This window comes from Paramisgurnus dabryanus, chromosome 5 (assembly GCF_030506205.2).
Source record: "Paramisgurnus dabryanus chromosome 5, PD_genome_1.1, whole genome shotgun sequence".
Classification (NCBI taxonomy): domain Eukaryota; kingdom Metazoa; phylum Chordata; class Actinopteri; order Cypriniformes; family Cobitidae; genus Paramisgurnus; species Paramisgurnus dabryanus.
Genome location: NC_133341.1, coordinates 3144031 through 3288209, shown reverse-complemented (window position 1 = coordinate 3288209; position 144179 = coordinate 3144031). Strand labels below are relative to the sequence as shown.

The 144179-nt window shown below is 38.4% G+C and overlaps 1 protein-coding gene across 2 annotated transcripts; it reads left to right on the top strand.

The window, feature by feature from the left end:
- The first annotated feature begins 44872 nt into the window (after positions 1 to 44872).
- lysmd3 (LysM, putative peptidoglycan-binding, domain containing 3) lies at positions 44873 to 102977 on the top strand. Of its 2 annotated transcripts, XR_010543713.2 has the most exons (4): positions 44873 to 45023; positions 49228 to 49498; positions 98320 to 102312; positions 102647 to 102977. XR_010543713.2 is itself a non-coding variant. In XM_065284636.2 (3 exons), the coding sequence occupies exons 2-3, from the start codon at positions 49235 to 49237 to the stop codon at positions 98950 to 98952; spliced, it is 897 nt and encodes a 298-aa protein (XP_065140708.1). In that variant the 5' UTR covers positions 44873 to 45023; positions 49228 to 49234; the 3' UTR covers positions 98953 to 102977. The 2 variants fall into 2 exon arrangements, 1 of the variants encoding a protein (XP_065140708.1); XM_065284636.2 differs by having other exon boundaries at positions 98320 to 102977.
- The last annotated feature ends 41202 nt before the right edge of the window (positions 102978 to 144179 follow it).

The following is a 144179-nucleotide window of genomic DNA, read 5'->3' as shown; positions in this document are numbered from 1 at the left end:
TACATTACTTATAGCTATCAACTATAAAGTGTGTTTTTGTTATTTTTAAGTTAAATACAGCGTAATGTCACTGTTCTTAAATAAAACCGGGGTCGGTGATTACAATAGGGACAACCATAAAGTGACCTATTTACCCCATTTTAGGTTTGCTTATAGCCAATAAATGACATATTTAATTGAAGATGAAATTGATACATACCTGTCAACTAATGTGACATTATTTTCATGTCTTGAATTCGAAAGGGCATTATCAGCAGCAATGTTAAATCGTCTAACTAAATTAAAGATGCGATCACTTCTGGAGCTCATCTTGACCCAACTCCTACCTCGACTGCACCTTGACCCAACTCCCGCCTCGAATGCTTGTGCTTGTGGGAAATGGGGTTGGGGGTCGACAGCCCGCGCATTTCTTTTAAGTGACCAGCCCCTCTTTTCATATTTTATAAACGTTTTCTTTTTATTTTTGTAAAGTCAGTTCGTCCTTAGCTGGCCAACCATGTCCCAAAAAGCAATTACATAACACAAAAATAATTTTTAAACAGAAATTTTTAAATTACAGGATAAAGACAGACTGTTAGACTTGGTATGATGAGTCCCATGAAACTGAGTAGGAAGATGTGTGAAATGTATATATTTTTTCATATAATTAAGTTTCATTCATAACAGTGCTCAACATCAACTGCAGTCCAGGGCCCCAAACACTAGAGGGCCTCCGAGGTATTTTTCTTAGGCATTTTAAAATGACATATTTGGTCCAGTATTGTCCGTTTTTTTTATTTAATTCAATAAAATTTTATTAACATAGTGCTTTTCACAATTTCAAAAACAGTTTACACTTAATAAGAAAACAAAGAAAAATCAGAGGACAACAAAAGTAGCAGCGGCTAAGATTAAACCATGCTAGTGAGCGTATTAATAATGTAATGTATAAAAGAGTGTTCTAAGTTAAGACAATGTCAGTTGACTTCCTAGGGGTTGAAAAAACTTCTAGGAGAAAAACCCTGTGGGAAAAAGTTTTAGGGGAAAAAAACCCTTGAGAGAATGAGCGACAGCTGCCCTATAGAAGATACTATATTAAATATGTTATGAAATTTTATGGGAACTTAAAAAAAAAATATGGGAAAAGTTAAAGGAACCGATTGCGTGTCTCTGGGCAGACCATGTGATCCAGTAGTAAAAAATACTATATATTAAATACTTTACTATAAAATTAAAAACTAAGAAATTAAACGGAAAGCAGTCACTGGTCAGACATCGGCTGGGCATCACGATGATTGGAGGCCAATGGTTCAACGTTGTGATGAGCTTCACAGCAGCAGGAACTGGGTCTGTTTAGTCTCAGTGTCTGGCGTGATGACAAGACAGGGAGAGAGAAACAATCCTATTAGCATAGTCATAAAAAGTGACAAGTTGGTTCAACTTAAAAAGTAAATTCAATTCAACTTAAATTGTTCTCCAAAAATGAACATTTTGCTCAAATTTTTGGAGCCACGCTGATATACACGCGGGCACACACACATACACACATTCTGGTTTCCATGTTTTGTGGGGACATTCCATAGACGTAATGTTTTTTTTTTTTACTGTACAAACTGTATATTCTATTCCCAAACCCTAACCCCAACCATCACGGAAAACTTTCTGCTCCTTCAGATTTCAATAAACATCATTCAGTTTGATTTATAAGCTTGTTTCCTCATGGGGACCTGAAAATGTCCCCACAAGGTCAAAAATGTACTGGTATTCCTATCTTGTGGGGACATTTTGTGATAATTACCAGGTATACACACAAACACGCTTGACAATGAACAGTTATTAACATCGTCTCCATAACATGTCCCACTAAAATATTACAGAGGGGGCAAGGGAGACTATAGCGTAATCTGAAATCAAAATCGTACCATGGTTTGTTGTTCAGTTAGTTGTGAAACTGTGACACCTCTTGATAAACTTCCAGTGGGAGACGGTGCCTCTCGCTAAAGCCTATAGACTACTCAAATAGACCCCAAGTGTGTGGTAGGTTTGCATTTTAATATTTTATTAGTGGAGCAATTTGGAAAATTTAGAGGCAATCTTATCTTTATGACAAGGTGTGAAAAAATTGGCCAGTAGGAAAAGGTTCTTTAGGTGGCTTTCTCATAAACAGTAAAACAAACACTGTTGGGCTCATCATGGTTGTGGGGTATTTTTAAATGTATCCCTCCCCCATAATTCTGAGCATAATCAGAAATAAGGTATCAAGTCACATTTTATCTTATTTACACAAGGATGTTAAATCCACAAATTCTTAAACTCGGCTATTGTTTTTTCCAAAAACATAGAGAGGAGCATAATAAAATGAATAAATAAATGTAATAAATAGGCTGCAATTTAATAAATAAAGTTTATAAATAAAATGTCTTTTACATAAATAAATAACATTAGTTTAATGAGCGGAAATATTCAAATATAATTGAAAATAGAATGTCAAATCTATTTCAAGAATTTCAAAAATACTTTTTATGTTTAGGCATGTAATTCTTTCTTTTTGATCATTATTGTTGTTCTTCTGTTTCGAATATACTTTCATTTATTTTATTTCATTTGGCCTGGGTCCAGTGTTAGTTGATGAAAACATCTGCTGATGCCCTCTGTGCATGTGTTTGCTTGGTGCTCGACCGCTATAGGTGCTTATCATGTGCTTGATGGTTAGGATGCAGTTTCTGGTTGATTTGCTTGGACTTATTTTATGGTTGTAATCCTTTACTGCCCACATGTCCTCTGAACATCATGCCCATAGCTCGACCAGTGGCTTGGTGACAAAAGACTTTTGAGTTTATTAATGGTTTAAACTATCTGTGCACTGTATTGTTCTGACTGCACTTTCTGTTGTGTCCCCTTTAACCTAACCTGAAACAGTTTATTCCAATACTATAAAGAGAGAAGAAAAAATAAAGGACAGGAATACACTATAGCACACATACATCTCAGATACGTCTATTTTTTATGCTGTGTTTACATCTGTAAGATGTACTTGTTTGAGTGTTTGCTCTGATAAAGGTCTTAGAAAGAGCTGATATATATATATCAGCTCTTTCTAAGACCTTTATCAGATGTTTTACATACCAGATGTATTTCAGATATTTAGCAGACATCTTACAGACATACATGTGCTATCTGGGTAGGGACAATGAAGGATCTGTTATTTTTAAAATCTTTATTGTGTTTTGAAAACATATAGCAGAGGAAATTGGTTAACCTGTTTTCAGAGTTTAGATTATTTTTCTTTGAAGAATATTAAAAAACACAATAATTTAATTTATTTAATAATTATTAATGTAATAATATTAAACGGATTAGTCCCATGTTTTTAAGAAAAATAGCAAGAAAGTCTAGGTGAAATGAAAAAGCGATTATCTGTGTTACTGGATGGGACTCTTATTTTGACAACGGATAACACAGGATGGGACTCTTATTTTGACAACGGATTTGCTTACCTTAACGGGTGTACACGCAATTACGTGTATACGCGTTATGACGTCTGTACACGAAATTACGTCTTTAGACGCAATAACGTGTACACGCGTTATATCGTCTGTACATGTAACGTCTAAACGAATTAATATACTTTCGGCCTTCCATAGGCAGCACTGACCTAAGGTGGCCGCCAAGTGACGACACAGCTGACTCCGCCTTGAGCCATCTAGCCTTTATATACATATCTATGGATGCTACTCGCTGCCGCGCAGCCTCTCTGTATTCACCACTTTGCAGACTTGCTCAATGTCCCGCCCACGGCGCTATCTGATTGGTTACACATCCGTTTACACCTGACGCGTAATAGCCTATCAACACTTGTGAGATGGTTGTGGAGCTTTGTGGTCAAAACGAAGGAAGGTAGCATGTTATTATTCAGCATATTAATAAAGCGAGAATAAACATCACAATCTGATTATCTGTTTATGATGACAAGCAGAGTTAGTGTCCCAGTCACACCACTGAGAATGGCCGAAGTGACACATATGATAAACGCCGATGAGGCGTTTAGCGAGGCGCGGGCGCGTCCAGTTTGCGCAAATGAGGCTTGACCTGACTCATATAATGCATCTGTGTTTTCTATCATTTCACTGTAGCTCAGCATCGTGGTGTAAAATTAACGTTATAAATTTAAAAGCAGCAGTAAAACTGTTTCTACTGTATAATGGTTTAACTTTGCAATCAATACATTGTTCATATTTATGTTTAAGTTGACACTACGTTGTGCAATATAGTTTTGCCATTCAAGATTTAATTCTTGCGTGTTTCTTCGTTGTGCATGATCACAGTTCATATGTGTGGGGAAAGATAAGCTATTAGAGTAAAAATAGGCTGCTTCATGAGTGCATAAGAATTTTTTTTACAATTCCTGCAAATGCAGTGATGAGTTAATTTTCTCTTGATTTATTTTTATGAATAAAAATGTTTTGAAATGTGCTGTGGACAGAGATTATGTCAAGAATGATAAAAAATCGTCAATAAGCTCATAATTTGTGCTAAAATAGTCTAAGGGGCGGTTTCCCGGACAGGGATTAGACTAGTCCTAGACTTAAACACTTTTAAGAGCTCTCCAAACTGAAAATAACTTGCACTGACATATCTTAAAATACATCAGTGCCCTTTGTTTTACCTCAAAATGCACACAGGTAATGTTTTTAGTAAGGCATGTTTGTTAAAACTAGTTATATTTCCTAATTAAACTAAGGCCTAGTCCTGGATTAAGCTAATCCTGGTCCGGGAAACCGCCCCAAAATGTTTAGTTTTAAAACCATTTAAAAAAGCTGGTTATATTTTGATGTTTCTGCGCAAGTTCAGCAGACAGTGAGGTTCGGGTTTGTTCCGATCAGAGCTCGTGGGCGGAGAGCGCATTTCTGAATATTAGAAATATTTTAATTAGAAATATATTTAAAAAAAATATTATAATGGATTTTTGTTAGGTCGGACAATGATTACCAAATTTCTCTCTCATATTGCTCTTCATAACCACTGAAAACAGTTAAAAAAGTTAAAACTAGTAGTGGGTACAAAATGACTTGTTGTATATTAACGAGGCAGACAACCAAATGCTCTCAAACATGCTTTATCTGTGTTCAAGTCACAAGCAGACTACATCACATCAACCCAGGTGCAAATCACATCACATGACTTAAATACCCTCTCCTAGGCATCGGAACCAATGAACACCATTATACATAATCATCACACATTATCCCAATACACCACATTACCTCCCCATTAAAGTCAAAACATCACATTATCAGTTCAAAAACACCACATTATTTCAAATTCTCAATCTCTAAAACGCTGTGGTAATTTAATAGTCCGTTTAGAGCGACGTAGACCCACTGGACTGGGAACCAAAGGTTCCGTTTGTTCAGAAGGTACCTCAGAGTCAAATATACCTGCTGAAGTTCCAGCAAATCCAGAATGTTGATCATCAAGTTCAGCATATTGAGCTTGATCATTGGATTCAGCATATTGAGCAGTCTCATGTTCATTGTGTGGCATTGGAGTCTCTGAGGAAGAAGTGTGTGGTCTCAGTTGATCACCATGCCGTCTATACACAGTATCCGATATCGGATCACGTACCTTATATGAAACCGGCCCTGTCTGATGTGTAATCACTCCAGATAGCCACTTCGGATCTCCTCCCACTGTACTTCGAAGAAAAACAGAATCATCCACAGCAAAAGATCTCTCTCGTGCCCGATAGTCATGTTGATTTTTCTGCAAATATTGTTTCCTGCGAACAGTTTCACGAATGTTTGGTTTTAGGAAATCCAGCCTGGTGCGAATGTGTCTCTTTAAAAATAAATCAGATGGTGATTGGCCTGTGGTACAATTAGGAGTGGTGCGATATCGCAATAAAAATAAAGATAGTTTGTCATCAATGCACATTTCTTCATTAGCCAATTTTTTCATACCAATCTTAAATGTCTGGACATATCTTTCTGCCAATCCATTTGTTGCTGGATGTTTTGGTGCACTCCTGGTATGCATAATACCATTCTGCTTCACAAATCTTTGGAATTCGTCAGAAGTAAAAGTAGTTGCATTGTCCGTCACTATTTGTTCAGGTAATCCATATGCAGAAAACAATCTCTTCAATCTGGTAATTGTAGCTTGAGAAGTAATCTGTGACATACGAAAAACTTCTAACCACTTAGAATGAGCATCAACAACGATCATAAACATGTTGTTCAGGAAAGGACCAGCAAAATCAACATGCAACCTCTTCCAACACTCACCCAGGAATTCCCATGGATGAAGAGGGACGTGACTTGGCATTCTTTGTTCTTGTTGACAGATTTGACACTCCTTGCAAACTCTTTCTATATCTGCATCAATTTTTGGCCACCACACATATTTACGAGTCAGAGCTTTCATTTTAACAATGCCAGGGTGTCCTGAGTGAATTTCGTGTAACACTGATTTTCTCAATTTTAATGGTACAATCACTCGTGTGCCCCATAGCAGACATCCCTGTTCCACTGATAGTTCATCTCTTTTTGTATAGAATACTTTCAACTCATCTGACACTTCAACTGGCCAACCTTCCATGACATAACGGAAAACTTTAGAAAGTTCTTGATCTGTTCTTGTCATTCTGGCAATCTGTACTGCATTTAGAGGAGCTTCTTGAAGATGGTTTGTCAAAAGAGTGTTGATATTTGCTGAAATGGCTTCTGTTCCTACATCCGTAATTTCAGGTAATGGAATTTGTGACAAGCCATCAGCATTTCCATGATTTTCTGCCTTGCGATACATGATATGATAGTCATATGCCGACAAAATTATAGCCCATCGCTGAATGCGAGCGGCAGCCATCATTGGGAAGTGTTTATGTTCACCAAATAGAGTCACTAGTGGCCTGTGATCAGTTATCAAATTAAAAGATCTTCCCCAAAGATATTGATGGAATTTTTTAACTCCATAAATCACACTTAAAGCTTCCTTCTCAATCTGTGAATATTTCTTTTCAGCAGGGGACAAAGTACGTGAAGCATATGCAATGGGATGTTCTTCACCATTTGGCATGATGTGCTGAAGCACTGTACCAATTCCATAAGCTGAAGCATTACATGCTAAAGTCAAAGGCAGTTGTGGATCATAATGTGCTAACACTTTGTCACTGGTGAGCAGTTCTTTACACCTGTTGAAAGCACCTTGTTCCTTTTTCCCCCAGCACCACGCAACTTGTTCTTTTAACAGTCTATACAGTGGTGCCAACACTGTGCTTTGATGTGGTACAAAACGTCCATAATAATTTACCAGGCCTAAAAAGGCTCACAGTTCCTTCACATTTGAAGGTGCTGGTGCATCTTGAATAGATCTTACCTTGTCTTTTGTTGGATACACCCCTTTTTCATCTATCACATGGCCCAGGTATTCAATTCGTGTTTGTCCCCACTCACATTTACACTTCTTTACTCTTAAGCCTGAGTCTTGAAGACGCTGTAAGACTTTGCAAAGGTTTGTTAGATGTTCTTCCTCATCTTGACCTGTGATCAACAAATCATCCAAATACACAATCACTTTCAGATCTTTCATCAAATTTTCCATTATACGTTGAAAAATGGAAGGGGCTGAGCTGATGCCAAAAGCAAGACGATTATACACATATAATCCCTTGTGAGTGTTGATTGTCGTATACTTTTTAGAATCATTATCCAGTAAGACCTATTGATATGCCTGTGCCAAGTCAATCTTTGAAAACAACTTCCCTCCACTCAAAGTGGCTAAGATTTCCTCAATCCGTGGCAAGGGGTACACTTCAGTATTGGCAGCTTGATTGACAGTGACTTTGTAGTCTCCGCATAAGCGAATTGTGGAATCTTTTTTTATAACAGGAACAACTGGAGCAGCCCACTCACTGTATTTGACTGGAGATATAACATTTGCTTTTTCTAGTCTATCAATTTCCTTCTCCACACATTCTTTCATAGCAAAAGGAAGAGGACGACTTTTAAAAAACTTAGGTGGAACATCTGGTTTCACTGAAATAGTAGCTTTAATGTCCTTTAGAGTCCCCAGCTCACTCTTAAAAACGTCACTATACTTTTCCAGCACTTCTTGGATCGTCCCAGGCTGCCTAGGTTGACTCACATATCGAATCATTTTCCAATTTAATTGTACTTTCTGGAGCCAGTTCCTACCACACAGGTTTGGACCATTACCTTTTACTACAATTAGTGGTAAGTCTTTCACTTGATCCTCATACTGTACAGTAGTTGTGAATTGACCCAATACTGGAATGCATTCACCTGTGTAAGTCTTCAACTTTACTCTAGCTCCCTCCAGTGGCAAATGGGCAAACGATTTTTCACACATTTGTTGTGAAATTATGCTTACAGCAGCTCCTGTATCAATTTCCATCAATAAATCCTGTTGATTCACAGTAAAATTCACTTGGAATGGTTGTTTCTCAGTATTACTTAACATGGAAAACATTTCCAACTCTGGCTCTTCAGCATACATATAAGCTGTTACTTTGTGCTTGTTTTGTTGTTCAGAAGATTTACTGTTGTGAGGAGTCTTCACTTTTACTTTACAAACTCTCTTTATATGGCCAATCTTTCCACAATTGTGACATTTAGAGTTTTTAAAATAACATTACTGAGCATTATGGTTTTTGCCTTTACAACGATAGCTTAATTGTCTTTGTTGATAAACAGTCTTTCCATTTACCTTATGCACTGTTGCTGAATCCTCTGTTTTCCTCAGCTGTTGTGTATCTCGGTCTGCGGTTTCCATGCTGTGAGCAATTTCAAGTGCACGTGCAAAGGTGAGTGTGTCTTCCGAAAGCAATCTTCGTTGACATGCTTCACTTTGGATTCCACTAACAAAACGATCACGTAGCGATTCATCCAAAGTTGCACCAAAGTCACATTTAGATGCACATTGTTTCAGTTCAGCAACATACTGGGACACAGTTTCATGGGGCTTTTGAACACAGCGCTGAAATCGGAAGCGTTCAGCTATAATTAACGGCTTTGGTTCAAAGTGGGCCTTCAGAATGTTCACAATTTCTTCCAAAGTTTTATCTTTCGGCTTTGCAGGCTGAACCAGATTCCGTAATAATCCATATGTGGACGCTCCCACAGCACTAAGCAAAGTCGCTACTTGCTTTGTATCATCCACGTCATTTGCAATCATGAACAATTCCGCTCGTTCAATATATGCAGACCAGGACTCATTTTCGAGTTTAAACTCATCTAATCTTCCGATTTGCGCCATGTTCTCTTACATGCTTTATCCTCGTCGCCAATTAATGTTGTATATTAACGAGGCAGACAACCAAATGCTCTCAAACATGCTTTATCTGTGTTCAAGTCACAAGCAGACTACATCACATCAACCCAGGTGCAAACCACATCACGTGACTTAAATACCCTCTCCCAGGCATCGGAACCAATGAACACCATTATACATAATCATCACACATTATCCCAATACACCACATGACTCATGACGAAATATGGTGGGTACCCACTGTCACCGAAATCGACGCCTATAAAAACATCCCCCCCCCTCTGTTTTTTTCACAAATCGCACCCTGTGTATGTCCATATAAAACTTCAGGCCCACAGTATAAACTACAGAATTTGGTGCGTGTGTGCACCCATGTCCATCTGTAATGTTGGTGTACACGTGTGCCTGTTTTTCTATTACACATTCTAACTTCTCTAAACCTCCTTAACTGATTCTCTTGTTACTGAGTTTGACTTTTTTGAGTTTGAAGTAAACTTAATTTCTTATTTGATTTGAGGTAGGTTGAATAAATTTTCATATAAAAGAACTAGTGATAGACCAATATATCGGCCGATTTTTGCGAGTTTTATGTGTATTGGCATTGGCCGATTTGTGGCTGCTGTGTTCACCGAGTTACGGCATTATTTACAGACAGAAATATAGTTTTTTAAGTTCAATAAATGTTACTTTTTTAAATTGAGACTTATAAAAATGACACAATGATGCCAAATGTTGCAAGTAAACTGAGTAAGCAAAAGAAGTATCTGTTACAAGATGTAATGAATCATGCGATTGACAGTCGATTGCTTATGCCTTGTTGCTGGCTTGCGGCTGGTTTGGCTGCTCTGTTGTCAATACAGTTTGCTGAGTTACACTCTCGTGTCTGCCTTTTATTTTATGCTTATACTGCTGCATAAACATGGTGTCAGAAGATGCCTAATGCGTTTTAATTTTACGCTGTGTTTGCTGATTTCGACCTTTAACGATTATGGACGCTGATAATGCTGCGGCCGCACTTCGCCCGTCCAGCGGCGTACCGGCTAATATACCTCCGCCATTACCGATGAACATGAACGGAGACTGGAGCGCTAACTGGGACTTATTCAGAGCCGAGTTCGAGGATTATGCGCTGGTCACTGGCCTGGCTGAAAAGACCAGGGAAGTACAAGCTGCTACATTGAGAAGTGTGATGAGATCTGAATACAGACATGTTTACCGACACAATCTGAATCTCACAGCTGAACAACAGAGAGACATTAAAATCATCCTAGATGCATTGGAAGCATACTTCAAACCTGCCAGAAATGTAATTTATGAGAGGTACGTGTTCGGGTGTTGTAAACAGGAGGAAGGGGAGTCCATAGACAATTTTGTGACAAGATTGAGAGAAAAAGCGACGACTTGTGATTATGGTGGATTAAAGGATGAAATGATTCGTGACAAAATTGTACTGGGCATTATAAATGAAGGAACCAGACGCAGGTTGTTAAGTGAAAAAAATTTAACGCTGCTCACAGCCATTGAGATGTGTCGCACAGCTGAACAGACAGCTATGCATATGAGAGCGATGGACGCAGCATGCATGCCAACTGCAGCCGAAACGGTTCACACTGTTGCTAGGAAACCATTCAGGCCTAACCAGCGAATGCAGAGTAATTCACCAAGACTCTTAGACACAAGCAAGACATGCCGATACTGTGGTAATTTGCATTCAAGAGGCCGGGATTACTGTCCAGCATATGGCAAAACATGTAGACTCTGTGGAACTGAAAATCACTTTGCCAAAGTATGCCTGAAAAGTAAAAGCAGATCTACAGAGGGGAAGCTTCACTGCATTGAACATTCTAAGGAGTCGGTTAGAGACAGTGATGATGATTAGATTAGATTAGATTAGATTAGATTAGATTAGATTAGATTAGATTAGATTCAACTTTATTGTCACTGCACATGTAGGTACAACGAAATGCAGTTAGCATCTAACCAGAAGTGCAATAAGCAGTAAGTACAGAATAAAGGTCTATAATATGTACAATAACTATACAGGTAAGTATTATGGACATAATTTACAGATATTAAATACTATAAGCACGATATACAGATAGGTGTACTATGAACATACTATACAGATGGGCTATGTAAAAGTGTATGTACACTATAGGCAGAACTATGAACATAATTTACAGTGCTATGAACATAATTTACAGTTACAGATATTTACACAGTTGAGTCCATTAGCACAGTGAACATGAAAGGAAAGAAATGGTTTGTTTCTCTGCAATTACATGGCAAGTCACTGCGTTGTGAGTTAGATTCAGGAGCAACATGTAATGTGATGAGCTCCCACATGGAAAGAACCTATATGTGGATATATGTGCATATATGAAACCTATATGCAGCTTATATGCACATATATGCTGCATATATACAGCATATATGCACATATATAAAAATATATATGCGCATATATGAAACATATATGCAGCTAATATGCACATATATGCAGCACATATACAGCATATGTGCATATATATATGCACATATATGAAACCTATATGCAGCTAATATGCACATATATGCTGCACATATACAGCATATATGCCCATGTATGATAATATATATGCTGCATATATGCAAAATTGAGGTGCATATATGTGCATATACAGGCCATATAGGTCTCCTGTATTGCTTCTTTATATCCACATATGAGCCCTATAAGTTATGTCTCCTATAAAGCAGGATCTGGTCATTTTGTACCTCATATCTCGCTTTGGCAAATGTCATACATGCCCAGCTCATATTTTGTATTATCAAGGCAATAACTAAGAACTAACAAAAAAAAGCAAGAACTTATTTATGTGCAAACACATGAAATTTGTGTCACATGTAATTGGCATTTTATGGAATTTAACTACACTCTATGAAAGGATGTGTTAATCCTATTTAACACACTATGTGTCATTCCATCTTGATTTTGAGTTTAAATAAAGAAAAAGGACAAGATGAAACAACACAAAGTGTGTTGTCACAAAAATAACACAGAGTTGTGTTAAGTTAAGGACAACACATTAGATGTGTTATTTTAACACATTCGTTTTAAGAGTGTATGGCAATTACAATGAGAAAAGTTATGATGTCTGAACGTTTAAAATATTTACAAGGTCTGTCTAGGACATATATAACAAAATGGTTTACAATTGAACAGCTACTGTTCCAAGTTCTTCAACAGTGACAGTAGTGCAGATGGTAGAGCGAGTTGTCTAATGATCGGAAGGTTGGGTGTTTGAATCTCAACAGTGGCGCATGGGATTGCATTTTGTTTTGTTATCGGAAGGTTGGATGTTTGAATCCTGGCTCCTGCAGGTGCATACTGTCATTGGTTGGACCTTTATTTATGTTTAATTTATTAGCAGCTACAGATTTTAATAATTTTACCAATATATAGGTTAACATATATGTGCATATATGTACATATAATATAGGTAAACGGCCAATTTTATATATGTCACATATATGTAAAACCTATATCAAAACCTATATTGAAACATATATGTTTATATATGTTTTTTCCATGTGGGCTACAAGGATAAAGTAAAGGTTGCACCACACACACCACTCCGCCCTAGTAGTGCCAAACTACGGCTGTTCTCAGGTGAGTCGCTGGACTCCATGGGCGTTCTTGACACAGAATGTGTGGTCAAAGGAGAGAAATATGAGCTGTCTTTTGAGATAGTAAAAACAAGTCAAAATCCACTTCTCTCAGGCTCAACTTGTGAACAGCTAGGCCTGATGCAGTTCACAATACCAGATGACGTGCTCAAAATTGGATATGAACGGTCTGAGCCTCTGACTAAGGAACAGTTCATTGACAAATACAGTGATGTGTTCAACTTGCCTGTGGAATCACTGCCTGGTGAGTAGGGCTGCACGATTCAAGCTAAAATGTGAATCCCGATTTTTTCCATGGGAATTGAGATCCCGATTCTCTCACCCGATTCTCTTTATTTTAACAAAAACATTTATTATGCACTTAACTAAAAAATGTGCTACAGGACTTTCAGTTATAATAACGTTTCTTAAAAGTCTCTTTTTCTTATTTTAGACCCCTTAAAATTTAGAATAATTTAAAATTTGTTAGCTGTTAAATTGCACCTGTGCTTTTTGTACTATCAAACTGGCCAACCTTAAAACTTTAAAAACACTAACGTTAAACCTTTAAAAGACTAAAAGATCAACATATTGAGGCATCAGAGAGAAACGCAGACATGTAACAATGTTCCCCTCGTGCGAAAAACCCTTTCTAATGGGGAACGCAAAGAGGCCGTTTCTCAATGTGAAGGCTGCAGCCTCTCTGGAGGTCGCATTTCTAAACTGCGCATCATGAAGACTGTCTAATTTCAGAATATTAACAATTAACGTTATAAAGATGACTAATATTTTTAGTTAATAATAAATTGTTGAAGTATGTTAATGACTTGCGAATGTAATGCTCCGTTAACTCAAATGAACCAGGCTTGATGACGTATACAGCCTGCATGCGACCTCCTGAGGTTGCAGCCTTCCGATTTAGAAACGTCCGGAGCCTGAGGTAAATAATTTCCTTGCCTTTTTCGAAACCAATGTTGTTGCATCTTCACTTTCTCCGTCGCCACCAGGATTTTCCACAGTGACACTCGTTTATCCTCTCTTTTTTGTGAAAATTGCCGCTCCAGATCCACCAAGTAAACGACTGTGTTTAGGTCTGCCATCTTGTTATACGTCACGCGAGTGACAGCGGAACACCGCAAATGAGATGAGAGAGAGGAGAGAAACGATCGGGTCTGATTGGTGAATGAATAGGGTTTGGTTTTACCCTGTATGAGTGTGTGTTAGCAAGTTTGACTGATATTCTTGGGTTGTTGTAATGTAAATACGTGAACACTTGAACGCAGAAACTGAATACAGGGAAATACTGTAAATGCAAGTGAATCGCCGTCATTTAAAATGAAGATCGCCTATATGTATGAATCGAGATCGTGATTCTTTTTCGATTAATCGTGCAGCCCTACTGGTGAGGTCCATTTTGAGCTGGATCCCAGTGTAACACCGATACAGTGTGCCCCACAAAATGTTCCAATTGCTATGAAAGCAACAGTCAAAGCCCAACTGGATGCATATCAGGCTGAGGGTCATATCACAGATGTTACAGAGCCAACAGATTGGATCAGCAACATGGTGATAGTGAAACAACCAGACAAGCTGAGAATATGCTTAGACCCAAAGTTTCTGAACAAAGCTCTGAAACGCTCTCATTATATCATGCCAACCCTGGAGGATGTTTTATACAAATTGCCTAAAGCAAGGATCTTCACGTTGGTTGATGCCAAACATGCATTCTTACAGTGCAAGCTCGACCAAGAAAGCAGCTTCATGACCACATTCTGGACCCCATGGGGCAGGAAAAGGTGGCTAAAGCTACCATTTGGTGTCTCTGTGGCACCTGAGGTCTACCAACGGAAACAGCATGAACTGTTAGCAGGTCTAAAGGGCATTGAGCCCATCGCAGATGATATTCTTGTCGTTGGTTGCGGGGACACGGACCAGCAAGCTGAAAAGGATCATGATCACAAGCTTCAGGCCCTGTTGGACCGTTGCAGAGAGGTGAAACTACGACTTAGCTTAAAGAAGTTGCAATTTAAAGTAAACAAGGTGAAGTTCCATGGTCACATCCTTTCATCCACCGGCTTGAAGCCTGACCCAGAAAAGGTGAGGGCTATCATGGACATGCTCAACCCTACAGATGCTAAAGGTGTACAGCGTCTCATCGGCTTTGCTAATTATTTAGCCAAATTCATGCCACACCTGTCTACTGTTTGCGAGCCACTACGGCGCTTACTCGACAAAGACACTCCATGGCACTGGCTACCCAAACATGAAGATTCAGTTTGCAAGCTAAAAGCCATGGCCACATCCATGCCTGTGCTACGCTATTATGATGTTTCCAAGCCTGTCACAGTACAAAGTGATTCCAGTCAAAGCGGTCTTGGGTGCTGCCTTATGCAAGAAGGACAGCCTTTCGCCTTTGCTTCAAGAGCACTGACTCCCACCGAAAAAAATTATGCACAAATCGAAAAAGAGTGTCTCAGCATTGTCTTCGCTTGTCAAAGATTTCACCATTACTTGTACGGACGAGAGTTGGTCACAGCAGAGACTGACCACAAACCCTTGATCATCATATTCAGCAAACCACTTCTCAGCGCACCCAAGCGGCTTCAAAGCATGCTTATGACACTTCAAAACTACAGTCTCAAAGTTGTCTACAAGCCAGGGCCTAAAATGTTCATTAGTGACATGTTGAGCAGAGCAGCTGCTGACTGTACAGGCAAGGGAGCCATTTACCAGAGGCATGCCATATGTCATTTGCAAAAAGAGCAGGAAAATGTACAACTCATCAACCAAGCAGAATACCTGAATGTGACGGACCAGCGGTTGAGGACAATCAGGGAGCATACTGAAAGGGATGAAGCATTACAATCCCTTAAAACCATTGTCCTGGCAGGCTGGCCTGATGAGAAAGAAAAAACAACACACATCATCCGAGAATACTGGCCTTATAGAGATGAGATAAGTGCGCAAGATGGTATTTTGTACCGTGGTCAGAAAGTCATTATTCCCAAATCACTATGTCCAGAGATGCTCAAACGCATACATTCAAGCCATATAGGAGGCGACGCATGTTATCGTCAGGCCCGTGACACCCTGTATTGGCCTAGTATGCAAGCAGAAATCAAAGACTTTGTGAGTAACTGTTCAACTTGCAATGAATTTGCACATAACCAACAGAAGGAAAGCATGCTATCTCACGACATCCCCAGTAGGCCATGGCAGATTGTAAGCATGGATTTATTCAGTCACCGGCAAAAGGATTACCTTATAATTGTGGACCATTTCTCAGACTTTTGGGAGATTGAACTGCTTAATGACCTATCTGCAGAGACGGCCATCAAGCGCTGCAAGGCTCAGTTTGCTCGACATGGTCAGCCAGATAGAGTTATCACAGATAATGGTCCTCAGTTCAGCGCTCTGTTTAAGCGCTTCGCCTCCAGCTGGGAATTCGAGCATGTCACTTCTTTACCAAGACATCCAAAATCAAATGGAAAGGCTGAGTCAGCCGTCAAGATTGCAAAAAACCTTTTGCGCAAAGCCATGCATGACAGAACGGACCCTTGGAAGGCCATAGTTCATTGGAGAAACACCCCAACTGAAAATATGGACAGTAGCCCTGCACAAAGATTGATGTCGCGAAGACTGAAAACGTCTCTTCCAGTAACAAACAAGCTTCTGGAGCCCTCTGTGGTTATGGGGGTTGTTGAGAGGCTTCAACACCGAAAGCAGCAGGCAAAATTCTATTATGACAGGTCAGCTCGTGATTTGCCGGAACTGAACATTGGTGAGAAGATCCGTATGAAACCCCTTCCACAAACAAACCCTGCACTCTGGAAGGTCGGCACCTGTCTTCAGAAAGTAGCACCACGATCTTATCTTGTTAACGTGGATGGATCCATATATAGACGAAACAGAGTGCACTTGAGAGTGGCAGAGTCAACCGCCACACAAGCATTGGACACAAGTGAACCCGAGATGCCTCTTATGCCAGAGAGTAGTGTTGCAGGAGCCCTTGCTGATTCGCCTCTTGTGATGCCCTTGCAACAGGCTTCACCTGACGTTGCCAAATTTTCACCATCAGATGGACACACGTATACTAGGGCTGGCCGATTGTCCAAGCCACCTAAGAGGCTGGATTTGTAATATGTTGTAAATGTTGCTGTGACAGTTTACGTAAAGCTAAGTATGGCAGTCAGTATATATATATATATATATATATATATATAAAATGTATATATATCTGCCTAAAGTTTATATAGTATTTTTGTTCTTGTTTAGTGTATAAAAGGGGATTCCTTTTGTTCATATTTGTAAAGGGGGATGTTACAGGATGTAATGAATCATGCGATCAACAGTCGATTGCTTATGCCTTGTTGCTGGCTTGCGGCTGGTTTGGCTGCTCTGTTGTCAATATAGTTTGCTGAGTTACACTCTCGTGTCTGCCTTTTATTTTATGCTTATACTGCTGCATAAACAGTATCGGCTCAAGAAAATGGGCTCTCTCAGTCGGTCCGCTCTACTTTCATCTTTCCGTCTATGCATGTTGGTTGATTCCTCTCTCTCTGTAGCTATCTCTACAAATTTACCAAAGATATTTACATATACATTATTAGTGTGAGCCTGCCCTGTCTACACTTAACAATGACATGTCAATTGACAATGATACTGATAAGTGCTATCTGTTATGTCATTTATATAAAACAATCAGTCAAAGTCCCGCTAAATCAGCGCAGAAAGTTTTCCTAGAGACCAGGGGCCGGATTCACGAAAACATTAAGACAAAAAAAAAAGAAAGTTCTTAAGATAAATTATAAGAAGTGCGTAAGAACATTTCTTAAGTTCTCAATTTTTTTAAGAATATCTTAAATTTGTGTCTTAAGAATAAAATGACAAGCTTTTAAATTAAGATACCCTGCTAATGAGGTAACAATACACTTATCCATTAATCTTTTGACTACCTTGCGATCATTAACGCGATACAAACGAGTGATGCATTAAGACTACTACAGGATGTTAGTCGCTGTTGTAACAGAGGCCAGCTTCAGTATTAAGGCGGTGCGTAAATATAATTCCATAATGTCCCAATCGGTCCGTCATGAGGGTCGAGCACTTTGGGTGTGAGTGCTTCACTCTCCGTGACCACGGCTTCGTCTCCCGCGACCCGCGCTCACACGTCAAGAGATGGATGCGGAGGGTGAAGCGTGCCCGCGGTTTTGGAGCCCTCGACTCACATGGCGGAGCGCGTTTCGCCTCCCGCTTAGAGCGACTTTTAGCTGTTAAGTAATTTCACAATGAATGTAGGCTATTACAGAGGAAGTTAAATGTTTGTTAAAATTATCACTAATACTTATTTGTGTTTCATGACATATTACTGAGTAAGCCATTAAACTTCATTATAGGAGTGTGGAATTTGTCAGGATTTTGCACACTCAAAACACGAACCCAGATGCAGACATAAAGAACAAAGGAATTTATTGACAAACCGGGTAAAATAGAAAAACAAAACCCAAGAGGGGGCAAAACAAGACAAGGGAAAACAACACTAAGCTAACACTAAACTTAACAAAACTAACACTAAACTTAACAAAACTAACAATACACTTTCCAAAACATAAAACAGACTGAGACTAGACTTTACTGAATACTCACAAGGAATCAACAGGAAATGTGACAAGACGAACGTGCACAGAACAGCAAACACAAGGACAATAAATAGGGACAAAGCAAATCACATACACCTGGAAAATAATCACGAGTAAGGGATCGGGGAAAAAGTGACAAGACCCGGGAAATGCGTGGTCAGAATAAACCAATACTAAAACCACGCATCTCCCACATAGAACATATGTACTGTCAGAACCCTGCCATGCTAAACTAAATCTAAATACAAACAAGGATCTGGCAGGATTCTGACAGAATTCCTCTTTAAACTAATCTATGTGAAGTAAACTGATTAAATTGCCATTTCAGACTACAAAATACAACATGTCTCATTTAAAACAATCACATTAACTTATAAAACATCTTACATTTTGAGATTTAAGACTACTGTAAGGTTATCCTAACTTTAAGATGTTATTTAAGACAGTTTATTTTTCGAGAATTGAAATTCTTCTTAAGTGTTTTCTTAAGAACATACTTAAGGAAAAAAAAGAACTTTCTTAAGAAGCTTTTTTGAGAATACAAAATATTCTTAACTTTTTTGTTAAGCTTGAATTTAAGATAAAAATGGCAGTTAAGAAGATTTTTTTTCTTAAGAATGTTTTGTGAATCCTGCCCCAGAGGTAGAATCATATAGCCTTCATTTATATCAATAATGAGTCAAGCTACTACTGTATGAATTAATTAAATTAATCTGGCCTAGTTCATTTTATCTTAGTTTGTAGTCCTAGTCAAATCATGTACAACATTACAGAAATATGACTGACAAATTATTTGTACTGAAAAAGAATATATGTGCACTTGAAAGTTTCTATTTATTTATTAAAATAAAGAAATATATGTCATTTTGTCACTACCGAAACAATCACGTCACAACCAAAATGTCAACAAATGTTTCGGTTGTGACTGTTTCGGTTGTGACTGTTTCGGTAGTGACGATTTAAGCCAACTTTGATCCTACAGCTAAGATGCTAATCAATATGTAGTTAACTAGCAGTTCTCAACATTGAAACATGAGTAAAACCTAAATGATCAGTAGAAAAAAAAATTAATTAATCATTGAAAATGTGTGATCGGTCCCAGCAAACATTGGTCGGACGGCAACGTTGTCTCCCCGGCCAAAAGAGGTCGCGGCAGGACGCCACAAATGGTGTACTACTGGTCCGAAATCAACGTCGTCTCCCCGTCCAAAATTAGTCGCTGCTGGACTGCACAAATGCACAACATGTCCTAAAATGCATTTATGTAGTCCTTGTGAAATATGCAAATGCTGTGCGTACACCTTGGTTAATACTGCAATAATTAATTTAAGTGAACAAAGTAGTTTTTAAGAGGTTATGTATAGACGTCCACTCACGTCTTTTACACGTCTAGACTAGACTCGTAGGAAAAAAAACAGAATGATCTTTATGAAATACACGATTTGTATACAAAGTAAATAGCCTATATTAACTTTATCTTGTTTAAATAAATTATAATCACAAAGTGCCCAGTGTGATTGCAAAGCCACAGTCATTATTTCAACCTGTTTAATTATTGTATAAATGTAAAACAGATACATATCCGGTACCCATTTAGGTCTGAGTTGGATGTAATTTCAAAAACTGTGCTTCAAAGATTTTATTAAGAAATATAGTAATAAATCTCGGGATATTACAAAATCTCGCGATAGGACAGATTATCTCGCGAGATAGTGGTCACGTCACGCGTTCTTCCGGAAGTTCACATTCAAACACGAGGAGCGGTTACGAGGGAGTTTTGTTTTATCTCATATTTTGAAAGGATTAGACTCTAGTACCACACTCCAGTCCAGATGGTGGCGGTAATGCACTATTAAAGTTAGTTGCCAACCGCCATTAAAACGGAAGAAGAAGAAGAAGAAGAGGGAGTTTTGTCTATATATTATGTAAAATCTACTGTTGGGTAAGTACATTGTGTATTATTTGATTAACGTGCTCAAGATTTACTTGTTTGACACGAAGGCTCCGAAATAAACGTTGCCAGAATTGGCCACACTGAGTATGGCAAAAATTAGCTAGAAGGCTAAAAGCTACTTTGAACTTATACATGGTATAAAGTATGTTTAGGGATACAGTCAAAGTTATTACTGTAACTTATTAATGTAGCCTCTTGAAAGTCTCTTTCAGAAAGTAAATTATCTGAAAAATAAAAGTTATTTGGCATTAATGGAATTACAATGATTTGATTGCCTAAAACATTGCACATGCAAAATATTAAATACTGTTTTGCATTAAAAGTTCAGCATAAGTGTTTGTTTGATTAACTTCCTTTGCTTTTGTTTTGTACAAAGGAAAAGCAGAACCTAATCCAAATAAAAATAAACAAGCTGTTAAAGGCACTGTGTTCTACACAGACCCTCCAAAATATAACCACCCAAAATAGAAGTCAGGTAAATGCCTCACTTTGAAAATACATTAACAAATTGGAGTTGTTATTGTGGAGTTAATATAATTAATTACAATTTCGTTTTATTTACAGTTGAAGGTCAACACAAACCAAATAAAGATGTTGCGCATTCTACAAACAATAAAAAAAGGTATGGAAAACTGTAGATATGAATTTTTGTAGATATGGCTTAAACAGTCTACACATTTGTTAATGTTCTAATTTGTCATATGTCCTTGTTTGTGCTAAAGATCAAGTTTTGTGTGCAACACACTTGGATGAGACGTGCCCGATCCCTGACTTTGTCTACCCTACATTAAGTTGTACGTTTTTGACTGCTTTGCTTAATACTATGAAAAAGCATGATTCTTTCAAAAAGGACTTTTATATATTTTGATATGAAACTCAAAAATGTATATAAATTGTTTTGGTGTATTTTGTTTACACAGGCACACTTCATGACAGTAAACATCGGTATCAAGATGGTGTGATTGATCTATACCCTAGAATAAGCTGTGACACTATGAGACGTACATGCTACTGATGCTTTTTGTTATTTTTTTGGTGCATTTCCACACTATACAAACACATTGCTTGCCTCCTAAGTGCATACACTTTTGCCTTTATAATGTCATTCTCATTTTTAGGTAAAAGTTTATTCCATGAGTCAGTGTTTTGCCTGAATGTCAACATAATATCCAAAAACTTTGATAGAAAAAGTGATTTATTTTAATATTTTACACTACTATGTATTTTTTAAAATACATTGAGCATGTGTATGTTTATTGTACTTAATGAAATTACACGTTTTAATTTGTTTCGTAGGGTCACATAATGAACAGCCATCTTATAGACAACCGAAAGAGGCATAGTATTGTTTTCTTGTGTATTGTCATACACCTAAAGAGGATTTTTTTAATCGTACAATTATGGTGTTATTCATTCATTAATGTGTCCTTTCTTACCTTATATAACTTATAATTTTTTACACCTTTTGTTTTTATTGTCTATATAGTATTGTCTACAATCCCAAATTCTGGATTGACGCCCCAGTACCAGAGGGCACGCCAATCCCAGAGAGCATCCATCTGAAAGCAGGTGATTGCAATTTACTACTAATCAAGGAACTGGCTTTACTGACGAGATGCGCATGATATCGCATGTGATATATCGTGCAGCCCTAGATTTTACATAAGTAACAACACAGCTTAGAGTATAAACATTTACATTTCTCTGAATCTGAGTTAATAGCTACAAATACAGAGCTTATTATGTCTGTCATTGTTCAACCACAAAGACCTAAAAGTACAGACAGCTAATTTCATAACTAATGCAGTATTACACTGTGAAGTGATTTACTGTTAATATTTTACACTACCATATAATTAACTCTATTTGTACAGGTGAGGTAACACAACGAAAAAATTACCGGATGGAGACTACCTAATTCTTTGCCCATGGCCTCAGCTTCAAATGCAAGAAGTAAGAAATGCTATATGACTGTGTATTTTGCATTATGAATACATCAAAGATGTTGATAACAAGTTGATCTGCGTAAGTTGTGACATAAAGAATATGTATATATATATTTCCTTCTATCTTTCTATAACATTATTTCAATTGTTTTCACATGTAGGTCCAGCAACTGTCTGAGCTGGTGGATATTCTGTCAGAGACTGCGTGAACAATGTTATAAACAGGTATGTATTTCTCTTGAATTGTGTAATCCTGCATAATATTTCAGGAATATATATTGATTACCACCATTAACCCAGCTATTTATATTACTTAATTTCAGGATTTAATCTGTCACACATTACTTGTCAGAATTTTTAATGTTCGTAGTGGCTCAAACAGTCAGCCATACTGAAAACAAGAAATCAAAACATAATTTCAGTGTAAGCCATTACTTGTCATCAAAACTTATGGATGAGGATATAGTTTATAGCACTTGTTACATGATAGATGAGTAGTTGTGAAATGTTAAAACATAGTTTATGTTTGAACATTGCATGCAATTGCTATGTTGCACATTACTGTTAATTGTGATTTATTGACCTTTTAGGTTATTTGTCTAAGGTGAAGTAGTCATACATTTCTTTCACAGAATGATGTCTAATTGTCTTATGGCAAAGTTCAATATGAGGGGTGGTGGACATCTGGAAAAGAAGTCTTTTAAAGGCACACCTTTGTATTATGTTATTCAAGGTAATTTGGGGAATATGTTGATCTTAAAAACTTGTTCTTGTATATTGATGTAATTTTTGTTGCTATGCTTTATCTATTCAGGGGACATCACAGCTCACCTGTCTTTATCAGAAATATCCTGTTCATTTTTTGACAATTACACACCTAGTTAAGAGTCTTTCTCAAGGGCACCCAAGGCCGCGTTATCCTAATGGGCACCATGGGCTGCAGCCCAGGGCCCCGAACACTAGGGGGCCTCCGAGACAATTTTTATTTTGAGTTTTTAAAAACATTTTGATTGACGTATTTCTGCGTAAGTGCTACCTAGAGCAGAGGCCCCCAACCACTGGGTCGCAAGAATGTTCTGAAAAAAAATTGTATAATAGCTACGTAATAGCTTATGGGATATTTTGTCCTTTAAGAGCCTCCGCGCCCGGCCACAATTCTTCTGGCATCTCTCCTCATCATCTCCTATTTCACTTAAACTTGGGGCTCGAACCCGACCTAAGGTCGAGGCTCGAGCTGCCTTCAAAAACAGCAAGCCAAGTTCGTTTACTGTTAATTATTATGACTAAATAGGCAGGGAATCTCGTGAAACAATGAAAGTAAAACGATCCGCCAAAATATGATTTAACTTGATTTTGATGATTTAGTCGAGGAATTCTCTTTAAAGAAGAACAGAAAGAAGCACTTTTAGTTGCTTAATAAATGTTATCTTCTGTGCTGTTCTGATTGTAAAATTATTACTTGATAATATTGTTTAATTTGTTTAAATAATTTTAGCATACTTTTTAGAGCCCTGCATTTCAGCCCGAGCCAATTTTAACGTCACAGCAGATCCCGGGCCGGACCTCGGGCATATTTAGGCTTCTCCATCTGTTTATATTTTTCAATTAATTAAAAGAACCTTTTGACAAACATTGATGATTGCAAAACAAACATAGGAAGACGTTTAACCTATCGCATGAGTCCGCTACGCACAGCCACACATTTACAATGCAGCTGTGCTTATTTAACAGCAGGACCTTCAGCGCACCAGGAAAAATTATAAATGGAGTACTAGATTAAAACCTTGGATACTGTACATAATATATGCAGACAGCATCCAAGACATAATCTATTAAAGACTTCTCCCTGTATTAATTTCGTGTAAGAAGGCTGTGTCTTTATTTCTTGTTTGTGTATGGATCGACTTTTCTTAGTTTAACTGTTGGATGGATACATGAATAGCCATCTGCTGTGGTAAGTCCTTACATTAAAAAAATGTATATGCAAAAGCGAAGTTGTAAGATAAGGCAACATGTTTATTCTGTTTCATGTTTATTTTGTTTCGTTTTGTATAGCCCTTTTTATTTTTTTATTTCTGCACCCGTTGCAACTGCGAGCAGCAGAGCAACCTGCCTTCGCTTTTTAAAAATAGTGTGTGTTGATAATAAACGTTTAAACTTACATTGTGATATGCTGAAAATATTTATTTTAAATAGTTGTTATTATAGGCAAGTGAAGTGTTGATTTGAGAGGCTCAATTCATCATACATGTCGTCAACTTGCTGTCGGCCGCTAACCACTTGTTTATCATAAAAACTTTAACAAACAAAAACTGCTCTAAAATGTAAATAAAAAAGAAATATAACTATTTTGCCATTTAAAACAAAACTTAACTGCTTTAATTGCTGCAAGAGTACAGCTGTACAAGCTGTGTAAGCAGTTATTTTTTGCTATTTCTGCGGATTTCTTTTGCAAAATCTATGCGGAATTTTGCAGAATGATTTAAAACGTTTTAAAACGATCCGAGAGAATGTGCGCTGTGAATATTACAAAAAATAAAATATTTTATAACTATATTATACATTTTATTAAAGGATTACCCTGAATTAAACTAGACCAACATGAACCAACAGATAATGGATAATGTGCTTTCACGACCATAGAGTTTTATATAATACTGTCTACAGTGTAACAGTAAAAAGAAAAGGCTTCTCATAATGAATTTTGCGTATATAGCAAGATCATTTCATCAGTTTAACAACACAATGTATGCATATATATTTATCTTGTAAACGGACTTGAAATAATAAATAATTGTCGCGTCACGTAGCAAGAGAGACGATAGAGATCTCATTAACTTCTCCGCAGTAAGTTTTATTTCAAATTCAAGTTTTACATATTAAATAGACTATTAAAAAGTTTGTGCTGCTCTCATAAAAACCTCACAGCAGACAGCACAGACTTCTACTCACAAACATACGCGATGCAGTAACTATATCTGCGGACACAGATTCCTAATGGGGAGAATTAAAAAGTTCGGACTCGGGCTGAGAATTCTGGGCTCTACTTTTGCGTCAACTTGATTTTAATAACTTAATTGAGGAATTATATTTAAAGAAGAACAGACAGAAGCACTTTTAGTTGTGAGTTGCATTTAATAAATGTTATTTTATGGGCTGTTTCTGATTGTAAAATTATTACTTGAAAATATTGTTTAATTTATTTAAATAATTTCAGCCTACTTTTGCCTCAACTTGATTTTAATAATTTAAATGAGGAATTATATTTAAAGAAGAACAGACAGAAGCACTTTTAGTTGTGAGTTGCATTTAATAAATGTTATTTTCTGGGCGGTTTCTGATTGTAAAATTATAACTTGATAATATTGCTTAATTTATTTAAATAATTTCAGCCTACCTTTGCATGATTTAATTGAAGAATTCTCTTTAATGAAGAGCAGAAAGAAGCACTTTTTGTTGTAAGTTTTATTAAATAAATGTTATTTTCTGGGCTATTTCTGAATGTAAAATTATTTGATAATGCACAAGTTTTAAGTTTAATGGGGCACTTAGTAAATCCAGCCTTTATTTTTTTCAGTGTATATTGGGGGGGGGGCAAACCAGCGTTAGCCCAGGGCCTCACAAAGGCTTAACCCGGCACTGAGGGCACCACAGTGGTTTTGTAGAGGGAGGGGACAAATGCTGTTTCCCCCACAACTGATCTAACACTTATTTAATGCAGAACTTTTTTATACTATATATTGTATTGTATTTTAATTGTATTTATTTTAAAAAGAAACATTATTCTCTTCCCTCAGATGCTGTGAAGAGGTGGAGCCCAAATGCCACCGACTCGGAAATAGATGCAGCTATGGCAGACCACCTCAAGCATGGTCCAGGATGAGCTGGGGGTTGTGAATACAAAAAATAAGCCAAACAGCTGTAATGTGTTAAAGAGAGAGTTCACCCAAAAATGAAAATTGTTATAATTTTCTTACCCACATGTTTCAAACCTGTATACATTTCTATTTTCTGCTGAACACACAGATTGAAAAATGTTTGTAACCAAGCAGATCTCACAACCCATTAACTGTCAATCATTTTTTTGCAATTGTAGTAATGGGTTGTGAGATCTGCTTTGTTAAAAACATTCTTTCAAATATCTTTGTGTTCAGCAGAACATAGAAAGGTATATAGGTTTGAAACAAAAGAGAGAGTAAATTACTAAATAATCATTTTTGGGTGAACTATCCTTTTATTTAATAAAGTATTTTGAAATTGTTATTATAGTTAAAGGGTTTAAAAAAATAAAAAGTGCTAAATCAGAACATGCTTCTTTTTTTTGCTTATGTCCACAAATAATGTGTTCTTTAATGTGTTTGTGAAATACACGTGATTACAACGTTATAAAGACGTTCAGGTCTGCCTGGACTGAATTTGTTTATTTTAAGAACCTTAATAATTGCCTATTACAATTGTACAAACTAGCCTGTTTTATATACACGTTTAAGTGAGTATAACCCCTGAATTAAGCAAAGACTCATATTACCGTCCAGAAGAGAACATTTCTAGACGTGCACGGACCGTGCAGAAAAGACGTGTGATTCACAGTCAGATGACGTCAAAGACGTCGGTTGGATTTTCATTTTGGAACTATTTTTCAACCATGACGGGACGTGACGAACGGACGTCTTTTCAACGGTCATCACACGTCCAAATGTTTGCTGGGGTAGTAACATTCATAAATGTCACACACTGATTTCCAAACTTTTGATCACATTTACTTCAAAACCATGGGACTGATCTAATCACCATGTCACCACAAGGGAGAGAGGCACAGACAAAAGGTGTGTTCGACTTCATAAGGCGCTGCGCAGACCGATTGGCGGCTGCAGGGGCGCAATGAACAGTTTCAAGGGGGGTATGCGAGACAGAATTTTGGGCCCCTTTCTTTAGATGATTGTTTAATTTTCATACTATCATGTGTAGCTATAGAAAATTACTCAATTGAGTGCGTTTATTTAATTTTACAAGTCGCATTTGCACCTAAAAATAAATGCATGAAGCGAAAAAAAAAACATTTAGGCTATTCGAAAAACGAATACCATTTTAATCTGGAATTGCAAAAAACATTTACATGACTGATTTTAAAGAGATCACTAAAAGAAGAATAATGCATGGAGATGCATTTCTGAATCTATGGATATGGAAGGTGCTTTGAGAGTCACGGCAGTCAAGTTTTCTGTGCGGTTTTAGAAGCGAAATGTGTACATTTATGTTTAGCCTATAATAGTTCATTCTTCAGAGTTCAATTCAATTCATATTGATGATCTTTATAGTCCATTTAGTCCATTTAAAAATGTTCTTACAAACCGATTGTATTCATCAGAAAACACCACTTATATTCTCTTTATGTCGTTGTTCTCTGTGCGTGTGGTATGTGTTTCCCGCAACCCCCACACGCGTCCTCCGCTCATGACAAAAAGCGTGGTCGGCAAAAGTTTTAAAAATTAATATGACGTAGATTTTTTTTTTAAAGTGTGTGCCTCGCCCACGCACGACCTTAGCCAGTGACACAGAAATTGCAAAAAGCACAATCGGCTAAAGTTTTAAATATGACGTTGATTTTCAGTCAAAAGCATGCTGCAATCATCAAATGTGCCAGTAGGGCCAAGCTCAAATCGCGGCAGTGGCAGCTAGTAGTGTAACTTCCGGCATCTGGCTCATTTTGAGGCATCTAGTAGTGGCACTTCCGCGCGGCAGTGGCAGCTAGTGGTGGCACTTCCGGCATCTGGCTCATTTTGAGGCATCTAGTAGTTGCACTTGAGGCATCTGACTATTGTTTGTGGCATCTTAAGGCAGCTAATCGTGGCACTTCCGGCATCAATCTTAAGGCAGCTAATCGTGGCACTTCCGGCATCGGACTCATCTTGAGGCAGCTAGTGGTGGCACCGTGACTTTTTGAGGCAGCTGACAGTTTTTGTGTCATTTAGGGGTAGCACCGCCTCGTATATTTGTACCAGCTGTTTACGCGGTTTTTGTGCTGTCATAATGTTTGCGTGCTGGCTGTCAGTCGGCCATGTGTGAGTGTGTTGTCATGATTGTGGGCGCACGCTGGCTGACAGTCGTTTATAGGTGCGGGCATTTCGAGATGCCACGGTTACTCTTGAGATGCCACCACTCTGCCCCCCGGAATAGAAATAATAGAATTCTAGTTTTCTCACTTTGTTCATCTTATCTTATTATTTTAGCGGGCAGACTGAGAAACACGTGGCTAAAATATTTATAATTTATTTAAACAGTATTTTAAAACCAGGAAGCCCCCATCTTTTACTAATCTTACAGTATTGCAATTCTCTTGTCTACCGGTAGGTGCCCCCAAGCACAAACGAGAAACACCGCCTATGCTTTTACTTATTGTGCCCCCTGCAAGTTGTTGGTTGTCAATTTTATTTTTAAATATCTTTTTTTGTTCTGCAGATTAAACTTAATAATACGGAAAAATTATGAAATCATTTTCAGTTTTAGTTTAACCCTTCTATTTGAATTTAGTTTTTACACATCATTTAAATATTTTAATTCATAATTTTTGTTACAATGGAAATTCTATTTTGTTCATTTTGTGCCCAAGAAAAACGGCATGAGAAACAATAGATTAGGGATGTGCCCGAAGCCGAATACGTTATTCGGAAGGGCACGGATAATGGCTTTAAAACGAATAACGAATTCATCCGAATAACAGAAAAAATATTCGGCCAGACATAATCACGTGTTTACTGGAACAGCGCTAAATTATACACCCCTTAAAGCATGTATAATATGTGTGTGAAGTGAATGAGTGCAATCTATAAAATGACATGATGACATTTTCTGCGTGTCCCTTAGAAACGCGAGCTGTTTTGGAATTAGTTTTAAAACGCTGCTAATATCAAACTTCTTTTAACCCAACTGTAAAAAATGAGCCTTTTATTTTATTTTTATTTTATTTAATTACACAAGACCAGAAAACCTTGATAAAATGCTGCACTCTGATAATAAAATATTCGTTAATAACTCCGTGTCTCCGTGACTTCGGTCACAGATGATCTTTTAGTTAAAGCAAGCTTCATTGTCAATCTAGGTGAATATACAATAAATAAGTAAATAGATAAAAATATGAAAATGTAACATTTTAAAAGCAAAATTTAAACTGAATATTATGACATGAATTGCAATTAACATAAAAAATAAAGTAAGTAAATAACAACTGAAACATTTGAATTAAATCTTTCTAATTACCTTATTGTTTAAAATAATTTTGCTTGTTTTGAAACTAAGTCAAAACTGACTTTAAAATAATAGAGCATACTGTTATTTGAAATTTTAAACGAATATCTGATTATTTATTAATTTAGATGAAAATTAATAAGGAAGTTTTTTTAAACAATTCGTTCTGTTCGCGCAAACGGTGTAGGCTATGGACATAGTTAATAATGAGCACAGCAAGTTTGTAGTAATGCTTATTATGCTTTCGTAAATTCTTGTCAAAAGAATTTGTTTTTGAACTATTCTGTCAGTGCACGTCAGGGCCGTGCACAGAACTTTTGAGGGGCATGTGCTGAAACTGAAAAAGGGCACCCCCCCCCCAAATAAATAGCACATAATAATCGTCTTAAAAACGTTATATTTATTTACTATTAATGATTGAAAAATTCCCTATTAATGAATGAAAAATGACATTTTATGGCATTATAAGGATATCTGGCCTTCTAAGTTGGCTTTAACAATTTGCCTCCTGGGTGTTTGTCTGTATTAGGCCTATTTGTAGTCATGTGTTTGTGAACTGCTCTTGTGTACTCCCTCTTATTTAATTGTGTAATATATTAATTTTCTTTTTTTTCCTCTGCTTTGCATACATAAAGTTAAATAAAAATATGTTTGAGGAAAAAACCTATTATTTTTGGTTTTATGATCTAATTTTTATTATTTGGTTAACATGTTTATGTATGTCATTGATAAGAGGGGAAATATGAGATTTAAGATCAAAAAAATATAGTAAAATACTATTCTATTAGCCATACCATTAGCATATCCAACATGTATCTGCCTACCTGGCAAAAACTGTGCTGAGGACCAGGAACATTGGTCTCTTGAAGGTGCACTTAGGTTGGTTGTTCTCTCTCGTGAACTACACTTTCCTTAAAATAAGCCAGCAATGAAAATGTATAAAAAATTTAGTCTAGTCATTCAGGGCTAACTTTTTGGTGATTTGGAGCACTGTAGCCCCTGACAGAAAATGTTTAAAGCGCAAGCAGAAAATTTTGAGCACACCTTAAATCAGCCTGCAATTATTCACATTTTCCCAAAAGAACTGCATTACTGAAAAATACTAAACAGACTAAACTTTGTGCAGTTGATTTCAGAATAAAAAGTTATGAACTAAAGAATCATACAGCCCACTTGGCTATATCTAGGCATAAGATACATAAATATCCAGATAGCATTTTGTAATGAGATGAGTGGCAGGGCAATACACATACTTGTATCCTTTACAAGTTTCTCATCTTCTATGATATCATGGGCGAGGCTAGCCCCTTTTTAGGGGTGCTTCAGCACCCCTAAAAAGGAGCTCAGCACCCCTAAAACTTGGGGCAAGAAATTTAATTATTCTAAAATGTTCGTTCGTCTTTGACCAGGTTAAATAATGTCCAAAACATACTCCGTAGTTTGTGGTTTAAAATGTATAATAAGGTAGAAAATGAAAACCTCCCTCCTTAGCAAATGGTGTCATCCTCTTCTACTTCTCTGTACCTGCATCGCCCGTCCGTCATTCAGCGCGAAACACACGCAGATTGAGAATCAGTTAAAAGTGTTGTGATGCAACTTTTTTGTTCAAATCTTACAAAATGTTTACGTTATGTTTATAATGAGCGAGTACATCACGAATCAATCTTTCAAGCCATGTTTTTGTCTTATAATGAATCACCATGGTCCACGTATAATAAGTGTTTATTTTCGGATTATTTTAGTCCGGCGGGTACCCGCGCGCTGCGGAGTAGCAAAGTACTTGGGTGACTCGTCCATAGACTTAAACGGAGAGAAGTAGCGCCGGTTATTAATGTTCTTCCGCAAGACGCATGCAGTTTTGTGCGTCTCAGTGGGAAAGTTGCATACGTGTGCCTCCGTTGTTAAAGTTTATTGTATGATTTATCGTTAATTTGAGACTCATTTTAACAATCGGGAGTCATGTAAACGTGACATCACGTGCGTCTTTTCTGGTCATTCGTCATGAAAACATGGCGTTTGGAACAGAGTGAAAACAAACTACATATTACTGTATACCACCAGTAGGCTACCGGTAAGTTATGTGTGAAATCACTAACTGTCTGACTATCAAACTAGACAATAAATATTTTTTAGTTTGTCACATGTAGACTAATATGAAGGGGATAACGTTTTTAACCCTTAGTGCAGGAGTCACAAGTGTTTTGTTTTAGACATATAGTAAAGGTAATGGTTCAATCAAAGGACTGTTAAAAGAAAAGCTGCAAATTAACAAACTGTTAATAAACCTACCATATGTTGTAGGCATAAAAGTTATAAATTAGGAGATTTGACATTTTGATAAAGGCTTAAAACGATACACTGTATATTCACATAAAACCATACCCACACTGCTGCTGTAGCCCACCTTTTGTCCTGAGACTTTAATATGGCATTAATGGCAAAAATGTGCTAGCTCACCATTAATTAGAAATAAAAAGGTTGGCAAAAAAAATGCATCTGAAAACTCATCAGATTGATGCTTTAAAATATGTTATTTTAAAAAAAATTCTAAGGGGGAGCATGCTCCCGGACCCTAGAGGGGTAATATTCTTCTCATCTTTTCACCCCTGACCCATTTTCATGCCTGAAAGGTCTCCAAAAAAATCTTTATTTTGGAGTTAGTAGAACCAATGTTAAAATGATAGCTATTTAACAATAGACATATTATTGGTTTCTGTAGGAAAAAAGAGCGGGTGGTGGCACCGGAGCTCATTGGGTGCTCAGCACCCCTAAAGCTCTAACCCTAGAATCGCCTCTGTATGATATCCACAGTTTTCCTTAACTGTGTGTTTCTATCTGTAATGTTTTTGGTGTTAATGTAGGCTAGAAGTTTTCTCTATCTCTCATCTCTGCAATGTTTAATTTTAAACCCGCGCGGGCGCATCTTCTCGCGGTTCACCCGGGCTGCGTAGACCCATCGGTAAACGATTGAGACGCGTCATTCAAATAAGCGGTAAAACCCGATCCTGCATTCCGTATTGTTGTCACGGGTGCCCTGCACATGCGTGAACAGCAGTGAAAACTGCTGGCGTGGTGTCAAAAACTCATTTTGGTCACAGTTTGGAGCCCTTGGTGCCTCCCTGATTGCCCTCTCGCCCAATCTCGTCTAAACCGGCCCTGCTCAAATTTATAAAACATACTAGTGTTTCTTTCGTAATGAGACGGCATTGTACTCAAACAACAAGATATTTTTTTACCGTTGCAAGACGTTCAGCTGCTCTGCTGTGGAACTTCAGCTCGTCGCAATCAGGGGGCGGAGTTAAGAGGTTTGACTGACAGTTTGAGCGGATACAAAAAGATTTTGTTTTTTAATAACTTTTATTTGATAAATATATTTGTAAAACAGACAGACATACGTAAAGGGTTACCAATAGCATTGATTTATTAAAGAAAATAAAAAATCTAATCAAATTCTTTAGAAAAAAAGGGCACTTCGGAGTGTAAGGACAAAAAGGGCATGTGTTCTGCACAGGTTGAGCCCTATCTGTGCACGTGCCTGGTGCACGTACTTGCGTGTCTGTGTGTTGCGTTTCGGGTCAGTCAGCGCGAGTCTTGTCGATCTTAATAACTTTTTAACTTAAAACTTATCTCTCTTAATAACTCTTTAAACGTCAAGCAAGTCCTGCATTTTATTTTCAAATTCCGACATGTTTTTAAACCGAAACCAAGATGTTAGACATGACACGCATCTTAGTATAAATCATTTCACTCTCAGAAAACGTATGTTTAATTAATAGATGTTTAAGTATTTGAATCGCTAAACGAGGGATTAATGTAGGCTACTTATTTTTTCTGAAAACATCCCACTCATTTAGACAGAATGGGTCACATATGTAACTGTGCTGAAAGACACAATAAACGCTTAAAGGTGATTGTTACAGATACAAATACAAATACTGAAAACAAAAGATTACTTTACAATAAATTAAATCAAGACAATAAAATATATAATGTATACTCTATATGCAGTAAAATACATACAATCACAAAATAGAAAATTTTATAAATTGTACAGTTGCTCAATAAACAGTATGAACGAGGAAAACAGTGCACAATGAGTAGCCTATAGGTAACAAGAAATTCGAAAATAACAGGAATGTCACTGTAATAACTAATTGTTATATGATTCTGTGCCGGTATAATTACATATAGTTTTGTTACATTATTTTAATATTTTATAAATTCCGTTAATTCATATGACACAAACCTGCACATCGTGGTGGTGAGGAGAATGAGAATGTTTCACTTACAGTACATAAAGTGACAAATACCAAGCATTAGTACACAATGCTCTTTTTGCAACAAATCAATTGTGGATATGAAACATATCTTGGTTGTTTGGTCTGATAAACAAACTGTGATGTTTTTCTTTTACTTATTTTTTAAAAAGTTTTACATTCACAACACAATAACTAAAAAGAGTCATTCAAAATTTATTTTGAACATTTATTCACACTAAAATCACAGGTGTTAATGTACAGTGATGCACTGCTGGCCCTGGGGTACATGTGAATCTCCACCCTGTGTGGTCAAAGACAAGTAATAACAGTATGGTATTTTTTATTTGAGAAACATTATATCAGAACTTGATATAGTCTTGGCCCCGGCGTTTCCCGTTTGTGCTTGGGGGCACCTACCGGTAGACAAGAGAATTGCAATACTGTAATAATTGGTAAAAGAGGGGGTTTCCTAGTTTTAAAATACTGTTTAAATAAATTAGAAACATTTTAGCCACGTGCTTCTCAGTCTGCCCGCTAAAATAATAAGATGAACAAAGTGAGAAAACTAGAATTCTATTATTTCTATTCGCAGAGTGGTGGCATCTCAAGAGTAACCGTGGCATCTCGAAATACCCGCACCTATAAACAGTGGTGTAGTGCAGGGTATACGGAGTATACCCACCTCTTTATTTGATGGCATGGGGTATACCCACTTCTACTGGGGGCATACATTAAGAGTATACCCACTTCTACTGGGGGCATAAATTTAGAGTATACCCACTTCTCCAGACACCACTACACCACTGCCTATAAACGACTGTCAGCCAGCGTACGCGCACATTCATGACAACACACACACACGCACGCACGCGCACACACACGCACCTCGCGTGAATTAAATGAACGCCAGCGAAATGCCATAGTGCCAAGAGTTGTGGCACCTAGTTCCCCATAGTTCCCGAGGCGTCTCGAAATGGCCGACTGACAGCCAGCACGACAGCACAAAGACCGCGTAAAACAGCTGGTACAAATATATGACGCTGAAGTGCCACCCCTAAATGACACAAAAACTGTCAGCTGCCTCAAAAAGTCACGGTGCCACCACTAGCTGCCTCAAAATGAGTCCGATGACGGAAGTGCCACGATTAGCTGCCTTAAGATGCCGGAGGCGCCACAAACAAAATAAGTCCGATGCCTCAAGTGCCACTACTAGATGCCTCAAAATGAGCCAGATGCCGGAAGTGCCACTACTGATGCCGGAAGTGCCACTACTAGCTGCCACTGCCGCGATTTGAGCTTGCTGTCTCTCAAATGTGCTGCTGATGGCCATTTAATTTCTGTGCACTGAAGGCTTTTTTTGAAAAGCGATAAAAGTGATATACTCCCTAATATGATTCTGCACATCCAACAACAACTATATTATTACAAAAATAATACTGCATGTTTTGGCATTTGATAGCATATTGCCCAGGGCCGGCCCTGGGCATAGGCGAAATAGGCAAATGCTAAGGGCGCCGCCGACCCCTTGGGGCTTCCGTGCGCCCAAATTATTATTTTTTTAACATTTTACTATAAATATTTAATTCTGCACAAGAAAACAGCGGTTATTAATGAATTATTAGTAGCATAGTATCTCGGAAGATCGTGCTTGTTAAATAGCTCTATACTGCACTGAAGCGGCAGTTTAAAATATAAACCCAGAATTCAGCGAACGTCAAGACAAAGAAAACGGAAACAACAATAAGACCGAGATGCAGAATTTACATAATGTTACACAGACCATGTTTAAATTTCAATGTTTCTGGACAGAAATATCAACTTGTTCACTTTGTTTGGTATTAATAAGCTGCGCATTGGAGTGCTGGCCGCGGTGCTGAAGACGCGCTCGGACGGAGTACTGGTGGCACATGCACAGATATTTACGTGCAAGCCATTGGAAACTATTATTCGTTATTATATAATTATTATTCGTTATTTTACTTTATTACTTTCACTTAAGAAGAGTTCTGCACTTTTTATTTCAACATTTCTCTTTATATAAATTCTATTTTGTACTTAAATCTATAATTTCATTACTGACCCAACTAACTCATCTGCGCTTTCCGATAGGTTGCACGTAAGGGGAAAAGTATAGCTTTCTTCCCCTTGAGAAGAGTTGTGCATTTTTAAACTTTTTAAAAAATATATCTTTTTACCAAAAACATTTTTTTCTTCTATTTAAAATCTATAGTTTCGTTATTTTACTAACCCAACTAATGACTCGTCCGCTTTCCAATAGATTATGCAATATCTGTGCATAAGTGCCACCAGTACTCCGTCAGAGCGGGTCTTGGTCTTCAGCACCGCGGGGAGCAGCCAGCCAGCACTCCAATGCGCAGCTTATTAATACCGAACAAAGTGAACAAGTTGGTATTTCTGTCCAGAAACATTGAAATTTAAACATGGTGCGTGTAACGTTTTGTAAATCCCGCGTCTCGGTCTGATTGTTGTTTCCGCTTTGTTGTTCTTGATGTTCGCTAAATTCTGGGTTTGTATTTTAAACTGCCGCTTCAGTGCAGTATGGCCACAGTATGCGTGCGTGCGTGTGTGTTTGTGTTTGTTTCCAAAATATTTTCAAAATAAAGAAAAAAGACAAAGCTGTGCAGTTTGTGTTTCTGTATAAGTTTATGAGCAAAATGATTGGAACACAATTGTGATTCTGTGATTCTAAAGGGCACCAGGTGAAATCTTGCCTAGGGCAGCAAATTGGCCAGGGCCGGCCAAGTGCACGGTGTTCTTTTTAATGTTCTTTTTCTTTAATATTCACAACACTTATCAACAAAACATTCATTAAAATTAAGAGACTAATTATATTAAACGAATTTATTTGAAGCAAACATTTGAAGCAAACAAAACTTAAATTAAACTCGAAAATTATGTCTTATGATTCACTATATTTTTACCGTCATATTAGCCTTTAATCCATTACAACGCCCAATATATAGCGTTTAAAATTACAGTCTTAATAATCGAATTAAATTGAAACAAAACAGTAACAACATTACAACAATATTTTAACAAAACAATACTTAAACATAAATATAGAACAGACATTCTCTATTCGGATACATGTTAAAACAATCTGATATAGCGTTTATAATAGCTGCACTAAGGGCTAAACCTCCGTTGCAAACCTGAATAAAAATGAATCACTTTCACTTTGAAAATTATGCGCTGTCACATTAAAACCAGCTCTTAGTCGTTTAAAATTTACTTCAATTACAATGGCTAAGACAATTCTCCTATTTTATGTTTATTTAATAAAGAGTCCACAATTGCAGAAAATAATATTTTTAACTACGCCTATTAAGTAATTGTCCGTCTTAGAAATGCAATGGCCTATTTTTCAGCAGTCGCTATCCTAATATTTCCTTAAATAAAGGCCTTGCTGTCCTTTTGTTTTAACACAAATATTTTTATTTTTCATGAAACATTTTACGGTTTACGGATCAGCATGAGCGCTTTTTAGTGGCATGTGAGAAATGCCAAACAGTAGGGCTTTCGACTGTTTGTGGTAACTTAAAAGGATTGCATCCCTGATCCCAAAACAAAATGTTGCCTACCCACCCATATCCATACCTGCACAATCAAATTAAAAACCACCAGAACCACCAAATATGTAATTGCATCTACTAGGTCATGCTTGCACGCTGTTTTAAAAAGTGTCTCAATTTTACTTATCACAAAGTCATTTACATTAGTTTTATATTCATTTACTTTACATTTTACTATAGTGTTAATAATTAAACGTGTACAACAAAAAAAAAAAATGGAAAAGTGATAACGGTGGGGCCCCCTAGCGTACTCATGGGCCCATATGCCTTGCATACTCTGCACCCCCCCTAACGGCGCCCCTGGGCGGCTGACTTGAAGCAGTGCATTCCGGTTGGTAATTTTGTCCGACTTCAGCTGGCGCTGCAGGCACGTGACTGTGTCATGTGGTTTTTAAGTACCGTGAGAGCGTTTCGAGAGTAGCCGGCTAGCTCAGCCGGTGCAGCTTCTCCAGAGCGGCTGCACGGAGTTGTGATGACGACACAACTTTACGTGATTGGTCGCCTCACTGATGACAACGATCACGTGCGTTTCAAGTTTACTCCAGTTACATCTTTAGTTCCACTAATAAACATTATAAATTCATGTTTTAAAACAGGAAAAAACACTTTAATATGCTAAAATATGTTATATTGTGTCGTGTAATAAAATAAAAATGACAATAACAAACTCTATTGGTATTTTAATAATATAGGCTTGTTTCCCGTTATTTTCGAGTATACAGTATAAGCAGCAATTAAAATATTCGATATAAAATGTTTCTGGTTGCAACTTTTTATTAAAAGGTTTCAGCATCTAATTCACTTCATTTGCGATTAAAAGCAAGGAAACACGGCTCAAACGTCACTACGGCAAGCAGCAGGTGTCCGGCTTGACGGCTCCGTCTTCAGTTCCTCCCTCGACTGCAAGCAGCAAACCTCGCCGATCGGTCTGCGCAGTGCCGGATGATCTCGAACACACCTTACGTTTCTGGTTCAAAATGGAGGGGAGTGGCTTAAAGCATTATTATATTATTGACCAAACTATGCAATGTTTCGGTAGTGACGTGAAAATGCGGGACAGTGTTTTTTTGACATGATTTTACATGATTTTTACTGAAAATATCGAATAAATATATTTTTGGTTTTAATTAACAAAAGTGTCACCAGGTGACTATGGGAGGGCGGGAACCAAAAGTGGCGGAGAAAGGTTCCGCGAAGATGGTTTCCGCCCGGGCCCGATTTTTAACTGCACCAGTTTACTTCCTGGTCTCCCTGACGACGAAAATCATGAGCAAACGAGTAACAGGTGTGGCGACTCAGTGAAGCAACACATGATTGGAGGAGAGAGTAAAGACAAGCCATATAAAAAGGTCCAAGAAGCACAAAGGGGGAAGAGCTGTTTTCGGGCGGGAGTCCCCTTATGCCTTGGGCAAACCGAACCACATGCCCCGTCCCTGGAGGAGCCAAAGGGCGCCGTTGATCCGTGAGTCACCTATGGTGGAAGGAAAGAGTGCGGCCGCCAGAAGAGGCGAAAAGGACGGGGCTGTGACGAAATTAAAGGGACACCACACCGGTGTGCTTGTGGTGTACTTTGTCTACGCTGTGTTGCTGCTTTGCAGACGGACCAGGCTGGTTGGATCGTGCTATTGGGGAACAGAGAAGAAAGGGACAGTCAGTTGACGAAGGAACATTGAGGAGTTTCATCAGAGAAGGAGTGAACACAGAGCCATCAAGAGTGTAGCGAATAACAGTTGTTGACAACTAAGCGTGAGTGACAGATGCGGTACTTATCTGAGCAATACTTGTACGAAGAATTGTTTTGGTGTGTTCCTTTGTGTTTTTGAGGTCCCTGGCCCCACTGGAGAGGACAGCGTGGGCGAGCCGCGGGTTGACCGGAAGTACGGACGGAGCACTTGGTAGGAAGCACCGTTCGCCAATAAAAAGTGGCCCTGTGGGGAAACGGAAGCACAGATGAGCCAGGGGAGAGAAATCAACACGCCGGGCCTGTGCATACCCACCTCTTACTCACATTGGCGATCCAGTTACTGCCCAACCATCTTCTCGAGGTCGTCGTGGCCAGGCGGCAAGGGCGATTTAAAAAACCACGTGAAGTTTATAAGAGTGCTGTGGGTGAGTTTCACTGATTGATGGTGTTTACGCTTTACTTGCTGTGTGTATGCTGTGCTTATAGCGTTCAAACTGCCTAGCCTCCGACGAGTCGCGAGACGACGACATCCGTTGTGGCCTGGGTCCTAAGGAGAGCGAGAATATTTAGCCCTGTGCCCGGGGTGTGTCCACGAGAGCTTCGTTATCCATAGAGCAGACGGTGGTGAAGCCCAGTGAGTATTACCAAGAGTGTACTGTGCGGACTGTGGGTGGTAGCAGTGGATGTACTGACCTGTCCACCAGAAGCTCGTGGTGAGCGGAGCCCCGACGAAAGTTCGCCCCAACTCGTGACCCCGGTTGGGGAAGAAGGAGGGGGAGTTCGGGAAGCGTTCGGCTCCGTGTCATCAGACCCACTAGTCCCTACGACGCCCGGACGGTCTGAGTGGATGGGCGAAGGAATACGGTGTACCAGCACTGTAGCGAAAGCCCACTGTTTGCAAGGAAAGCTCTGTGTGTACGAAGATCCCCAGTGCCGTGAGTAACGTGACCTGTAAAGTAAACCTGTTCTGTGCTTATAGTAAATACCTACCTGTACAAGTGAAGCTCTGTGTGTGTACGAAGATCCCCAGTGCTGTGAGTAACGTGACCTGCAAAGTAAACCTGTTCTGTGCTTATAGCAAATACCTACCTGTACAAGTGAAAATCTGTGTGTGTACGAAGATCCCCAGTGCTGTGAGTAACGTGACCTGTAAAGTAAACCTGTTCTGTGCTTATAGCAAATACCTACCTGTACAAGTGAAGCTCTGTGTGTGTACGAAGATCCCCAGTGCGGTGAGTAACGTGACCTGTAAAGTAAACCTGTTCGGTGCTTATAGCAAATACCTACCTGTACAAGTGAAGCTCTGTGTGTGTACGAAGATCCCCAGTGCTGTGAGTAACGTGACCTGTGAAGTAAACCTGTTCTGTGCTTATAGCAAATACCTACCTGTACAAGTGAAGCTCTGTGTGTGTACGAAGATCCCCAGTGCTGTGAGTAACGTGACCTATAAAGTAAACCTGTTCTGTGCTTATAGCAAATACCTACCTGCACAAGTGAAGCTTTGTGTGTGTACGAAGATCCCCAGTGCTGTGAGTAACGTAACCTGTGGAGTAAACTTGACCTGTGTACAAACTCTTGCTTACCTGTTCTGCCGAAGGTCCCGGGTGGACGAACAGCGTTTGACATCGGAGTACTTTACCTTGTCTGACATTTGTTTGATTCTGCCTCCAGGAGAAGCGGAGCGCGCCACGGATTGTTGGGCCAGAGCCCCTACGGAGCCCCTGTCCCCAGTCTTTCCCTCAAGTGGCCCTGGAGGCGAAGAAGAGACACATTAGTTTTAAATTGCCCTTCCCCTTTTCCCCCCTTTCCTTTTAAATATTTAATAAAGTTTATTTTAATTATAGTATACTCGTCTGTCTGGTCATTGGGGTGGTCTTGGGAAACTCCTCGAGGTGGAAGAGTTGAGAGGGGTGTGACCCTTAGCATAGTTGGGTCCGCCCCCGGGGTGTGACAGATTTGGCGTAGTCGGCAGGGCTCCACCTCGAGTTGAGCGACCAAGGCCCTCCAATGGCCGACGACGAGTTGCCCGAAGCCCCGCCCCGTGTAGTGTCCGAGAGGCCTGAAGCCCCCACCCTATTCCCCACCTGTTGTCCCACAGACCGTTCTCGGGACTAGAACGGTTTGGCAGGGGGGATGTCACCAGGTGACTATGGGAGGGCGGGAACCAAAAGTGGCGGAGAAAGGTTCCGCGAAGATGGTTTCCGCCCGGGCCCGATTTTTAACTGCACCAGTTTACTTCCTGGTCTCCCTGACAACGAAAATCATGAGCAAACGAGCAACAGGTGTGGCGACTCAGTGAAGCAACACATGATTGGAGGAGAGAGTAAAGACAAGCCATATAAAAAGGTCCAAGAAGCACAAAGGGGGAAGAGCTGTTTTCGGGCGGGAGTCCCCTTATGCCTTGGGCAAACCGAACCACATGCCCCGTCCCTGGAGGAGCCAAAGGGCGCCATTGATCCGTGAGTCACCTATGGTGGAAGGAAAGAGTGCGGCCGCCAGAAGAGGCGAAAAGGACAGGGCTGTGACGAAATTAAAGGGACACCACACCGGTGTGCTTGTGGTGTACTTTGTCTACGCTGTGTTGCTGCTTTGCAGACGGACCAGGCTGGTTGGATCGTGCTATTGGGGAAGAGAGAAGAAAGGGACAGTCAGTTGACGAAGGAACATTGAGGAGTTTCATCAGAGAAGGAGTGAACACAGAGCCATCAAGAGTGTAGCGAATAACAGTTGTTGACAACTAAGCGTGAGTGACAGATGCGGTACTTATCTGAGCAATACTTGTACGAAGAATTGTTTTGGTGTGTTCCTTTGTGTTTTTGAGGTCCCTGGCCCCACTGGAGAGGACAGCGTGGGCGAGCCGCGGGTTGACCGGAAGTACGGACGGAGCACTTGGTAGGAAGCACCGTTCGCCAATAAAACAGTGGCCCTGTGGGGAAACGGAAGCACAGGTGAGCCAGGGGAGAGAAATCAACACGCCGGGCCTGTGCATACCCACCTCTTACTCACATTGGCGATCCAGTTACTGCCCAACCATCTTCTCGAGGTCGTCGTGGCCAGGCGGCAAGGGCGATTTAAAAAACCACGTGAAGTTTATAAGAGTGCTGTGGGTGAGTTTCACTGATTGATGGTGTTTACGCTTTACTTGCTGTGTGTATGCTGTGCTTATAGCGTTCAAACTGCCTAGCCTCCGACGAGTCGCGAGACGACGACATCCGTTGTGGCCTGGGTCCTAAGGAGAGCGAGAATATTTAGCCCTGTGCCCGGGGTGTGTCCACGAGAGCTTCGTTATCCATAGAGCAGACGGTGGTGAAGCCCAGTGAGTATTACCAAGAGTGTACTGTGCGGACTGTGGGTGGTAGCAGTGGATGTACTGACCTGTCCACCAGAAGCTCGTGGTGAGCGGAGCCCCGACGAAAGTTCGCCCCAACTCGTGACCCCGGTTGGGGAAGAAGGAGGGGGAGTTCGGGAAGCGTTCGGCTCCGTGTCATCAGACCCACTAGTCCCTACGACGCCCGGACGGTCTGAGTGGATGGGCGAAGGAATACGGTGTACCAGCACTGTAGCGAAAGCCCACTGTTTGCAAGGAAAGCTCTGTGTGTACGAAGATCCCCAGTGCCGTGAGTAACGTGACCTGTAAAGTAAACCTGTTCTGTGCTTATAGTAAATACCTACCTGTACAAGTGAAGCTCTGTGTGTGTACGAAGATCCCCAGTGCTGTGAGTAACGTGACCTGCAAAGTAAACCTGTTCTGTGCTTATAGCAAAGACCTACCTGTACAAGTGAAGCTTTGTGTGTGTACGAAGATCCCCAGTGCTGTGAGTAACGTGACCTGTAAAGTAAACCTGTTCTGTGCTTATAGCAAATACCTACTTGTACAAGTGAAGCTCTGTGTGTGTACGAAGATCCCCAGTGCGGTGAGTAACGTGACCTGTAAAGTAAACCTGTTCGGTGCTTATAGCAAATACCTACCTGTACAAGTGAAGCTCTGTGTGTGTACGAAGATCCCCAGTGCTGTGAGTAACGTGACCTGTGAAGTAAACCTGTTCTGTGCTTATAGCAAATACCTACCTGTACAAGTGAAGCTCTGTGTGTGTACGAAGATCCCCAGTGCTGTGAGTAACGTGACCTATAAAGTAAACCTGTTCTGTGCTTATAGCAAATACCTACCTGCACAAGTGAAGCTTTGTGTGTGTACGAAGATCCCCAGTGCTGTGAGTAACGTAACCTGTGGAGTAAACTTGACCTGTGTACAAACTCTTGCTTACCTGTTCTGCCGAAGGTCCCGGGTGGACGAACAGCGTTTGACATCAGAGTACTTTACCTTGTCTGACTTTTGTTTGATTCTGCCTCCAGGAGAAGCAGAGCGCGCCACGGATTGTTGGGCCAGAGCCCCTACGGAGCCCCTGTCCCCAGTCTTTCCCTCAAGTGGCCCTGGAGGCGAAGAAGAGACACATTAGTTTTAAATTGCCCTTCCCCTTTTCCCCCCTTTCCTTTTAAATATTTAATAAAGTTTATTTTAATTATAGTATACTCGTCTGTCTGGTCATTGGGGTGGTCTTGGGAAACTCCTCGAGGTGGAAGAGTTGAGAGGGGTGTGACCCTTAGCATAGTTGGGTCCGCCCCCGGGGTGTGACAAAAGTATTCAAAATGATACTTCTTAAAACAATGATAAAAAAATTAAAAAATTATTTCATATTTTTTTCCTATGGTGAAATTCAGACCTTGGGGTTGGGGACAATCACCTCTCAATTGAAAGCACCATATAAAAAATGATATTTTATATATAAAGCCTGCTGCTACCTCAAATATAACTTTGGGTTTTGATTGCTATTTGCTTATATTTTTTTATTATCAAACATTTTCCTACATTAATGCTTTTTAAATTAGTTTTTTTGTTCCGGGACAGCAATTTGCATGAATTCGGTAGAGTGGCCCATACACTGCCCCTGTTTTTTGTGTAAGCTCTGTTTGGATGGCTTGACAATTGTACTTTATGTAAAAAATGTATGCAAATAAAATATTTTGTAATTAGAACATTTTTTTGTCATTTTGAGAAACGGAGATCATAACAATGTGAATAGGCCTTTCCCGATGTCTAATCTTTTATTTAAAGACTAGTCCAATTCAAAGTTTTTCTAAATTATTTTTGATTGTCTTAATAAGTTAACTAAAAATACTACATCCTGAGGGCTGTTTCGGTAAAAAAAATGGTTAGTCTGGCTTATTATTATCTATTGCCTGTGGATTTTTTTCATAAAACAAACTTAAAATAGTTAAAACCTGGTTACTATGGCAACTTTAATTAAAATTGTATTAATTGTATGTTACAATAATAATTGATACACAAGGGACCCAAAATGTTGTATCTAAATGCATATAATTTTATTTTATTTTTCAGATTGCCTGTGATGCAGAAAGGTTATATAGTTATATGTTTTTACAGGTTTATAGGCTATACAGGTTGTATTTCTACAGTAAGGTTAAAAATAAAACAGTGCTTGAATGGATGTAAAAAAAATCTTTAAGAAACTGTGACGTAAGACTTTGTAGAGAGAATTTTGCATCGAGGTTTTGCTCTTGGTTGACGTGGCATCTCTCTCTCTCTCTCTCTCTCTCTCTCTCTCTCTCTCTCTCTCTCTCTCTCTCTCTCTCTCTCTCTCTCTCTCTCTCTCTCTCTCTCTCTCTCTCTCTCTCTCTCTCTCTCTCTCTCTCTCTCTCTCTCTCTCTCTCGCCAATAGAGGAAAGTAAAAAAATGGCATAATCACTAAACAAAACATCCTCGATTTTTCAGGTAAGTCGCAATTATATGATAAGAAGAATGTTGATGAGTTCTCTTGTTTTTATATTTGTATAAAACCGACCATGTTGATATTAGATTTGGTTAACATCAATAGCACTGACCTGGTGAGCTGTTTGAAGTTATAACGTTAAAGACAGTACACACAATTTAATATATAGTAATATGTGTTAATATGAATGAATGTATTTTACGAATACACTATATTTTTCCCAGACGGCGATAGTGTCGTGTTGTTTAACACCGGCTAGACTAACATGCTAACTGAGCTAATGAGCTAATGTATGTAAGTTACTTTCCTAAATGTTTACACCATAACCACACCGGAAAGGCGTTTATATTGCGTTACTAAATCTATTTGGTCAGTATGTATTTGCTGTGTTTGGGTGCACAATTGCCTAATGAAGTCATGTTTACAAGTTCAAAAAATGTAGCTAACGTTAGCTGCTAGGCAGCTATAATAGCTCGCTCGAGCCAGAAATAGAGTTCACTGGAGACACTAGTTAATATTTTTACATCTTCTAAGATAAATAAGGAATACCCTAAAAATAGCTTCGGTCAACATCAGCCAATGGGGCGCATGTTAAGTGTAAGGTTAAGTGTAGTGTAAGGTGACCAGATTTTTTAAATGAAAACCGGGGACATTTCCTAGTTAAATGGTCAAAATATCATTAAAATCTCATTTGTTGTTATCTATGAATTAAAAAATGGGGACAAAATGTTTTTTGAAAGTTTTCTTCTTTTTATTGTTGTGGGTTCACTGCATAAAATGACTTCTTACTTAATTGTATTTTTCTCTTATTTTCAGTACAAATATCTAAAAAAATCTTAAATCAAGATGCATTTTCTTGATAAGCAAAATCCCCTAAGAAAAATCTAGCTTTAAGACAAAAAATAAATTTAAGTGAATTTGTGCTTAAAACATGCAAAAAATATTTTTCTTGAATTAAGTAGTGGTAGATTGGGTTTGCTTGTTTTAAGCACAAATTTGATATTTTGGTCTAAAAATTAGACTTATATTCTAAGGTCATTTTGCCCATCAAGAAAATGCATCTTGACTTAAAAATTTTTTTTATATTTGTACTGAAAACAAGAGAAAAATACTTATAAGAGAGTCATTTTTTGCAGTGTGTCTAATTCAATTAATTGAACAATTTCTGTATCCTAAAAATCTATTTTTTTCCCGTTTTTTACAAAAGAGACATACCCCATCAAAAATGACTTGTAAGGTACTACTTCAGCTGATTTCATAACATTGTAAATGGAAGGAATAGTGCAAAATGTAAACTTATTTAGCCTACACAAAACAAATGCTCTGTAACATACTGTGATTAGTTCACTTCATTGGTTTATTACTTTAATTTAACATGAGTATTTAGTACCTTAAGCCCCAATAACTTTAACTGTTTACATATCTTATGATAACTTGATTGATGATAATGACGCTTTCTCGTGTGTCTCGTAGTAAATTCTTCATCGCTAAATCAGTGGCCTGTGCAAGTAAAACGTAGCTTTCGGCCCCCTCTGCTGGTGAAAATAATCATTACATGATTGCTCCGGTCTGGTACTACAAACGCTATGTTGATCGGGTTTTTCAGTGTATTTGCTGGTTGTTTTGGACATGTTGTAAAACGGGGACATTTCCGGGGACAGCTTTAGTCGGGGACAGAACACCAAAAAACGGGACTGTCCCCGGAAAACGGGGACGTCTGGTCACCTTAGTGTAGTGACTTTGCCATGGCCACCGGCTTTTATTCTAATCAATTCTAAACACATTTGAATACCTTGGATCAAATCCCTTACTTTGATGTTGTTAGCTCCATATCATAATATTATCTGAGCTACAACAAAGCAGAGGTGTAAAGAGTAGCTGAAAGCCATACTTGAGTAAAAGTACAAATTCCTTACTGTAAAAATTACTCCACTACAAGTTACAAGTCACCAATTTAAATATGACTTGAGTAAAAGTATTAAAGTAACCCAATTTAAAAGTACTCAAGTATTTTTACTCGTACTGAATGTTGGCTCAAAGATGCACTAGTCCTCAACACAAAGAGACATTGTAGGTCTGGGCAGTGAAAACTAAGAAAGTTTATTTATGAGGTTTTATTTCCTAATATAGAAAAGAAATCAAACACCTCAAAATTTTGACCTGGCAGAACAAACACAGATTAAACATAGTCATAGTCTTTTGACTAAAATGTAATTTAGTTTTAGTCATATTTTTGTCATCTGAATTGATTTAGCTTTAGTCTAATTTTATTCAACTAAATGCCATGAGATTTTGGTCTAGAAATCTAAATAAAATTTAAATGTGCCATGCTGAAAAATATATAGCCTAACTTTGTGATATAAATATATGGTAACACTTTACAATAAGGTTCATTAGTTAACATTAGTTAGCTACATTAGTTAACATGAACTAATAATGAACTGCACTTATACAGCATTTATTCATCTTTGTTAATGTTAATTTCAACAATTACTAATACTTTATTTAAATCTTGTTAACATTAGTTAATGCACTCTGAACTAACATGAACAAACAATTAAAGCTTCAATTTTTATTAACTAACATTAACAAAGATGAATAAATAATGTAACAAATGTATTGCTCATGGTTTGTTCAAGTTGGTTAATACATTAACTACTGTTAACTAATGAACCTTATTGTAAAGTGTTACCAAATATTCTTATATAGGCCTATCCTAAAAAAGATATAATTTTAATATTTTAAAAAAATCCAGTAAACTAAAATTACACCAACAGATATATGATAATTCATATTAAAAACGTGAAGTTGTTCATTTGAAAGATTAATTGTAAACACATGTAGTACGTAACACCACTATCTCACATTAAGTGCACTAGGCATGGGCCGGTATAAGATTCTGGCGGTATGATAACCTTTAGCAAAAATACCACGGTTTCACGGTGTTACGGTTTTGCCATTGCAACACTAAAATGTGTTATTTTTTAAATGCCAGGTAAAAATAAAGCCTTTAAATTATAATATGCTTTCAAAAAATATATAATTTTTTTGTAATGTATATTAAATGTAAACATCAAATCAGTCACATGACTTAATGATTTAATGAATTTTGTATAAACACAGCTCATACCTTGGAGACGGTATCACAGAATATTTCAGTGGTTTTGAAACCTTGACTGTTTAAAACCTCGTTATACCTTGAAGCCGGTAATCGGCCCATGCCTAAAGTGCACTACATTTCTTCCGTCATGCATCCCTCTTTACAGTAAATACATTACAGCATACTTGATTAAATGTGAGGACAGTGAAATTGTACACTTATTATCAATCTTATAATGTACTTAAGTTACTTGGGCAATCAGTACAGCACCTCTCTGGTTTATTTTGGCTTATATAGTAAGTTATATCAAGTTATGTAACTCAGGTTAGCTGATAAAGTAGCATCAGAGTATACAAACAATTGTGCTTGCGTTTGAGTTGCGGGATGACCCTCCTGCAATCGCGCATCACTTTTGTTTTGATTGTAGCATCACATGTTTAACAAAGGGTCCCTTGACTGAAGCAAATGTGATATGCATCCATATGTTTGCTCTTTATCTCTTCTTTCAGTCCAGACGCGAACTTTTCTCTACAGTTTATGACATACGCAGCACGCAGATGTCCCGCTACGGTGGCTCAACGCAAGCCATTCAGCGTTTGACATCAAAGTACCGCGAGACCAGACTTCTCCATATGCATTTGATTCGCTCTCGCAGTACTTTGATTTCATACGATTGCTCTGCGCAGCGCCAAATGAAGTCGCTCAGTTGTGTGTGTGCGTGTAACACCTCGCGACCACAGATTCTATCCATCATCACTCTCTGACACTTTCGTCTCGTTTTTATTTGACGAATAAACAATGTAGCGAGTAACGTTAAGTGTTATTTCAAATGTAGTGGAGTAAAGAGTACAAATACCCAATCAATTAGGTAATTGAGTAGAGAGTAAAAGTTGCCTATATTTTTGATACTCAGTACAAGTACAAAGTAGCCCAAAAAATACTTAAGTACAGTAACGAAGTACATTTACTCGAGTACTTTACACCTCTGCAACAAAGTTATACTTGCAGTTCAAATAATCTGATGGCCTCTAAGCATTTGAACACAGTACATTTTGTGCCATTTTAAAAAAATAACAATTGACTTATGGTATACCTTGTTTTCAAAGTAATAAAATGACAGGAAGGAGCCACCACAATAGTTTCCAGTTTACAACGACAGTGCAGCCACCCACAGGCGGTTACATGTATACTTTTGGGAACAACTCGGAGACTGAATATTCAGAGGAGGATGGTGAGACGTTTGAACTTCGTTCCAGGGGGAAGGAGCGGCATCGCAGGAGCACATCTACAGATCGGAAGGATGATATTGTGTACTTGATAAGGGACATTAAAGAGGGAGATACTCTTATCAGCATTTCTCTGCAGTATTTCTGCACAGTAAGTCTATTTGCAATTTTTTTGTAATTTATTTGGAACAAATTCTTATATCATGATGACCCATTTTATATTGTATACCATTAATATCAGAAAGTTGTTTTAGCTGTAAAGTAAATAAAAGTTTTCATTATAAAAAGCAATATTTTATAACACAAAACATAAGAGAACATATATAGAAAAAGTCTCAGTGTAAAAATCTTAAACTCAATTTATTTGTAAAGCACAATTTAAAACAACCACAGTTGACTAATGTGTTTACAAAGTTTTAACATCAACAAGAACAACAAAAGACATCAAAAGTCATAGGTTGTAGTAAAGAGTGAGTTTTAAATCTACTTAGGTTGGCTCAGTGGATTGCACTCTTGCCTCACAGCAACAATGTCCTCAGTTTGCATGTTCTCCCTAGCCTGGTAACACCATCCTCTGCTACTTCGATTTTCTTTGTATACAGAGTCTGGCAGGGCATAATTGACAAGCCTTTACTTTCTCGTGGGGGGGGCACTTGTCTGAAGTCAAAATCATTAGTGTAAACCTAAGCCAATCACATAACGTTTGGTTATGATGTGTGTTATACGCCGGCTCAGCTGCACCAGTTCTGTCAAACACAGCTCTTTTTTTCATTTCGAGTCTGTTGGAAATGCTGCAACGTAATTGCAAGATTACAGTATGACATGGCAATATTTAAAGACTGGAAAAGAAAGGAGACTCTTACTGATTAAAATGGTGCAAGTTCAAGCTCGACAGATAAAAGCGACCGAGATACACCCTCTAAAACTCCTCCCCAGTTCTCTCCTTGATAAATTAAACTTTTCCCAAAACCTGTCAGGAGTAGGGCCACATCATCACCTCCATTCAAAATGTTTAACAAACACTTTTCTTGTTCGGGCTTCAGTTGGAAAATGCCAGGAAAAGCCGGAGGAAAACTGGGAGAAGGTTTGATTTCTCAGACTGAGTACAGGAGCGAACTGAAATTGAAGTATGAAGTCTGAGGTAGTCAGGCTATGTTCTTCCTCTGTCACTGTGGGTTTACTCTGGTGTCCTCCCACATGCAGGTTAGGTGAATTGAGATGGCAAATTGCCCTTTCACTAAAGCGTGTACGGATTAACTTGTATAGATCCATCTATGGACTAAACGGTTTGCCATGAATATAACCATAGATGCTGGAATGGCGTTAAGATTAGATAAAAATCAAATAGTCGTAGCTTAGTGGTTAGAGATTTGGGCTTGTAATACGAGAGTTGGCGGACCCTGCAGGTTGCGACTGAGATGCTCTTGACACCAATTGCTCCCCGGGCACTCTAGGGATAGCTGGCCACTGATCCAGGTGTGTGTGTGTGTGTGTTCATTACTCACAGGGATGTGTTAAATGCAGAAATCACATTCCAAGTATGTGTTGCATATAGGGCTGTGATGGTTAGGATTTTTTTCTTACCGCGGTGAATCATCATCAAATTACACGGTTATGTGGTTAACCACACAAAAGTACCCCCCCCCCCCCACGGGAAATCTTCGGAAAACAGTACTCTTCTTTATTATTAAAACAGCAAATTATATTAGCAGTAACAACATGAAATAATGTTTTTCCATATGCTATTTTTTTGGTTTTATATATGTTTTGAATGTAATAGGAATTATAGATTTTTTTTGTCATCGTTTATAAACAGTTTTTTTACAATACATTTAATAGAATGGAAACCTAAAAAAAATAGAAAAAACATGAAGAGCTTAACATTGTTTCTGGTAAGTTGTGCAGAACCTTGATTCCAATTTCTTTAGACATTTTTAGAGTGTTTTTCGGGTAGCACTCTGTGGATATAATGAACTCCTCCAAACGCAACTGGTTGAAACGTTAAATAATTTATTGTACAATAAAATGGGTTACAAACAGAGGTGGGTAGAGTACCCAAAATCTGTACTCAAGTGAAAGTACAAGTAATTATACAAAAATGTACTCCAGTAAAAGTAAAAGTATCAAATCTAATTATTTACCTGAGTAAGAGTAAAAAAGTATTAGATGAAAAAACTACTCAAGTAGTAAGTTACTCGTTACTTCCGATCTGATAAAGAAGTAGCGCAAAAGCACTGAATTTCAGACTACTTCATTTCATGTTTTTATATGAATAGGTTATTTTCATTGCCATTAAAGTGCAATTACTGAACATAAACAGGAGCTTAATAAAAATGATTATTTTAGAATTTCATATGGAACTTATCTGTTTGTGCAAATCAACTCTACATTTATTATAATATATAATACATGTTTCTTTAAAATCAAACTTTATTCTCTTATTTTTATTCATTCATTTTTTACGAAGGATTTAAATAAAATACAATCCCGTTTTTATTTGAATGTATTTTCTACACATTAGTGACGTCCTTACATTATGCTGTTCAGTTTGTTTAGTTGTGTGGAAATGATATGGAAATGTGCAGATGTGAATGTGCTGTTTGTATGGTTTAACTTACACTAGGTTTTGTCGTCGCTTGCACAAGAGTGCATATGGCAAAAAAAACTCGAACAGTGTGTCACATAGTGTTCAAATAGATATGTGTCACTTACCACTTCAGGTTGGATCTTGAATTCCTGTACGCTGAGATGTCAGCTCGTTTATTGAACAAAGCTAGCATCACATTATGAAACTATTCTTTTTGACCTCTTGGAGTGAAAACATAGACCGAACTTGAAGCCACGCATGATCTGCCTGCGATATCTCGCACACGCGCCCTCATCTGCTTCTCCTATCATCTACGCGCGGTCGCGCGCTAAAGGGTGAAGCTTTTATACTCGCGCTTTGGTCCGCAACGCAAGCCTCGCCAAACGGACGAGGCGTTTATAGTTGACGCGCTCGCTGTTGCACTATTTTTTGAACCACCAGGGGGCGACGCGAGCAATAAAGTCAAAAACAAACTCAAAGAAGAGGATAGAAGAAGTCGTCCGCTGGAACAATCCTGGTGCTTTTAACATCAGAGTTTGATATATAAATATGAGAACATGAATAAAACAACAATCTTTTAAATATGTCTTTATTAAACATCATTTCATTAAAGTTTTTTACTAAACAAACAGTACAGATATCTTAAGGTTTGTATTTTATTCCTCATCTAGAGGTTAATTCAATAGAAATATAAGCCAAACATTCTGAATCATGTAAAAGAATTTGTGCTTAAACTGCAAAGTTTCCATACTTTACTTACAGAGTGTCAGATATATATATATATATTGTTTTGCTTGGATTGATCAAAGAGATACGTCACAGGCTTGCCTGCTCGGACAGAATCGCTTCGAGTTCGGTCATTTTCGGATGCGGAGCCGCGCGGAAAGTTACAAAAAAATGCCGTGCACAGCGCCACGCGAAATGGGATCTCGCGCACACAACGCGCGCGACCGCCCACTCCGCGTTGACGTCATTTTTGCCGCGCGCACCAACGCGCCCGTGCGGACGCGTCGATTATAAACATAGCTTGATGCAGCCTGTCTTGCAAAACTTTTGAACACGACCTATAAAGTTTAAATATATATTAATTAAATATTACCATTTGAAAGTAGTGCAGTAATGCCACCAAACTGCTGTCCCTTTGGTACTTCGCTCCTCTCACAAAAGTCTTGGAGATTTCCAACTGTCGCTGCTGGGCTGAAGTTTTAAGCTTTGTTTATACTCGCGCTTTGGTCCGCAACCCAAGCCTCCGCGGATCGCGCGCGCGTCTCACCAAACGGACGAGGCGTTTATAGTTGACGCGCTCGCTGTTGCACTATTTTTTGAACCACCAGGGGGCGACGCGAGCAATAAAGTCAAAAACAAACATAAAGAAGAGGATAGAAGAAGTCGTCCGCTGGAACAGCCCTGGTGCTTTTAACATCAGAGTTTGATATATAAATATGAGAACATGAATAAAACAAAAATCTTTTAAATTTGTCTTTATTAAACATTATCATTTCATTAACGTTTTTTACTAAACAAACAGTACAGATATCTTAAGGTTTGTATTTTATTCCTCGTCTAGTGGTTCATTCAATACAAATATAAGCCAAACATTCTGAATCATGTAAAAGAATTCGTGTTTTAAATTGCAAAGTTTCCATACTTTACTTACAGAGTGTCAGATAAATATATACATTGTTTTGCTTGGATTGATCAAAGAGGTTTCATTTTCGGATGCGGAGCCGCGCGGAAAGTTACAAAAAATGCCGTGCACACTGCCACGCGAAATGAGGTCTCGCACACCCAACGCGCACGACCGCCCACTACGCGTTGACGTCATTTTTGCCGCGCGCACCAACGCGCCCGTGCGGACGCGGCAAGTATAAACTTAAGGGCGATTTATAGTCGTGTGTAGGTCCTACGGCGTAGCTAAGGCGTAGGCTATCCGTAGCCTGTGCGTAGCTCTGCGTAGCCTGACGCGCACCTCACAAAATTTCTAACAGCGCGTCGGCTCCACGCGGACCGTAAGCGCTGTGATTGGTCCACCAGAACCCCTCCCGTCAGGTAAAAAAACTGCGTCATAGGTATTTCCGTTTGAGACGGTGAAAACAAAGATGAGCCAAGTTGAGGAGTGATTTAACTCAAACTGCAACATAAGTCGCTGTTTATTTACTTCCATCATTGCTGGTCTTCTCAAATTATACACAACAAGTTGCTATTTCTTCTTCATTTGTGGGTTTACTTGCTTAGCTTCTTCTTCTGGGACGACTTCTGCTGCTACTGTGGTTACACGCGTGATTACTGCCAACCAGCGGTTTCGCGTGTGTTTGCACGTTGATGCGGACGGCGACGCACAGGTATAAATGAAAACCGACGCGGAACCTACGCCGTCGCTGCTACGCCGTAGGACCTACGCACGACTATAAATCGCCCTTAAAGCCCTTAAAGCTTTATGCTTTGCTAAGGTATGTGTGGTGCTCCCAAGCCTGACAAATGCAAATTGATAGTTGATTTTAAGATGCGACTTTAGATAGTGGCATTTCCTCGCAACGATAGTCAGACATACGGGTGTCTACAGTCTTCAAAACGAGAGTTGGCCTTTTTGCGCATTATAGTTTTAAATAATTATTATGCTATTATTATCATCACCAACGGGCATTTCGTGCTGCACGGACACCTTCTTGCAGCTGAACTTATGCGCAATGCGCGTGGCTCTAAGATTTCCTTGCACTTGAGATTTTGTTATACGCGCAGTGAGTGAGCTGATGCCATTCCATCGCATGCAAGAAATATCAGAGCATGACGCGCTTAAATAATAGCTTCATGTTTAAGAAGGTTGCGGCTGTGACAGTATATGTGTGTATTTAATTAAACATTTTCTGTAGACACCAAGTACTGAAACTTAGTAATTAAATAACAATAATCAGACACGCGCACATAATAAACCCCTATATACGTTTAACGGACTGTCCCTCGCCCTTGTGCTGAAAGCTGTTTTTTTTCTGGAAACACAAGATGGAAGGCAGTAAATTATGATTAACAATGACTTTTGTGCATAGTTCATATCATACACCATATGCACTTCTATAACACCAGCAAAATAAATAAATTAAAAGAATGAAAATATAAAAAAGTGCGGTGATGCTTTTCAACTATGTTCCTGGAGAAAACGTATCTCTCTCATCTGACAGAGTAAGTTCAGTTCATAGGGATCTCTACTAATAAGCTAGTGATTTGAATCAGGTGTGTTAAATAATGGAGACATACAAAATGTGCAGAGCAGTGGGCCTCCAGGAATAATGTTGAGAACCGCTGGCATACTTGACAACCATGTCACAATTACAGTTAAAACTATGCAAAGTTGGTATGGTTTTAATATTGATAGGTAAACTATTCCAAAGTTTAGGTGCGGCTATAACAAAAGCTTGATCACCCCTGGATTTTAGTTTTGACTTTGGAACAGTTAGCAAGTTCTGATTGGCAGATCTAAGACTTCTCAGCAGGTGGTGTTTACTCTACAAATCAGAAAGGTATGGGGGGGGCAAGGCCATTTAAACATTTAGGGGCTGTTTACACTTGGTATTAAGATGTGTTTTCGTTGATCGGACCACAAGTGGATGAGAAAGACATATCACGTTTACACCTGCCGCTCAGAGGAAAATTTTTGTCTTAAGTGTGTCAAAATTCTAAGAATGACGTCATTTTACTCTGATTCCTAGACTTAAGAATAAGTTTGATTGATAAAGCCTCCTAAGTGTTAAGACTAGGTCTCAGCTCCTAAAATATTAATTAAGGTCTCTTAACCTAGTTAAGAGTAACAAGAGGGCAGCAGAGAGGTGGAGAACATGCACTTTACAACAAAGAATGTGTTAGAATTACTTTAATTCAAATGTATTTCTATAGCACTTTTGAAAAAAAAAATATTGTTGCAGAGCAGAAAATTTTAAAAATAAATACATGTTAGACAGTAGATAGGAATTAATATAACATGAAATATTAAAGAGCCAGTAAGATGACAATTTTTAAGCATCCTATCACTGTTTATAAGTCCCGGACAACAGGTTTAAATGCATGCAAGGTCAAAAAACACTGTAATTGTCTCAAAATATAAATTTAAAATTTCCCCATTTCTCAGAGATCCCCAAACAATTCGTGTGAAGCCGTTCAACGACTCAAGTCTGCCTAAACCCCACCTTTCAGTAGCCTACTCTGCTCTGATTGGTCAACTGACAAAGTGTCTTTGCACAGATCACAGATCAGTCGCACAGACCACAGATTAGTGGCACAGACCAACAATAGTGCAACATGTATTGACCTTGTGCTAACATGATTTACTGAGAAGACATTGTCAACATCAATACACATCATTCATCATTAATCCAGGCAATAACAATGACGATTAAAACTAACATTTTACACTCATTTAAGCATTTATGTAAACTAACCGGGTTATAGCAAAACCGTAAGTGAGCATGCGTTAGCCGTAGGGCTGTGACGGTCATTATATAACCGTGAGACCGACGGTTATAGTTGAACACCGTCATTAGAACTCTATAACCGGCAAAACCGTGTTATTAAAATATTTAAAAAAACATTTTTATCATAAAGAATTTTTAAATACTATTTAAAACAATTGTTAACAGTCTGTGTTATACGCCCCACCATGTTCTCACGCAGTTTTAAATACAGAGCGGAGCAGATACTGACAACGCGCTGACATACAGGACAGACCAGGTTACTTTTCGGTTACTTTTGAGATTAAACATATTAAACAAAGTCTCACCTTTCAAATCATCTCTTCCTTCTAGTTAATTTATAGCATCAAATTAACATGAATGACCATAAGAAGGAATGTTGTTTTAACCGCGGAAAGGCGTCAGTACATTCCTCTTTTCAAGTTCATATCCTCCCATGCTAATCTACTAACTCTCCTGAAAGCACATTCACTGCTTTTTATGGGATTATCAAGACAGCAATTGTATATACTTTATATATACTTTAGACTAAATGTATATACATTTGAATAAAAAACACTGTAAAAAGTTAAAGTTGGATCAAATTATTGATAATGCCTAAAAACTTTGTTTTTTCAACTTAAATTTCTCAGTTTAACTCTTTCACCGGCAGCGTTTTTAAAAAAAGTTGCCAGCCAGCGCCAGCGTTTTTCTTGATTTTCACCAAAGTTTAATGCCTTCCAGCAAATGTTCTTCTTTAATCAATACACCAAATGAAAGAACAGACCCTCTGCTTTCAAACAAAAAAAAAACGTTTCATCCTACCTTCAGTGGTTCTTTTGTAATCAGCTTTTGAATATGGGTAGGCTTCTGCAAAAACACCACATTTTGAGCAAAAAGCAGAGATAATTCCATTTTTGTGACGGACTTTTCATAGAGATCCCATTCAGAGCGATCTTTAAAACAGACACGGACATGCAGCTGCTTGCCATAGGGCAATACTTACGGGTTTAAAAAGTTGCGGAAGGTGGATAATAGCGGTATTGCGGAAAGACGGAAAATCTCGTCATTGGCAGGGAAGTGTTTTCTCTTGATTGATGAGATATCTCGTCAATGGCGGCGAAAGAGTTATATGAAATAAAGTTAAAAATGTTTAAAGAGTAACTAAACCCTAAACCAATCAATTTTTTAGTTAATGATCTGTAAGAATGGGGCTTTATTAGTGCTGTTCATTGATTTTAGTAAGTTTTTTGACATTTGGATACAAAGTGTTTCAATACTTTAATATATGGTGTAAAAACGTCTGAGTGCTGCCCTCTTCAGGTTGAACTGGTTTGATGTTGGGTAAAAAAATTACTCGTGATGTAAGCAGGTTCAAGCTCACCACGCCCTTGATCTCACCACACACTTAGTTCATCCCCTCTATCTCCATTGGGATCTGCCCACTTTTCTTGCATTTTTCAAATATTGCCAGTGGGTGGAGTCAGGCTCTGACCAGGGGTTTAGTTACACTTTAAATATTAGGTGTTACCAATTCAAGTAAGTTTTTAAGTATAGCGGCTTTTACATTTTACAGTTTATGATAGATAAATAAAATACCATAAAATGTTAATAAAATCTACCATAAAAATGTAAAGTATCCTTGCAGTGACACCATTACATATAAAGTGATATTAATAGAGTATACAACCCTGACCCAAAACATAATGTTAGCAGTGTTGGCAGTGAACAAGCCAAATGTGAAAGTGACAAAGATGGCAAAAATGACAATTGTGTTTAAGTTGAGAAATCCAACTAAACTTGATCATCTTGTTCAGGCTTGATCATCAAAGTATTTTTTATCTAATTAAGTGTTTGTAAACGTAAGTCTTTTCTTTATAAACAGCTTGTGAGTAAAATCAAAATGATGTGATCTTACTGTAATTTTTTAATAGTATTATGTTTGTATATTTCATTAACATATTGAAACTTAATCAAAATGGTGCAAAATCGTGTAAAATAAATGCATGTATTTATATTTGTAATATTGTTAAACATTTCGTGAAGCAAAAAGCTAATTTAAATTAAAATATTGGACCAGTCTGAGAGTAGGAGACATTTATAAAGAGGCTGAAAGCAACTTTCAGTAAAGTGTAAGACTCATTCTTAAGTGCTGCAAACTGAGGACTACAATGATTTCAACCTAAAATGGCCGCCCTTAACCTCTGAATCAGCCAATAGAAAGCTGGCAATGGTACATTCACAGCAGCATGTGACACCATACATTCATGCATCATGAAGATATTTGAATTATATTAGTATTTAAATATATTCATTTAAATTTGCTTCAAGAAATGTTTAACAATATTACAAATAAGTACATACATTTATTTTACACGACTTTGCACCATCTTGATTAAGTTTTTAACATGTTACTGAAATAGACAAACGTAGTGCTATTTAAGAAATTAAGATGATGAATCATATCATTTTGATTTCTCTGACAAGCTGTTTATAAGAAAATAATAAAGTTTGCAAACACTTTGATGATCAAGCCTGAACAAGATGATCAATTTAAGTTGGATTTCTCCACTTAAACACCATTGTAATTTTTGCCATCTTTGTCACTTTCACATTTTGCTTGTTCATTGCTAACATCATGTTTTGGGTCAGGGTTTTATTCTCTATTAATATCACTTTACATGTAATGATGTCACTGCAACCTTGTAGATACTTCGCATTTTTTGAGGTTGATAATGCTATTGTAGATTTTATTTATATTTTATGGTATTTTATTTACCTGTCATAAACTGTAAAACCAAAAGCGGCTTTACTTAAAAAAAAAACTTACTTCAATTGGTAACACACTTATATTTAAACATTTTTAACTTTACTTATTTCACTTAAACTGAGAAAATTTAAGATGAAAAACATTAAATTTTTAGGTAATATCAATAATTTGATCCAACTTTAACTTTTTACATTGTGTATTATGCAAATGTATCCATTATCCATTGCTGTCTTGAAAAACCCATAACAATTCTTGGTACTGTGCAAGCACTTGAATAAGTTTCACTAATATACATCTATTCTATACTGTATATTATATTGTGTAATATAATATACATTGTATAAAAAACCCTATACTCTTTATATTTTGTAATGTTATATTCATTTCTATACTGTCTATATACTACTAACATGTATTTATTGTACATTTTCTGCTCTGCAACAATGCAACAAGAAATTTGTCAAAAGTGCTATAGAAATACATTTGAATTAAAGTAATTCCAACAAATTCTTTGTTGTAAAGTGCATTATCTCCACCTCTCTGCTGCACTCTTGTTACTCTTAACTAGGTTAAGAGACCTCTCCAGGGCCCGTATTCATAAAGAATCTTAATGGAAAAAGTAGCTCCTAGTTTACTCTTAAAATGAAAGAAAAAATCCTAGTAAAGAAAAAAGTAATTCAGAAACATCTTAACCCTTAAAAGAAGTCTCAAGGTCAAAATTGTTAGGAGAACGGACCAGGGGCCGGATTCACAAAACATTCTTAAGAAGAAAAATCTTCTTAACTGCCATTTTTATCTTAAATTGAAGCTTAAGAAAAAAGTTAAGAATATTTTGTATTCTCAAAAAAGCTTCTTAAGAAAGTTCTTATTTTTTTCCTTAAGTATGTTCTTAAGAAAAAACTTAAGAAGAATTCCAATTCTCAAAAAATAAACTGTCTTAAATAACATCTTAAAGTTACGATAACCTTACAGTAGTCTTGAATCTCAAAATGTAAGATGTTTTATAAGTTAATGTGATTGTTTTAAATGTGACATGTTGTATTTTGTAGTCTGAAATGGCAATTTAATCAGTTTACTTCACATAGATTAGTTTAAGAGGAATTCAACACTGATATAATGAAGTTTAATGGCTTACTCAGTAATATGTCATGAATCACAAATAAGTATTAGTGATAATATTAGCAAACATTTAACTTCCTCCGTAATAGTCTACATTCATTGTGAAATTACTTAACAGCTAAAAGTCGCTTTTAGCGGGAGGCAAACCGGTAATCGCTCCGTCATGTGAGTCGAGGGCTCCGAAACTGCGGGCACGCTTCACCCTCCGCGTCCGTCTCTTGACGCGTGAACGCGGGTCGAGGGAGACGAAGCCGTGGGCACGGAGAGTGAAGCACGGAAACCCAGAGCGCTCGACCCGCATGACGGACCGATTGGGACATTATGGAATTATAATTACCCACCGCACCGCCTTAATATGGCATCTGTTACAACATCGAATAACATCCTGTAGTAGTCTTATGGCGCTTTTCCATTGCATAGTACTCCACGGTTTAGTTTAGTTTGGGTCGGGTCAGCTCACCTCACTTTGGCGTGGTTAGCTTTTCCATCGAGTTTAGTATCACTTCGTAGTGGGAGGGATTATAGGCGTGTCGTTATATTTACGCTGCCTACTGCTGTGACATCATACACGTGAGAGCGTTGTTGTACATTCCCATACATTCATTTATTTCTCAGTCTACCACAAAATTAAAATAGGCCACCACAAATAGATGTTTGCACATCGCGTTTATAACTACCTCTGTCTCACATGACAGTTTCTGTTCAAACACCCGACCCGTGGCGTCAGTCGACGGCGCTCCGCTGAGCCTCATTCAAGTTGCATTTATGCATTTATAATGCAGACGTGCACGTCGCGTATGTGCCGCCACAAACTGCAAGTCTGGAAAAAACTGTTATTTTGTCCCGGATTCTCAACCTGTGGATGTTTTTCATCGCTAAAAGGGTGTTTGGAAACTTATAGCAGAACACAGATAACAACATGTTTGCTTGAGACAGCGCAAGCTAGCAGTAAGCTAAAGCTAATATTTACAGTATAGCGATGACGCTTCTCTCAGACCAATCAGTGACCTACAGTGTTTTCGCGTCACGTTTGGTATCAGCTCGGGTCGCTTGGAACCCCAACCGAGGTGGTACGAAAAAAAGTATCGGGTACTACGTACTGCACCCAATGGAAAAGCTCCCAAAAGTAAGCTGACCCGACCCAAACTAAACTAAACCGTGGGGTACTATTCAATGGAAAAGCGCCATTAATGCATCACTCGTTCGTATCGCGTTAGTGATCGCAAGGTAGTCAAAAGATTAATGGATAAGTGTATTGTTACCTCATTAGCAGGGTATCTTAATTCATTTAAAAGCTTGTCATTTTATTCTTAAGACACAATTTTAAGATATTCTTAAGAAAAAAATTGAGAACTTCTTAAGAAATGTTTGAGAATTGCACTTAGGAACATTCTTACGCACTTCTTATAATTTATCTTAAGAAATTTCTTATTTTTTGTCTTAAGAATGTTTTCGTGAATCCAGCCCCAGGACTTTTAAGAGGCTTAGGAGTTTTTTTGGCAACCGGGAAAGTGGACAAAACATGAAGAGGGAGACAAATAATATTGCACACAATGCATGACAGTAAGTTAATAACATGCAACAAATTAGATCGTGCAGGAATCATGTTTGTGAGCGATCTTATTAGACATAATAATATAAAATTGCACCAGAAATAAAAGTAATCACTACATTTAACTACAGTAACAGATTCGGTAACTAGAAAAAATGCAACTATGCAAGTAGTTATAGCGACACGGTACATGCGCGTCGGAACCATTATACGTGGGTGGGACAGGACCCACCCACTTTTTAAGACCAATGATAATGGACCCACCCACTTTTTCTCTAATTTAGCGCATTTGTCTGTTCACTTCTCAAAGCGCTGTTAGTCCAAATCCATTCCACTAGAGCAGGGATCCCTAACCTTTGCTTTTTTACACCGCGGACCCATTTCAGCTTTTAAACATAATTCGCGGGGGTGAGTGGACGCTGAGTTGCTGTTCGAACATAGTGCTGAAAAACCTCATTTGCCAAATGTATAACGTTTTAAACAGAAGTAAATGTCAAACAACCATGCATTAGGGAAATTAATAACTGCTTTATTTATAGTATATTTTCTATAGACGACGTGTAAAACCATATTATAGCGGATTATTTTATTTTCATTGTTTCACGAGTTTGCCTGCCCATTTAGTCTTAATAATTAACGGTAAACGAACTTAGCTTGGTCTTCTTAAAGGCAGCTCGAACCTTAGGTCGGACTCGAGCCCCAAGTTCAAGACACAGAAGAAAAAAGGAGGAGATGATGAGGAGAGATGCCAGAAGAATTGCGTCTGTCGCGGAGGCACAGAGACTCCCGTTTTACTTTTAATGATAATTAACACAGCACTAAATGGGGTTCCTTTTGTAAGGGGGAAAATATGACCCCATCCATCCGTTTGGCCCAACGACGGAATCCAAACGGTATGGCCGGTTTATAGCGCATTCGGTCTTCTCCGGTGCTTCCGGTTTTAACATTACGCAACTTTATAATCTGACTCCAAAGATATAAAACGTATTGTAATATGAATCAAATTGATGTAATTTTGGAATTTGGATAAACATTTGACCATTCTATTTACTCATGTTAACATTGGACTCATTCATTCGATTACGAATATCATATCAGCCCACACCGGCCGTTGTGCGCGTTCTGAAACATAAACTCAACCACACCAGAGGTCCTGACTTATATAGCCCTCGAATAATCATTACAATTACCCTCAACTTAGTTAGGGTTAAATAATTAAACTTAACCGCACCAGAGGTCCTGACTTATATAGTCCTCGAATAATCATTACAATTACCCACAACTTAGTTAGGGTTAAATAATTAGTCTATCCGTGTAACCAGAGGAAATGGTTGAAGCAACTGCCCCATGCTGGCGTGCCCTTAATTATCATTAGAAAATATTATGCAACCCAGCCAACTATATCCAACTTAATACAGAACTCAAAACTATAATTATAGTAGAGATACTGATCAGAGGTCCTGACTTATCATTTGATAGTCCACATATAGTAAAGTAATGGCTGAACCTCTAAGTTCATCGGTATAGACAAGTAGCATGAATTTATACCCCGGTCGTAGATTTATGGTGATAAAGGATCTCGTAATACCTGTAGTAACTTAGAATAGTTAATGAAACAGAGAAGATAGAATGAATTCAAATGTAACAATTTATTTACCAGGTAAGAAAACATAATTCAGAAGCCAATTTACATTCCAATTCGAATACGAAAATCAAACGAAAACCCATTGCATACCTGGTAATGAGATGAAGATCTGGTTACAGATTCCTCAAAGTAAAATGAAATACATGATGCTGTGCCAGGACAGCATCATGGGGGTGTATTTCTCGATATTGAAAGTCCCGCCTAAATCTTCTACACATCTCCTTAAATAGCCAGAGAACAAAGCATATAGGAATTTTGTCCTGATTGGTTGTTGTAAAAACTAAGGGCTGTCCTTAATCTGTATACAGTGGGTGATTGGTTTATGCTTAGAATGGGAGGTGTCTATCAACATTGAATGAAGTTTCACATATACTTTAACATTGAATTCTGTTGTTATATGAGACCATTGTAACCACTTGCGATGAGACATTTCAATAGAAAACAAATAAGATACAGATTTTAGATTCTTTGTGCATGTAGCATTTCATATACAGTTTGCTTTTAGAGAAAAGAATACAAATGTATGACACCCTAAAGGTGTGTCTTTGAAACCCAAATGTGTCTCAGTGGGAAGTCCACTGTGAATCGTGGAGAGAGGCTTTTCTCGCGCACTCACTTTGCCCCCATGCAGTGTCCTTTGGGGAGGTGCTATCTTATTTAGGAAATTGTCTTACACTTTCAAAATGTTAAAGTATAGGCTACTTGTTAAAATATTATTACTGCTGTAAAATAGTTTATTTTGATTATGGCACGATCGCTGGCCAATTACTTTTCAATGGCGATAAGAACGTCTTCACGTATTGTTATTATTTGCAAGGTACATTTGCAGATAATTCATAAATTCATACCTCTGTTTAATCGATTGTGTTTTAGAAGTACACATGCTCAAACTCTTATGACAGCATTGTTTCCCGACGGATACCATAAAATAAAGTGATCTCATTTCCAGAATCTCACATTTATATTTCTCTAAGAGAGAGAAAGAGAGATTGGGTATAACAAATAAAAAAGGTATCCAAAAGTTGTATCAGTTTACCTTCATTAGTTTTTCTTACCTTTTATTTCCTCAAAATAAAAAATAAACATTGTAGCCTACTGTCAGCAGAGTAGAGAAAAAAAATGACACAGAGAAAGATAAATGAAAAATGACATCTGTCATTATTTGCAAAATATTTAAAGGGCTATTACCAGAATTTCGACCGTAATAGGCTACTGTCTTTAATTTAATAAACGCAAATGTTCAGGCTAATTGAAAGGAAACATGAAAATGTCATCTATTGCAGTAAATGTATTTTTGGTGGTGGTGGGGGGGGGGGGGGGTTGGGGTTATGTGGGGACCCACCCACTTTTCATTTGCTTCCGACGCCCATTACACGGTATGTCAAAATATGATTTATTACCCCTTTTGACAGGTGGGCGGGACTATCAATCAAACGGTGTACATGCTGTCTAGTTTTGAGAATCGTATTTTATGGCGTTTAGACAGCGGCTGTCCAGACTGTGCGTGTTTTACGATGTGTCGATCAACGTGTTGTTTTTTCCTGTGTGTGTGTTTTTGGTCAAGCGTATGCTGTCATGTTTATTGCTGGCAAAAAGTTTATTGTTTTAGACTGTCCAGGTTCTGGACTGTCAGTTGTCACGAGCGTCTTTCCCTCTCTCTCCCCCCTCCGTTCTCACCAGCCCTCAGCTTCAGCGCGTATCACAACGGGGTGTCCATTGTAAACGAGTAAAGATTTCTAAAACTCAATGTTGGTAAAATAAAGAGTAATTCACCCTTACGGTGACAAAAAGTAAAGGTTTATTTTAGATTTAGGGATTTCATGACCCAAGTCTCCGATTAAAACTTTTGATTGTAACATCACAAGTTATTTAATTAAATATTCCGTATACGGGCAGATGACAAATAAGGGTGACACAGTATTTTTTCAAAAAAATGTCTAAATTGCTTGAGAATTTTATTCATTTGTTAAGTTCAAATACTGTTGTTTTTGAAACTGTTAGAGGTTAGCAGATTTTTTTCTCATTATGTAATTTATTAAGCTTTTTTCACAGCGCCAGGCAAATTATGTCCTGCGGTGTGACATGAAATTACTGTAAAAGTTTAATATTTCAATATTATTCATGTCAAATACAAATCAGGTATGTTTTAAGTTTAACAAATATTCTTAAAGAATGATCATTAAAATTCTGATTTGAATATTTTTTTCCACAGATGTTTTTTCAATTATATTCTTTGCTTGTGCCATCTTTTACCACTCACTCCAGTGGAAATATTGTGTAAAATGAGAAAAAATATTTGAAAATGTTTATTATTTTTTATATAGTTATATTATGCAATGTTTTCAATTACATATTATTATTTAAGCTAGTTAACATAGTAAAAGTGTAATTGTGTTTGAAGTGATGTCACACCACAGGACATCCCGTCACACCACAGGACGAAATGAGACACTGTATGAACATTTATGGTGAAATTTATTGAATACTTTTGTAACAAACAAATTCATTTGCATCTCTATTTGAACATTAATGAAAATGCAACATATCAGTACAATCTTATTACTTAGTGTAAGAATTTGAACTAAAAACATAGTGAACAAGACATAGTCATAAAGACCATTCATTTCTATTTTTAACTTAAAAGACTAAACAAATATCTTGTTTCTCAGGAGAAAGTTGTTACAATCATGCTGAAATAATTGAAGGCATGTTAAAATCATCAATTCAGCTCTTTGAACAAAGATTCCAGTGAAGAGACATTTGTCATTCCTTTAGTTTTCTTTTCTTGATACCTGTTGATGGAATAGAGACAGCGATTACATGTTTTCTATACAAGTACGGCTTAGAGAATGTTTCACCAACTCAATTTCCCTATTATAAACTTATTTACTTTCTCCTTCTCTCCCTAAGAATCTCCTTATGCCTGGCTTCATTATGTGCTAACCTTTCCCGGTACCTCCCTCACGAAAATTAACCATGGTTTACTATACTTTACTGTAGTAAAACCATGTTAACCACAAAATAACCATGGTTTTGACAGTTAAACCATGGTTAGTGTAGTAAAACCATGGCTTTGCTGATAGTCATCAATACACCAAAAAACCATGGTTACTACACTTTTACCACAATAAAACCATGGTTAATTTTCATAAGGGCTCCTTGTACTTTCTTTGCTCATGCTTAAAAACTGTAAAATCACTTTAAAAACAATGATCAGTGACTGTTAACATACACATACAACAAACAAATGAAGGCAGATATATATTTATGTTTAATATATGTATAATATAGGTATATTATGTATAATGAAGACAGATATATATTTATGTTTAATATATGTATAATATAGGTATATTATATATAACATTGACAATATTTGTTTAATTTATATATAGAGACAGATATATATTTATATTTATGTTTAATATTGCAAACATAACGGACGAGAATATAGCTAGACATCTGACTTAATTATGTCACACTACAGGGCGGGCTGTCACACCACAGGACTTTTTCACCTTGGCAGCCAGTTTTAGTCATTGCTATACAAGACTGAGCTTGGACATTACAGTAACTGAATAAGTTCATTGTTTTAAACCTGAATATGATTATTATTTTTTTATATTTTTATTTATTCTCGAACTAGATCAGTCACACAACAGGACTATCAAAAATGGACACGTTCATGGTATGACAGAAATTATGAAATGTATCAAATTAATAAGAGATTAACACTCACCTTTTAACCTCTTTAGCACATCCAAACATCTGGGGGATTTCCTGGTGGGCAGGGGCGGATATAAAAGGGGCCTAAATAAAAGCATTGCCACCCCATATGCCACCCCAGCGCGGGTATCCTAATATATATAATTTATACCTGAGTAGGCTCTTTTAACCAGAAAGCAGCCATATCACCCTGTAGCCCAAGACAGCTTGCCCACTGAAGCTAAGCAGGGCTGAGCCTGGTTAGTACTTGGATGGGAGACCACCTGGGAAAACCAGGTTGCTGCTGGTAGAGGTGTTAGTGAGACCAGCAGGGGGTGCTCACCCTGTGGTCTGTGTGGGTCCTAATGCCCCAGTATAGTGACGGGGACACTATACTGTCAAAAAAAGCACCGTCCTTCGGATGAGACGTTAAACCGAGGTCCTGACTCTCTGTGGTCATTAAAAATCCCAGGATGTCCTTCGAAAAAGAGTAGGGGTGTGCCCCGGCATCCTGGCCAAACTTGCCCATTGGCCTACTAATCATCCCTCATACTAATTGGCTATATCACTCGGTCTCCTCTCCACTAATAAGCTGGTGTGTGGTGGGCGTTCTGGCGCAATATGGCTGCCGTCGCATCATCCAGGTGGATGCTGCACATTGGTGGTGGTTGAGGAGATTCCCCCATTCATATGTAAAGCGCTTTGAGCACTGGAAAAGCGCTATATAAATGTAACTAATTATTAATTATTATTAAAGGCAATGTAGTTTTTCTCTGCGTGTGTTTGGGGGTGGGAGACACATATCTGACGATGATTGGTGTGTGTGTCTTAGACGGGGTGGGACAACCACATAGCTGATGGTGATTGGCTTAATTTCCATCGTTAGCCAACCAGAGGCAGCAGAGTTCATACACAAGCATGCAGTCAGTCCGAGCAGAAAGTCTTTTACAGTATAAAAAAAGTCTGTGCAGATTTGCCAACTTGGTGACTTGGTCGCTAGATTAAGAAACTTTTTAGACCCCTTTAGCGACTTTATTAAAAAAGCGACTAGGACAAATCTAGCGATCTTTTCTGGCGTGGTTGGAGACGTTTGGAAACTGCGGTGAAAGGATGCATCGCCCCATCCAAGGCACTCACATGCAGCCCGGTTCTCGCGCTGCAGTCCATCCCTTCCGAGTCGCACAAACCCGCAACAACAGAGCGATGACAAGTACAACAATCTCAAAACAAAGGTAGCGGACGCAAGCACAAAGTATAAAAAGCACAAACGTTACATTTCCATCGTTGAGGTGAAAGGCAAGAATGGTTATGTAACGTGCAACTTATGCCCATGAAATAGTCTCGTCACTTCTGTTACAAGTAATTCTGATCTAATAAAGCACCTCACATCATCACATGCTGCCAAAACAAATTCTCTTTAGTGTCTTAAAGTGATTAAGTTGAGCATCACATCAGCAAATCAGAGTACTAAATACGGTCATATTTATAGATAAATGTTGCATCAGGATAAAAATACAAACATTAAACTGATGTTAAATATTGCACGAGGTAGTTGCTTGGAAGTTAAAACAACTGAACTGCAGGTTTGTGTAAGCAGTAAATATATTTTAAGCAGTTCTTTCTAGAGTTAGCCCGTCATGTCTTGTTAGCTACTGCAGCAATCAAAATATTCCATACGTGCATATGAAATCACTCGTTATGATATAGTCTAATGTTTTTATTTGTCTTCGTTAAGGAGACAAAACTATTCAGTGTTGTGTATGTTTAGAAAGCTTGAAAGACAACTTAATGCGGCATTTTCCAGGATATTATGAAAAGAAAGGCTGATATCCATTCTTTTTACCAAAAATAATAGAAAAATCAAATACTATGGGAGTGGAAGGTACAAATAAAACAGAAAAATATGTTTTGGAAGGGAAAGGAATAGATGAAGTAATGAAGGAAAGAAACATGTGGATGGCAAAGAGCTAAAAAGAAGTGGAAAGACAGAAATCCTTCATGAAGTGAGTGAAAGAATTAAAGAAGAGCGTTATGAGAGAAAGAGATGTTTGCCTTTCAAATATGTTTTACATTAATATAAACTAGGCAATCCTATTTTATTTATATAACTGTCTTTATACCATTATGTTCAACCAGTCAGTGTTTTTAGATATTGATAAGCTGTATGTATTAACTTAGTATTAAGACAAAGGGTGCTACAGAGATGCTAAAGGTAGCTGCTTGGGTACTTACTTATAGGAACATTTGTTGTTGCGTTTATTAATGTTATAAAAATGTTCACCGAATATAGTATATACAGTATATAATTTCTTGAATCCACGACAACCATGCAAGGACGCTTACTTCATTGCCACCCCTTGTAGTTCTCATGCCACCCCCTTGCCACCCCATAAATAATTTTCTAGATCCGCCCCTGCTGGTGGGGGGTTGACTAAAAGACACCTATGGCTGTCCAAGTAACTGCCATTACAAAAATTTAATATCCTATGTCACACTGCAGGACAGCATTTGTGTTACAGAACTAAATGTACTGTAAATCTTATTTTAGTACTTTTTAGCCTTTTGAAAACTTAAGTTAATTAAGCAAATATATACAAAATAATGCCAAGGCATTTATTAGCTGCTCCAAACATATTTGCTTGATGTTACTAACATTTACATTTGATGAGTCATCAATGTTACAGTCACACCGCAGGACATTTTGCTATTCATCTTGAAATATGAACAACACCAAATACATTTTATGTCCCAAAATCATAATGTTGAAATAAAATGATGTTCTATGCCTCACTGGCATGTGTTGTTTTAGTTAAGAAATGCAGTTCAGTAAACATTTACACTTAATTACAGAAAAAACATGCGTCACGTCATCTGCCCATACATGTATAGTTTAAGCAATGCCCTAAGCCATAACCTTTGGCACCATCAATCCTACAATCTTTAGACTAAAGTCTAAACTAAATCAAATTTTAACCGGTTCACGAGATCCGTGAGTCTTTTCACGAACCCGCACTCTATGTTCACGCGCATTAAAGCTCGCTCACCGGCGGTGACAGAGAATGGGCCGGGTACACATTCATATATCCCGTTAAGAACCTTTTAAACGATTAAAGACATTTTCATCTCATTTACTGGGTTTTGTTTTTATTTAATGGATACTTAAAACCATGTGTGAATATGTGTATATTATACAACGAATCTTATATTGTCTGCTCTGACAAAAATAAATTATTATTTTAGATTTTAGGTGAAGTGGCAGCGTGTATTTTATGACAAATACATCTTGATATAAACGTTTGTTTTGTCAAGAGCTTTCTTTAAAGTCACTCAAGAATCAAATATTTTAGTTGTATCTGGTTAAACTTAAATCTGCTATTATCTATTTAACTATACGTAATTTTTCTGATCAGTCAGCGTTCAGAAGCTGCTCTGTGAGCGTCTGTGTGTGAGAGATAATTCACAGCAGGGGCGGATTGTGAACTAGTTAGTCTTTTAAAACCGTGTTGGTAAAATGTAATATGGTCCACTCTGACAAAAAGTAAAAGGTTTATTTTAGATTTTAGGTGGAGCACCAGAGCCTATTTTATGGCAAACACTGCATGATCTAAAAGTTTGTAACATCACAAATGTATTTAATGAAATATTCAGTACGTGTATATTTAAGCAATGAATTGTACCAAAACCACCGGAGGTCGACAATTCTTTAGACTAAAGTCTACTTATTTTAAACTAAATAAATGTTGAACCTTTTCATGCACAGTATTCTGTTCACGCCATTAAAGATCGGGCTCCGGCGGTTACAATAGAGAACATACGCAGATGCGTGCACATATCTGTCGTTTTACAGTTTTTCTCAATTGCTAAAACACAATTTTTGAAACCTTGCTCCATTTTCTGAAAACATTAAACACAAAACCTCATCTTCAAGCACTATTTGCAAAACCTCTGACTCCTCTTGCAAAATGAAACTTTCCCCCAAAAACAGTTTTACCTGTGTTCAAAACCAAGCACTGTTCTCAAAACAGTTTTACCTGTCTTCAAAACCAAACACTGCTCTCAATCCATAAACAAAGTGATCGAAATTATATACACTATCAAACAGTGAGTAAACACTACACCAAAAAATTGAAAACACATTGTTCAAACATATAGTTCTCAGTGAGTACATTTTTAAAGTGTAACTCTCATTGCTTTGGACAAATTGCAAAGGCTTTGATACAATCAAGCAGATGATTATGTAAAAATGTCTGATGTTTGCAATTTCAATTTAATTTTCATTAAAATACATTATACTGGTTTCTGTTGAATAGTCTTATACCTCAAATCACTAAGGAATTAGTTCATTGTGCAAGGCATGTCATGCAAAATTGTTGACCATATGTGTCATAATCTGTTACTATAAGCATGAAGCATATTTTCTATGGGTTTTTTGTAAATGTAAACTGAATCGATCAATTCCGTTTAAGTGAATCCTGAATTTTTTGTATTTTTTTTATTTGTACTGTAATTTTTTTCAAAATCACAATTTGTGTAATTTGTTTACAGAAAAAAATTTGAAAATGTAAATTCATCCACAGTTTACATCAAAAAATACTGACACATATAATTGTGCACACTTGGTATATTGACAACATGGCAACATTTTGACTGTCTTGTTCATGAACAATGACACACGGACTTGCCATTTTGATGGAATTGACATGTTCACGGATGAAAAAATGTACTTTTTAGAGATGATCTAAGGATTTTTACACCTATATTTGCAGTACTGTACCCTGCATCTCACAAACTTGTCATTTGTTTCTGTGATACTGTAAAACTGTAAAGCAGTCAGTACTGTAACAAAAGGAAAGCACAATGTTCAGGGCCATACAATTTGTTCATTGTACAGTATACAGCCTTACATGCACTACTGTATACGACAGTGAACTGGCTTATATTGGTTGTGCCACATCATTTGAGACAGGTTAAATCAATTTTGAGTGGTTGTGTTTAATCAATGACATGTGTGATGACATTTGTAATTGTTTGTTGCCGCTTGTGTTTAGCAGTATGCATGACATTAGAGTGCATTAGAGTGCAGAGTGTGTTTTGAGAATGAGTTTGTGTTTGGAGTTTTGCTAAAACATCTAAGTGAGATCTGCAAATTGTGTTTTATGATGTGAAATGGTTTAAGGTATTGACAACAGACTGCACAATTAGATAAATGAGTTCAGGCAACTGAGAACTTTGTTCAGCCAATGGGTTTTAGTGTTTTAGCAATTGAGAAAAACTGTAAGAGAAACATTTTATCTCATTTCTGGGTTTTTTAATTAATGTCACCTTAAACCCAACTGTGAATATGTGTTTATTACACAATAAATGTAAGTCTATGCGCTCTGACCAGTGTTGTGTGTAACGCGTTATGTATATACAAAGTAACGCGTTACAGTAACATAACTACTTTTTTGAGAAAAAAGTAGTGTAACGCGTTACGACTGAAAATTTGGTAACGTAACGTAGTTCATTTTCCAATTCAGCGCAACGTTACTTTTGGTTAGATTTGACAGCGACACTGCCATCTGCGCGTATGCGCAATAGTCACAATAGTCACATGGTCCACACACATGACAGAGGCTCGTATCAGTCTGCAAAGAAATCATGGCAAGCAAGAAGCAGCTGACTCTAACTTTTGAGGGATGGAGACATCTTAATTTTAATCAATGTTTTATCAACCAATTGCCTGATTTTAATAAATAAGAAATAAATTAAAGAAAACGATTCAGCTTCATATTTATGTTTAAATGAAATAAAAAAAATTTAAACATAAATATAAAACTAAATCGTTTTCTTTTATTTATTTCTTATTTATTAAATAAATTCAAGCAATTGGTTGTTAAAACATTGATTGAAATTAAGATACAATTAATACAAAACGAAATTCACTTTAGAGAAAGGTTTCTACGAAAACAAACTTAATAAAGTGGTCAAAATCATGTCTACCCACTCCGTTTGAAGTGAATTTCGTTTTGTATTAATTGTATCTTAGCATAGTATCTCGGAAGATCGTGCTTGTTAAATAGCTCTGTGGCTATACTGCACTGAAGCGGCAGTTTAAAATATAAACCCAGAATTCAGCGAACGTCAAGAACAAGAAAACGGAAACAACAATCAGACAGAGATGCGGAATTTACATAATGTTACACAGACCATGTTTAAATTTCAATGTTTCTGCACAGAAATACCAACTTGCTCACTTTGTTTGGTATTAATAAGCTGCGCATTGGAGTGCTGGCCGCGGTGCTGAAGACGCGCTCGAACGGAGTACTGGTGGCAGCACAGATATTTACGTGCAACCTATTGGAAACTATTATTCGTTATTATATATTCGTTATTTTACTTTATTACTTCCACTTAAGAAGAGTTCTGCACTTTTTATTTCAATATTTCTCTTTATATACATACTATTTTGTACTTAAATCTATAATTTCATTATTTTACTAACCCAACTAACTCATCTGGGCTTTCTGATAGGTTGCACGTAAGGGGAAAAGTATAGCTTTCTTCCCCTTGAGAAGAGTTCTGCACTTTTAAACTTAAAAAATATATCTCTTTACAAAAAAAACTTTTTTTCTTCTATTGAAAAGCTGTAATTTCGTTATTTTATTAACCCAACTAATGACTCCTCCACTTTCCAATAGATTGCACGTAGATATCTTTGTATATGTGCCATCACGCGTCTTCAGCACCGCGGGGAGCAGCCAGCACTCCAATGTGTAGCTTATTAATACCAGACAAAGTTGGTCCCAGAAACATTGAAATTTATACATGGGCCGTGTAACGTAATTTAAATCCCGCCTCTTGGCCTTATTGTTTTTTTCTTGTTCTTGACGTTCGCTGAATTCTGGGTTTATATTTTAAACTGCCGCTCCAGTGCAGTATAGCCACAAAGCTATTTAACAATGAGCACAATCTCCCGAGACACTACAACATGCTACTAATAATTCATTAATACGAGCTGTTTTCTTGTACACAATTAAATATTTTAAGTTAAATGTACAGTTTTAAAACATGTAAAAAAGACAAGATTTTAACAATGTCAAGATCAAATGCCTGAGTAACAGGGTATTGTGTGTATGTGTTCGTGTGTTTGTGTGTGTTTCCAAAATATTTTCAAAATAAAGAAAACAAGACAAAGCTGTGCAGTTTGTTTCTGTTTAAGTTATGAACAAAATGATTGGAACACAATTGTGATTCTGTGATTCTAAAGGGCACCAGGTGAAATCTTGCCTAGGGCAGCAAATTGGCCAGGGCCGGCCCTGCACCATCCAGTGCACTAGTGGAAAGGCTGTTCAGCCTGGTAGGTCTTGTGCTTACCCCCAGAAGAAACAGACTTTCAGATACATTTATTTTGAGACATATGACTCATTTTGAGGTTACCATGTTGTTCCTAAGGAACTTATTGATACTTTTTTATAATAAAGAGCACAAAAGAAATACCTGTTATGTCCTCCATAGTATAACTTTATTTAGGCCTACACATTTAGAAACAGATATTGGGTTCTGCCCAATGTCAGGCAACATAAAAGTAACGTAAAAGTAACAAGTAACGTAAAAAGTTACTTTCCAAAGGCGGTAACTAAGTAAAGTAATGGATTACTTTTTTAAAGAGTAACGAGCAAACACTACTTTTTTAAAGTAACTTCCCCAACACTGGCTCTGACTATATACATTTTTATTTTAGGTGTATCATTATGTCACCCTCACAAGGTAATGATTAAAACACGTAATTGCATAGAGCAATAAGCACATGTACTCACATATCTATGGTTTTAAAAACAAACTTTTTAAAATTTAAGACATTTTCACCCCATTTTCTGGTTTGTATCCATTGCGGATCCTAACCTCCAGGTGTGTATTATACAACAAATGGAATTCTGTCCGCATTTTAGTTTTAGAACGCCTCTGATTTAAACATGTCGGGTTTTTAAGATGTGTGTGTTTTATGACAAATAATATTCGATCTAAACTCATGCTTTGTAACATCAAAAGGTTTCTTTATAGACAATCCAGAATTAAACATTTAGATGTGTATGAGTAAGTTTATATCTAATGTCACATGAACCGCACCACGTCGCGCTCGTGTCTGTGTTTGCGCTCCTGTGTGTTTATGTATGTACGTGTTTATGCGCTCGTGTCTTTGGGGTGTGAGAGGCTGAGAGTGTGTGTGTGCGTTTGGGATGTGTGTGCGTTTGGGATGTGTGTGCGTGTGTGTGTGTGTGCGTGTAGATGTGTGTGTGGGTGTGTGTGGGTGTGTGTTTGCATGGGGGCGATGGTGTCTCTGGTTGTTACTATAGCCTTGATGTTAAGCCTGTCCCCTCATTGACAAAAAGTAAAGGTTTTTTTTAGATTTTAGGATTCATTACACAGATACTAATTAAATCATGTTATCCCTTATTTGTGATTTAAAGAAACTTAAAAGGTTTAAGTAGAGTTGGGGTACTCGGACTCGAGTCCGGACTCGAGTCCAATTTTGAATGAACTCGGACTTGTTGTCACGCACTCGGGTGAATTTGTTACTCGGACTTGACACGGACTTGGACATTTTGGACTCGGAAAATATCCCAAGTACAGTCGAGTCCACATCATGTGCAACATTAAAAACAGCATGAACTTTGGATGAGAAATTAATTAATGTCTCGTCTCGTACACACTGCAAACTTTCGAGAGTGACAACCGCATTTAAATGCGGGAGTGAATCCCCTAAATGTTCGTTTCATGTCTGTATGGAACAAGACTCACTCCCGAAAATGTGATGATTGACACAGAGATAACCATAGCAATGTTCTGCCGTCTCGCATGCTTATCACTCACAGCTTTGAGCAAAATAATCTAACAGCATTGTGTTTTGCAATGAACCTCCGTCCGGGCGTTGTGTATTGTACCCTTCTTTTGTGAGGCTGCTTCACAGCGCGCGGGCTTGCAGTGTTGCCAGGTCCTCTGCTTTTTTGTACGTAAATAGCGTAAATTACTGAAGTGTGTGTGTACAGAACAGGATTAAGCATTAAAAGGTGAAGTGACAACCAAATTAATATGCAGTGTGTACAGGACCGTCTCCCCTCCTGTTATTTTACTGCAACACACTGGCAGGCAGCAGCCAGTCGCATCATACTTGCAGACAAACACATCACACACATCAATGCGTGGCTAGCACGATGTCCTCAAAGTCAGCAATAATTTGTTTTGCTTACGAAAATCATAGAGAATTTATTTGCAAGACATCTGGTAAAAAGAAGATAAATCTATATCCCTTTCTTTTCTTTGAAATCAGTTTTGATAGAAAACTAGTTGACATAGAATAAACATGTTCAATGGCAATGACAAGATGCAATAGAGGTATTTTTATTACATTTTTATTTTGCCATTGGTTAAATGGGTTGAAAGGTTAAAGTATTAATAGAAAGTAACCATTTACATTACAAATCTTTTTTCAATTTAATTACTTTCTGGACTCGGGCGGACTCGACTTGAACTCGGCCTTTAAGAACTCGGACTTAAGTCCAACTCTGACCCTTTTGGACTCGGACTTGGAGTCGGACTTAATGTTTAAGGACTTGGTCTTGACTCGTACTCGACAAAGGTGGACTCGGACCCAACTCTAGGTTTAAGACATTTATCACACATTTTGGTTTTGTTTTTTAATTAATGTAGCCTTAAACCCATCTGTTATCCATTTAGGAAACAATATAATGTTTGCAAATATTATTTAACAAAGTTGACGATGTTATAATCCAGGTTGTCACTAATGTGACAACAAACATTTCTTTAAAGACAAAACATTTAACAAATTTGACATGGCTCACAGAGACACACAAGGCTTTTTTTGTGTGGTTTTGTTAAACAGGGTTGTGTGCTTCCATTAAACTATCTATATCAGCAACAACAGATAGGACATGGCTCTACATAACATTTAAAATCATGTACATACATTAAATAGGTAAACCTTAATTTTTATTAAAAAATAAAAATATACTATTCGAGCATCTTAACCTGATATTAGGTTAGGGTTAAGATGAATCAGCGTCTATAGCTTTACGACTTACAGCACAAAACAACCAGAGGATATGGGGTGTGTGTGCGTGTGCGTGTGTGTGTGTGTGTGTGTGTGTGTGTGTGTGTGTGTGTGTGTGTGTGTGTGTGTTTGTGGTTTCGTAGTTATACATGGTAGGTGACCAAACGACCAACGCCACAGGGGTTGTGAAGCGGGACGGGGGCCTGGACAGATGATAAGCTCATCGATTGAACACAGGAACCAAAAACTTACTCCGGATTAACACAACACAGAACAATTTTTGCACAATCCTTTTGCTGCCGCCAAGGTGTCCGAATTCGCAAACAAACTATCAAACGCTGTGCGGCAGAAACTGTGGACACGATCCTTTTGTTGCTGCGAAGGTGATTGAACTCAGAAACAAACAAGCAAGCACAGTGCAAAAGTTGTCTACGACGCTACGGATTCTTGAAAAAGATGACACAAAGATCATTTGAATGACTTCGCAATGGCCAGATGGGGTATGTTTATGGTACCGACCTTTTTAAAGATATGCTTAAAAGAACTACAAGTGGGAGATGACCAATCTACTATGTACTGTGATATACAAAGATGCCAATGTGTGCCTGCCTCCAAATTATTGCGAAGCTAATGCCGAGCGTGTAACCAGACTCAAGGAAAAAACAGATGGTGTGAAAAGTATAGATGACTCTCTCAATAACATGGTTCAGATGGTGGTTCAGGCCCAAGAGGAACCCTGTGTGATTATTAGAAAGGCCCTAGAGATATTTTATGAATGTGACGAGGTCGAGTTTTACATTGTCAAAATCATACTCATGTCGGCATTTGTAATTGATGTATGCGTTGCTATGCTTAACGAGAAATTAATGTATGTGAAATCATAGAAAACACTGTAGATTTCATGTTTGAAAAGGGTCTTGGTTCATGCATGCACTTTCTATGTTATCTAGACAATATCATAACGTTTAATGATGATGATGATTAAAAAAAAATCGTGTGAGCCAGTGGCATATCTTCCGCAAGTTTTTACAGCTGTTTTTTTAGTTTTCCAAAAGTTTTAATCTGTTTTATTTTTTACTCAACATTATGATTGGCAATCCATGTCCGTCAACAATTGTTTACTTTAACAAGAACTACGTTCTAGTAGTTTCAATGTATTGTCACTGTGGTTTTTCTGCATTGAATTTGTTTACTGCTTATGTTTCTTGTATGTTTTGCTGTACTGATTTCATAAAAACAAAAAATATACATGGATTCTTTGTCTTAATGTCTGTGTTGTTACCATTAGATACAATCATTAGAACATTTAGACATCTTGTTCAGACAATGTGTGACATTGCTCGTTCTTCATATGTTTTTGCAACTCCGCACAGAGAAACGTGAAACATTAATAGAAATTACATGTGTCTACTTCACATGTCTTTCAGAGGCGTAAAAATAAAGTCAACAGTGTTAGTATGGAAAGCTAAAACAGCACAGGCACGATCTGATCCTAATTCTGTAATTTTGTTACCTGACGTCTGTCACATAGCCAAAGATCATCTACTTCATGTCTCTACGAATCCTGACAGAGTTTTGGTTTCATATACACAACACATCAAATGTAAACCATGGTAAACCTAAATACAATTGTCTGCTAAGATCTTAAATTTTCTGACATGATCATAAAAGATGACAGGGTAATCATCAAACACTACTCACTTTTTAGCTTCCGAAAGTTTTTAGTTTTATTTTAGTTTAACTCAACGCACTTTTATGCATACAGAAATTGTCAGATTTTACGTTTTCAGGTTTCATGTGCACAGCACATTGCAATTACAGTCTCAACTAGTTCACTGATTTATCAATAATAGCTCCAAATGTTGTTTGTGTGCTTGCTCTGATTTCATAAAACATCCATTTACATTCAAAACCTATGGTTTCTTTGTCTTAGCGTCACCAATTTTTTATTTCGTTTACAACATCAGCACCAAAATGTTTTAGAGTGTGCAAACTGTTTTATTTCGGTTTAAACATGTTGTTTGATTTCGGTCTAGATTTTTATAGAAAACTTCAGAACATGTCGGTGTGTTAACATTTACAAGAATGATGAAACATTTTACTTTTAAGTGACACCCAAGAATAAGTGGTGGTGTGACAAGCACTTTTGATTGTTTGGAAATTATATGAATGCAGAGAAACTATTCCGGCGTAACCAGTTTTAACACAAATTTTATATGGGTCCTGATTTTAAAAACAGTAAGATGCAATGTTCCTAACACACAGTTCTAATCACATCACAAGTCTAAATGTTTGGAAACATAACAAAACTTTCTGAAGACGTCACACAATAGTGATTTCATAGTTTGTATATACGACATGTCGTGTATGCAGGGGTTTGTTGGCATATTTTAGACACAAGATGTTTATTTTAATCTTTAAACAATTGTGTATGACAAAAGTTGTTCTGACTGATTTGACACTAAGGACCAATGCTGAATTGGTAAAACTAAGTAATTGCAAAACAACCTTCACCACTATATAGATGTTTTCAATCTATTGGTGCCGATTTAAGTGTGTCCAAACTATTTTAAACAGTACCAAGTTGTAAATGTTTGCATCTTAATTTACAAGGTTTTTAACACACGCTACAGTTTTGTCTTGGTGTGTTTCATCGCATTATGTTTCACGTTTCTCTGTGCGGAGTTGCAAAAACATATGAAGAACGAGCAATGTCACACATTGTCTGAACAAGATGTCTAAATGTTCTAATGATTGTATCTAATGGTAACAATACAGACATTAAGACAAAGAATCCATGTATATTTTTTGTTTTTATGAAATCAGTACAGCAAAACATACAAGAAACATAAGCAGTAAACAAATTCAATGCAGAAAAACCACAGTGACAATACATTGAAACTACTAGAACGTAGTTTTTGTTAAAGTATACAATTGTTGACGGACATGGATTGCCAATCATAATGTTGAGTAAAAAATAAAACAGATTAAAACTTTTGGAAAACTAAAAAAACAGCTGTAAAAACTTGCGGAAGATATGCCACTGGCTCACACGATTGGTTTTTAATCATCATCATCATTAGGGGTGGCACGGTCCATGTAAAAAATCAGAATCGTTCGGTTCGGAGCGCGTGTGTGCCGCACGGTTTAACGGTTCATGGCATGCGCAATGTAGTCTCATGCCCTGTATGTGACCTCAGAGAGAGTGTTTCCCTTTCTCGCGAAAGAAGAGGTGACTGGTTTGGAGTATAAGTACTGCAGGTTATGTTACGTGTAGAAATGGCAAGTGGGAGAGAAAAAGTCTGCCCGCAGTTGGAGGATGCTAGCCTGACGTTGTCATACTCAATTCTAGTCAGAATTTGAGTCTGATACCGCTCCATTGAGCTAAAATTATGAGGCGTGTCTCAACCGAAAAATGCCTCTCCACTCAATTGGATAGACCTATGACCAATCAGAGCAACGGAGTGTGTGACGTATGTTGAAATGTCGTCTTTTGCAGCCTGACCGAACTGCTAGTAATTTGAGTAGCATCTGCCTGCACAAGCGGAGACTGTAGTTTCGGGACCGCAGTCATAGGACCGCAGTTATAGGACCCTAGGTTTTTAGTGACAACGCCACCTAGCGAACTAGAGGACCAACAAAGATGGATGACAAGCAGAGTGTGAGTATCAAGTTTGAATCAATTTTTATTTGAACATTAAATACAATCGTGATGCATTTCATTGGAAAGTTAACATAGCCGATTAACATAGTGATTGTGATTTGCTAAATAGTCTTGCATATCCATCATACGTAATATGGCAAGGCACGTTTATTTGTGTAGCACATTTCATACATAGAGGTCATTCAACGTGCTTTTTATAGAATAATGCTTGTAAATAACTTGTTAGCACATTCGTTTAATTAAACTGTTGCATAAAAGCTTGTGTTGACTTAGTGACAGTACAAGAAAACTGTATTACGCTGGTTGTAAAAACTTGTTAGTTAGTTACTCGTTTCTTTTTTTTAGTTAAAATAATATATAATATTATAATAATATAATAATAATATAAATATGTTTTAACTGTCACATGATCACAGTCAGCCTTTTTGACGTTACCACACAATACATGTTATGAATATGTCTCTTCATTTAGATGTGGTTTTAATGTTGATTGAGACATGTGACATTTTTATAGTCAGACATAACAGTAGGCCATCATAATAATTGACTGTTAAAATACCATGTGTTAGATTGTGTCATGTACTGTTTACTGTACTGTACTGTACTGTACTGTGTACCACTTTTTAACAGCATTTTTGTTAATCAGTGATTATGTTCTTTATGTACTATTTCAGTGAAGAGGAATTTAATCGAATCATAGACAAACAATTGAAAAAAAGAAGGGAGAGCATCCAGTTGCTGCTGCATACATCACAATGTGTGCTTTAAATATTTAATATTTATATTTATCTATCTCTCTCTATTATTATTTTTTATCTGCTCAGATGTGCTTTATTGACATGAATGTTTCAAGAACCTTTGATCCTGTAATGAACACTATGCAATACTAATATGAACATTACTTGGTATGAAGATTGATATAATTTTGTACCGTATATAATGTGTGTGCTCTGTGGTGACTAAAATCTTTAAAGTTTGAAATCAAAAATTAAAGAGTTGTTGAACATGTTCAACTAAATGTTCCTGGTTTCATTCATTTCTTTATCTTTCTCTCACTTAGGAGTCAGTGAAGACGTTGTCCATGCAGTTCTTATGTTGTTCACATCATTAACAAATTTGGGTAAAACTTTACAATAAGGTTAATTAGTTAACATTAGTTAACTACATTAATTGCATGGACTAATAATAAACTGCACTTATACAGCATTTATTAATATTTGTTAATGTTAATTTCAACAATTAGTAATAGTTGATAGTTGGTTAATGAATTGTGAACTAACATGAAAAAACAATTAAACGCTTTATTTAGCTTAATTAAAGATTAAGGTTAATAAATACTGTAACAAATGTTTTGCTTATGGTTTGTTCATGTTAGTTAATACATTAACTAATGTTAACTAATGAACCTTATTGTAAAGTGTTACACTATTTTTTTTGTGTGTGTTAAAATTCAACTGTTGCAATATATAATTTTATAAATACAAAAATTTTAAATCTACCCCAGAGTCATCCTTGTGTATTCCCTCTGTTCTTGAATATGTGATTGACTAAAAAGGCTAAAGTACACGATTCCTTGTTTATTTTACTCGATGAGTTATTAAATAATGCAACGTAGAGCCAATAATTACTTAACATTCCTAAAAATCAGATTTAATTTAAATAAAGAAAGCAGTATTTGGATGTAATAAACCTTTAAAAACATCTAAAACTTTAAAAGTAGTTTAAATTGGGTGAAAATATGCATTTGTGGCACTTTTTTCAAGTAACATCTGCCTGCACCACCAGAGGCTACATTTTCGCTAGATGGCGCTGTTAAAAAAAACGAGGGTCCTAAAACTGCGGTCCTGAAACTGCGGTCCTGAAACTGCAGCCTCCGCTTGTGCAGACAGATAATGTTGAGTAATTTTGCTACAATGATACTAACCTCATTGTAATTATACTAAGTCTGAGTTAGCGAAGGTACATCAACACCTACTTTGTGTACAACATTTCATTTATATCACAACATTAAGTATTTACTAAGTCATACAGTAAGACTATCTCTTACCATTTGTACGTTAGGTAAACTTCATCCACGACGATAGCTACCCATTACGTTGGCTTGAAAAATATCAGAGCCTAGCATGTCCCTCCACTTATTCAGCAATCACGATTCCGGGCTTCCGAAAAGAAGCTGGCAACGACCGCTAATTATATCCATCTCGTCGTGCACGGAGTTGCATCGCCGTGATACCCATTTCAGTTGCTTCTTTAACTTTGTCCTCCATAAGTGCGACCAACTTTTGCCGAATCCCGTAGGAAGGACGGCGAAAACATAAACAAATGCCTTGATCGCGTTTCTCTGTTCCTCTTTTTAAATCAATGCTCTGTCGATATCTTTTAGAACAGACTCAATGTCCGATTCCACACATCTGAATTCTACAGCGGCAGCCATTTAATTGTAAACAGATTGAACACACTTTGGTGATGTGGTTGTGTTGATCATCTGTCCATCATCGTATAAAGCCCGCCCTCACAATTTGATTCGTCGGCCAGTTTTGGTACTCGCATAGTAGCTCCTCAACGGAAAAACGCCAGACCGATCTTCCCGTTTTTCAAAATGTGGTGGGCGGGGCTAAGATCGGCTGGCACCCAGGCTAGGAGGATGCGCCAGCGTCGTATAAGTTTGGTGTGTGGAAACATATTTTTATTTCATGTTACCTATGATGACAGCGGAAATAAAACAATAGATTGAACTGCAGTCTATGGGTTGAATGTGCTCGAACAGCCACAGGAGACCGCCTTCTCTCTGACCATTTATCTAATCTGAGGTACTGAACACAATGTTTTACGTCTTTTCGTATTCAGCGCTATTTTTAGCCTTTCATTGATAAAATTAAAGCGGCTGAATTCCGCATAGTTTCATTTTGCTAGCGTTATTTCAGAAATTGCCCCTCAAAGTTATCAGGACAGAAGTGGTCAAAAGTGGACAAAAGAGACGGATTTAAATATTGTAGGTGTAAAGGTTATGTTTCTCTCTCGTCCACATATACTCTCAGTATTAAAGCAGCCTCTCAGTGATAAATCTAAGAGCTACACTGAAGTTGGCATTTTAATAAATGCAAGTTATCTTTGTGTGCTAAAAATGCACATAAAGTTCATGTAGATGGCAATACACATTCTCTTTTGCCAAATAAATGAAAAGCATGTTGAAATCATCAATGTCTTCCCTCTTGCTCTATCAAAATCTCATCTGGCTTTCCTCAGAGATGGTCCCAATAATGTGCTTAAAGTCAAATTCGGTTTGTGGATGATTACATGATATAACTTTTTTTTTAAATACTGTATCCTAAATTATGGATAGTTAATACATTAATAAGATAATACATTTCTGGAGTGTTAAAAATGTAAAGAAAAAATAACAACAAGAACCGTACTGAACCGAGAACCGTGACCATAGAACCGTGATACGAACCGAACCGAGGGTTTTGTGAACCGTGCCACCCCTAATCATCATTAAACGTTATGATATTGTCTAGATACCATAGAAAGTGCATGCATGAACCAAGACCCTTTTCAAACATGAAATCTACGGCGTTTTCTATGATTTCACATACATTAATTTATCATTTCTTTACAAGCATATCAACGCATACATCAATTACAAATGCCGATATGCGAATGATGTTGACAATGTAAAACTCGACCTCGTCACATTCATAAAATATCTCTAGAGCCTTTCTAATAATCACACAGGGTTCCTCTTGGGCCTGAACCACCATCTGAACCATGTTATTGAGAGAGTCATCTATACTTTACACACCATCTGTTTTTTCCTTGAGTCTGGTTACACGCTCGGCATTAGCTTCGCAATAATTTGGAGGCAGGCACACATTGGCATCTTTGTATATCACAGTACACAGTAGATTGGTCATCTCCCGCTTGTAGTTCTTTTTAAGCATATCTTTAAAAAGGTCGGTACCATAAACATACCCCATCTGGCCATTGCGAAGTCATTCGAATGATCTTTGTGTCATCTTTTTCAAGAATCCGTAGCGTCGTATACAACTTTTGCACTGTGCTTGCTTGTTTGTTTCTGAGTTCAATCACCTTCGCAGCAACAAAAGGATCGTGTCCACAGTTTCTGCCGCACAGCGTTTGATAGTTTGTTTGCGAATTCGGACACCTTCGCAGCAGCAAAAGGATCGTGAAAAAATTGTTCTGTGTTGTGTTAATCCGGAGTAAGTTTTTGGTTCCGGTGTTCAATCAATGAGCTTATCATCTGTCCAGGCCCCCGTCCCGCTTCACAACCCCTGTGGCGTTGGTCGTTTGGTCACCTACCACGTGATAACTACGAAACCACACACCCCTATATCCTCTGGTTGTTTTGTGCTGTAAGTCGTAAAACTATAGACGCTGATTCATCTTAACCCTAACCTAACCTAATATCAGGTTAAGATGCTCGAATAGTATATATTTTTTTTTAATAAAAATTAAGGTTTACCTATTTAATGTATGTACATGATTTTAAATGTTATGTAGAGCCATGTCCTATCTGTTGTTGCTGAAATAGATAGTTTAATGGAAGCACACAACCCTGTTTAACAAAACCACACAAAAAAGCCTAGTGTGTCTCTGTGAGCCATGTCAAATTTGTTAAATGTTTTGTCTTTAAAGAAATGTTTGTTGTCACATTAGTGACAACCTGGATTATAACATCGTCAACTTTGTTAAATAATATTTGCAAACATTATATTGTTCCCTAAATCTTTAATGGCGTGAACAGAATACTGTGCATGAAAAGGTTCAACATTTATTTAGTTTAAAATAAATAGACTTTAGTCTAAAGAATTGTTGACCTCCGGTGGTTTTGGTACAATTCATTGCTTAAATATACACATACTGAATATTTCATTAAATAAATTTGTGATGTTACAAACTTTTAGGTCCTGCAGTGTTTGCCATAAAATAGGCTCTGGTGCTCCACCTAAAAATAGCATATAGTTAAATAGATAATAGCAGATTTAAGTTTAACCAGATACAACTAAAATATTTGATTCTTGCGTGACTTTAAAGAAAGCTCTTAACAAAACAAACGTTTATATCAAGATGTATTTGTCATAAAATACACGCTGCCACTTCACCTAAAATCTAAAATAATAATTTATTTTTGTCAGAGCAGAGAATATAAGATTCGTTGTATAATATACACATATTCACACATGGTTTTAAGTATCCATTAAATAAAAACAAAACCCAGTAGATGAGATGAAAATGTCTTTAATCGTTTAAAAGGTTCTTAACGGGATATATGAACGTGTACCCGGCGCATTCTCTGTCACCGCCGGTGAGCGAGCTTTAATGCGCGTGAACATAGAGTGCGGGATCGTGAAAAGACTCACGGATCTCGTGAACCAGTTCAAATTTTATTTAGTTTAGACTTTAGTCTAAAGATTGTAGTATTGACGGCGCCGAAGGTTATGGCTTAGGGCATTGCTTAAACTATACACGTATACGGAATATTTAATTAAATAACTTGTGATGTTACAATTAGGGATGTCCCGATAAGCATCCCCACAAAACAAACCCCAGTTTAACCCCTGAACATATATACTATATTCTCATTATTTTTTAACACATCAATAGTTATGCGCTGGCGGCGAGTTAGACCCTTTTGACTCCACACAGAAACAGCAATGCGTGCGGCATTACATGAGGAACATCCTGGGTCTGTTTTTCGCTCTTCTTTATTCTTTTTTTTATGTATTATAGAAGTATCGGATCCGGACTCTGTATCGGCAGATACTCAAAATCAAATGACTCGAACTCGAGGGCAAAAAAACCTGATCGGGACATCCCTAGTTACAATCAAAAGTTTTAATTGGAGACTTGGGTCATGAAATCCCTAAATCTTAAATAAACCTTTACTTTTTGTCACCGTAAGGGTGAATTACTCTTTATTTTACCAACATTGAGTTTTAGAAATCTTTACTCGTTTACAATGGACACCCCGTTGTGATACGTGCTGGAGCTGAGGGCTGGTGAGAACGGAGGGGGGAGAGAGAGGGAGAGACGCTCGTGACAACTGACAGTCCAGAACCTGGACAGTCTAAAACAATAAACTTTTTGACAGCAATAAACATGACAACATACGCTTGACAAAAAATACACACACACAGGAAAAAACAACACTTTGATTGACACATCGTAAAACACGCACAGCCGCCGTCTAAAGGCCATAAAATAGGATTCTCAAAACTATACAGCATGTACACCGTTTGATTGATAGTCCCGCCCACCAGTCAAAAGGGGTAATTAATCATATTTTGACATATACCGTGTCGCTATAACTACTTATGCAGCTAAAATGATTTAGGTCTGTTACAGACGTCTATAAAACAAAGTAATCACACAAACTTACAGAACCTTGATTCGCTGTTTATTTCCTATCTAATACGTTAAGTATGACATTAACAGCACTTATAATAATTACTTATTAATTCTATATTGTATATTTTCTAAACTTTTATGTATTATATATATATATATATATATATATATATATATATATATATATATATATATATATATATATATATATATATATATATATATATATATATATATATATATATATAAGGTCAATGTATACCTGTAATTTCAAATTGATGGCTAATGATGAATCCTTCACTTAAAAGCACTCTTTTTCTTCCTTCTTGGACAACCAACCAATCACAGTCTTCAAAAGATTGTGTCACACGTAGCAACGGGGTAAACCCCCCCTCCTCACTAAGGTAAAAGTTTTTGTCTTTTCCTTACTCAGAGTTGCTCTCAGATCAGTCCCGAATAGCTCATAAGCTTAAGACTCCTACGTAAAAGTTTTTAAGCTAAATTAAGAGTTTTTTGAGAGGACTCTTAGAATCTTTATGAATCCGCTGCTTATGTTGAAAGTAAACATGCTGCACAGTGTTTTGTACATGCATATGTTAGAGCTTTCTCTGAAATGTCAGCGCCATTGATGAGATAAGATCGTGCAACTTTCACAAATGAAACTGCAGAGGTCAGCCGCTTTAGTTTTATTAATGAAAGGCTAAAATAACCCTGTTCACTGTGTTCGCGCCAGAAGTCAGAAAAGACGTAAAACGTTGGGTTCAGTACCTCAGATTAGATTAATGGGCGGAGAAAAGGCGGTCTCCTGTGTCTGTTCGAACACATTAAACCACATGTGCATTTACACTACAAAAGCAATCCAATCGAAAGGGTTTTCGACTACCTCTGAATGTGGTTGAAAGTGGACGAGCTCTAAACTTTAACACCGTTTACACCTGGCATTACTGTTGTGATTAATGACTTGTGATCCGATCAACGAAAACGCATGTTAATGCCAAGTGTAAACAGTCTCTTAGAATCAAGCAAAGGCACTTTAAACTCAATTCTAGAGCAGACTGGAATCTTGTCAGTTAAGCTGGTTCCTTAATTAGGGGCTGTTTACACTTGGTATTAAGATTTGTTTTCATCGATCGGATCACAAGTGGACGAGAGAGACACATTACGTTTACACCTGGTATTTAAATCCGTCTCTTTTGTCCACTTTCGACCGCTTCTGTCCTGAATGCTGTGAGGGGGTGGTCTGTCGAGACTGTGGGCGAGTCTCTCTGCTGTCATTCAAACGCGAGCGGGAGTAATGATGAGTTTATATGGACGCAAACTAATATTATGTCGGAGTCCGTCGCTCGTTTAGCAAGTATACATGCTGCACAGTGTTTTGAACGTTTATATGTTGGAGCTTTCTCTGAATTTTCAGCGCAATTGATGAAATAGGATCGCGCAACTTTCACGCTTTCAAAACGAAACTACGGAGAACACCCGCCGTTATTTTTATAAATGAAAGGCTAAAAATAGCGCTGTTCACCGTATGTTCACGCCAGAAGTCAAAAAAAGACATAAAACTTGTTGGTAACACTTTATTTCGATAGTCCACTTTAGACATTTTACTAATTATAAGTAACTTTGCAACTACTTATCAACTACCAATCTTTAGAGAATTAGTAAACTGTCTGCTTAATATCTACTAACACTTTATTGGGATGATATCTCAACAGACATTCAACTGTCTATAAGCATCTTTGCAGGTGCATGTCAACTTATTCCACTAACCCAAACCTCTTCCCTAACCCCAACCATTACAGTCTACTAATACCCTAATGACAGTTAGTTGACGTATAGTTGCAAATTATTGAAAGTTAGTTGACATGTAGTTGCAAAGTTATTTATAGTTAGTAGCATGTCTAAAGTGGACTATCAAAATAAAGTGTAACCAACTTGTTTTTAATGCCTCAGATTAGATAAACGGGCGGAGAGAAGGCGGTCGCGTGTGGCTGTTCGAACACATTCAACCACATATGCGTTCCGCAACTCCAAAGCGATTCGATCGAAAGTGGTTTCGACTACCTCTGGATGTGGTTGAAAGTGGACGCGTTCAAAACGTTCTGAACACCGTTTACACCTGGCATTAACGTCGTCCACTTGTAATCCAATAGACGAAAACGCATGTTAAAGGGATAGTTCGGCCAAAAACGATATTAAACCCATGATTTACTCACCCCCAAGCTGTCCGAGTTGCATATGTCCATCGTTTTTCAGACAAACACATTTTCGGATATTTTAGAAAATATTTTAGATCTTTCTGTTGATTAAATGTAATGTTACGGGGTCCAGCAATAGTCCACGACCTTCAAGTCCAAAAAAAGTGCGTCCATCCTTCACAAATTAAATCCAAACGGCTCCAGGATGATAAACAAAGGTCTTCTGTGGGTAATCCGTGCGGTGGTGTTGTAGAAATATCCATATTTAAAATGTTATTAACGTTATAAACTACCTTCCGGTAGCGCCGCCATCTTAGACTCAGGAGAGAGTATTAGCGTAGTGTACGCACTTTTCTTAGTGACGTATGACAGTCACTAGGGCGGGGGGACAGAGCAGCAGCAGAGAAACTCTGTACGCTGCGTAAGCTCTCATCCTGAATGCGCATCACTCTAAGATGGCGGCGCTACCGGAAGGTAGTTTATAACGTTAATAACATTTTAAATATGGATATTTCTACAACAACACCGCACGGATTACCCACAGAAGACCTTTGTTTATCATCCTGGAGCCGTTTGGATTTAATTTGTGAAGGATGGACGCACTTTTTTGGACTTGAAGGTCGTGGACTATTGCTGGACCCCGTAACATTACATTTAATCAACAGAAAGATCTAAAATATTTTCTAAAATATCCGAAAATGTGTTTGTCTGAAAAACGATGGACATATGCAACTCGGACAGCTTGGGGGTGAGTAAATCATGGGTTTAATATCGTTTTTGGCCGAACTATCCCTTTAATGCCAAGTGTAAACAGCCTCTTAGTAGTAAATTGCCATCAACAGTTTTCTGGTGCGCTACAAAGGCTAAGTGCGGTAACTATGCAAACACTGAAACCGAGAAAAATGCCCTTTAAGTTTTTTACACCAGCCAGTCAAACATGTTACTGCAATTTTGGCTTACACGTTTCTCTGAAATGGGACAACATTTAAAGGGACACTTCACCCATTTGCATAAAGCTTTGTATACTTAGAACCCCAGTCATGTGTTTGAATGGTCATGCATAATTTTCTCAGTTGTCGCTGAGACAGGAGAAATACAGATTTCAGTGTTGCACTTCCTTCTTTCAATTATGTAAAAATCATAATTTTGCTTTTGAAATTTTTTTTGCATTGTTGCAGAGCAGAAAATGTAAAATAAATACATGTTAGTAGTATATAGAAAGTAGATAGGAATTAATAAACATAAAATAATATACAGTATAAGATGTATATTAGTGAAACTTATTCAAGTGCTTGCACAGTACCAAGATTTTTATGGGACTAGAAAAGACAGTAATGGTATATACTTAAATGGTATATACATTTGAATAATATACACTGTAAAAAGTTAAAGTTGGATCAAAATATTGATAATGCCTAAAAATTTTATGTTTTTTCAACTTAAATTTCTCAGTTTAAGTGAAATAATTAAAGTTAAAAATTAGGGATGCACCGAATATTCGTCCACCAAAATTTTTCGGCCGAAAATAGCTCAAAAGAGCATTTTCGGCTTTCGGCCGAAAGACATTTATCACCGAAACAATACGGCCGAAATGTTGTGATGACGCAAACAGAAACCGCGACCTGCACGTGCTTGTCTGAAGCTGAAGCAACATGTATGCGCGTGGATGTATTTAACCGCAAAAAGGCGCTAAAGTACGCACAGAGGCACCTGCGGTTGTGTCCGGTCCAGACATGATCATCACAGTGAGTACGCCCTTCAAAGATAAGAAATCTTGATGTGTAAACTTTAGAGAGAGTCGCGCAAATGTGTCTCATACTGTATAGTCCATTAACATACATGTGCCAAATAAAGCAATGAAAAACAACGTAACGTTTTTATGCTGCGCTGTTTGGGATTCGCCTTCGTTCTCTGTGTGCGCGCGCGTTTAAGTGCCCTCAATAGTGCACCAGGGCTGCATTAACACTGTAAGGGGCCCCTGGGCTTTACCCTTTTGTGGGGCCCTTCATCCACCAGAATTACAGCCTACATTCACACAATCATTATAATAACCCTGCTGATAAAAACAGAATCAAACCAGCATGGAATTATGCTGGTCTATGCTGGTTTAGCTGGTGGTCACAGAATACCAGCACCAAAACACAACATATGCCGGTCTTGCTGGTATGACCAGCATAGGATGCTGGTGCTAATGCTGGTTTGGTGCTGGTATAGCTGGTGCTAATGCTGGTTTGGTCCTTGTTTAGCTGGTGCTAATGCTGGTGCTGATGCTGGTTTAGCTGGTGCTAATGCTGGTGCTGATGCTGGTTTAGCTGGTGTTCACTAGCAAACCAGCACCAAAACACAACATATGCTGGTCTTGCTGGTATGCTGTTTTTTTAGCAGGGCACTAAGTGCAAGTTGTCAGGCTTTTATTTTGCTGGAATAAATGCAATAACAAAATATTAAAACCATATCAGAATGCCCACAATATACACAAATATCACTGCATAACATATGCACATAGTCCTATAGGGTGACCCGAATAGTCTAAGATTCGATGCTTTGACAGGAGAAGCCTGATTCGACTACTGCACAGTCGAATCGTCGCAAATGTGTTATAAAATGAGGATCATTTAATTTTGGCTGTATAAGAGTGCACATTATCTGATTTCACATATAACAGCTTTCTCCCAATATAAAAAATATACAGCCTATTATGATAATTCTAAGTAAATAATATGTGAAAAAGTAGCTTTCAATAAATATTTTTAAAGTCTGTTAATAGCCTAAATCCCGTGACAGGGCTACACGTCTATATTCAGAAATTCAAGTCTCTTTGTTTCTGCAATTTAAAAGACAAAACAGGCAATTCTATACTTTCGTTATTTTAAAATTTATTTTAATATTTCTTTGTTTTTATTTAATTTATAGATTATTTAGTGTTATCTGATTAAACTATTTGTGGCTTGTGTTTTATTCCCCTGCGCATTAGGCATTTTGCACCCATGTTCTGCACCTTATTGATTCTGACTTCATATTGTTTTTATTTTTTATTAATTATAAAGGTAAATTCTGATCTAATTTAAGTTCTGTAAGTTTTGGATTGCTTTCCGTTGTGTCGATGTTACGCTGTTGCATGCTGTCACATTCAATTTAGCCGAACGCGCTAGGTGTTCATCAACGTCATCATCAAATTCGCTGATGACACAACGGTGATAGGCCTGATCACTGACAACGATGAGACAGCCTACAGAGAGGAGGTGAGCACCCTGACAAAATGGTGTCAGGAGAACCATCTCTCGCTCAACATCGACAAGACCAAGGAGCTGGTGGTAGATTTCAGGAGACAGAGCAGAGAACACAAACCCATCACCATTGACAAGACACCTGTGGAACGGGTAAGCAGCTTTAAGTTTCTCGGCGTTAACATCAGCGAAGATCTCACCTGGTCTACCCACACTGATGCAGTGCTGAAGAAGGCACACCAACGCCTCTTCTTCCTGAGACGGCTGAGGAAGTTTGGAATGAGCCCCAGCATCCTCAGATCTTTCTACACCTGCACTATTGAGAGCATCCTGACGGGCTGCATCACTGCCTGGTTTGGAAACAGCACCGCTGGCAACCGCAAAGCTCTGAAAAGGGTCGTGCGAACTGCCAGCCACATTGTTGGAGGTGAGCTTCCCTCCCTCCAGGACATCTACACCAGGCGGTGTATAAGGAAATCCCGGAGGATCATCAGTGACTCCAGCCATCCGTCCCACAGACTGCTCTCTCTGCTACCCTCAGGAAGACGTCTCCGCAGCATCCGATCCCACACTAGCCGACTGCGGGATAGCTTTTTCCCTCAGGCTATTAGACTAATGAACAGTCAAAAGGGATAGCTTTTTCCATCAGGCTATCAGACCAACGATCAGTCAGAACTAATACACCCCACAGCATACTTCACAACATGGTATGCCACACACTGCACTTTAACTTTAACAGCCCAACACCGAACTATTTAATACAATAATCTATCTGAACTATTTAATACAATAATCTACCTGAACTATTTAGGACAATAATCTACCTGCTCCCACTGGACATAACATTTCTGTGTCCAGCTCAAGTACACTCTGTTGCACCTAAGCAGAATTTCATTTTCATGCGTAATTATGTCTACATAATGCAAGCGTACATTCTGTGTATAATGTATAATTCTGTGTACATTTTGTGTACATTCTGTGTATAATGTGTAGTGCTAACTATATGTATGTCTAATAGTACACCGTGTGTACTGACTATTTGTATGTGCATATTGCACATCTTTACCTGTTAAATGTGCATATTGCACATTTTTTATCTGTTTTCTTTTTGGTTATATGTTAACTAATTCTGCAATTTCTGGAGCACGCTCCCAAGAATTTCACTCACCAAGGCACATGTGCTATGATGATGTGACAATAAAAGTGATTTGTGTTCTGCGTGATCATATTTAGGCGTTCATCAAACTAAACATCAAAAAACAGATTTTTTCGACAAGTATAAGTTTTCAAATGTATTTAAAAAGGTTGCTTAACTTGTCAAAAGTTGAGCTACAAAACAGGTAAGCCGTTTTTTTTTTTTCGGTGATGACACCGAATATAAATATCTCTACCGAATCTGACACAATTGTCTCTCTTGTGATTTAATAATATGGTCGGTGTTAACTTTCAAATGATAGAAGAGAGATTCCTGAAACAAATGTTATAACAAACATCAGATGTTTCAAGTGAATACAGAGATGATCAAAGTGAAAGTAAGCAATCAGATATTTCTGTGCAAAATAATAAAGCCTATAGTGTCTATGAAATGATTAATTTCAGTGTTTTCTTGTTATAAATGAACCGTTTAAGGAATTGTATATAAAGCTTAATTTACAGTAACAAATTATATGTAATTTCTCGTCTTTTATTTCCTTGCCACGCTAAATCTCAAAATGAAATAAGATCGTTGAACTTAGCCGTGGCTTCCGAGGCAGAATCTAATTTGTTATTTATTAGATTTAGTTATCAAAAATGTTTTGTGTAATATCTTTGTGTGCTGTTCTGTACATCTTGGCTTTAAAATGTTACGAGGAATCATCTAATGAACACGTTGTCTTTCATATTAAGATAAAAACGCGTCCTCAGTTTCGTCTTTGTTCATCAGAAATGCAATAATGGATATTTCAGACAGAAATTTTAAAAAGCTCACTAATGATTGCAGGGTAGCCTACAGTAAGTGAGAGATTTTCTTGCGCAGGAACTGCATTCACGCACGGACATTCAAAGCAAAGCGATTAAGCATAATTTTAAAGGGAGTATCAACTTTTTATAAAATGCGGTCTTTATTTTTTTCCGGCATCTCGGGGCCCTTTCCAGCCCGAGGCCCTGGGCTTAAGCCCAGGTAAGCCCATGCATTAATGCGGCCCTGTAGTGCACACACGAGTGAGACGCAAACAAGCGAACGTAAAATCTTTCTGTTATTGACAGGGCACATATAAACAAAATTATCTCCAAAGTATTCTTTTTCGTATAAAAACATTTATGTCTTAAGTGTATGTATAGATTACAGTCATAATATATGTAATTATATATATATATATATATATATATATATATAATATACAGTGATAGCCATAAATGCATTTGTACTAATAATTGGCATAATAATTTATTTCGGTGTTTCGGTTTCGGTTTTTCGTCCTTGGTTTCCTCATGTTCGGTTTTCGGTTTCGGCCAAGAATTTTCATTTCGGTGCATCCCTATTAAAAAAAAATTTATATTAGTGTCCGAAATGTTTTACTCCAAAATATTATAGCAAAAACACTTACATTTCACCTTTAAATCACTACTTTTATTGTAGTCATAAGTAAAGTTTGTTTTTCTGTCAAAAGAATAACTTAATTAAGTTAGGACTCAATGCGGAAATGGTAACGCAACAACACATGTATGACTTGTCTTGTGGGAAAACTGCCGAACAATCGAAATGCAGTGGGATATGGCGTAATATTTGTGCCTCAATCCTGAGCGAGCAATTGTAAGTTTTGAGCACAGAGAACTATATTTTGCAAGCAATTACATTATATTTTGAACAGAAATTAACAAATCGCAAAAAAAAAATTCATTTGAGCAAATAAAAACGATTCTGTGCTCAATAAATGTATTTGCTTGTTTGCTTTATCCATATATTTACATGCAGTAATAACCCGTCTCACGCAGTTTACTCAGGTGCTCTCTCTCTCTCTCTCCAACCTCTTTCTGTGTGCGCTCAACTTAGAACAGCGTTACAAGTGTGCCACAAAATCAACCAATCAGAAAATTAAAGGTAAATTTTGATTGGCTGTTGGTCTCCAACCAAATCCCTACTAGAACCAAAGCCCGGTAGAACTATCTACAGCATCCTTGAAGCTTACTAAAACAAATATAAAAAATAACTGACTACAGCACTAATGGATTAAAACACATTTTGGTAAGTTTTTTTATTATTAACTTAAAAGTGCCTTGATAGTTTTGTGTATTATAATGCTGTTGTGTTGTTTAACTTACAATATTATATCTATTATGACTAAAGTTAGCTTGACTTATCTTTTTCAAAGCACAGCTGCAGACAATATGTAATCAGAACAGCAACCCCTAAATGTCCCAACACAGCCACATTTTGGTTAGTAACTGTGTTTATTACCTTTATTTTGTTTGTCTGCATTCTTAGCATGCAAACTACATTTTGTTGCTTACGTTAAGTAATTTATATAAAAAAGCAGTAGGCTAACTCCCAGGATAACTTTATTTGGCAAACTAAGAGAACAATAAAGGCTTAACTTTGTTCTCATAATGATTTAAACGTTATTTAAACTTATAACGTTAACTAGAATGCACGTTGCTGCCAGACATTTCAGATGTTAAATTGAAATTGGTCTTCTTGAGGCTTGGGTAGGATGTATGAGAGTTATGCAATCAACATACAAAGTACATGTATTCCATTACAGGAGCAGGAATAGATATGTTAATAGTTACATTTAGTAACATTTTGCATTATTAGCAGAATTAAAATAGTAATTAATTTAAAAAATAAAAATAAGTTAACGTAAGCAACGAAATGTAGTTTGCACGCTAAGAATGCAGACAAACAAAGTAAAGGTAATAAACACAGTAATTATATAACCAAAATATTACAAACTACTCACATGTGGCTTTGGTGGGATATTTAGGGGTTGCTGTTCTGATGACATTGTCTGCAGCTGTGCTTTGAAAAATATAAGTCAAGCTAACTTTAGTCACAATATGAGATATAATATTGCAAGTTAAACAACACAACAGCATTATAATACACAAAACTATCAAGGCACTTTTATTTTTTCAAAATGTGTTTTAATCCATTAGTCTCAGTTATTTTTTAAGATTTGTTTCAGTTAGCTTCCGTTATGCTGTAGATAGTTCGACCAGACGGGCTTTGGTTCTACTAGCGATTTGACCAACAGCAAATCAAAATTGACCTTTAATTTTCTGATTGGTTGATTTTGTGGCACACTTGTTACGCTGTTGTAAGTTGAGCGAGTGTGTGCATCGAGAGAGAGGTTTGTGAGAGAGCACCTGAGTAAACTGCGTGAGACGGGTTATTACTGCACGTTAATATATGGAAAAAAGCAAACAAGCAAATACATTTATTGAGCACAGAATCGTTTTTTTATTTGCTCAAACTATTTTTTTTTTGCGATTGTTCATTTCTGTTCAAAATATTATGTAATGTGCTTGCAAAATATAGTTCTCTGTGCTCAAAACTTAAAATTGCTCGCTCAGGATTGAGGCACAAATATTACGCCATATGGGAAGAGATCTCTGGATTTGTATCCAGCTCCGCCCCTGGATCTGAATCCAACCCCGCCCCCTGGATGTCGTATTCTGCAGTGAGGCCCTACTGGGTGGCCCGGGGCATGCGTGAGAGACGTTCGGGCCAGTAAAAAGTATTGTCACTTGCCGATTGAGTAGACATTTACTTGGGTAAAACACGACGAAAGAAACAATGCAATATTTTGCACAATTTGCTGTCAGTTTACAGGTAAAGCAGAAAAGTTGGGAGCCTTTATTCGTTGGAACATGTCTGTTGTATATGTATAAAATTGTATTTGATTTCTGAATTATAATTTTTAAATATGTGACACTGACATTTTTTATTGGGGCCAGTGTAAATTTTGGCAGGGCAAGTGAAAACCTGAACCATTGGCCCGACTGGGCCAGTATCAAAAAATATTTGCTTTGAGCCCTGTATAGTATGCTTTATTAATAATTTATTATTGCTTATACATTAAAGGCGTTCTAAGCGAATCTGTGTGTTGATTTTTGAAATGTGTTTTCAAACAAACTGAGCGTAGTTAACTCCTCCCCCTCCCTTCCGTGCTTTCATGAACGCGCCCAAACCCAATCCCCAAATCCTTCTTGGCGTTTATTGGTTTGAATACTTTGTTATTGTTTCTGGTGTAGGTTTGGCCAGTTTGTTATTATTGCAGTTTGTGGATGCTGGGCTGTCTACAGAGATTGCGTTTTTTTTACAGTTTGATCGGCGGACAGGAAGCAAGCAGATAGTGAGGAGATGTTTGCTGTATGTAACAAAAAATGTTTTATGGTCTAAAATGCGTGAATTCGCTTAGAGAACCTTTAAGCCACGTTGAGAAAGTAAAACTTTGATCTTTGCATTCAGATTCTGAGCAAATGTCCCTTTATTATTTTTTTAATAGGGAATTTGGTATTTGCAGATCTGCTTCTTCACATATTCTAAACAAGTTAATGTAAAAATTACATTCTCAAAATATAACGATTTTATTCTTATGAAAACATAGAACTCTGCTTTTTTTACAGAAATGACTTAACAGATGTAAATCATATTTTGATTTACAGGTTGCAGATATAAAGAGGGCCAATAATCTACTGACCGAGCAGGATTTCTTTGCCTTGCGGTCTATAAGGATCCCTGTAAAGAAGTTCAGCTCTTTTACAGAAACCCACAATACCACTTCTCACAAAACCAGTTCACCTGGTGGCACTCACAGAATCGCAGAGATCCCAATTCCTGGAGCTTCCTTGGACTCTTCTTCATCATCCTCATCAGCTGATAGTGTGGAGTGCTTTCTGCAGGAGAAGGATAAAGACATTGAACTAGTCAAGTCCTCTGCCCCATCCAGGAGCAACCTGAGTGAGGTAGTTTCTTCACTGGAGCAGCCTCTTTTGGGTGACCCTGATCGCAGACCATTTCAAAAGAAAGACCCATATTATGGAGCCGACTGGGGAATGAGGTGGTGGACTGCAGTGGCTATCATGTTGGTCGTGGGCATTGTTACACCTGTTTTTTACCTGCTGTACTATGAGGTCCTTATGAAAGCAGATGTTAGCCACCACACTACAATAGATTCTGTTAGACCTGGACCAACACAACCAGCTGTCGCTGAGCCACTTGTTTTACCACAGGCCAGTGCTGGCTCTTACCCTGACTCTCACGTACAGCCTGTTAGGAAGCATGATACAGAAACATGAATAGTACCAGGCAATCAATTTGAAGTTATAAGCAAAACTACATTTAAAGGTGACATTATACTTCAATACCATTGAGGATTGATTAATCCAGTAATAATTCCTTATGTTTTGAATTTTTCCTTGATACATTTTGCACAATTGAAAACTGGTTTTGTTGGGTAGGTCACTCATGAGCCAGTGTATAGTTCTGTACCTCCAGTAAGCTCAGTTTGCCTTATGGCTACTGTCTAGTTGTCAGGAAAATAAACAATACTTTATTTTTAAGAAATGTATCCAAAATCAGTATTGCAAATAATGGTAACAATGTTGCTTGGATAAAACAGAAACATAATGGAGGAATGTTTCTGTTTAGCAGGAGCACAATAATAATTTGTGAAAAGTTCTCAGACATGTGCTCACATTGAGTCAAACAGCAGGTTTATACATTTTAATGAAACGTGGAGTACAGTGATTGCTTTTGAACATGTGCCTTCATCCTGTATTCTGTAGATGCAGGTTGAAAATAAAGAAACTATATTTTAGTATCTAAATCTCATGTTTTTTATGGATTATAGCTTTGTTTAAGCTTGTGTATTAATTAAATCAAAATTTAGTGTCAATTAATAATACATGCACATACGTATTGATGTCCAACATTTTTTTGTATAATACCGATTTGAATAATTAGATTTTAAAATTAACAAAATTTTTCATTTGCTAGTAAGTAGCCTCATCCATGTTGTCATCACTTCCTGCTCCGTAATCATCATCATCTTCAAAGTAGTTTGCTATGTAGTCGTTCTCCTGCAAAAAAGTTATAAAATAATGAGTGTACTAGGAGGGTACTTTTTCTATTTTGGCATTCAGCTGATCCCAGCATCATGGGGATGTTTAAAAATATGCAAGCAGGCACACTTGACAAAAATAATTGGGCGGTTTCCCGGACGGGGATTAGACTACTCCTAGACTAAAATAAATGTAAGAGCTGTCCAAACTGAAAACTACTTGCATTGACGTATCTTAAAGAGCCACACAGATCCAAAATCGAAACTTACCTTTATTGCAGTGTGTCGTGTAGCGGTCCATCAATGTAAACGACGTGTAAAGTAGTTGAACTAAAAAGTGCACGATTAATAAAGTTATTGGCTTCTTAAGTAGGGAGTCGACTCTGAATCGCTGAAACGAGTCGTTATAGGGAGTGAGTCTTCTTCCTGATATTATCCACGTCACTCAAACTTATCCACGTCACATGAGATACTAATCTCCGCCTACAGCCTTGCCCGGGAGAAACGAAAACTATGACCCGCCCACAGCTAGTTAGTGTGTGAGTGTAAACATCAGCTCACGCTGTGTTTTCAGCTTGTGTTGTTTTCACTACCAAAGGAGACTTTTTCAAGGAGGGATATTCTAAACGTGTCTGGCTGTGAAGAATCAGTGGTTAAAATTAATTTTAACGGAGGGATTTAGACGTTTGGCAATGAAAGTGGTTCAGTACCCACTTTATTTGGAACAACATGCGTCTCCTAACCACAAACTGTAAGTATGATTATAGCTACATACTTGCTTAAAAGAGTGTAAAATGTCTATATTCGTTTTTATTGCTTGGATTAATGATGAATGATATCGTTGTTTAAACTCTTAACTTATATACTGTCAGAGTCACGATAGAAAGCGGTTTTGCTATGACCCGGTTAGTTTACATAAATGCTTAAATGAGTGTAAAATTGTTAGCTTCAATCGTCGTTTGTATTGTTTGGATTAATGATGAATGATGTTGTGTGTTTAAACTGTTAATGTACTGTCAGAGAGTCACGTTAGCAAACAGCTAACCCATGCTCATTTACGGTTTTGTTATGACCCGGTTAGTTTACATAAATGCTTAAATGAGTGTAAAATGTCTATATTCGTTTTTATTGCTTGGATTAATGATGAATGATATCGTTGTTTAAACTCTAACTTATATACTGTCAGAGTCACGATAGCAAGCGGTTTTGCTATGACCCGGTTAGTTTACATAACTGCTTAAATGAGTCTAAAATTGTTAGCTTCAATCGTCATTTGTATTGTTTAGATTAATGATGAATGATGTTGTGTGTTTAAACTGTTAATGTACTGTCAGAGAGTCACGTTAGCAAACAGCTAACCCATGCTCATTTACGGTTTTGTTATGACCCGGTTAGTTTACATATATGCTTAAATGAGTGTAAAATGTCAATATTCGTTTTTATTGCTTGGATTAATGATGAATGATATCGTTGTTTAAACTCTAACTTATGTACTGTCAGAGTCACGATAGCAAGCGGTTTTGCTATGACCCGGTTAGTTTACATAAATGCTTAATTGAGTGTAAAATTGTTAGTTTCAATCGTCGTTTGTATTGTTTGGATTAATGATGAATGATGTTGTGTGTTTAAACTGTTAATTTACTGTCAGAGAGTCACGTTAGCAGACGGCTAACGCATGCTCATTTACGGTTTTGTTATGACCCGGTTAGTTTACATAAATGCTTAAATGAGTGTAAAATGTTAGTTTCAATCGTCGTTGTTATTGCTTGGATTAATGATGAATGATGTGTATTGATGTTGATAATGTCTTCTCAGTAAATCATGTTAGCACGAGGTCAATACATGTTGCACTGTTGTTGGTCTGTGCCACCGATCTGTGGTCTGTGAGACTGATCTGTGCAAAGACACTGTGTCAGTTGACCAATCAGAGCAGAGTAGGCTACTGAAATATGGGGTCAGATTTGTTTCGTATTTCTGAATAAATATACTATGATCCACAAATAAATATAGAGAGTTTCATAAATATTTTTTTAAATTCACAAATGCACAATAAGCGAACCATAAATATATGTTAGACATTTCATAAAAAGGAAGGAAATTCACAAATAAATAAAATGGGATTTGCAAATGAAAAAATATTTATAAATATATATTTTTATTTTATTTATATGTGAATGGCTTCCTGCGCATTTGTGGATCGCTTTCTGTGCATTTGTGAATTGCTGCACTCATTTGTGGATCGCGTTCTGTGCATTTGTGGATTTGAAACATTTCTAACGTCAAGACGTGCACAAGAATCCACAAATAGGTGGACTCCGCCCACCGTCTACTCCAGCCAATCAGACAACAAGCACACTGTGCTGACCAATCGTGGCACGATCTCCCTTCAACCAATCACAGAGTCTTTTCTAGAAACATTGTGCAAAAGACCCAGACGGAGGAGGACTTTTATTATGACAGCGAGTATCGCTCACTCAAAGCAATGGCGGAAGAGCGCAAGTTTTGTACAAGTGTTTCGCTGTGTGAGGCATGAATCGTGTTGTTGTGGAGACAATAGCACCAGATTGTTACGCGGGTGTTCATGTGTGTCATTAGAGTGAGTAGATTTGCATGTTTTTTTTTTTTTTGTTAAAATTTCCGTTATTAATAGCGCTAACATGTTATTAGCTAAACTGTGAATCTACTACGCTGTAACGCTATATAAATCACTTTCTTTTGCTGTTCATCAATGTGTTTATTCTGTAATAATGTCAGTTATATTACATAAGTTGTGTAAACACTGCTAATGGTGTAAAATGTGTCATTTGAGACACGTCTGTTTATGTTATTTTGATGATGTATGAGGGGAGAAGCTGTAGCTAATTTGTCAATGTTATGTATGTTTATTAGCATTAGTGTTACTTTGGGAATCCTGTTGTAATCTGTTGCAGGAAACCACGTCTACACCTGCCTATGATCTGGCTAAACTCTCAAATATAGCCAGGCACTCATGCATCTCCATTCACATGCCATGCAACCAAGCTCATAAATACAGCTCTGGCCTATCTCTCTTAAAGGAGCATACCCTCATCCTGTGCAGAGCTTCTTTAAAGGACTACTACCAATATTTACCATTACCTTCATCAACGACTGCTCTGCTATCCAAGTTGTGCCTCTCATTCAGAGTTCTGTGCGGTGTGTGCTACCTCGTAAATACTGAATGCTGGATCTCTCCTATCTAATGTATGTTCTCTTGTGTGCCTAATAAACAGCTCAAGTTGGTTCAACGCTCTCTATTGTGTTCTGACAGACACCCTGGTACACTGCTATATTCATTCGTAACTAGCCCCCTACACTTCAGAGTAGTCTTCGCTACCATTATAGTTATGTAGTGACATTTGCTTACAGATAGTTTGTATCTAACGTGGTACATTTTATTATGCCATGACAAAACAAATGTGTTTTACCTCGTCTCCTACTAAAGAACTGATCATTTAATTATACATTATGGTATCTTTTAAATGAACAAGAAATTCCTGTGGTGTCTACATCTTAATGTCAAGAAGGTTTAATATGTCAAAGCTGTTAGATAGTCTTACAGTGTTGTTTTTATTTTCCCTTCATGCTCTGAACAAGCTTATGCTCTTACTGTCATTAACAGTAAAATTCATAGAAGTAAGATGGATTTTTACACAAGTATGCAATCAAACAACTGGTATGTTATTTGTTTTTTATTGTGTGTGTTTTTTAGGAGTGGGGGTGCATTCAGCTGATTTAGATGTTTGCCTAAAAGGGATATGACAGACGCTACATATCATTTCATGTGATTTTTATATGTTTTACGACTTGCATCTTTACTTGACCAGGTGTTACAGATGATCAACAAAATGCCCTCTGGAAGGTCCTGAGTGGGGAATTCTCTGAAGTAAAGGATGAATTTGTGTTCATATTTCAAGTTCAAGAGGATATTGAATTTTTTTGTCATACTGTGTTAATGAACAAGCCCTGAAAGTCAATGCCATGTTTCTCAATCAGCAATTGCAGTAGACAGGAGTGAATGAATGAAATGTGTAATGAACTCATTTATTTATGAATCAATAATTTGAAGGAACAAATAAATAAGATAATCCTTTGTGTAAGCTTAGATGCAGACATTTGTTAGAGTGTGCTGAAATAAGTAGTACAGATTTATATAGAACACAATATCGTATCTTAAGTAAATTAAATATTAAATGTAAACAAACACACACACACACATCTGTAATTTCTAAATGGGGTGTAAATTTAATTTTAAGTTAAGACAAGCCAGATTTATTTATATAGTGTTTTTTTTACAAAGTTGCATTGCTTCAAAACAGCTTTACAAGAAAGAAGAAAAAACAGGGAAATTACTAAATTAATAGTAAATATAATGGGTTATATAGTATTATTCCAAACTATAGATTATAATCTAATAAAACAGTATTTTGTTCTTCAACTATTGATAATTTAGTCAAATAATATAAATAATCAGGAACAGACCAAACTATACAAGCCTTTCCAATTTCCACCTCACATTAAAATGGAACCTTAAAAGGATTAAAATTACCTGAGAACAGGAGTTTGATATTACATAAGGGATTAGCAAAATTGAAACCAAGACGTCTTTAAGATTGTAGCCGGATTATTTCAAGAAAGGATATGCTATATTAACAGAATTTACAAAATGCTAAACTTCGTTACTGTCAGCCAGGAAACAAACCAACACGGCAACAGAAGGAACCAAAAAGCCACGTGTGGAGTAAACTACTGCTAAAAAACGGTTTTAATCAATTTAATTTGACAAATATTAACCTTGACATACCTTACCACAAAGTGTATTAAGAGAATCCCTAGTAAAGAATTATTGACAACTGTCAACAGTGCCCGTTCCTCAATTGGAAGGCTGCAGCCTCCGGAGGTCGCATATGCAGGCTGCATAAGTCATCACGTCTGGTTAATTTAAGTTAACTGAGCATTACATCCGCAAATCATAAGCATTTTACAACAATCAACGACTAACTGAGAATAATAGTCAACTTTATAATAGTTAATTTTCTAAAATAAGACAGTCTTGATGATGTATGCAGCCTACAAAAGATTGCCTGATGAAATTCAACTGTAGCTGTGTCCCAATTCAAGGGCTGCGACCTTCTAAGGACGTATTTTAAGACCGATTGCGTCACAGCAGCGCGACTTAAGGCCAGTAAGGCCGTCCCAATTCAAAGGATGCTTAGAATGAAGCCTCAAAATGCGTCCTCATTTCTCCGCGCTGTTGAGGATAGAACGAATGGATCCTTAACAGCCGAGGATATCCCAAGAGTCATTGCGCGTCTGCAACGGCTGCATATAACGGGTGGATATTCTAAAATAAACAATTAAAACCTTTTTTAAATAAAAGTGTATTGATCAGAAAACATTTTGTAACCCTATAGTAAGACACAATGGCGCTAATAATAAATGAAACAGTACGTCCTGTGCCCTCAGCTGCTTGAATGTTGAATTCTTGCTGAATTTTCTCCTTTAGTATACAAGCAGAAATTATAAGTGACGCGGTGCCTCCAATTAAGAGATCTGTACACACAAGAATTTGTAATACACTACATCTCTTAATAAAATCAATAAAGTTGGACTAAGTGTCTCTGTGTAGACTTATTTCCTTAAATAATTTCTACAACAAGGTAATTAGAAAAGATGAAACACCGGTTTATTTGTTTACATTCTCAAATGTCCACAAATTAAATGGTTATCAAACAAAACAAAACAAAACAAAACAAAACAAAACAAAACAAAACAAAACAAAACAAAACAAAACAAAGAAAAGTACTCTCTAATACTTTCCTTTGTTTAAACTTTCAATATAACACGACCACAAGCTCTGCCCACATGCAACTCTTGTTCAAATACCGTGACGATTCTCTATTGGGAAAAACTGACCGAGAATTCGATTCAGTTCGAAGGAGCCGAGTAGGTAAATGACTCAATAGAACAATCTAGAAATGTAAACAATGCCCTTTTACATGTAACTCTAACTCCGCTTTCAAACGGATTTAAACTCTGCAATGAAACAAAATGTAAACCTAAAATTACAAATGTCTGAAACACACAGGTTAATAAAACATTACCCAGATTAATTTACATTTTCCAGTTCGACATTCAAATGTCTCTATACCAAGCGCTTGGATTTACGTTGGGGCCCTTTACGTTGGTGCACATTGAAATACGCTGAAAACCCGAGTGTATATAAATCACTTGAAGTTAGTACTCACAACCTCCACGCAATATGGCCGGAAAAATCCTCCGATACAGACCCAGGGTGCTCAACACTGCCAGACCGCGAGTCCTCGCGGTTACGCACGGGCGAATCCACCAACACGACGAGCTTGCAGATCACACGAAAATGAAGGACGGCTGATAAACCTTGATGGTGGAGACGTTGCCAGACTCTTTCCTGGAAATATTTTTAAGGAATATTGCACATGGATGCTTCGGCTGCCGATGGGTCGGGTGTTTTCCCATCAGGTGATGTCCGTGTCCTTATCAGCGTGTGCAGAACTGTTACCACAACATGGCGCCCGCTGACCTCTGCGCCGACTTCGTAAACAGTCCCAAACCACAAAACTACAAGAAAACTGTCATACTATAAACCGAACGGAGAAGTAAGAACAGTTCTGGATATATGTTTACTCCTAATAGTTGTTATTAGGCATCGACCAACCGATCTCTGTCTCCGTCTATCTGAAGAGCTCCTTTTTTCCCCCCGCTCTATATTCAAAGAAAACAAACTTTATTTATTTTCCTTGGAAACCTCCCACTTTCACTCTGATTGGTCATTTTCCAAGTCCATCAAATTACACATAACAGCTCATTGGATACAATATATATAACAAATATGATTCATTACCACTTACAGTAAGGCAGAAATATACATATAAACATAACACAAATAAACAAATTGTATTTTAATCTACAGTAGGTTACATCTTCCCCCCACCAAATATTCAGCATGCCCCCATGTCTGAACTGACAGTGACTCAAATCAATAACAAAAACATTACGTTTTATACATTTTTTCTTTGCAATCTGTAAACATTTTCAGAGAAGGCACAGCAGTCTTTACACACACACAATGCTTTTTGATTACACCACAATACATGTGTGCTAGGTATATGAGGTTCAGTGTTACAGTTGTGAGAAACAACACTTCGTTCTCTAATGGGTTTTCCCAACTCAGGATAGGTGAACCTCTCAGGAATTTTTCTTTGTCTGACAGACCTTCTTACCTGAGTATTATCATGCACATCAGACAGTTCAATAACAGGTGCCAATGGGACACTATCCTCAGGCATGTTAACCTCTTCACCATGTTGGTCAGATACCTCTTCACAAACCCCACAATCATTGTCACTCATTTCTTGTTCTATAGGCTCAACTTGGTTTTCTAGTACTGGCTCTACCCTCTGGTTTATTTGCCTGGAATCTTGGCACTCAACATCCAGAAGAGTAGAACCAGACCTTACAAAAGGACCATAGCCATACTCTGATTCTGAGTCAGATGATGACACTTCACTCTGCAAGAGGATGACAGACTTAGACATGCGCTCATCACACCCAGTACGCCTTCTCTTGGTCTTGCTCACCTTTGAAGAACCCAAGGTTTCACTCTCAACATTTACAGCTGCCCCCGGTTTCAGTGCTAAAAGACAGTTTCTGTGCAAAACCTTTTTAGGTCCATTTCCACTTTCGGGTAACAGCTCATAAACAGGCAGATTGGGCAACTGACGCTTTACCATATATGGCATTGAGTGCCACCGGTCTGCAAGCTTGTGCTTACCCTTTAACCCCAGATTCTGTATAAGGACCCTGTCTCCTGGACTCAAACTCTGACCACGCACCTTCTTATCATATCTAGTCTTGTTTGCCTCATTTGCACGACCAGATGCAGCAGTTGCCAATTCATAAGCAGAGTTCAGTTGTTGCCTCATTCTTTCTACATATTTCCCACAGGAAACTGGCAAACCATCATCAGACTGTACCCCAAAACAAACATCCACAGGCAACTTAGGCTCCCTCCCGAACATAAGGAAATACGGGGAATACCCAGTGGTCTCATTTTGGGTACAATTATAGGCATGAACCAAATGGGCTATGTGCTGACTCCACCTGGACTTCTGGTGCAGACTCAAAGTGCCAAGCATATTCAGAAGGGTTCTGTTAAACCTTTCCGGTTGCGGATCTCCCTGAGGATGGTAGGGAGAGGTGCGGGATTTCTTCACCCCCAACATGTTCAGCATCTCTTTGACCAAACGGCTCTCAAAGTCCCTGCCTTGATCAGAATGTATCCGATTTGGCAGACCATAATGAACAAAGTACCTCTCCCACAAGCACCTAGCTACTGTCAAAGCCTTCTGGTCTTTGCAAGGGAAAGCCTGAGCATACCGAGTAAAATGATCAGTTACTACCAACACATTTCCCACATTCTGAGTGTCTGGCTCAATGGACAAAAAATCGATACACACTAAGTCCAAGGGACCAGAGCTATGCATGTGTGACAAAGGCGCACTTCTCTGAGGTAAAGTTTTTCTCAAGATGCACCGGTTACACTTTTTACAGTAATCTTCAACTTCTGACTTCATCCGGGGCCAAAAAAACCTGTCCCTCACTAATGCATAGGTCTTCTCAAAACCCAGATGCCCATTATCATCATGAAGGGATTTTAAGACAATAGGCCGAAACTCAGTTGGGAGCAATCTTTGTCGTCTCTCACGTCTGTCCGAGGCAATGACTACTCTGTACAAACAACCCTCATCAACTGACAATCTGTCCCATTCTTTCTTAAGGAGTTTCACATCAGGGTGATTTGACTCCACACTGGCTGCAGGGCGCTTCTGCTTTATTGCAGACCATATCAGCCCAAGGCACGGATCTGTTTTCTGTGCTGCACTTAAATCAATAGCTTGTAAGTCTGGTAATAAGCCAGGTGCCAAAAACGCAGAGTTGCAAAACACATTCCCCTCACTCAAGGCAGAACCTATTCTTGCTGGATCCTCTGACTCCACAACCCTACATAGGGTGCTAACCCCAGCCGCCGAGATCTCATGCCAGCTTTCCTCAGCTTCAGGGCTGACACAGGGCCGTCTCGACAAAGCATCAGCATCAATGTTTTTCCTCCCCTGCCGATACTTTAGGCTAAACTGGTAAGTGGAAAGTGCTGCCAACCACCTGTGACCTGTTGCATCTAACTTAGCTGAAGTTAGAATGTAGGTGAGTGGGTTGTTATCTGTTCTGACCTCAAAGACAACCCCATAAAGGTATTCATGTAGCCTGTCAACTATTGCCCACTTTAAGGCCAGGAACTCTAGTTTATGTGCTGGGTAATTCTTTTCAGAACCAGACAGGCTTCTGCTAATAAATGCCACAGGTCTCAAACCCTCAGGGTGTTGCTGGTAGAGCACACCACCCAACCCATCCAAACTGGCATCAACATGCAAAACGTAAGGGAGTCGAGGATCAGCAAAAGCCAATACCGGCGCCTGGGTCAAGCGACATTTAAGTTCCTGAAAAGCCAGCTCACAACTATCGTCCCATCGAGAGCCAAAAGGGTCGGATGGCTTTGCTGTAAAGGCCTGCTCTTTGATGTTCTTTCCTTTCCGTTTCTGTGAGGAACAACCCGTAAGCAACTGATTTAGAGGTCTACATAGACTAGAATACCCTTTGACAAATCTGCGGTAATAGCCGCAAAACCCTAAAAAGGATCTTAACTGTGTAACTGTCTGGGGTCTTGGCCAGCCGACAACAGCTTCTATCTTAGAGGGATCAGTTGCTATGCCATCTTGTGACACTATGTGCCCTACATAAGTCACTGACGTCCTGCAAAACTGGCACTTATCCAATGACAACTTCAAGCCCTCCTCTCTCAGACGGTCGAGGACCTTAAGCAAACGTTGATTATGCTCATCAAGGGTTTTACCGAACACAATCAGGTCATCTAGATAAACCAACACTTCCAGAAAGTTCATGTCACCGAGTGTCTTTTCCATAACTCTCTGGAAGGTGGCAGGAGCCCCACTAATCCCCTGAGGCATGGACTCAAACTGATAAAACCCAAGGGGGCATATAAATGCGGTCTTTTCTTTATCAGCTTCAGCCATGGGAATCTGATAATACCCACTTCTCAGGTCTAAAACACTAAACCACTTGCTCCCTGATAGGCTGTGTAGGGCGTCTTCAATACGAGGGACAGTGTATTGATCTGGTATCGTACGTTTATTCAAAGTTCGATAGTCAACACACATACGGATCTTTCCCGACTTCTTACGCACCACCACAATAGGAGAAGCATAAGGGCTTCGTGATTCAGAAATGATACCACATTTTTGCAACTCAATTAGATGATTTCTTACATCTTGCAAATCTCCCAGAGGTAAACGCCTAGAACGCTCGCGAAAAGGTGTGGAATCAGTGAGGCGTATTTCATGCTTAGTACTTTTAGAACGCCCAACGTCCCATTCATGACAGGAAAATACGTCACGTCGCTCAAGCAATTTCTCACACAACTGCTGCTTAGCATTCTCAGGCAACGGAGAATTCCCAAAGTCAAATGATTCAGGTGTAATAGTATCGGGCAAAGGAGCTTCTACTTCAGTGGGTTGTTGCACAATGTCCACGGGAAAAATATGAGCAAGTTTAGCGCCCCGTTTCAGATGCACATCTTTGGACGAAACATTTCGTACAGTGACAGTCAAACAGTGATTTGATAACACAGAGATGGGCGCCACTTCAGGTCTCACTAGCAAATCATCTGAAACACTGGAATTATCTGGCTGGTCAATCAGCAAGTGCATGTCTGTAGGTTTTACCAAGAACTTAGGCTTACCCTGAATCTGACAGGACTCTCCAGGCCTCAAAGCAATTGGTTTACGATGAGTGAACCAAACCGTACCTCTCCTGTCACTATCATCACATGAGCTCTGCACCTTTTCAAGGTTTTCATAAACTTCCCTAACTACAGGATGTATAGATAGAGTATATAAAAACCTGTCACCTAATTTCTGTCGGCACGTTTCAAACAAACCTCTCACAAGATTAGTATTTGTGCCCACCAAAATGCCTACTTTAGTCTCCTGCTGAGGATCCGGACAAACCAGTGCGAGAGTCTCAACAGTTTGAGGTATGCCTACCACATTTTCAGTGAACTCCAAACTAAGGGGCAGATAACCATCATAAGGGTACTGATGTGAGCTCAAACCCCATATTTCAAGGTTTTCCAGAGGCTGTATTGGCAAATGTCTTAAATATGCATCATAGAAACTTCGATACAGGATGGTGACCTGAGACCCACTATCAAGTAAGGCTTTAGCATACACCCCTTCAATCTGAACAGGTACCTCAGATGTTGGTCCAATAAGACCAGACGGGATGTTTGTGGGACTCGAAACTGTTTGGCCAGAGTAGGAATTGGAACATGGTTTAAAAGGAGCTCTGTGTCGTTCCTCCACAGGGCTCCCTAGAAGTTTCCCGACAATCTACTCTGACTAATCAGCTTCTGATTTACTTTTCTCAGGTTCTCGCTACCCTGACACTCTCTCTTTGTGTGGCCGTCTTCACCACATTTATAACAGAATATTCCAGCCCTCAACACAGTAGACTGACTTCTCGTTTTGGGAGCTTCAACGGTTCTAGCATCAGCCACATTACACACGGGTCCAGATACTCTGATAGAGGGTCCAATTTCTGATTTCTCTGACACTGCCTTTAACAGCTTGCTCACCTGTGTGGAAAGTTCACTCACCTCTTTCTTCAAACTGCTCAATTCAGACACAGAAGAAACCTGGGGCACCGCAGCAGCAGTGATGACTGCTTTTCCTCCATCCCTAGCCTTAATCCATTCTTCTTCCTCTCTTACTTCCCGCAGTAACTCTGAACAACTAGGGGGATCACGCAAAAGGTAAGTCGATCTCAGCCGCAGAGCCACCATATCAGTAGTGCGTGCACCCTTAACAACCTGTTCCATGCGCATACGATTCAAATCCGCAGCTACGATCCCTCCTTTTACCAGCATGCGATGAAGGATCTTGTCTAGTCTATAAAGAAATTCTGAGAGTTTTTCATTTTCTTTTTGGTAAGTACTTTTGAACTTTGCCAGAAGGTCTGAGTTACTTTCAGTAGTGCCATAGGCAGTCTCTAGTGCCCCCAAATAATCAGCAGCGGTGGCAGCTGGACTACTGACCTTAAGAAAACGGACTACATCAGATGCAGGTCCGCGCAAGCTCTCAACTATGCGCTGCCTTTTTACAGAGTCACCACACTGCCACTCGCTGACCATTTGCATTGCCTGCTCAATCCAAGAGTCATACTCTTCCTCACCAGCAGGTACAGGTTTCACTCCTGAAAACACTCTCAGTCTCCGGTAACCCAAGGGGTCACTTGGCACATTAATACATTTCTCGACTAAACGGTCAATAGCATTTACCAAATCAGTACTCACAGTTACGTTAGGGGACTGACCTGGCTCTAGCATAGACTTGACATCCTCTATTGACTTGCCTTCTTCCTGCAGCAATGACATGAGTTTAGCTTGAAAAGCAGTCTCCCGCACAGGAGCCTCTACTGTGACCACAGTTCCAATCAGGTGCACTGCCCAAGGTCCCACTATGCCCGGAATCCCTATCTCAGCCGGTGTTACATCTGAATTAACATCATTGCTGGTCTCAACCAACAGAAACAGCTTGGTTCCTGTACTATCTCCCCGTCTACCATGAATTTTGATACGACCGAATACTTTTACTGTGTTAAGCACATCAGTCAGAGTCTCATCTTTTACATCTATAGGGACATTGCTGAGTATCCTCTGCGCCGACTTCGTAAACAGTCCCAAACCACAAAACTACAAGAAAACTGTCATACTATAAACCGAACGGAGAAGTAAGAACAGTTCTGGATATATGTTTACTCCTAATAGTTGTTATTAGGCATCGACCAACCGATCTCTGTCTCCGTCTATCTGAAGAGCTCCTTTTTTTTCCCCGCTCTATATTCAAAGAAAACAAACTTTATTTTTTTTCCTTGGAAACCTCCCACTTTCACTCTGATTGGTCATTTTCCAAGTCCATCAAATTACACATAACAGCTCATTGGATACAATATATATAACAAATATGATTCATTACCACTTACAGTAAGGCAGAAATAAACATATAAACATAACACAAATAAACAAATTGTATTTTAATCTACAGTAGGTTACAATTTTTTCTTGTCACTGTTTTAGTATTATAAGTTATGTTTTGTGTTAATAATATTCTTTTTATGTTGCGTATATTTATAAGGTTGATTAATTTGGTATTATTGTTGAATAGTTTAATACATCAACGTGTCATATTTCAAAAATAAATTAATGATTTTTCTGATGTCATATTTATTTTAATAAGTCAGAAACATGCAGGTGGGCGCGTGCAGCAGGGGCACGTTCAATCTCACACCGGTGCGCAACGTTTTGCTACGGTTTCCGGGTTGAACGACATGTTTCCTGGCAACGGTGTGCAACGGAATGCAACAGGTTTTAGAAGCGTTTTCTCTTGTATGGTGGGTGTGTCAGAAATGTCGGCCCAATCAGCGGCAAGCTGTATAAAACCACGCGGTAGTAAAGAGACAGCTCGCTCAATGGGTTCAAGTTGGAATGTTGTCTTTCATACTGGACGGCATGGTCAGTGACTGTAACATCGAGGGTATTTTACAGTATTAAACACACATTTATAACGATTTCATCAGGCTTTAGAAACATTAAAAAAAAAACACAAAGAATGGCCTCTCAGCTACCGTAGTTGCAACTTTTGCGTCATCACAACAGGGAGTTCAATGCATCTCCGTTTCTGTTTAATAAACGTTGTGCATCGTTTTGTCGGGGCTGAACGCAGCCCAGGTGACGCTAATTATGGGTCCTCCGAAGGTTAGACCGTCCCATTTCAGTTCTCTTCGCGAACTTCTGAGGCTTCCACCTTGAAAGACCGAGTGCTCACCTTTTAAGGTCGAATGCTCATAAGGTTGCAGCCCTTGAATTGGGACACAGCTTGTGTGTGTTCCCGACCTAACAGTAAAACAAAATGTGATTAGTTGGAGGGAAATCTTGCCACGATTGGTCAGCACAGTGTGCTTGTTGTCTGATTGGCTGGAGTAGACGGTGGGCGGAGTCCACCTATTTGTGGATTCTTGTGCACGTCTTGAGGTTAGAAATGTTTCAAATCCACAAATGCACAGAACGCGATCCACAAATGAGTGCAGCAATTCACAAATGCACAGAAAGCGATCCACAAATGCGCAGGAAGCCATTCACATATAAATAAAATAAAAATATATATTTATAAATATTTTTTCATTTGCAAATCCCATTTTATTTATTTGTGAATTTCCTTCCTTTTTATGAAATGTCTAACATATATTTATGGTTCGCTTATTGTGCATTTGTGGATTTAAAATATATTTATGAAACTCTCTATATTTATTTGTGGATCATTTATTCAGAAATACGAAACAAATCTGACCCCATACAAATCTGACCCCATACATCAGCTCTTTTGAAAGACGGTTCCAATCTACAAAGCAAACTAATTTATCTAATTTGTCGTTCAGACAATTGAAAGTATAAGTTACAATACCTGTAATGTACCTGGTGTCCAATCGCTATCCTCAATTTTGTTTATTTCCTTTGCGTATTTTTCCTTGTAGCGCTCTACATCTTTAAGTTATAATGGTCAGATTTCAAGAAAAACAGTACAACCACATTTGTTTAGGTTTGTAGAAAAAAATGACTAATTTTCACAAGAACATAATATTAGTATAAAATTTCACTTAAATGTGGGGCCAGATAGATTTTGGGGCGGTTTCCCGGACATGGATTACACTAGTCCTAGACTAAAATAAATGTAAGAGCAGTCCCAATTTAAAATACATCAGTGCCCTTTGTTTTGCCTCAAAATGCACACAAGTAATGTTTTTAGTAAGGCATGTTTGTTAAAACTATATTTCCTAATTGAACAAAGGTCTAGTCCTTGTCCGGGAAACCGCCCTTCAGATTGTTATGGAAAGTGTAAAATAAAAATGTAATGCAGTGCTCTACCTTTTGCTCATCTACTTTTACAATGTGATCAAGGTAATACATTTATCACTTTTTTTTACTGAAAAAGGCCACTCACTACTCTTTCCTTCATAGGGCTTTACGTTGAAAGGGAGATCTTTCATTCGTCCCCTCATCTCTTGTTTCAAAGCTCTTATGTAGTCTTCATCTTCTCCAGCTTTCAAAGGCCCAGGTTTATATTCCATTTGCTGAATGAATATTGTTAGAATCTAATTCTAAGCAGGTCTAGGAGTAGGGGAGAGTGGGGTAAAGTGAGACATCGGGTAAAGTGAGACACCCCCTGTATCTAGGCAACTGAACACATTTGTGGTCCTATGACCATTATGTTTTTAAGCCCCTCAAATTTCCCCTTGGCCATGAAGGACAGGACCTCATGCTGCTGTGGTTGACATGTTTTTTTCACAAAAATATATTTTTTGCTTGTAAAAGTAAATTTTCTTGGTGTCAACTTAATCAACTGTTGTGCCAAAGCAAATTGATTCAGGTAGAAAAACTTATATCACACATGTTTATGAACTACCAACATATAAAACCTTGTGTTGATGCTAGCTGAAGATTAGCCTGAATTTCCAAGAGAGAGAGTTTTTTTCCAAAATGTGGTGGTGGGGTAAAGTGAGACAAATGATGTGGGGTAAAGTGAGACATGAGGCACAAGTTCAGTTTAGTCTAAAACATATTTTAATGTAATATTACATTACATATGTTTTATTTTTAATGTTATAAACATTGCAGAAAAACCATTATGCCTAGTCAATACACCAGGAAGACAGCCTGGGGAAAAACACCCCTTGAGGAGATGGAGAGTGCAGCTGCTTAGGTCAAGGAAGGAAAGAATTCTCTAATGCTATGTACACACCAAACGCGAGGCATCGTGGTACTGTGGGTTCACACCAGACACAAGTTCAACAATTTGCGCAAGTAGATTACATACAAAGTCAATGCAAAGACGCAATCAGACACGTCCTCGCATGTGGCGATGCGAATGACGTGATATGGGTGGCGCGTTTTCCACGAAAACACGCGCTATTCGCCGCAAACATGTCTTCGCCCAATTTGAAAATATTCAACTTGAGCGAAAAATTCCATTACACAATGTTAAATCCTGCAAGTAATCTAGATCAAGTAACGCACTGCCCCGCATTTGGTGTGTACGTAGCATTATTCACTCTAGATTACTCACGGGATTTAACATTGTGTCATGCAAATTTTTCGTTCGAGATAAATATTTTCAACTTGGGCGAAGACATGTTTGAGGTGAATAGTGCGTGTTTTCGCGGCAAATGCTCCGCTCATATGGCGTCATTCGCATCGCCCCAGGCGAGGATGCGTCTGATCGTGTCTTTGCATTAACTTTGAATGTAATCTACTTGCACAAATCGTTGAACTCACGTCTGGTGTGAACCCACAGTAAGAGCAGCTGCAAGGGATAGAAATATTGATAGATGGTTCTGATTGTCTTTTGCGCTGACCCGCAGACACTAGCTGGCTCTAAGGGTCCTTTGTTCTGACCCCCAGACTGCGTTTTAATCTAACTGGTTCTATATGTCATTTGAATGTTAATTAAAAAAATTTGAATTGTCGGAGCCAATGGTCTACAGTGGGCAGCGCTCCGACATGTGGTGCTTTCACACTTTCTGGGACCCGAGTTCGATTCCCGGCTCGTGGTCATTTGCTGATCCAATACCCTTCTCTCCTCCCTGTCCTTTCCTGTCCTCTCCAAAACTCACTGTTAAATAAAGGCAAAAACTGGCCAAAAAATATAACTTTTGAATTATATTATGTTGTATTTGATTTTGGTTCAGAGTTACTGTACTTTCAAGTGTTTAGAAAAATAATGTTCTTAATTGACCAATCCCCTTGATTCTGTTACTAGTCCAACATTAGTTCTGGAATGTGTGGTTGTCAAGCTAGCCGTCAGGATTTTATCTGTTACAATATGTGCTGTTATGGTAGTTTCAGAGTGTAAAAAGTAAGTGGATCAGTTTACCCCGAGCTGGTTCACTTTACCCCCTTGATTTTTCTGGTCTGTCTCAGTTTACCCCTAAGCTGGGGTAAAGTGAGACACAAGACCACTTTTTTTAAAACAATCATATTTTCACTGCTCTTCGTCCTGAATACATTCTGGTAATTTCCATAGCTAGGAAACATCCTGAATTAATGGGAAATGTGTAAATTTGACTGATATATCATTTTAGCTCGCTTAGAGGGGAGCAAATGTAAAAAATGTCTCACTTTACCCCACTCTCCCCTATGAGAGTTTCTATTAAGTTCGGTACTTAGGTTGTTAGGTGAGGATCTGAGGTGAGCAGCAGAGAAATCTGATATCAGAGGATCATGAAAGAGATTCTCACTAAATGCCGTTCAATCATATGAAGAGCTCTTTTCCAAAACGCGATAAACGCCATTTAAAAAAAAAATGAGTTTGTCATGTCATTTGGCTGTGTACTGAACCTATTCACTGATCCATGAATGTTTTATGTCAAATCATTACATTTCCTTGTTAAAATGTAGGTACAAGATGCCGTTCTTTTCCAAAACGCGATAAGCGCCGAGCCTATTTTTAGCCTAAACGCGATTTATCCTCTCGACCAATCAGAACTCGATGAGCGTTCGACGCAATCCAATGGCGGCGCTCTGAGCAGATGTTTGTTTATGTTCATTCATTACTCAAAATGAGGATTAATGTCATGTTAATACATCACCCGGAGAAGGTACCCGTTTGCAAGGCGATCTTCATCAAAGTGTTTGGTATGTACAACTTTCATTTCAGAACTGGCTCGTTTAATACCGTTTTGTACGTTCGCGATAAAGTTTTTTTCCTGTGAAGAAGCCTGCTAACGTAACATGAAAAGTACTGAATAGTTCGATAGCCTGCTGATAGACAGACATGGCGTTTGATACATTGACCAATGTTGTGCAAAAGTACAAAATGTGGGTAGTGAACAAAGCAGGGACATCTGTAAAGTTGTGCTTTTTGGATTGGACATTATGAGCGCGTTGTTACATGGTATGTCATTGAGAGCAGAACGAGCCGAGGGGAGCTCGCTGTGTGTGCGTGTGAGGTTAATACAAACTGTGTGTAGACGAGAGAGAGAGAGAGAGAGAGAGAGAGAGAGAGAGAGAGAGAGAGAGAGAGAGAGAGAGAGAGAGAGAGATGAAATATATTAAGCAAAAGGGGTTCCTAACGCCCCTGCTAAGGAGAAAACTGAAATGGTGGAGGAAGTAATAGCAAGTAAGTTATGTGTAATTCTGTTTATTTCATACTGGCTCCAATGTATATCACAATCTGAATAATTTACTTATTCATTTATAGTATGAAGAGTCCCTGAGTATATGTTGCATATTCTCTTATTTGTTTTTTTGTTTTTTAAAGAAAAAACATACATTTATGGAAAAAATATATGGATTTGTAGCGTTTTGAAAAAAAATTAAATTAACTTTGAATTTATAATCAACAATATTGTTGTTTGATTTAATAATCATTATTCAACATGTTCAGATTGAGCAAAAAAAAACATTTTAAAAGAATAAATTGAATAATCACAAAATGTGTGGGTCTAGGTAAAAAATTTACTTTTTCTGGAAACTATTGAAATGGATTTATAGCGTTTTGGAAAAGAGCTCTTCATATAGACCAAATTTTATTAGACATCCTTCACACTATATAGGATGCAAAAAGGAAACGTTAGTCACCTGGGTTATGTCTGGCACAATCTTGTGATCAACATATTGACGAATCCGTCGAGACAATAATCGTATGACTAATTAAGACAGCTTTGTGTTCAACCTACATAAGGGGAAGTAATACTAAAAACAGGGAAATAGGGTCTGACACATGTCCCTAAAATATCCTCCTTGCCCCGACCACAACCAACCTGCAGTTAACCAAAGGATATTTTCCAAACATTGCAAATAAGATCATTAATCACTGGGGAAAACTTTAACTGAACAGGCCAGAAAATAAACAGTGTGTTATACAATGGAAAAACCAGACACATAGCATTTCTATAATATGCATTGTATATATTTAACCTTAAAGACAGGATGAGCTTGTCATCAAAATATATGATTAGAGAAGATGGCACCCTGAAAAGGATTATCATAGACGTGCAAACATAAATGTGAAACTAAACAGAATATAAAGGTATATATTGGGTTTGCTTACAAGTTAACTAGTGGGTGTGGGAAAGGAACATCTTTTAGATTATTACAATGGCCCCTTTGATACACGATAGTGGATCACATCTGATCCCACACACCCATATCAGAATAGAAATGCATTCGCTTCGTGTTTGAAAATCACAACTTGCATCACAGGTCATTAGGGTTCACCTTCTATGGTCGAGTTATCACTAATCCATTTACTCCAGATATATTATTTATGGCATGCACAGTTAATGTTACCCTCAATTTCTCACGGCATATAACAGGGTTATGGGTACACATCTGGAAAGCACTGGTTTCATATACTTTAAGAAATTACTTTTCCTAATTGCAGAAATCAAATTGTTACAAATAGCAATTTCCTACGTAACCCTTTTTTCAAGAAACCAGTTATTTATTTATTTTCTATAAACTTTCAGATCACCATCATTCAAAATAAACATATACCACAGCATATGATCTACGAATCGCTTTTGCAGGGTCGGTTGTGTGATGGTTTCGTTGTCTTCCAATACCCTTTGCTCTGCTTTCACAATGAGCTCGCTGAAGATGATGAAAGCTTCGGTCACTGTACATGGTTCGAATCCTTCTGGCAGTTGAGCTTCCAGCAAGATCTCTCACTCGTTGTTCTCCGTTGATCTCCATGAATAGCAGTCGTTGTTTGGGTTTGTCTCCAGTGTCCTGATCCGTGGCAGAGTGATGTTTCAGCCTCGAGGCGTGAATCCACTGCGGCTGATGATCAGTCAGAACACCGGTCCTGGTGATAGCAATCACCTTGGCTGGGCCGTAGTAGTTTGGCTCTCCAACCCTTGTCGGTTTCAGACTCTTAATTAGAACACTCTGTCCAGGAGCAAAAGAATGAGTAGGGTTTTCTGAGGGGAGAGATAAAGAAACATTAGCACAGATAGAGTTCAATTTCTCAATTATGGACACCACGTAGTCTTCCTGTATCAGCTCCAGCACGGCCTTTCACCCAAGGGGTGGGGAAAGGCCTGCCCATTAGTATTTCAAATGGAGACAATTATTTGGTTGAAGATGGAGTCATTCTTATTTTCGATAATAAAGAAGGTATCAAATTTATCCTATGTTTAGTTTTTGCATCCGTTTTCTCTATGACAGCTGCTAATTGTGGGTGATACGGGATATTAAGATGCCAATCAATAGACAACGCTTTAGCTAAGAGCTACGTTACTCTGGACACAAAAGGTGTCCCTTTGTTGGATTCAATTGTTTTCGGTATGCCAAAACGAGGAAGAATTTCCTTTTGTCAAAATTTTAACTACAGTTTGCGCATCCTCTTTATGATAAAAAAGATGTTTTAGATTTCCAATCGGCGACATGCGTGTGAAATCAATCTGATCATGTTAAAAAGGTGCCTCGGGGTGTGGCAACACATCTTTTTTGTTTTTCGAGGCGGGTTCACTTTTGCACAGGTTAGACATGAGTTGAAAATCAAATTTGTTGGTTTTCTTTACATCTGCAATATAATAAAACAGATTTATTGCCTGAGTCACCTTTGTATTACTGGTATGTGATAGATCATGGTAATATCTTATTAAAATTACCAGTCCCAGTTTTGGAAGTGCTACTCTCTCTCTCTCGTCTGGTACACATCCGTGCTTGCTCCAATGTTCGAGCTCAGCCTGCGTCGGTTGACTCTGTAAATTTTTTTATGTCAATATCATGTATGTTAGTCACTTGCACAGCCATAGCAAGGTCTGTTTTGACATCATACTTAAATAGTCATTCAATTTGAGCTTGAGCTGCTGCTCTTCTCTTCTTGTTTCCCACAGATCATTTCCTGATCCATGACCTTTTACTTTCACTATTGCCATTTCAGACAGTAGCTGTACTGCTTTTGATAAAATTTTAATGAATTATTATGAATTTTAAATGAAAAGGACTTACCATCTGTTGTCTTAAAATCTCAGGCTTCCCATGTTTTTACAAAATTTAGAGTAAACATAATTATTTAGAGTTATCAATTCTGCAGCTTGTGCTGAGTTGTAATTTAGAGCAAAGGCTTCAATAACCTCACCAGTATCCGACACCACAGCATAACCACACAGGTAGACACTGTCCAATGGCTTTGCATATGAGCCATCCATATAGATCTGACCCCCCCATCTAGGGGTGAGTCCATTTAATCGGCCCTAGAGGAACAGGAAGTGGTCAATTCAAAATGCAGTTATGTTTTAGATCGTGCTCAGTCATGTCTACCAGTCCCAAAACTCCCATCAAAAGTGGAATTAATGTTAAAAGTGGGCTGGATCGTTACATTTTTTGATTGCCAACAGTGTCCCATACCCAGATCGCCTCTGTGCCGTCCTGTGTTGTGTAAAAATGTACCTACTTGATATAATGTGTCATTTACTGTGACAGCCTCGTTCTCTCAGCCACCTGTACAAACAGAACATCAGCAGCCACTGCATAAAGACATTTCAGGCATACCTGTAACTACATTATCTAGTTTTCTAAACAGATATGCCACTGGCCTATAAGTGCAACCTTGTTGTTGCCAAAGGATACACAGAGCCACACCCTTCGCCTCTCTCGCATGCAGGTGAAAAGTCTTTGCATAGTTCGATGGCCCAGAGCTGGGGCCGTAGTAATGGCGTAATTCAGTGCCATGAAATGAGTCTCTGCTTTATCAGTCCAGCATATCAGTGATGCAGGCGATGCCTTGTGATCAATCATACTCCGCAAATGTCTGTCATGGGCAGCACACTCAGGTTTCCATGAGCGACAAAAGTTTATGAACCCCAGAAAACTTTGGAGCTGTTACACAGTTCATGGGAATTTCATCTTCCGGATCAGTTCAATCTGATCTGTGGAGGATTTTTTTTCGAAGACCTGGCATTATGACGTGACCCAGGCACGAGAACTTTTGCTTGACCCACTGGAGCTTTTCTTTTGATGCTTTGAAACCAGCGTTCCCCAGAATATTGCAGACAATAATGGAGGCTTTCTCACAGTTCTTTTCAGTCAGAGCAGAGACCATGATGTCATCAGCATACTGCAGAATGCAAACTGAAGACAGCAAGTCGATCTTTTTTTTTATGTCTGTTTCACCGCAGCGGAGAGGACGGATGGTGATTCAGGATACCCTTCTTAGTATTTGCGCCCCCTATCCTGTAAGGCTAGCAGTGGCTGTGCATCTGGATGCACTGGAACAGAGAGACAAAAGCAGCACACAAATCAATGACAGAAATATGATGTGTGTATGGTATAAAATTTATGACAGTCGGCACATTTGGAACAATTGGAGACAGAGGAATTATCAGTTTATTGATTGCTCTTAATTCTTGTGTAAGACATCATGTCTTTCCATCAGCATTCATCACCGGGTTAATCGGTGTGTTGTTTGGCGTGTAGATATGAAGACACCTTGGTAAACAAAATTGTAAATAATAGGTTCCCTTTCAGTCGGTCACTACGACGTCACGTCGTGACCGACGAATTGGGAACTCGCTTAGAGAGACCAATCTGCTTCGAATACTACTAAAACGCCAATGAACTTGGCATTGAGATATTTGCATAATGCTGGCGCCGCCCCGCCAGGTGCGTATATAAGCAGCAGGTGCAAATAGGGAAATTAGCTTTTAATCGCTTCGAAAGCCGGCAGTATCTGCTACTGAGAAGCTACTTTACTCTGTTGGGATTTGATTGCTGAAGTTGGTTGAACTAGCAGTATCACAGCGGACGCTTCGCTTATTCCACGGCTCTACATCTGTTTATTGTTTTGAGTTTATTGTGTGCGTTGCCTTCCTGTGCGCTCATCAACTAAGCATCTGAGTGAATTTCCCTAAAAGAGTGATACGAGAGAGCTTTGTGCCTTGTTAAAGGCAGCCACTCTCTCGTATATGCGGAGATCAGCGTCCTTTTCAGGATAGCTTTTCGCCCGTGCGATCTTGGATGCGAGAAGTATAAGGGTTCCAGTGACGGTCACGAGCGCTGTCTTCGTGCTCAGGCATCGAGCACTCCGGGGCTGCGTTCGTGGAGAGTTTCTGTTCTCTCTGTGAGAGCATAACCCTCTTGGATTGCGGAGACGACTGTCGTTTCTACGGGAACGCTGTCCGCGCCTTTGCAGTGCTGACGCCGCCATGGTGCGGCTGTCAAGCGCTCGCAGGGCGCCCTTCGCGTCACTACGCTGAGTAGGACGGAGGATGCGTCCTCCACCTACCGGCCTTCTCATCCTCAGCCGGTCGAGGCTCCGGTGGAGACTGCAGAGTCGTGTTCTACGATGTCTGCCGAATCCATTGGACCTCCTTCTGGTCCCGTCACTTCTGCAGCATCAGAGGGGTGTCCATTTTTCCTCCGAGGCAGAGTCGTTCCGGAGATGGCGGCCGTGCCCGCTCAGCGGCGGAGACGGTAGAGTTGGAAAGGTTAACCCCTCTCCGCCCGAACCGTCCCGCCCACATGATTGGTACTTCGGAGCTGCTCGGGCCTCTCGGTCCTCACCTCCTGTGCCTTTCTTTCCCGATGGCACGAAGAGCTGACGTGATTGGCGGCTGTCTCGGCCGTTCAGCTTTCACCCCTCACCTCCCTCACCAGCGGAGCCGCTAAGGGCTGGGACCACTTCAGTGGAGCGGGATGCGTTCCTGGAGGGACCACCCAACCCTTCCCTCCCGTGTTTGTAGACAGTCGTCCGGTTACGGACGCTGCCCATCAGGCATGCCGGAGAGGCGGCTTCAGCCCTGCACGTAATAACGTTGCTGCAGGCTCACCAAGGATTTACCAGGGAGGCCGCGACCTTCAGTCGTGCGATGTCCACCTCAGTGGTTCAAGATTGCCACCTTTGGCTGTGTCTGGCTGACATGACGGACGCAGACGAGAACAACTTGAATGCTCCTGTCTCACAGACCAGCCTCTTCGGTGAGCCAGGGGAGTCGTACAGCTCCGCTGCGCAGACTGAGGCGATCTCCTAGGTCATGCCCCAGCGGAAGAGAGCTGCCCTTGGTCCACCACGCCGGCTCCTCAGTCTGCCTCTCGCCGTCGGCGTCCTGCGGCGACCACCTCCGTTCCCCTCCTCGGACCCCATCTCGGCAGCGCAGGGGAACCGGTCGTCAGCAGCTCGCCCCGCCCGCTTAGCCGCTTCCCGTGAAATTCGGACGTTTAAGTGGCCAGTGAAGGGCGACCCGGATTGGCAGAGGATCACTCTTCAGAAGATGGAGCTCCTTCCCCCGATAGAGGGTCGGGTGGAAAATCCTTGGTTTGCATATGTTCCACCGGCTGTTCGGCCGGTACCCACTTAACCACACATAAGAGTGCATTCCTCTTCCCTCTCTAGGTCTCCGAAGGATCGAGAGAGCCGTGAGCGGGTTCACACCAGCTCCCGTACCTCTCCTCTATCGCCAGCGGGTGACCTGAGGAGTCCGAGCTCTCCGCTGAGGAGACTGGACCACCAGCACCCTCATCGGAGTCTGCGCTCTCCGTAGAGGAGACCAGACGACCGTTACCCTCAGCGGGCTCAGGTCAGTGTCACACACACATACTGTAGATGTTTATGCTGTCACAGCAGACGCACCGGCAGTCCCACCTGTCTCGCTTCGCTGCCCCACCGCGGGTACTTCGGTAGTGTCGTTATTTCTCCTCGTACGGTGCCTGGGTGCTTGGCTTCAGTTCCCAGCCTGTTTCGTTGGGTTTTACGCACGATCCGCCTCGGTTACGAATCCGGCACACCCCAAATTCGGGCTTTCGTTTCACTGTGGTGAAAGCGTCCGATGCACATGTACTGCGTGCAAAAGTCGATATCCTGTTGGCGAAGGATGTTCGAGCCGGTCCCTCTTACCGAGATGATTATGATAGGGTTTTTCCAGCCTTTATCTCATAGTACCCAAAATACGCGGCGGGTTACGATCGATTTGATTTACGCACCGGCTCTACGAAGGTGTTCTTTTTGGATGATAACGCCGAGGCTCGTATTTCAATATTCAGATCGGTTTGCAGCCTTAGACCTGTAAGACGTGTACTTTGTGTACACGCTTTAGACCGTTTTTTCGCTCTGCGTCGTGGGGTGGGCATATTAATACTAAGTACACCATTCGAGCTGTCTCTCTCTCTCCGTGTCTCCATGTGCTAGTCACGGCATTAAAATGTCAGAGAGAGAGCGTCGTTGTTCGCATTCTGCTTTTTTCTACGTCGACTTATAATAGCCCGTTCTTGGCAGACGTGCGCGAACACAGAGAGTTAATGCTTCGGCATCTCGCTCGTTTAAGTCTTCAGGTCGACTGGGAAAAAGCAACTTTGCCCCGTGCAGAGGATCCTTTTTCTCAGTATGGAAATAAGACCCCATCGACTATTTAGGCGTGTTTAACAAGAGCGCGCATCCAGTCAGTTCTGACTTGCCTCGGTTTAATTCGAGGGAAGTATGCGGTCCCTCTGAAACAATTTCAGAAGCTCCTGGACATATGACAGCATGCTGCGGCTGTGACACCGCCCGAGCTGCTTCATATGAGACCGCTTCAGCGTTGGCTTACGATCGAGTCTCGAGGAGAGCGTGGCACACCGACATACACCGTGTAAACATTGCACCTGCACTTATCAACGGCAGATCAGTTGGCCAGCATGATTTAATTATTACATTTTAAGAGGCGCTCGCAGGCTAAACCCCTCGCGCCCTCCCTCTTTTCCTGAGACCTGTCCATGGTGCTGAAGCCTTCAGGTCTCCCTTTTGAGCCTTTGCAGTCTACGAGTCTGATGTTTTTATCAATGAAAACTCTGACCCTGATAGCATTGGCCTCCATGAAGAGAGTAGGGGATTTACATGCATTCTCTGTTGACGTTTTGTGCTTTTAGTTTGGTCCTGCTGTCTCACTGAGACCCAGACCAGGCTACGTGCCCAAAGTTCCCACCACTCCCTTCAGAGATAGGTGGTGAGCTTGCAAGCGCTGCCCCCGGAGGACGCAGACCCAACCATGGCTTTGTTGTGCCCCGTGCGCGCACTGCGACTCTACGTGGTTCGCACGCAAAGCCTCAGGACCTCAGACCAGCTCTTTGTTTGTTATGGTGGCCAGCAGAAAGGGAAAGCTGTCACTAGCAGAGGATGTCTCTTTGGATAGTTGATACTATCGCCCTGGCTTATAATCTTCAGGGTATTCCTTGCCCCTTTAATTTGAGAGCGCACTCCACACGGAGCGTTGCCTCATCTTGGGCTTTAGCTCGTGGTTCCTCGCTAACAGACATCTGCAGAGCTGCTGGTTGGGCGACACCTAATACGTTCATTAGATTTTACAGTGTTCGTATCGAGCCTGTATCCTCTCGTGTTCTTTCCTCACCAGGGAGGGCACGGAGAGCAGACTCGCAAGTCGGCTTGCAGCCTCCGACTGAGGCTCCTAATTGAGTTTCAGTATGGAAGGCCATCAGAGCAAAAATGCGTAATGGTTTGAATTGCTCTTCCTCCGCTGCCTTGGCAGCCTTTGTTGTGGAGCATTGGCTGTCAGCCTTCACTAGCTGTATTCTTACGAACCTACGTGTTTGGCTTGGGCTACACATTGTGTCCCAACGGGTTCCTTTGTGAGTATTATTCCGTGGGGTTAATCCTACCAGCCCACGTTTCCCTTAGCAGAGCTCTGCTTTGCTTACACAGCCACGGCTGTCATTTTTACCTCAACTATGGTTGACTTTCGCCCACCATTAGCCCTTAAGAGGGGCGGTGGCTTCCGCAGCGTTCCTATCCCGCTCAGATAGGGCGCTTCCCAGTCGCTGGCACTTCTGTGGGGTTAAAGGAACAACTAGTGCCCGGCCTTCTGCCTTAAAACCTACCTCCTCCTCCTTAAGTAGAACCGGAGGGCTTTTACGCAGACACTGGAAGAGGTCAGCCCCTAGTGGCGTTTTGGTAGGGATTCCCAATTCGTCGGTCACGACGTGACGTCGTAGTGACCGACTGAAAGGGAACGTCTCGGTTACGGATGTAACCCTCGTTCCCTGAAGGAGGGAACGGAGACGTCACGTCCCGTCGCCACAGGTGCTGCCACCTGCTGTTACGGCCGGTCACACTTTCCGGCTTTCTCAGCGAAAAAGAAGCTAATTTCCCTATTTGCACCTGCTGCTTATATACGCACCTGGCGGGGCGGCGCCAGCATTATGCAAATATCTCAATGCCAAGTTCATTGGCGTTTTAGTAGTATTCGAAGCAGATTGGTCTCTCTAAGCGAGTTCCCAATTCGTCGGTCACGACGTGACGTCTCCGTTCCCTCCTTCAGGGAACGAGGGTTACATCCGTAACCGAGACGTTTAATGCCATCTTCCTTTTCTCTTGACAAAGGATATTGTGTAATGTACACAGGTTTTAAGTTTAACTTTGTATGGTTTCATATCAATGAAACCTGCATCATTGCTCGACTGAGACCACAAGGTTGGGTTAATCAAGGTGTCTACATTCTGTGGTATGCGGGCGGTTACTGGGTCTTGGTCGGCCTTCTCACTTCCTCCCCCCATAGGCAGAGGATCAATGTATGTCTGTAAACATGACATAAAAGAGAAAACAACATGAGAATCATGAAATTTGATTTTCCATATTTAAGTTATGCATTATGTCTCGCCCGAGCAAATTAAGACAACCATCTGGTATGATGTGAAATTTGTGAAAAAATGGCTTGACACCTGGAGCTTACCTCCAGAGGTGGTGTAATGGGACAGAACATTTCAGTTTCTAGAATACCCAAAGAGCAAATTTATCCGTAGTTGGTCCCTCATATTCAGATGAAGACATTAACCCATTTAAGCCCACCGGCAACTATAGTTGCCACAGTGCATAGTTGTCATTTTCCTTTTTTTAAGAATTTCTTAGATGTTATCCATGTTTTATTTCTCAATGACATGCAAGCTAACAACCAAATAAAGGATTTAAAAAGAAAAGAAAACGTATTTATCTCCTTCCTGTCACATGAGGCTGTCAACTTCTTACCTCTTCTTCCAAGAAACATGGCGAAGGCAAATCCTCCCAAAGAAAGGTAATTTTCATTTTACTAACAAACATTATTGGTTGACATTTATGTATCTACATAATCATGAAGGTCTCTAGAGTCATCCAAACAAAACAAATCTTACAAGAGATCTATAGTTTTTTATATACTTAGTCAAAAGTCCAAGCGGCAACTATAGTTGCCGGTGGGCAAATGCCTTGTAAGTACATATATCATGGGGAAATGGTGTATACTGTGTCAATAGGTTAATAATCAAGGTTATTGGTCTTTTTTAGTGCTTCTTTCTTTCATAATATCATATCTAAAACCCTTTAACTAACATCTCTACTGTCCATTAGATCTTAATTTGATAGGGAATAAAATCCATTCATACAGGTCATTTAAAGAGGGAGACAGAGATCTCCTCTTCTTCCAAAGACTGGTTGCCCATTTTATTGATTGATTTTCATATTATTTTCATTAAAGGACAACTCCAGTGAAAAATGAACCTAGGGGTAATTAACACATGGTTACAGAGTAGATCGTTCTCTGGGATGCGTTTTCATGATAATCGAATGTAAAGAGTTTTTTATCAATAAAACAGATTAACGTATAGCGCTATATATGGGGCAAAGAGTAAGTACAAGTAAATCGCTAGTTAATACCAATAACAAGGCTCAAAATAGCCTCACACTACCACAGTAGCATAATGAGGGTCCTTACATGCAAACTGAAGCATTGAGAACTTTGTAATTGTACAAACAGTTTAATAAGAAGCTACTTTATAAAGACAGCACATTACGCGTATTTAGACAGCAGACATCTTGAATAACAGACTCGACAAGTCGAGCCACGAACGATGTGCTAAGTGATATAAACTAAGTGATATGAACTGATTTGGAGCTGACATATGGTTCGTTGTTTCTGGAAGAAAGCACTGAATGCACCAGAGAAAATAAATAAATAAAAATAATAATAAAAAACCTGAACAAGTCACAGTTTATATCACTTAGCACGCGTTCATAAATCTAAACTTAAGACATTCTTTTTTAGTAAAGCATTCACATAAAATGTCCAGTAATTATACTTGTCCCGCAATAGTTATTTTGTCTAGAACAAAGCACTCACATACCTCATATGGGTAATATACTATTGCTGCAATAGGTAGCCTGTCTGGAACCGAGCGTTTTTAAACCACAATACTGCATGACACTTGCGTTACATGCGACCGGCCCCTACGCTAATAGATTTCTGTTTCTCTCTCCCTGTCTCATCCTCGACCCCGAGGACAATGGGTCAAACAGACCCATTTCCTGTTGCTGTGAAGGTCATCACACCACTGATCTACTGGCTGTCCTTCAACGTGATGCCCAGCCGATGCACGACCACCGGCTGAACCAGTTTAATCCACTTACCCGCTTCCTATACCTAGCCTGTTCATATATATAAATATATATATTAATTTCTCCCAAGGGTTTTTGTCCTTCTAGGAGTTTTCTCCTAGGGGGGTTTTCGTCCCCGGGAGAGTCAGCCAATTTTGGCTTAACTTAGCACTTTACTGTATACTTTACATTATTAATACGCTCGCTTGTACGGTTTATCCTTAGCTTATATATTTTACTTCTTATATTATCTATTGATTTTCTGTGTTTTCCCCTACATCTACTCATGTAAAGCTGCTTTGCAACAATTAACAATTGTGAAAAGCGTTATATAAATAAAATTGAATTGAACAAGAGATTATAAGCTAGATGCATTTTTTTTTGGGGGGGGGGGGGTTCAATGTTCTTTGACTGTTATACATAATAAATGTGTTTAGTAATAAAGGTTGATCTGTTGAAAGCCGTTATTTTGAGTAAGATGCCAAATGAATTAAAATTTGACATTAAAGGGGTGCATACAACCTTTTTGCCCAACGGCAACTATAGTTGCCACACATTCAAATATGATTTTCAAAAAAATAAAAAATAAAATGGGGAAAATAAATGCAGAACATGTTTACAGAGGACACTATTAACACAATTATATGCATGAAACCATTCAGAAAAATTTGGGCACAAATGGGTTAATAATACTTCAACCCCAGTATCCAAAAGAAATATATGCATTTTACCATTAAATTTAAGTAAAGTTAACTTTCATTATCATGATCAAATATCAAATAAATGTGGACTTATTCATTGTGTTTTGTTATGCCAGTTTGTCTGGAAATTTCTGTCAGATAATTTCTGATGCACTTGCTGTGGCTGTTGCATTGACTGTCTATGTGATGGCGCCCTTGGATTAAAATTGCGCCCCCCTTGGAACGACAGTCACATTGCATGTGGCCCCTTTGTCCAGATATTGACACAGTATATCAAATCTCAGTTTCCTTTCCGGTGCTTGAGCAAGCTGTTTCCTGTTTGATGAGACTTGCCCTGAAAACATAGCATGTTCAGTTTAAACAGAAAAAGTCACCGGATGCATCAGACTCACAAATCCGTCTGCTCACATTTATATCCAACAGATAAGTGGTTGTAACCTTATGATTTACTCTTGCCTAGGATTCATATTTTTCAACATAGTTTTTAACAGCGCACTCAGACTTTGTCAATCAGTAGTCTAGAATAAACTCATACTGCTTTCCAACGTGTGCAAAATTTAGAGGCAGTTTCATTTGGTTTTATCTTTCTGTTTAATGCAAACGATAAATACTGGCAAATGCCAAACCGTTTATTTAGAAAAACGCGCATCTGATCAAAAGCATATCATGATATTCATGATCTTCCCATGTGCATGGATAACAAGAGGCTGCAGTCCCCTGCTTCCAGTCACATGGTTTTCTCAAATCAGACGACGGCACGTATTGTTGTGGTTTTCCTTTTAATGTTGTGGTTTTCTTTTTCTTCAAATAAACAATCTTCAGTCTTAGGTTTTGATTTCAAAGATGGACTTTATTGTTAGCGAAATAAAGCCGTGAGGAGATCTTGCAAGATCCACTGGCTTCTTCTTGCATCATGGCTGATATATATATGCTTTGGCTCCCTCCTCCCCTCCTATTTGCCCCTGGGCTATTCCCTTTGTGTCCGACATTACAACACACACCTGTTCCACACAGATGGCTTTTATAACTCTTAACACAGATGGCTTTTAAAACATCTAACATATAAGGCACCACACAGATGGCTTTTATAAGGCATAATAAACTACTTCAACAGGTGGCTTTTATAAGGCATAGTAAACCACTTCATAATAAAAATGGCATAGTAAACTACTTCATAATAAAAAGGCATAGTTGGATTATAATGGTAAACTCATGATGCACATTTAAAGATTAAAATAAACTACTTCATAATCCCCGCTCTGAGGCTTACCTAGCCTCAGTTTTCCTGTTTATTTATTTTAATCCGGAGTGCTGTTTCATAATTTAGTGTTTCAATTATTACTTTCTTGAGGCTAAAATAAGCCACTATACATTATCAATTAACAAATTATGCCACAGCACTTCGAACTATGGACATTAAGAACAAACGTCTTTCCATTCTCATTTTGTCTTGAATGTAAAAGTAAAAGATCTTAAGTCCTAAACAGTTTATGCGCAATTGGTTCTGCGCCTACAGTTATCATTCTAGCTATGTAGAGTATATGATAAAACATCGTAACTGTAAAGTCAACGTTAATGAATCCAAGTAAAAAAATAATAAAAACAAAAGTAAAGTATGCATAATAAACACAAAAATAATGTTATAGATTCAATGTTCCTATTCAAAACGAGTAAATATAACTAATTGATACTGATTTGAAGCATAAAAAGTAAAAATTAAGTATAATAAACAAGTATAAATGTAAATTGTTTCAAATAAACAAAGTAAATAAAAATAACCAAAAATGTAAATTGATTCAAATAAACAAAGTAAATAAAAATAACCAATAGTAAAACTAGGTAAAGATGGCATAATAAACACAAATAAATGTAGATTAACTCAAATAACATAAGAAAATGTGAGCCACTAATATACTAAGTAAAGATTGCAACACAAATGAATGTAAAGTATTCCAAATAAAACGAGTAAATGTAAATAACCAATAATAAACTAATTAAAGATTGCATAATACACACATAAATGTAATTAATTCAAGTAAAACTAGTAAATGGAAATAACCCATAATACACTAAGTAAAGATTGCATAACATACATGTAATTAATTAATTCAAATAAAACTAGTAAATGGAAATAAGTATGCATAATAATTCTTGATATCAATTTAAATGATTTTTTAATTTTTTTTTTTTTTTTTTTTTTTAATCTTCGTCTCCATCTTCATCAGAGGTGCTTGAATTCTCATTTACTAGTTGTAAATTCATTACTGTCTTGTAAAGCAGATCTTCATAATATACAGATTGATTATTCTGTGATTTCAATTTCCTATCATCTTGATATCTCAGCACTTCCATTTGTTTAACTGTGGCTTTGATAATGAAGACTTTTAATAAGGGTATTACACAACAAAATAGTAGTCCTCCAATGCTGCTTGCTACTCCCAAGAATATACCTAATTTTGCGAACCAAGCTCCCCATGCTCCTAGTTTTAAATCGAACCAATCCCATATTTCCTCGTCCCTTCCTGCATTGTTTTCCATTTCTGTTTGTAAGTCTTTGAGTTTCGCCATGGCTTTTGTAAATGTACCTTCTGGTGAGGTATTATTAGGAATAAATGTACAACATTGATTTCCAAATAAAATACACACTCCATTTTTGTCTGCTAATATCCAATTTAGAGCAAGTCTATTCTGCCATGTCATTTTACTTGTTGCATCTAGTTGTTCTCCTAACGACATCAACGCCTCATTGGTGTGATTAATGAATCTTTGCTGATTATAATATATGTAATTTATCCATTCTGTATTTTTATTTTGGGAAATCCAAATAAATATTGATTCAAAACCTGATTTCACTTCATCTCTAGCCTTAAATTGATTTGGTACTCCTCTTGGTTGACCTATTGGGTCTAAATATACTTTAGGATCGGGTTCGTAACTTCTCTTAACTCTATGGTTACTTGTGTCCTTTTTCTCCAACTTATTATCAAAATCCCATTCTATTATTTGAATTTCCTGTATTAGTCGTACTCTTGTACATGTTCCTTTCCATCCTTTTGGCAAAAACGGTAAAAGTTTTCTATGGCCACAAACCCAGAAAAAATCTGCTATTGCTTGTGTTTGATCTTTATAGGTATCTGCATCAGGTAATGCTATAGTTTGATTTTCACAGTTTTTTTCTGGAACTATTTTCTTTCCCTTCCTTATTCCTGATGACCTAGTAGGGTGGAAATCTAAGGAATCGCCGGCCTGTCGAAGTTTTGTTTTATCTATGGTCCAAATTATTTTGCATTTTCCTTTAAATTGTCCCATATTAATATCCCCTGTGGTTTTTACAAAGCACTCATATTCCTTACTATAATCTATGGTGTACCATTGTGGAATCTCTATTTTTTGATTATTTTGTATTTGCATAATTTTGGATATATCAATACCTTTACATCTAGCTGCTAATTGTCGTATGTGTCGATACATAAGTCTGTCTTTGGCATTACTTAGAAAACCCAAACATTCTGCTGGACAAGTAGGTTTAAGCATTTTCATATTACAATAGAGTCTATTCATCTCGGCACATTTCTCAAAATCAAATGGATTTGGTACTATTATTACTTGGCTTGCAGGTGATTTAGAACAAAATAGGCAGTTTTTTCCTTGTATGTCTGTTGCTGTAAAGGTTGCCCATTCATACCATTGATTACTTTGTGCCGTTTCCCATAAAATATCTAGTTGGATATCCTCCTCATACATGTTGTAATCGTCCTCAATGTTTCTCCTTTGTTTTTTACTCAGTGTCAGTTCAGTTGTATTTGCAATTGTGTTGTTCTTAGGTTCCTTTGTGGCTGCAAAAGTCAATTGCTGGGATGTGTGATTGAGCGTTTTTGTTAAGGGTAGTAAAGTTGTTGACAGGGCCATGTGACTGAGATTTTGTGTTGGTGCAAGTGATGTTGGCTGAAAGGAGGTGTGATTAAAGGTCTTTGTGGTTGCAAGTGACGGTGATGTAAGGGATGTATCATTTAAAGTCTGGGTTATGGCAGGTGAAATTGATGTCCAGGATGTGTGATTAAATATCTGTGCTGTTCCAGGTGAAGTTAATGACAGAGAAGTATGATTCAGAATCGGAGTTACAGGTGTTGGAGTCCATGGCGTTGTGGTGTGATTCTGAACTTGAATGGTTGGTGTCATTGTGTGGTCCGTAGCATGAATTGGCCACAAGCATATGAGGATCAGGCATGTTGTCAGATGTGTTCTGTCCATTGTCATTTCCTGATGCCACACCTTTTGTCTCATTGCTTTTATCCGTCGATGATTCTTGGTTGTTCGTTCCAAGGCTGTCCTTTCCGGTCTTTTGCTTTTCTGTATGAGCTTTGGTGCAGTGGTTCAAGTGATACCACGTGTTGCTGCCTTCCACTCGAACTGCTGTTGGGGTAGCGGCCACTACTTTATAGGGTCCCTCCCTTCTGGCCTGGTTCCATTTCCTTCTGAATACCCTCAGATAGACGTGATCCCCTGGGGCAATTGGGCATGTGGTCTCTGTCTCCTCACACGACTGCTTTCTTTTTTCCTGCACATAAATAGCCTTATGGATAGCAGTTAGTTTTTTCATGTATGACCTTAATTCCATTTGCAATTGTTCTAATGGAGGACCCGAGTATGGGCCTCTACAATATGGAGCGGGCATAGGTCGACCTGTAAGCATTTCATGCGGTGTTAGATGTGTATTTCTGTTAGTTTGCATGCGATAGCTCATTAGTGCTAGAGGTAAAGCATCCACCCAGTTAAGTTTAGTACTTGCACATATTTTATTGAGTTTTGCTTTGATGATCCCATTGGCTTTTTCTACCATTCCTTGAGATTGTGGATGATAAACACATCCCAATCTTTGCTTTATTCTTAAATGTTGTAGTACTTGTTTTACTGTTTTTTGAATAAACGCAGATCCATTGTCTGAACTTATTTCTGATGGTATCCCAAATCTAGGAATAACCTCTCTTGTCAGAAATTTAATCACTGTCCCAGCTCCTTCGTCAGCCGACGGTACAGCTTCCACCCAGCGACTAAATCTACAAATAACAACAAGCATATATTTCTTACCCTGCACTCTCTTGATCATATCCACATAATCCATCACCAAGTGTTTAAAAGGACCCTCTGGTACCGGAATATGACCTATTGGCGTTGTTATTCCTTTTCTGACATTGTATTTAGCACATACTTCACATGTTGACAAAAATTCTTCTACAACTGCATACAAATATGGAGACCAATACCCTTGTTCTTTAATCTTCCTAATCACTTCTGCTCTGGCACAATGATCAAATCCATGTGCATCTGGGATTAGAATATTCAACAGTGCGGTTGGTGCAACAATGTGACCTTCATGAGATCTCCAAATGTTTTGGGAGTCTTTTGTAGCCCCTCTTCTGTGCCACATAGATTGCTCATATGGTCCTGCCTGTTGCTGAATCCGAGCAATATCATCTATGGTTGGATTGGGTTCTATAAGAACTTCTGGAGCTATTATTGCCACCTGACACCCGGAGGCTTTTTTAGCCTCTGAATCTGCTGCATTATTACCTTTGATGACAAAATTATTGCCTTTTTTGTGAGCTTGACATTTGATAATGGCTAATCTTTTCGGCAACATCATAGCAGAAATTAATTCAACTATCTGTTCAGCATGTTGAATGGGAGTTCCATCACTTCTTTTAAAACCTCTTTGTTTCCATACTGCCCCAAAAAAGTGGCTGACACCGTGTGCATAGGCTGAGTCACTAAATATGTTTGCTGTTTGTCCTTTTGCCAATTTACATGCTGCTGTAAGAGCTTTTAATTCTGCTAATTGAGCAGAACATGGCTGAGTGCAGTATTGGGACAGTATGGGCACAAAGTCTTCTCCCTCTTTTTTCACTACTGCATAACCAGTGTGAATTCCTAAATACTCGCTGAAACTGGACCTATCTACAAAGTATGTGACATCCGCTTCAGTAATTGGAGTAGATTCAAGATCAGGTCGTAACCTGGTGAATGCTAATGAGTTAGCAACACACTCATGTGGCTCACCTTCATAAGCCAAAGGAATCAACTCTGCAGGATTAACTGTATTACACCGTTTAATTGTAACATCTGGATGTGTAAGTAGCAATGAATATGCCAAAGTACGGGCTTGTGTCAAAACAAATTTCCCTTGTTCAATTAATTCTGCAATTTTGTGATGAGTATATATGATAACTGGGTATCCCATAGTTATTGTAGATGCTTTTTCATATGTCTGAAATACTGCTGCAAGCCCTTGTTGATAACAAGGTGGATACCCTTGTGCTACATTGTCTAGTTTGGTGCTATAGTATGCTATTGGTTGTTTTTTCCTACCACTGCAGGTTTCTTGCATTAATACTGCAGAAGCATATCCATCAGCTCTGTTGGCAACAAACAGGTGGAAGGGTTTGGTATAATCAGGTGTACTTAAAACAGGTGATTTTTGTAGTTCCTGTTTAATCAATTCAAATGCTGCTAATGCATCTGCATTCCAACTTAAGGGGGCGTTTAGATTTTGTAACCCTGCCTGTTTCATTATGTCTCTTAATGGTGCTGTTTTGATTGCATAATCTTCTATCCACTCAGCATTGAAACCTGTCATTCCTAAAAAAGTCATCATCTGTCCTACTTTTTGTGGCAATGGTGCTTTACTTATGCCTTCTAGGTGTGTTGGGGCTATGTGCCCGGTTGCATGAAACTCCTTAAGTGAGGGTTTCCCTGAGGGAGAAAAAAACCCTGAGGTAAGGGATTTATTTAAGAGCGTTGCAACAAAGGTCTTAACTGTCACCCTTACCTAAGTGTTTATACTAAGTATTTTACGGTAGTCTCTGCCAAAACACGGCAGCGGAGAAGCGGTTGCTATAGTTACAAAATCTCACAGCGTAAACAAATCAACGCATGCAGCTCAACAGACGGCATATTTGTGTACAATGAAACATCGCAAATAACAGACTGTAAAGTGCCGCATGTATAGAACCTGAAAGTAATTCAAACTGGAAACACTTTAGATTGACGGACGATCAAACCGCTATTCTCCTAATAAATGCGCATCACTTTTCTCGAAGGGATTATTTCGAATGTTAGAAATGCGCGTTGGTACTTCATTTTCTTAAATAAACATAAAATCAGCCATCGCGTGTGACGTTAAGGGACCTCTTATAGTCCCTTACATTTTTAAGGGAAAATGGGACTTAAGGACTTTCTAGCAACACATAGCAGACCCTTAAGGTAATACTTTAGCATTTAAGGGTAAATACTTACTGACAGCCTTAAGGTTCACTTAAGGGTTTTTCTTGCAACCCAATTTTTATTAAGGGGACCCTTAACCTTATATTTAAGGGATTTCTTAGCTTAAGGACTTTCATGCAACCGGGCAATGGCCTTTGTGCCATATGAGACTAACCGCCCTAAATATTCCACCTGTGGCTGGCAATATTGTAGTTTGGTTTTGGATACTTTATGACCTCCTTGAGCTAGTTTAGTAAGTACCTTTATTGAGTCTCTATGGCATTGTTCGAGTGAGGTTGAACAAATCATCAAATCATCCATGTATTGCAGCAAAGTGCTGTCTATCATGAGATCTTCCAAATCAGCTTTAAGTGCCTGATTAAATATTGTAGGTGATTCCTTAAAACCCTGTGGTAGTTTTGCATATGAATATTGTTTACCAGCATATGTAAATGCAAACAAATATCTACTTTCCTCCGCAACTGGTATGCTGAAAAATGCAGAACATAGATCAATCACAGTGAAGTATTTGGCATCAGGGGGGACATTTGTTAGCAGAGTGTGTGGGTTTGGCACATCAATCGGACTATCCTCTACTATGTCATTTATTGCTCGTAGGTCATGTACGAGGCGCCATTTATTTTTGTTTGCTTTAATTACAGGATAAATTGGCGTGTTACAATAGCTGTTTGTTTCAAACAGTACTCCCGCTTTCACTAGTCCTTCAATAGTATCTTTTATGCCTAACTCAGCCTCTGGGCGTAACGGGTATTGTGCTTTCCTAGGAAGGCATGCATTTGGCTTAAGCTTTACTTTGACTGGGCTGGCTGATTTTACCAAACCCACATCTGTTTCATATTTTGACCATAGCTCTGTTGGGACTTGTCGTTCTACATCTTGTAATAACTCAGCATAAAAACTCTCCTCTGTTTCAGGTTTTGACATCATTTGAATTTGTTCCTGTTTATTAATCATGATTTCCTGAGGAACACCCAACAAAGAAGTTCCATACAGTATTTGAATGTAATTTTTATCAGCTGAATTAAAAATCAATGGATTGTCAGTTGTTTCCCACTGACTTTGTGTAGCCTTTTTTAGCATCGGCCCAATATCTTTTGTTTTCCAATTTTTTCCTACATATAAAGATATATGTGGTACAGAATCTGCTACATTGAACCATTGCTTTGAAAAGTCATTCTCCTTTATGGTTATAGCGGCTCCCTGTTTACCTATTATGATAGAATGTGAAATCAATTGAATTTTTTGCCCTTTTGTTTCTTCCTGCCATTTTGTTTCAAGTTCTGTATTTCTTGAAGGGTCATACATCATTGTACAATGGAACTGTGATTTTGGTATTTGTGCATCAGGAATCTGTGCTTTAATAAATTTACCCCATTTATCAAATGCTTGTTTCACATCATTCTCTATCTGTCCTAACCAGTACACATTAGCTTTTGGTTCGGAGATCATCATTTGAGTTCCTTTTATGTCCACATACACTCCCTCTGCTGAACACAAAATTTTAAGACCTAATTTGCACAATGCATCTCTTCCTAAAAGATTAATAGGAGTCTGGTTTGATATCAGGATGGGTAAGGTCACCCGGTTATTTTTAGTTTGTAGACAAATCGGAGCGGTCATTGGAATTAACTGTGTTTGTCCCGAGAATCCTATTGTCTTTACAAATTTGCCAGACATGGGGAGATGTGATGCATAATTTGAATTTACACAGGTATAAACCGCTCCTGTGTCTACCATCATAGGTATGCTTTTTCCTTCTACTTCAACCTGTAAAATTGGTTCTTGATTTGCATTAGTGGTTAAAATTGGTAACTGTCTCTCCCCAATAGGATTCTCTGGGCATCTCTAAAAATCTTGGTTTCTACCTACCCAGGGGTTCACCGGCCCTCGTACAGACCTTTGCCAATTCTTCCCCCTTCTTCCCCTCGAGGGCTGAGTCCAAGGGTTGCTAGGGCAAACACTCTTTATATGTCCTCTCTCGCCGCACCCCCAACAGGATACTTCAGGAAGTCTGCCTGCTCCTCTCCTGTCCCCTTGAGGTGGATTTCTTTTCCACTCCATCGGCCCTGGCTGCTGAGCGTATACATTGATGATGGGTACGGGGGTCTGGTGTGCATTAGGAGGGTTTGTTGTGGGCGGAGTCTGCTGGACAGCTGGTGGAAGAGAATTCACAGGAGCCATCACTGACATCTGGTTAGGTTCGTCTTTCTGTACTGCTGCTTGAATCTTTCTCTTGTTTTTATTTGAAAGTTCTTCCAGCTGTAACTGTGTCAGTTTTCTTTGCAGTTCTTTTTCTTGCGTTTTCAGCTTTTGTTCATTTTTTCTGAATAAATCCACAGCATGACACACGTGGTCACAAAACTCTTTGTGTGATTTAGAGTTTAGACCTACCACATCTTCTAGTTTGCTTTTCACAGTCTGTGGCATAGCATCCACTATGGCATTTCTAAAAAGTGTTGTCATTAACGGATCCCCCTCGGGGTCTCCCTCAGTCTCTTGTTTCCATCTCTTTAATTGTCTTTGAACATAAGTGATGGGATTCTCTGTTTCCCCCAGTTCCTCCCCCTTCAGTGCCTTGGGGTCGATTCTGGTTTCATATTCAGTTCGTAAAACTCGCCAAACGGCGGGACGGTATGCATCAAAAACAATCCCATCCATATCGTAGGAATTAACGGCTCTGTGCAAGTTAGTGTCCTGATGGATCTGATCAGTTTTTGCTCCCCCTACAATTCTCGCTAGGAGGGCTTTGATGTCTCCTACTGCAATCAGCTTCCCAGCTAATTCTTCCTCCAAAATTCTGATGAACTTACCAGCCCCCTCGTGGATGTCCGGGAGTCGGTTGACCAGGTTTTCTAAGTCCTGTGACCCCCAGGGTACGTAGTTACCTTGGGCTCCTTTAATTAGAATGGGGAGCTGCTTTGTTAATGGTCTCAGTGATTTTTCTCCCCCGCGTGACCACTTTCCCTCATCAACCAGGGACTCCGCTCCTCTTTCTCCCTCCCTGCTCGGTTCACATGTGACCTCAAACAAATATTCTTCTTCAGATTCTTCCTTTTCTGGTAAGATTTCTTTTATAACCTCTTTTTTCTTGTCTACCTGCTCATATGGTATTTTTTCACTTGGTGTTTTCATTTTATACTGTGTTTTCATTTTTTCTAATGCTGTTCGTGCTTGTTTGTAACAATCTAACTGCAGTGTTGTTTCTTTTGTTTTTATAGCTGGCTTAGTTTTAGGTCTTACTACTTGTTCCATCTCCTCATCCTCCTCTTTCTCCTCATCGTCTATTTCCACATTTCCCTTCATCTGCATCTCACCCAAAATTTCAACACTTCCCTTGAGCAATGGAAACTGACCCTCAGAGGTCAAATAAGGAGGGGGGTCTGCATATTTTTGTTCCTTAATCATGGTTTCTTGTTCCATGTCTTTCAACAGCCTTTTGGCCTGTTTTAAATTTTTACGCAGACATTCCCCTTCTTTTTTGAACAATGCTAACACTTCTTGCTCTTTTTCACGTTTTTCTTCTCTTTTTTTGTTTTTCTTACTCGTATTTTTGGTTTTGTAATTTTTAACCAATGTTGCCATTTCCTCACACAATGCCACATCAAAAGTCCCCTCTTTTGGCCATCTGGTAACCATACTTTTTGTACGTTTTTGCCATTTCTTAGAGAGATGCTTTATGAGATCTTTACTCAATGGGTATTTTACGCCCAAGAGTTCAACAGGACTATCTGCCATATCTTTATTTTGTAATACACCAGCCCTCTAATTTTCTTGTACTCAGAACACTTTATAATGTTATTATCTTTTAAGTATATATCGCCACAAAATCCCCACAGTTTCTCAAAACGTTTTTAAATGGTTTTTTCACATCCAAAACATATCAAACCACAATATCAGCCACCTTTTATATTTCCTAAACTTTTTATATTTGGTACAGAAAATAAGTTTTGACCAAACCTTAAATTTCAAAAGTATACATCAATATTTTAGCTCAATAATCTATAAGAACTCAGCATTCATATCAATCCCTTTATTACTTTATTTGGGCTCCCTTCATAGTTTAGGGCTCATTTCTAGCATACTCTAACCCTTTATTTGTAGGGTGTATAATTCAGTCATACAGTTATCCCTTCATTTATAGGGCTTATCTATCATACTTTATCCCTTATCAGGCTTATTCAAACATTCACCTTTCACCCAGTAAGACAGCACTTACGGCCCCCTGTTCAGCCACAATGACAGACCAAGGGAAACGCATGCACCACCCCCACTAGATGCAAAGTTTATAGCACACTCACGCACTCACACACTGCAGCTTGCAAACACACTCAAAATTCAGACACACAGAGTACATATATTTTCATACATAAAACCTTGTATGCCTCCTCTTGATATCACCTTATATACCCAAATCAAAGGACCATTACACCTCCATCAACATGGTCGTTACCTAAAACAATAAAATATACCACTTTTAAGCGGTATACTGTCAATTTTGCTACACTTACAACCACACAAAATTGACCTCTATACCATACACCTCCATCACTGGTATAGCCTCCTATATTATACACTTACACCGACAAATATAGGTAACTCTTACGCGTTCTCTTCAATTAAAATCTGTTTCAAGTCACTGTGATCATCAACGCCAACTCATCAGTAAGAAAATACAGATTCATGCATGCATGCCTTAGTTAGATTGTATCCTTGAAATCAAAACCCAGTTCACATCTATGGTTCTTAAATTTAGAAGAGCTTAAATTTCTCACCACATTGAGCAAAGTCTGGCAAACAACACAAACCTAATTTAATAAGCAAAAAGTGCTTACCTTATGGCCATACGTTGTTTGTGTTGCTCGTCAGGTTCGCCCAGGTGGTGTGACTGTCCAGCTCTTTTCTATCCCGGGTTTCGGCACCAAATGTTGTGGTTTTCCTTTTAATGTTGTGGTTTTCTTTTTCTTCAAATAAACAATCTTCAGTCTTAGGTTTTGATTTCAAAGATGGACTTTATTGTTAGCGAAATAAAGCCGTGAGGAGATCTTGCAAGATCCACTGGCTTCTTCTGGCATCATGGCTGATATATATATGCTTTGGCTCCCTCCTCCCCTCCTATTTGCCCCGGGGCTATTCCCTTTGTGTCCGACATTACAACACACACCTGTTCCACACAGATGGCTTTTATAACTCTTAACACAGATGGCTTTTAAAACATCTAACATATAAGGCACCACACAGATGGCTTTTATAAGGCATAATAAACTACTTCAACAGGTGGCTTTTATAAGGCATAGTAAACCACTTCATAATAAAAATGGCATAGTAAACTACTTCATAATAAAAAGGCATAGTTGGATTATAATGGTAAACTCATGATGCACATTTAAAGATTAAAATAAACTACTTCATAATAATTATGTACTTATTTTATTTTTATTTTTGATTTTAATACATCGCTCTCCAATGTTTTCAACAAAATAGCACAATCTGCCCCTGTGACGACTGCATACCTCTTGTGAGATTTGTAAAACGTTCACGTATTTTACTGTGATTTGTGGCAACGGTAAACTTTCGACATAAATTATGGCGGCGCATCTTGTATTGGGGTTTTTTGATGTAAAGTTATTAAATTACTAACCGCTAACTTACTGACGTACAGTTCAACATAAAACCTCTATTATTTGTATACATAAAATCATCAGGCTTCTGCCTGGGCGTGGAAGAATCCTCCATCTTCAACACAATGTAAACAAATAATAGCAGCAACAATAATGGACAAACAGCAATAAGCACAAAGCAATAGACAGACACCCGGGTTTTCTGTGCTCCTCCGCTCAGCCTCAACCATTGTCCCGTATTAGGAATAGAATTTGGACATTACTTTTGTAAACTATGTCAAATATGCAAAAATCCGATTTCAATATATTCAGTAAAATATTAATTCAGTTTTTATTCAATATTTTATTCAAATAGGGAATGTTAATGTACGTCACCGCAGTGTTGCATTATGGGACGTGGGCGCCATGTTTAGAGGCACCGCCGACCGCTATGCCATTTAATTGTGTGTGTGTGTTAAGCTAAAACTAGGTAAACTTGAAGAAGAACAGAAGAAATTGAGGAGTTTGAAAGAAAAAGAGAAGGTACCCTATCGGGAGAAACTAAGTGCTACTGGCAAAAAACTTTATTTGGACAAATAAACAACAGATCCATACGATTTAGCAGCCCATGACTGGATTACGGATCCAGACGCACTACCTCCGCTCACATATCTGTTATTATTACCTTGATTTTGGATTGAGTGCATACACTTTGCAGGAGTTAAGAGCTATAAATCCCTTCAAGCTCATAGTAAGATGACATTCTTCTTTCTGAGTTTTATGACGGTTGGCAAACCAGCTAAAAGAAATATGCCATTTACTTACAATGTATTAATACCCAAGTATCTTAATTATTCTATAAAAAAAATCCGTTGTATTCTGCACATGTTCATAAGATGGCACTTCTGTTATTGGCCAAGTTATTAAAACAAACAAAATGCTAAATATTTAGCTAACGTTATGTCATTTTAAAGAGTCACAAGCAGTGGGTTTGAGCAATTGCATTTAATAAAAAATATTTGTTATAATCGTCAAAATTATAACAAAATAAAAATTATTTTTATGAATCAAGTGGTGAGGTTGATCAGAAATGAATAAATAACGTTACATAATTTACATTTACAAGTTAGTTTGACAGTGTTAGCATAAAAACAAGACAATTTAAGTGGTTCTGATTTTATTAATTACAAATTACTGAATGACTGAAAATGCAGCAAACACACTCTCGCTGATGCAGGGATTTTTTTTGAAAAGTAAAAGTTTTTATCCTGATTGCGGCAGGTAAACCACGCGATCCGGCGT

Excerpts from the sequence above, each read along its gene's own strand:
- lysmd3 (XM_065284636.2), top strand. The coding sequence starts at position 49,235 with ATGACAGGAAGGAGCCACCACAATAGTTTCCAGTTTACAACGACAGTG. Across the intron at positions 49,499-98,319 it reads CTCTGCAGTATTTCTGCACA|GTTGCAGATATAAAGAGGGC; the intron begins GTAAGTCTATTT and ends TTTGATTTACAG.